Source organism: Vigna unguiculata, chromosome 3 (genome assembly GCF_037176805.1).
Source record: "Vigna unguiculata cultivar grain cowpea cultivar isolate G323 ecotype 2 chromosome 3, ASM3717680v1, whole genome shotgun sequence".
Classification (NCBI taxonomy): Eukaryota; Viridiplantae; Streptophyta; class Magnoliopsida; order Fabales; family Fabaceae; genus Vigna; species Vigna unguiculata.
Genome location: NC_140794.1, coordinates 68,721,106 through 68,830,158, shown reverse-complemented (window position 1 = coordinate 68,830,158; position 109,053 = coordinate 68,721,106). Strand labels below are relative to the sequence as shown.

General features: G+C 30.1%; 10 protein-coding genes and 1 pseudogene across 15 annotated transcripts; 8 read left to right on the top strand and 3 right to left on the bottom strand.

Annotated features, from left to right (window-relative positions):
* Positions 1-18,037: 18,037 nt before the first annotated feature.
* Positions 18,038-19,883, top strand: LOC114179334 (adenylate isopentenyltransferase 5, chloroplastic pseudogene; annotated as a pseudogene). The gene is made up of 2 exons (XR_014993637.1): positions 18,038-18,311; positions 18,598-19,883. The product of XR_014993637.1 is annotated as an adenylate isopentenyltransferase 5, chloroplastic pseudogene (transcript).
* A 7,458-nt stretch (positions 19,884-27,341) lies between these two features.
* LOC114177070 (RNA-binding (RRM/RBD/RNP motifs) family protein) lies at positions 27,342-30,269 on the top strand. Of its 2 annotated transcripts, none has more exons than XM_028062302.2 (4): positions 27,342-27,628; positions 29,190-29,258; positions 29,340-29,446; positions 29,552-30,269. In XM_028062302.2, the coding sequence occupies exons 1-4, from the start codon at positions 27,406-27,408 to the stop codon at positions 29,630-29,632; spliced, it is 480 nt and encodes a 159-aa protein (XP_027918103.1). In that variant the 5' UTR covers positions 27,342-27,405; the 3' UTR covers positions 29,633-30,269. The 2 variants fall into 2 exon arrangements, with proteins under 2 accessions (XP_027918103.1, XP_027918102.1); XM_028062301.2 differs by having other exon boundaries at positions 27,345-27,628; positions 29,538-30,269.
* A 2,017-nt stretch (positions 30,270-32,286) lies between these two features.
* Positions 32,287-38,122, top strand: LOC114178817 (DUF21 domain-containing protein At4g14240-like). The gene is made up of 13 exons (XM_028064922.2): positions 32,287-32,773; positions 32,862-32,938; positions 33,492-33,575; positions 33,685-33,798; positions 34,046-34,129; positions 34,244-34,315; positions 34,843-34,910; positions 35,248-35,335; positions 35,426-35,499; positions 35,593-35,965; positions 36,057-36,103; positions 36,197-36,272; positions 37,752-38,122. The coding sequence occupies exons 1-13, from the start codon at positions 32,530-32,532 to the stop codon at positions 37,839-37,841; spliced, it is 1,491 nt and encodes a 496-aa protein (XP_027920723.2). The 5' UTR covers positions 32,287-32,529; the 3' UTR covers positions 37,842-38,122.
* An 11,038-nt stretch (positions 38,123-49,160) lies between these two features.
* On the bottom strand, positions 49,161-50,729 carry LOC114176839 (uncharacterized). The gene has a single exon (XM_028062020.2). It carries the CDS (start codon positions 50,375-50,377, stop codon positions 49,442-49,444), a length of 936 nt encoding a protein of 311 aa, XP_027917821.1. The 5' UTR covers positions 50,378-50,729; the 3' UTR covers positions 49,161-49,441.
* Positions 50,730-53,003: 2,274 nt separating this feature from the next.
* On the bottom strand, positions 53,004-56,962 carry RNR2A (ribonucleotide reductase 2A). Of its 2 annotated transcripts, XM_085670580.1 has the most exons (10): positions 56,617-56,758; positions 56,429-56,489; positions 55,338-55,498; positions 54,990-55,038; positions 54,784-54,910; positions 54,318-54,383; positions 54,104-54,220; positions 53,846-54,008; positions 53,698-53,768; positions 53,004-53,431 (listed from the first exon to the last, which is right to left on the bottom strand). In XM_085670580.1, exons 2-10 carry the CDS (start codon positions 56,430-56,432, stop codon positions 53,317-53,319), a joined length of 873 nt encoding a protein of 290 aa, XP_085526706.1. In that variant the 5' UTR covers positions 56,433-56,489; positions 56,617-56,758; the 3' UTR covers positions 53,004-53,316. The 2 variants fall into 2 exon arrangements, with proteins under 2 accessions (XP_085526706.1, XP_027916449.1); XM_028060648.2 differs by lacking the exon at positions 56,429-56,489 and having other exon boundaries at positions 56,617-56,962.
* A 5,867-nt stretch (positions 56,963-62,829) lies between these two features.
* LOC114176815 (endo-1,3;1,4-beta-D-glucanase-like) lies at positions 62,830-65,102 on the top strand. 2 transcript variants are annotated; one of them, XM_028061983.2, is made up of 7 exons: positions 62,830-63,221; positions 63,585-63,606; positions 63,728-63,857; positions 63,965-64,055; positions 64,203-64,292; positions 64,558-64,658; positions 64,709-65,077. In XM_028061983.2, the coding sequence occupies exons 1-7, from the start codon at positions 63,074-63,076 to the stop codon at positions 64,742-64,744; spliced, it is 618 nt and encodes a 205-aa protein (XP_027917784.1). In that variant the 5' UTR covers positions 62,830-63,073; the 3' UTR covers positions 64,745-65,077. The 2 variants fall into 2 exon arrangements, with proteins under 2 accessions (XP_027917784.1, XP_027917783.1); XM_028061982.2 differs by having other exon boundaries at positions 62,833-63,221; positions 64,728-65,102.
* Positions 65,103-67,247: 2,145 nt separating this feature from the next.
* LOC114175557 (endo-1,3;1,4-beta-D-glucanase-like) lies at positions 67,248-71,113 on the top strand. The gene is made up of 7 exons (XM_028060309.2): positions 67,248-67,538; positions 67,673-67,694; positions 68,333-68,459; positions 68,808-68,898; positions 69,097-69,186; positions 70,222-70,322; positions 70,746-71,113. The coding sequence occupies exons 1-7, from the start codon at positions 67,391-67,393 to the stop codon at positions 70,884-70,886; spliced, it is 720 nt and encodes a 239-aa protein (XP_027916110.1). The 5' UTR covers positions 67,248-67,390; the 3' UTR covers positions 70,887-71,113.
* An 11,843-nt stretch (positions 71,114-82,956) lies between these two features.
* LOC114179700 (endo-1,3;1,4-beta-D-glucanase-like) lies at positions 82,957-84,829 on the top strand. The gene is made up of 7 exons (XM_028066115.2): positions 82,957-83,159; positions 83,278-83,299; positions 83,371-83,497; positions 83,656-83,746; positions 83,986-84,075; positions 84,176-84,279; positions 84,429-84,829. Exons 1-7 carry the CDS (start codon positions 83,012-83,014, stop codon positions 84,570-84,572), a joined length of 726 nt encoding a protein of 241 aa, XP_027921916.1. The 5' UTR covers positions 82,957-83,011; the 3' UTR covers positions 84,573-84,829.
* A 1,639-nt stretch (positions 84,830-86,468) lies between these two features.
* Positions 86,469-88,784, top strand: LOC114177064 (endo-1,3;1,4-beta-D-glucanase-like). Its single transcript, XM_028062294.2, has 7 exons — positions 86,469-86,685; positions 87,031-87,052; positions 87,429-87,555; positions 87,724-87,814; positions 87,908-87,997; positions 88,198-88,298; positions 88,442-88,784. Exons 1-7 carry the CDS (start codon positions 86,538-86,540, stop codon positions 88,583-88,585), a joined length of 723 nt encoding a protein of 240 aa, XP_027918095.1. The 5' UTR covers positions 86,469-86,537; the 3' UTR covers positions 88,586-88,784.
* A 75-nt stretch (positions 88,785-88,859) lies between these two features.
* Positions 88,860-101,095, bottom strand: LOC114177063 (F-box/kelch-repeat protein At3g23880-like). Its single transcript, XM_085671146.1, has 3 exons — positions 100,592-101,095; positions 95,021-95,145; positions 88,860-89,572 (listed from the first exon to the last, which is right to left on the bottom strand). The coding sequence occupies exons 1-3, from the start codon at positions 101,088-101,090 to the stop codon at positions 88,916-88,918; spliced, it is 1,281 nt and encodes a 426-aa protein (XP_085527272.1). The 5' UTR covers positions 101,091-101,095; the 3' UTR covers positions 88,860-88,915.
* Positions 101,096-106,080: 4,985 nt separating this feature from the next.
* Positions 106,081-107,450, top strand: LOC114175101 (small ribosomal subunit protein uS8). Of its 2 annotated transcripts, none has more exons than XM_028059860.2 (4): positions 106,081-106,222; positions 106,334-106,475; positions 106,579-106,739; positions 107,088-107,450. In XM_028059860.2, exons 2-4 carry the CDS (start codon positions 106,343-106,345, stop codon positions 107,184-107,186), a joined length of 393 nt encoding a protein of 130 aa, XP_027915661.1. In that variant the 5' UTR covers positions 106,081-106,222; positions 106,334-106,342; the 3' UTR covers positions 107,187-107,450. The 2 variants fall into 2 exon arrangements, with proteins under 2 accessions (XP_027915661.1, XP_027915662.1); XM_028059861.2 differs by having other exon boundaries at positions 106,105-106,222; positions 106,338-106,475.
* Positions 107,451-109,053: the final 1,603 nt, after the last annotated feature.

Below are 109,053 nucleotides of genomic sequence, written 5' to 3'. Positions count from 1 at the left end.
TTCTTTACTTAAATTTGTTTAGCTGATATAAAAAGAGTATATGTATTGAAGCAGCTAAACTTGGAAGTTGAAAAAGAAGTTTTTCTGAGACAGACACAGATGATGGAAGGTTAAATTAAGATAATCCTATTAGTTTCAGAATTAAGAACACAGAAGCTTCCATAAACTTACAAAACACTTAGGAAAATATGTGTATACGTACAATTATGGTGATGAGTTATATAAAAGTATAAAGTTCAAACACACTTTGGTGGTGGTGGTGGTGGAAGTTTCTTCCGCCGCTCCCTTAAAAATGATATCACGCATATGAATATGCATTGTTATAATTATTATTATTATAAGTTGGTCAAAGTATGTTATATAATGTGCATTCCACCATTGCTTATGGACCGCAAACCTAACTCATCTTATTTATTCTTCTGTCCAAACAAGATTTAACAAAATACTACAGACACACATACCTACCTCATTTCAGTGTGTGATGCCTATATTAGGTAAACTTTGCTTTGTATTCTTTAGGGAAAATATTCATAGATACTAATATCTAGTTAACAACTACAAGACAAATAAAATTTTGGTTTAATTACTCGGATGATATTCACTCTCGTTCAGTCAGTTTGGTACATGCTTTTAAAAATATGTCAATCTAGTTTTAACTTTTGAAAAAATATCTTAATCAGGTTCCTTTCAAACAAAAATTGCTAAAGTTATTTACTTTTACCTCTAAATTTTAATATAAATATTAATACTTAATTTTATAAGTCATTTTAAATATCAATACCGTTAACGATGTTAATAATTTTTTGCTAGAAATGACCTGATTGAGACATATTTTCAAAAATTAAGACTCAATTGACACATTTTTAAAAGTGAGTACCAAATTGACACATATAAACAAAAGTGTGTACTATCCGACTAATTAAATCTAAAATTTTCTTTATAAAACATACGGATTTCTTCAATTTTTTGTGTAAGCCACAGCAGTATCTATGTTTTCGCTAATATAAATAAGTAGAATAGATTGATAAGAAAAAGAGAGAGAAAAAAAAACATGATAAAGAAGAAGAGATTGGTCTGTATTTAGGAAACCTTCTCATTTTCAGAAAAAAATAAATAAAAAAAAAGACTAAGATGGTCTTCCTACTATTAACGATGAAAATAAAATACAGTAAATAATGTTGACATAATAATCAGCTTCACCACCTAGTTTTCTACACAACACTGCCGCTCCAGGAGTTGCCGTTGACATTATGTATATTTTTTCAATTTGACCCCTTAGGTTTAGGACAAGAGATGCATAAGTATAATATATTATGTACATGGTTATGTTTATTTCAAAGATAATAGAATATCATATATTCTCAAATATGTATTTAATAATGTATAATTATTTCTTTTAAAATATACTAAACTTATAATTGCATTGTGGAGATGCAAATTAAAAGTACCTTTCTTGAATGTTGTTACAATAAAAAATCATAAATCTTTATCCATATTAACATTTCATAAATTGATATAGTATCAAAGACACATATCAACAGTAGGATTATCGATAAACTTAATTTTTAAGATATTATCCGAATGTTTCTATTTTAACAATAATTTTTTATATTAATCGCGGTTGCGAATATATATATATATATATATATATATATATATATATATATATATAATTATTAATTTTTTTTTTCTTTGAACAATCTATTTTTCATCCTGTCGGTCAACTGTTGTTCAAAATTTATAAAATTTACTCATATGATTAAGGTATTTTTCTTTTTATTATAATCTTGATTACATTCTTTTTTTTCCTTTTGTGATTTCTTTCAAATACTGTATTTTATTTAAGGAAACACAACTATCAATTTCATTAAATAAAATAATTTATAGGACAAATATTAAATTGTTTCTATTTATTTTAAATATTTTTATTTATTTTTTATTTTTTACATTTTATTTAATGTTCGTTACGATTTTTATTTCTCTTGTAAAAAAATTATTTAATTAATATTTAAAACAATAAGCGGGTGGCATACTCATTATTTTATGGAAAAAGTGAATAAAACAAAAATTTCATGAAGATAAGATAAGATAAATTTTCATTTCAAGAATGAAAATGAGATAGTTAAGTTGGTACAAGCGACTTATTAGTAGTCTTTTGTTGATGGTCCACTTTTTTACCCACATTTTTTTTTAATATTTTATTAATGTGTAAATTGGTTGTATGTTGAATATGACAAAATATTTTCATTCATTATTTTATTAACATGTATCTATACAAATACATATTTATATCTTATATTAGAGTATATTTCCTATTTACTTGTAGTTAATAATAAATCATTAGTCTTTAAGTTTTTTTTTTCACTAACAATATATCTTTATGTTTTTTAAAAATACTCAAATTTAAAAGTAAAAAATTACATTATTTAAATTGTTTTCTTCTTCTTAAAATTTATACAACTCAGCCCATGGACTTAGAAACTCACAGTTTTGCGAGACAAACCAAACTTACTAATCCACAAATTTTACATAGATCACTCATTTCAACCAATTTTTGTAAGACAAATCAAAAATCAGCCAAAAGAAATTGGATCAACCCATATTATCATAAAATAAATTTTGTTATAGTTTATCATATGAAATTACATATTATTTTTAGTCGTAATCAATAAACTCTCCTTATAAAAATAAAAGTACTTACAATACTATAATATAAGACTCATCGAGAAGCGCAATAACAATGATATTATGACTTCTATTTTCTTTTTATTCACATTCTTGACTTCTTGACGTAACTTAGTGTTAGTCATTGATTAATGTACCACTATCTCTTCCTTTGAAATAATCAATTATTCATACTAAAACACGTCAGAAAATAAAGAATGGGAGTAGAAAAATGTGAGTCATAGAATGTTGCGAGATTTCATTTTTCTCTATAACTCTACTACCAAAAAAGGGTGTTCCAAAAATTAACTATTTTTTAAAATTATCTATAGATTTTTTAAGTTATTTATTTAATAATTATGATTTAAATAATTACAAAATAATAACTTTTTAAAAGAATAAATTCTTAAAACTTTGAAAAAAAAAATTCAAATTCACTAAAATGAAAAATAATCGCACGATAAACTTTGATATAGTTAAATGTAATTGGAAACAAGATTTAATAGAGTTAAATGTATTTGCAAAAAAGTGATTTAATAGAGTGTTGTGAGTGGGATCTCTTCCTTTGATCACAATATATATAGTGTAGGATGGGGTGGCATATATGTCTCATTATGGTGGTGGTACAAAAGGGTGTTCAAACAATTTTTAATACTCAAGTCAATGTTACTTATAATGGTAATATATATGCTCCAAAAATTGATCTCAAGATTTGTATGATGATTTTGATTGTGATTTTAAAGATGGTGGAGATTATGAATTTGAAGATTTTTGTAGATTTGAAGAATGTTCGTGGTTCATACAATGCAAATATTCAAGGATGAAATAATTGGCTTTGACCCAAATTCTTTATTTGCATATTGTTACCCATACACACTTTTCCGTTTTATTAATCATTAGATGCATTTTTGTAATCAAGATTGACAAACATGTCCTACATTGCATAAATATAACACGAATAATGGAAATATAAAATATAAAAAATTAATTGAATTGTTAAAAAAAAAACTATTGATAATATTTAAAATATAAATTAAAGCTATTTTAACAATTTCATTTAAAAAAAACTTAAAAGAATCATTTAATTAATAGATTTTTTTTATAATAGTCTGTAAATTTTCTATGGTTTTAATTGAGAATAAGTGAACAAACTCTAACCCTAAGAAAACTTGTATGGATTTATTTTTAGCAAAAGGTTTGCGTAACTGAGATATGGAAGAGAAATTTACTGTTAATAAGAAACTAAAAGCCCCAATAACTAGTATAAATATTAACAAAGTATAATAATGTCATCAAGGGTCGATTGGTTCACCACCAAGTCATGGAATCAAGTCGTTATTGTCGCAATAAATATAACGTTAAGAGGAAAACATTTGGTCAAGATGAGCAAACACCTAGAGAGGAAAAAACAGAAAAGAATAAAAAAAGTTATATATATATATATATATATATATATATATATATATATATATATAATTGTTAGAAACAAGACAATAAAAAAATAATAAAGGAGAAAAAATTAATAACACAAGACTTTAACATAATTTAGTATATAATTTGTATGCTTACGTCCACGATTATATTAGAAAATATTTTATTTTTATGTGTATTTCAAATTGTACATAGGATTGCTTATATAACAAAATACAATACTAAAAGACTAAATCAATCACCATAATACTAACAATAATGTTAGAAGAAAAGAAAGATACTAAATGTTAATGAAATATATATATATATATATATATATATATATATATATATATATATATGTATATATATATATTTTGTTAGGAATCCAAGTGTGAGTCTAAGTCTCACATTGACTAGAAATGAGAAAGTAGAACATTATATAAGAATAAAGACTCATGAACCCATTATCTTAAGGTTTTGGGTTGAGAGTGGTGTCAATGTTTTATGTGGTTGGGCTCGGGTCTCATTGATATTGTATCTCCTCAGTAAAACTTCCTCCATATAAATCTACCAAGTGATATTAGAGCCGATAGTGATTTTTTTATTGTAACAAATGTGCAAATGTGTGTATCAATCTATTCTTAATTGGTTGAAGAGAAAAAATTGTGGCCGATAGGGCACCACTTTGGCAAGCTTCATCTGCATAAGCCATTGAACCATATACTAACAAATTTATATGACTAATCCTGTTGATTAACATATTATGAAGGCGTTGACAAGAACATGTATATATATATAAATAGACACATCTAACAACATCTGAAGATTCGTTTAAATTATTAATGATATAGCACTGGTATTACTGTAGCAGCAGAATTAATACATTAATTGCAGCAGAAAACTGGAGTAGCAGGAAATGGTTTTGAAGCACAAATATTGTGTTTTAGTGAGTTCTATGATATATTTTATAAGGTTGTGTTGAAGCAGCATATATATGATGTTAGTGTGAATATTTTATGCAGAGAAGATGATGAAGAGATGTTAAATAAAATGGAACACTAGCTAGGACGAATGCACTCAACAAATGTGGGGTCCTTGGGAATCAAAACCTGAAAGAAAGTGGCTTAAATATCAAGAAACAACACTGTAATAATATATTCATTAATGTGTTGATGCCCCTTAAAAGTCTTTCATTATTATTATATCATATTTATAATGGGTTTCTGCACGGGTTCATCACTTTGTGGTTATCATATCAACTCAATTTTAACCAGATTTATGAAATCTCATATAATTGACTTTATCATTGCCCATGATTGCCTTTCGATGCTACTTTTCTTTTGCACCCAGGCCCTACAATTTATATATATTTCTACAACTAACAACATCAAAAGTTCCAAACTCCAAATCACTACACTCCTTTTTGATTTGATAGATCTGTGTATTAGTAAAAATACTAGACATCGCGTAATGCTTTTTAATTACAACATTAATCATTGCAAACACAATTTCATATACCTATATCTGCCTTCACTCACTTTTTTTTTTTCCTAGTTCAAATCAAGTTTTGCCTTTATATATATATATATATATATATATATATATATATATATATATATATATATATACACATTTTGTGATCATTTTTCTAACACCAAAGGAATATTTTTATTAGTTAATTACTTACCACCATTAATAGCTACAATCAATTCACAGAAATTCAGTTCCTTCATTTCACAATTCATAATTTTTTCCATGCAAAGTATAGTCCAAGTCTACCTGGGCACGTGCGCTATAGAAATTATGATGACAGAGTGGTTTAAAATTGTAAATAAACGTATCAGCTTAAAAGAAAGCATCTAGGAATGTAATATTTATATTTCACGCTCCTAATAAAGTTTAATGATTAATGATTAGTTTTTCTGCATTATGGGCATTTGAATATTCAGGGCAATAATAAGGTTTTTCGTGAATTCTTGAGATGTTAAATTCGTAGTGTGCTTTATCACTATATCAGTGCGATTGCCATATTGAATTTGAAATGAAAAAAAAAAAGAAAGTAACTTTTGATTTAACACATAAAACCCCACCATCAATCATAGTCATTACAAAACAAATCATTCTTTTATATAGAGTGGACAAACAGTGTATCAATAAAAGTACTATTTTTTTTTCTTATTATTTATTAAATTTTATTTTGATTCATATTTTTATAAATAAGCCACCATACGGTTATCTTAAAAAAATAAAAATAAATACAATGACACAAGTAATGTTTTTGTGTTTTCCTTTATATGTAAGGCAATACTCTCACTGTCTTTGCTACAATCTCTGCAATAAAACTCTACAACAAGTTGGTACCGTAGATAATATAAATTATTCTACTTCTAATCATTATTAGCATGGTATATGACCAATTCACTTGAGTGCTTTAGACTATGATGTTGATTTTTTTTTTTATGAATTGTTTAAGCCAAGTAATGGAGATTAGTATGTGACAAGTGTAATCTTTAGTGTTTGTCACTTTGTTCTTATGATTTTAATTACTGGAGCATAATTAAATAGAATTTTAACTCTGTCCTTAAGCTTAAGTGCTCCATTAAGTCGCGAAAAGGGATTCATGCAATTTGTCAATATCAGCTGCCATATCTACATATTTAAAAGCATGCAACTACATATACAATTACCTTAATTTATTTTTAATTACAATTAATGAAAAGTCATTAATCACACTCACCATCAATTAACGATCAGTCAAACTGATTAAGACCAACTTGATATCATAAACTTAAGCAAGTGACCTAGCTGTAGTGTATAATTAAAAGCAAGATAATAATATATAAGGTATGAAGCATGATTAAAAGGTCAAAGCAGAAATATTAAACAACCAAGTGATTGGTTCTCTGAATCTCAGTTAGAAAATCAAAAACCTAATTACATAAAAAGTCAATGTAAAAGTTGGTAGATGTTCATATTATTAAAATGATTACCTAAGTTGGCATAAGGGGTAATTCGAATGTATAAAAAAAAGAAAATATTTATACCATGGGTTATTAGGGTTTCCAAGAATGTTAATTACGAATATCAAACCCACTTCTACATTAGGTTTGAGCTAATTAAACACCCTCTTGATGGTGTTCATGAGACCCTGAAAACAAGCATGCATTTCGGGTAGGTTAAGAAATAAAATCTCAAGAAAGATTACATCCATGGCTATATATCATCAAAATATTAAAATTAAATCAACTTCTTGTGATTGAGCCGATTAGGTTAATTAATTAAATAAGAAAAGGTTGCAAATGCATCACAAAATATCCTCCACAAATGCATATGTTGTCGATACCGACAGAAACCAAGGAATTGAACGCAGCAAATTAAATTTTTTTGTTTCACGATGTTAATACTTCGTATGAAGGTATCCACCAGCTCTTTCATAAAGATAATGCTTTGAAGTAAACAATTTAACAAGTTGCATTCTACCCTCTATAATAATTTGTTTTAAAAAATAATAAAGAAAATGCAATGAAGTCAGACTACTCCATTTAATTTAATATCACAAAGTTTCGATAAAAAAGAAGAAGAAGAAAGTTCTCTTTTGCCACTTATATTTTAAAACAACTGAGTTCACCACCCAAATTATTGAAGTGAAGCTTCTTCGTCCATTCAATATTTTAGAAGGACCTTGTAATTGTCTAGTTCACATATTCCAAAACAAAACAACGTGAAATACATCAAAAGTTACCAACAACTTTGTATTATGTAAAACTGTTCCAATCAAAGTCTACTATGATCCCTCGTTGTTTCGATCCTTTATATGGCATAAGGTGGATTTGTTGGTTTTCTATTTATGAATAAGTTAGTATACATGTGTTATCCTCTACCTCCTCTCATCATTATTCAAGGTTCGAGATGTTTTTTTTTTCCTCCTTCATGGCATGGTGGAGTGGTAGTTTTTTATACTTTTTATACTTTTTTATTTGATTTCTCTCTTTCGTGCCTCCATCTCTTTCTCTCGTTTTATTTTCATCTTAATTTTCACCATCAATTCCTTATTATTTTCAAAATCAAATTGCACTACGGTAAAATTGAAGAGTTAAGGAACATTTTTTACCGATCGATTTCTTTTTTTGAGTAAGTTCATTTTCCCCCTTTTTTTTAAAGCAATTTGTTTCCCTTTTGTATGTGGCTTTTCTACGCTCTAGGCATATCTCTATCTATTAGATATCATAAAATCATGCTTTAATTGTTGATCAAACTCTTCTTTGTGTAGATAGAGTTATTTTAGGCTTTGAAGTTGTATAAGGAAAGAGCAAGATTATGAATCTACTATAAGGTAAGGGAAGCTAATCCTTTAGAAGTTATTAGTTTTCTTGAAATATTGAATCTTGCTTTTAAGATTTAATTTGGGGTATTCATAATTTTATCTTTTTGTAAATAGGTGAGAGACTACCATTCAGTGGCGGATCATCATGGATGCAGGGAGGGGCCTTGGCCCCCCCAAAAATTTTGAAATTCTTTTTATAATAGATATTTTGATTTTTTTATTATAAATATTAGGTATTTTGATTTTATTTTGTTATAAATATTAAATTAAATATTTTATTTCTTTTATAAACATAATAATTAATACTAATAAATAATAAAATATAAAATCAAATATAATAAAGAATAAAGATTAAAAAGATTTATCAAGATATTTTCTATGATTTGTTTTCATTATAGATTGTGTTTTTCATAAATTGTTTTCATATTTCATTCTCATCTGTTTTCTTTTGTTTCTGAAAAGAAAAAGATCTATTATTTTTTCTTTTATTTCTCCTTTATTCTCTTCCATCTTCGAGAAAGAAAAGAAAAAGGTAATTCTTTCGTCTCACTTGATAGTGAAATATTAATTAAATAATTTATTTAATGAGTTTCTTTTATATGTCTATGTCTTGAATTTCCTACAAATTGTTCTCATCTTCCATTCTTACCTATTTTCTTTTCTTTCGGAAGAGAAAAAGATAAATTATTTTTGCTTTCATCTCTCAACTGTTCTCTTCCATTCGAATAAATAAAGAAGAATGTAATTCTCTTTTGCCTCACTTGATAGTGAAATATTAGTTTAATAATTTATTTAATGAGCCTCTTTTATATTAATTTTTTATTTTATTAACATAGAAGAAAAAAATGATTGTATTGTGTGTTTTTTATAATTGAATTTTAAGTGTGATTCGATTATCATCGAATTTTCTTTTGGTATTTATGTCTCTCAATTTTTTATTAGATTATGATAAATCATTTTTTAGTATTATTTTTTTAAAATAGGTATATTGATGAAGAATAAAGGAATAAATTATTTAAATAGGTATATTGATAAATCATTTTTGGTATTTATGTCTCTCAATTTTCTTCGTATACTTCATTTTTTATTGTGTTAGTGACAATAATGAAATGTATAAATTTTGGATGTATTATTTGGGCACCCCCAACAATGTTGGTCAAGATCCGCCACTGCTACCATTGATAAGCAATTACAAGAGTTAAAGTGTATATTTAATGAGCAAGCAATGAAGTTATTAATTGTAAACTCTGTTTTGGATCCTAAGGATGCTTATAAAGCTTTTAATATTGATAAAATTTGCACTCTTGTCGACAAATATTATCCTATGGATTTCAATGAGCAAGAGAAGATTAATTTGAATTTTCAAGTTCAACAATTCATTATTGATGCTCGTCAAGATTCAAATTTGAAGAATTTATCAACAATGCAAGAGTTATATTTGGCAACTGAAAGATATTTTTCTGCAATGAAAATAATCAAGAATAAGTTGAGAAATAAGACGGAGGCTGAATTTTTAGCAAGCACTATGATAATCTATATTGAAAAAGGGATATTGCAACTAGCTTCGATTCTCATTCAATTATTGAAGATTTTGAGTCATTGAAAGAGTGTAGAGGAGCAGTTTGACTAAAGGTAACTTTTGTTTTGTTTTTTATATATTATTGTTAGGGATGTCAACGGGGCGGGTAGGGTACGGGTAGTAGCTCCCCCGTACCCTACCCGCTAAATAAATATCAGCCCCGTACTCGTACTCATATTCGTCGGGTATCCGTTATGCGGGTATCCGCCTATTTTTTTCATATCCGCGGGTATTTGCAAAATTATTTAAAAAATAAATATTTAATCATAAATTCAAATAAAATAAAATAAAATAAAATACATCACTGTCATAAATTTTAAATAAAGTTCAAATAAACTCAAGTTGATACAAGTCCAAATAATTGTAAAAGTAAATATGAAATGACGTTCAATACAATGAAAATTATTTAGTTAGTGTTTTGATCAACAAATCAACTTTCTCCGATTAATTCTAAAAAATAAACAAAATAAAAAAATAATAAATCTCAATTGCCACGTGCTAAGTATTCTTATTTTGATTCCATCATTTGGCAACAAGCATACCATAAACGTCATTGTCTATATAAGGTTACTTTGATGTATATTCTCAATTTCAAATAAAGGGAAGAGAAGAATGTCAAGGGATGTAAGTTTAGCGGGTACGGGTATCCACGGGTACGGATACTATGATACCCGTACCCGCCCCGTTAACATACGGGTATCAAAAATACCCGTACCCGCGGGTAGCGGGTATCCATTTTTAATATCCATTTTCTACCCGTTGCGGGTTTTATCCGCGGATACCCGCGGGTACGGATTTTTTTGACATCCCTAATTATTGTTGATGATAAACTTTATGTTACTCTTTCATATATATTATTGTTATATTGTTTGAATTCTATTGTCATGAAAGCTTATTTTGAATAAAAAAAATGATGTAAAGAAATTATTATTTTTTAATTAAAAAAAAATTATATATAACAAATATAATTTGGTCCCCCTACCATTTTTGGTCAAGTTCCGCCACTGAAGATCCTCTCATTCTTGTACTTATGTTTTTTGGATTTGCATAAGTATTATTCATGCAAATGGAAAGTGACTTGAAAACGTATTTGAATTTGCTTGTTTGCGCTGATTTGCGAGTGTGGATTTACAGATGAGTTGTAAAATTTGACACTCTCTAAAATGAAAAGATATGTAGAGAAAGCCAAATTATCGTATTAAAATTACTTTATTGTCCATTTCTTTTAACAATTTAATTTACTTATATTTATTATATTTATTAGTTTCTTTCTTTCCCGTGAAATTATGCAGGAAAGATTCCTGGCTGCACACCCTACATAAGTTCCTACATGTTACATGCATATAATAATTAGTATTATATAATAAAATATATATATATATATATAATAATTATATATTAATTATATGAATATTGATAAAACTGTATATTATATATATATATATATATAATTTTAATTTTAATTATTTTAATAATTAGTATTATATAATAATAAAAATTAATATTATTATTGAAATAAATATCTTTTGTAAAGGAATTAATTATAAAAAATAAAATAAATTTAAATAAATGTGGAGATATAAATTAAATAGTCTATATTATAAATTATTTTTAAGTTATCATTGAGAATAATAATAATTTATTTTAAGTTATTAATGATATCAATAAATTATATTTTTCTAATTTTAAATAACATTTTTAATTTTATTTTAATATCATTTCTTCTATTTACATTGAAGGATAAAATGACAATCTTACAATTTACTCTACTAAAAATTATAATTTATTAAATTTTATCTATCACATCATACACAAATTTTCATAAATTTTTTCACTCATATCCACTCAAATCATACCATCTTTCCTTTAATTCAAAGAGCTTCATCTTTACCTACAAATCAATTCAAATCATCGCAAACTCACTCCCTCAAATTGACACCCCAATCCAAGCACAACATTAAGGTAGTTTGAGAATAAATGAGGTAGTAAATGCACAAGCAATAATGAAACATTCATATATTATTAATGTGATTGTTATTTGTATTCTCAACATTACTTGCCCTTCACTTTTTCTGGCCAGGGGTGGTTTAAGGCTTTGGAAGGCGTAGAGCAAACTTTAAAAATGAGATTTTTTATTTAAAATTTATTTTCTGAGTTTTTTAATGCAAATTTTTTTATTAAATTATCATAATTAATTTCATTTAATTCTTTTTAATAGTCTTTTTTTATAATTTTGACATATTATATCCCTTATTAATAAATAAATAAATATATATATATATATATATATATATATATATATATTAATAAGAAAATGGTATAATAAATTATGTAATTGAATAAATATAAAAAAAATGTGAGAGAAATAAATGTAGAAGAATTAAAATGGATAAAGATTATATAAAGAACAATATAATTGAAAAAGGAATTGTGGGGCAATTGACTCCACAATCATACAATTATGTCCAACATTGTTTATAGGGATGACAAAGTGGGTCAGAACTGTCGGGCCGGCCCGCCAGCCCGTCCATAAAAGGCGGGCCGGGTTGAAATTTCCAACCCATATTATATAAATAAATTTATATATATAAAATAAATTTATAAACAAAATTTTAATAAAAAGTTAAAAAAATTTAAAAAAAATTTAAAAAAAGTAAAAAAAAAGATGGACCAGCACGTGGGTCAGTCCATCGGCCCACCATCCCGCCCGAAGATGGGACGAGTTACAGCTTTCGGCCCGTTTATTGATAACGGACCAACCCGACCCAGCTCGTTTTTTGCGGGTCGGGCCAAAACGGGCCGGACTAGCCCGTTTTGCCACCCCTAATTGTGTATATGACAAACAAACACTTAAATTTTCTAATCATTAGAATCTCATTTTTAATTATTTTAAACTTCAATTTTAAAGTTAATATATAATATTTACGTGTTTTCTAAATATATCTTTTTATAAAATTTATTATTATTATTATTATTATTATTATTATTATTATTTATTAACTTTTAAATTTAAAAATAGCATAATCAGTTATCTATATTTTAAATTCAATAATATACAATATTAGTCATAACAATAAGAAATAGAATATGATAACATACAAAATTAAACCTTTATTTCTTTTGGAAAATATTTATTTTGACTGAGATAATAATTAAAAATAAATCGTAATAAAACAATATTTTTAATAATAAAATACATATAAATTTATCATTAACTTTAAAACTCTTTAAAAATGTTTTCTATTTCATTTTTTTTAACTAAATAATTTATAGTTTCATTTATTTTCCTACCTATTTCCCATCCTTTCTTTTATTTTATTTTTCATCTCTTCACACCTTTTAACTATACAATCTCTAATTTCACCGTCTTTTTCTCTACCAAACAAAACATTATAATTATTGGTATAACTGATGCTGACAAGAAATTTAAAAACAAGTATTTGTTTTTAAACATCACTTTTACCAGATAAATTGAGTTATTTTAAAGTAAATTGACAAAAAGAACAAGTAAAGAGAATTATATCACTAATTTATTAATACGAAACATGTTCACAATCCACCACGTGTAGCTAAGCGTGTTAACTATACAATCTCTAGTTTCACTGTCTTTTTCTCTACTAAACAAAACATTATAATAATTGGTATAACTGATACTGACAATAAATTTAAAAATAAGTAAATAACTTTTTTAAAATATCATTTTGACTAGATAAATTGAGTTACTTATCGATAGGAAAACGTTCAGAATCCACCACGTGTAGCTGCCTAAGCGTGTGCATTTGGTGAAGACTACGAAGGGTTCTGTGCTACGTATCAAGTTTTGGCGTGTGCATAAGGAAAGGGGCAATTTTATTTTAACTTGATTTTAGGGCTACGTTACTCTTGCCACATGCTCAAATTACAGCAATTTCTGCTCTTGGGTTTAACCCACTTAATGTAATTTAGAGGTACATTATCCAAATTAAAACTACAACAAAAACCGTCATCTTTATATTTAATCTTTCTATTTCAGTATATCTAATAAATCTCACATCACTTACAAAAGAGAACTATTACATTCATTTTTTTAGATGACTTTTATGTTGTGTTTGGATTTGGACATGAATGTGTAAGAGTGAATTTGCGTTAATTTATAGATAAAGATAAGTTCTTTTGGATTAAAGGAAATATGATATGATTTGAGTGGATATAGTAAAAAATTTATGAAAAATTATGTGGTCGATAAAATTTAATAAATTATAATTTTTAATAGAGTAAATTATATTATTATAATTTTACCTTTCAATATAAACAGAATAAATGATATTAAAAATAAAGTAAAGAATGTTATTTAAAATTATAAAAATATAATTTATTGATATCATTAATAACTTAAAATAAATTATTATTATAATTTAAAATAATTTATAATATAGACTATTTAATTTATATCTTCATATTTATTTAAACTTACTTTATTTTATATAATTAATTTATTTACAAAAAATATTTATTTGAATAATAATATTAATATTAATAATAATAATAATAATATTATATAATACTAATTATTATAATTATAATAATAATTATTATTAATATTTAAAAAATATTAATTAAATATATTTATATAATAATAATAATAATTATTATTATATATAATATACAGTATTATCATAATATACAAATAATTAATATATAACTATTATATATATTTTATTATATAATAGTAATTATTATTATAATTATAATTATAGTTATTATTAATATACGTATAATTATTATAATATATATACATATAATAATTATTATATATGCTATTTTATATTTATAATATGTTTTATTATTATAATATACATATAATTAATATATTGACCGGCGATGTGAATACTTTTATATGTTAATATGAATATTTTTATAATATGTTATGGATGAGACAATTCAAAAAATATGATTCATTTATTTAAAGAATTTAAAAAATTTTTTTGATATAATTTTAAATTATATCACATTAAAAAGCAATATTCATTAAACCTACGGTAAAAAAGTTATTTCTTGATATAATTTAAAATTATATCACATTAAAAAACAATATTCATTAAACATACGGTGAAAAAGTTATTTGAAATAGCAATTTTTTTAGGCTCAACTTTTATTTTCAATGATTCTTATCCACAACTTTATAGTTTTTAATAAATGTATTTGACGTTGCTTTCAAAATTGCATCTCTAATGAATGAGGGTAAATTTGAATCATGCTGGTACATGGATTCAATAATGAGTAGGTCACGTCTTGATGTAAATTCCACAGAACAAAGAATAAAAAGAAAACACTTACCTTTGTACGGTCATACGATGTTTCCAAGTTTTCAATATAAACTCCATGCCATGTCCCTCCTTTACTTCTGTAGGGTTCATTTCATACTTTAGTAAAAATATTATTCTCACTCTTTAGATAGAGAAAACAAAATCATATATACCGAAGAATCCGAAATAAATTTGACTATATAATCGGTTTGTATTAGATAAGAGGGCGGTTAAATAAAATAAAATAGATAATTGTTTTGAATGGTGAATTAAAATTTTATGATATTCCAACGAATTTAAATTTAAATTTTAATATTTATAAATTTGTAAATATATTTTAAATTTTATTTTTAATATGATATTATTTTATTAAAATTAGGAATAATTTATATTAAATCATAGTCCATTATAATAATAATTATCAAAATTATATATGTCAAATTTTAGTTAAATATTCATTATATTTATATTATTTATTTAAAAAAATTCAAATTTTTTAATTTAGTATAAATTTGCAATTCAAAAAATTCAACCAAATTAAATTTTAATATGAACTTTGTTAATACGATAAATTAAATGATGGAATATAAATTTAGAAATATTAAATTTAGATCATACCCACTTGGATTTGAACGTGACATGACTCTACTTGTGTTAATCCCTATTCATCCTTAATCATATCTTATATATAAAAAAACCTCATTATAAATATTAGCGTACGTGATATTATATTAGTAGATGATGATAATGTAATGTTTTTAAGTTAATATATAAAATAAAATTATATTTATTAAAAATAAAGTAAAATATATCAGAAAAAATGAAAGAATAACTGTTGATAAACAAAGAAAAAAAGAAGAAAAGATGATTTTTTTAAAATTGATATTTTGAGATGTAAATATATATATATAAAAAAGAAGAATCCTTTTTATATATATATATATATATATATATATATATATATATATATATATATATATATAAATTTTTTTTTTTCTCAATTTCACGATACAAGCTTTTAAATTCATATGTTCAATTTTTCTCTGCTTATTTTTCTTCTCTTAATATTTTCACATTTATTAATCTTTTTGCTCTCTCTTTTTTTCTTCTTATTTTCAAACCATGCGTTTAATGTCGTTGTATTGGTATATAGAAAGAAAATTGAGGAAAAAAAACCCGAAACGAAATAAAAACGAGAAAAATAGATTAAAAATGAGTTGTTTGAAAGAATATATAAAAACAAAAAAACACCGTTTCATTCTCTTACATTTTTTTTAGGATTATGATATGTATGCTCATTTTCAGTCTATTTGAAATGATCTCATTTTATACATAGGGGAGTCATTTATATTTCATTTTCTTTAATTACTCGGATGGTACCTATTTTAATAGAGGTGTTGTAATCTGGTATCCGTTTTTTAAAAAATGTCAATTACATCACAATTTTTGAATTGAAAAAATGTTTCGATTAGGTCCCTTTCAGACATAAATTATTAACGCGTTAACGGCGTACCACATGTCAGTATTGTGTTATTTATTTATTTATTTAATTTTGGAAAAATTACGCCATGTGTTAGGTCCCTTAGTGACATGTGGCATTATCAATGACACGTGGCAATACGTGTTTGTATTATTATCAAATGTTGATTTCAATTTAATCCTCATATATGTCTTCTTTATTCAATCTAGTCTCTTACTTATGTGTATTTGATTCAATTTTGTCCCAATTTTTTTTAATAATTATAATATTTTTATAATCCATTTTTTATAAGATTAAAACTAATTAAGTATAAATATTTTTACAAAATTAAGTACTAATATTTATATTCTTTCTCTCACATTTCAAACCAAAATTATTATTTGTATAAATGTTATACTAATGTTTTTTTATTAAAAACGATTTTTTAACATATTACTTTGTTATATATTATTAACTCATGTTTTGTTATTTATCACTTTTTTTTTCTTCAGAATAAAACAATATTGTCTCTCAATAATTTTAAACCAAAATTTTTATTTGTATGAATGTTATACTAATACTATTTTTACTAAAAATAACTTAATAAAATGACTTTTACTACTAAATTTTAATATAAATAACAATACTTAATTTTTTGTAAAAATATTTATAGTTAATTAGTTTTAATGTTATAAAAAATGAATTTTAATTATTTTAAAAAATTGAGTCAAAATTGAATCAGAGACACGTTAGGAACTAGATTGAATTATTGAGACATACATTGGAAATAAATTTGAAATTAAGACAATGACATTTGATAATGAAACTGACACGTGACATTGCAATTGTCATGTGACACTGACAATATCACGTGTCACACCAGGGACCTGACATGTAACATTTTTTTTTACAAAAAAAAGTAAAATATTTTTAGAAAAGTAAAATAAAAAAACACATACTGACATATGATACATTATTAACAGTATTAGTCATCTCTATTTAGAAGAAACCTAATTGAAACATTTTCTCAAAATTTAAGACGATGAAAGTGACACTTTTGGAAAAGTAGTTATCAAATTGACATAAACTCTATAACTCTATGGACGTGAGTATCTTTCCAGTAATTAAAAATTTATTTTTTCTCTCCATTCTCACAAGGGACAAATTTTAATTTTTTTAACTTTCTTTCTCTTCCTTCTAAATTTTCAATTATTTTTTCACTCTATCTAATGGACTGTTCTTTGAACATAAAAAATATTTTTTTTTTTGGTATAAATAGCAGAGTAACCTGCATTTTCCATACCATAAAAGTCATACACTTCGCTCACAAATCCTCCATTTTCGTTTTCCTCTCCTCTCCCTTTTCAATTCAACAACCTCCTCTCTCCCCCATGTCTTGATTAATCGTGAAAAGAACAGAAAAAAGAAAAAAAAGAATCATCGTACCCATGCAGTCTTTCCCACAACATCTTCTGTTTTCTAAACTTAATTAATCTAATATCCTCTTCCGTTCTGTCAGTGTGCCGTGTGCCAAGAAAGCATACCCACCAAGGAAGCCACACCCAGAGTTTACAATTAATATTCAAGGTACGTCCGCGCCATATCTATCAAATTCTAAGATTTTAATCCTTCTCACTCTGCTTAATTTACATCCATTTCATATGAATGACATTGCTTGCAGACCAAGCTCTTTTTGTTTTTGTTTTTTTTTTTACTTGGGCATTTGATCCATTGCCCTGGTCGCTAGATTCTTTGTTGGGAGTTTAAAAAACGATGATTGGGTTGAGATGAATTAAAGTAATCCGTTATGAGCTGGTTGTGGTGGTGCAAAGGATAACAAGAGTGAATAAAAAATGTTTGGTCAACTTGGCAGGTTTAGAGAAGAGAGACAAAGCATGAACATGGTATCTGTGTCAGCGGTGTGCAAGGCGGTGGCGAGTTTCAACCCGGGACTCACGATGTCTCCGCTGACGTTGTTCAGGCAGCGGAACAAGGAAAAGGTTGTGGTCATAATGGGAGCGACGGGGACAGGAAAGTCAAAGCTTGGCATAGACCTTGCCACGCACTTCCCACCAGCGGAGATAGTCAACTCCGACAAAATGCAGGTGTACGAAGGTCTCGACATCACCACCAACAAAGTCACGGAAGACGAGTGCCGAGGGGTCCCACACCATCTCCTAGGCACTGTCCAACCCAACATTGATTTCACTGCCGACGACTTCTGCCGCCACGCCACCCTCGCCGTCGCCTCCATTTTGAAACGCGACGGCTTGCCCATCATTGCCGGTGGTTCCAACTCTTTCCTCGACGCCCTGGTCAACCACTACCCTGACTTTCGGTTGCGCTACCACTGTCTGTTCCTCTGGGTCGACGTCTCCCTCCCGGTCCTCCACTCCTCTCTCGCCGCACGTGTGGATCGCATGATCCGAGCCGGCCAGGTCGACGAGGTTCGACCGTTTTTCCAATACCACAACCGCGACTACACCGTGGGCATTCGCAAGGCCATTGGCGTCCCCGAGTTTCATTCCTTTTTCCAGGCGGAAGCCGACGGCGCCGACGAGAGGACCAGGGAGAAGCTCCTCCAGGCTGCCATTGCCTCCATCAAAATCAACAACTGCAACCTCGCCACCCGACAGCTCCACAAGATCCACCGCCTCCACGCCATTTTCAAACGGAACATGCACCGCCTCGACGCCACCGAGGTTTTCCTCAGGAGCACTCCCCAAGAAGCTGAGCAAGCGTGGGAGGATCACGTGCTGTCCAAAAGCCGAAGGATTCTTCACAACTTCCTCTACGACGACGCGCATGTTGATGTTGCTCTTGCTTCTGTTATCGCTTCTTCTTCGCCGCCCATGGCCGCCGCCGCCGCCGCAACTCGCTAGCGATAGGCCGCCACAGAATCTAGCACTATAGAGAAAATTAAATTAAACGTCACCACTGACATGCCTCCGATGACACTACATGCCATTTCACATATCTTTTTTTTTTTAGTTTTGTTTGGTTTCACAAAAAAAAAAGAAGAGGTTTACTTACTATATGTATAATCTTTTGTTACTCCCTACAATATGAGTAACGTGTTACTATCATCGCCCAAATACTACTTAACAGTGATCCACGAGTTAGTTATTATATCAATGAAACCTCACCTTATACCCACTACATTGTTCGCTAATTAACTGTTATGTGACCATTGAAGCAAACTTGAACCAGTAATGCTTTGTTACATTTTCTTTTCAATGTTATGATTTCTAATCATCAAAAAACAAACTGAAAGAATCAATTTTTCTTTTTTTAGAAACAAGATACCGCATAATTCATGAAATTTATTTAGAAATTAGGAAAATTTGGTGTTATCTTTTTAGTACATAATATAATGCGTTAAAAATAGTAATAAAAGTAGAGAATGAGGCATATTTGAGTATGTTGTATTGTTTTTGACTTATGTGAAATCTTCCGTACCGATAGGGATAGGGTGCGGTGCACCTGCGTTAAACTTGGTAATGTTGTCTCTTCGTGGGGTCCAATCCATAGTTATAGATCCTCTCTTGTTTCTGAAGATGCCTCTTTCTCTGAAGTAGCTAGCACTGGAGTTTTTGATCTCTAATAATTCATTATGAACTCCGTAGTTACGTAAGCTATGTATTGTGATTGGAATATGAATATCTGAAGGGGCGTTTTCATGAAATATGAATTAATTGTGTTGTTTTGATGATGAAAGTGTTGAACACTTTGTATGTATGCTAAAACTGTCACGTAAAATTTCTGTTGAAGAATATTACACATGTAGGCTTAATTTCTATAAAATTTGACAAGTGATTCTACACGTTAAATCAATAGAATTAATAATTTTTGCAGGTACATTGATTGTGAGTAACTAAACTAATTACTCGATATATTCTTATGCCAGTGTTTATGGCGAATCTTGAAAAAGAGACAAAAAAAAAGCGAGAAAGGGTTAAATATGGTGGTGGCAGTGGACTTTGTCTCTATCCTGATTCCAACCAATATATAACTAACACAGTTTGGTTTTTATATATATATACTCCCACTTATAACAAATTATTATTGATTGAGTGTTCATAAATTAAAATTTTGATATATCCTAAAAAAATGAATTGTGAAGAGTATGAAGACGTAATGATTTAAAAGTGGTAAATAATTTTTGTGATTAGGCTGTATACAGAAATGAATGGTCAAAATGAGCTTTATAGGAAAGGAGCGTAGTGTCTTGACTCCGCATAAGCGCATCCCATTAGAAAAAGGAAAAGATAAAAAAAGGAGTAATAATTTTACAATATTGGTGCCAGTAGGCATCTTTCTCCACCTCAAATAACATGCATAGAATATATATCTGCCAAGTAAAAAAAAGCATAGTATATATCTGTTCTTATATAATAATAATAATAATAATAATAATAATAATAATTCAGTAAGTGATGAAAGCGATTCATTGGCAATTCATGCTCTCAACCCCCTCTGCTACTTATCTCTAATAATTTATAGATATATCATTATCATTTAAGTTCAAGATTATTACACCTTATGCATCACATATGGGAAGTCCAGATCGACACATATATTAAAATTACATATTAATTCGAGATAAAAACGAGTTTATAATATATAAATTAATATAAACTTTATATTTTAAGTTGATTTTATAAAATTGGGTTAAGTTGAAGTTTAAACTAATATCAAAGTCATATGTTAAAATATATTTTAGTAAAATTTATTGTTTGATGGGTCTATTATATTATCTGTTGTAAAAAAATTTATTATTTATTAAATCTATTGTATCACTTATTATAAAAAATTACAAAATTTATTTTACAAACAGATTTGATAATATTGAAGTTAAACATAAAATTCATTTCTTAATATACATTATTAGGTCACGTCATAATTATTATTTTTTATTACATGTTATAAATAAATTAGAAATCAAGTTAAACCAGACTTGTTATTCGTTATTATTGTAATTCTCTGATCCAACTTAAGGAGTATAAATATTTGTGGACACTTTTAACTCTAGACATTTTAATTACTTTGGCCTTCTTTTATTGTGCTTTAAAGAGTACATTAGGTTAGGTTTTGAGATCTCTCTCATATTTATTTTCTAGATATTGATTCTTTGCATTTAAAATTGTGTCCGTGCGGAAATACTTCCACCAGTCAAAAAAGAGTTTTTACGTTATCCGTATGTAGGGTTGTCTTATAACTCAAAAAATATCTCGGTGATAAACATGTAAATGAAACAAATTTTCTCCTTGTTTGTAAATAATTTATTATACAATTTTAAACCTAAAGTAATGCTTGATATTATTTGTTTTGAAACGTAAAACTCTATTATGATTTTATTTTAATAACACGTTTTAAAGAATGAAAAAAATATATATTCAAATAGCGTTTCACTTCCACTTTTAAATGATATAATATATGAATATATATATATATATATATATATATATATAATTATTATCTGATTTTGAATAAAATATTACAAGCTTTTTTTTCTTTGTTTCTTTATTGTTTTTGTTAGTAACATCAAATATTTCTCACTGCTCTTATTATTAACTTATAATATAATATAGATATTTAAAATATAGGGTCATGCGCGCATCTATTTACACTAACCTATAACGATATATAAAAGATATTTATTTCTTGGTATCCATGTCTTGTGTTCCAGTTTTATTCTTTTAATAATTTTCCTAAAACTAAAATCATTATTTTAATAATTTTATCTTTTATATAATTACTTTTAAAAATTTAATCAACTTTTTTGATTTGATAATTTTTTATAAAAAAATAACACGTATACGTTGAAAAAAATGTTTTCGATATATATATATATATATATATATATATATAATGAGACAATATAAGAAATTATTTAATTAGTGAAAAAGTTTATAAAGATTTAATTACTAAAAGAATAACTTATCTAATAAAAATCTAAAAATTCTAACGATAAGCCGAAATTCCTTCCGTTATTACTTACAAATGCTTTTTGACAAACATTTGTTGTAAAATAGGTCAAATTCTTTGAATTTATGTCATGTATTCTTTGACGTATGAGTTGGAGTAATCATTCCATTGACATAACCTTTCTAAACTTTTTGGTAATTTTAATATTATTTAGTTTAAAATGCAATAAATCAGTGGATAAATATTTTTTTTTATAAAATTATTGAAGTTATTAAAAAAGAAATGTTTATAATGTGACATGTTGCCTAATTATAATTTACGACAGTCAATAAGATATTGTGTTCAATACAACATATCCTAATTATTCCATGTTATGCAAAAGTAGTTTACATAATTGAATGTGTATCGTAAGTGTTTACATAATTAAATGTGATCTTGAGTGTTGATTGACATAGCTAAAAAGACATCTTATTATGTAACACATATGTATTTATTTTTTATAATTATTTAACATTTATATAATTATTATACTTCATACTTTATTTTAATAATTATATAATTATAATTGCTTTCGTAAGATTTAACCATTAAAAATAAAATATATATTTTTAATATTAAAATTTTAACAATATTATATTATATTTTTGTATTTTGAATTCTTTTTTTAAATTATATAATTAATGCTTAAGACAATGCAAAAGTATGTATACTACCCCCATAAAAATAAGAATAATATATAAATTTCATATCCAATAAAAATAAACACAAAAAAGATATATAAATCTTTACTTTGAAATGAGATAGGTATAATCAACTCTCCATCACCCTGAACCGTTGCCATACATTCTTGTTCCTCAACTGAGAAAACACTTTTCTCAATTATAACCACACAATTCCATTATTTGAGGAGGATCTTGGTGTTCGTGCATCTTGCGTTTTTTCATCTCATTCATGCTTTTAGTTGTTTTGTATAGTTTTGAAAACAAAAAATATGCAATTTCATTATTTGGTGAATTATTCTCTTTTTGATTAGGACATAACTCTTTCTACTTAAATATGTAACATAAATTCAAACGTCACAATTCAATTGTGATTCGATTCACTTAGTCTCTACCATAAGATTATTAATGTCATCTATAATAATTTTTTTCTCAATAATTATCCTATTAAGAATTTAATTTGAATTATGACTTGATTCGATCACCTAACATTCGTCACGAGATAATATAAATATATGCAACCTACAACAATAATTGATGTTTGTTTGTGTAGGATCCATGGGTTAACTAAATAAATACTTATAATTAACATAAATAAAAATAACTTTCTACAATTAAAATTTTAATTTTTCTCTTTCTTCTATTTTTTTACACTTTCTTATCCAGAAAGTGTCGGTCTATACTAATGAATACATAACGGTACAAAACGCTGGTCAGAGTGGAGAAAACACAATTACTATCTTTTTGATGGTGTTTTAAAACCATTTATCAAGTAGGGTATATCACCCAATCATTTTATCTATTTATTTAGAAATGTTTCTAAAATATTTTTATTTTCAAGGTTTATAGTAACCTTTTTTACAGTACTTGAATATACATAAAAAAAACGTTTTCTTAGAAGATATAATATTTTCGGTGTAATTTTTCCTATTCAGAATTTTATATATAAAAATAAAATACATTTAATTAAAATAATCAAAAAGTTCTTCATTGCGTATTTATATTTAAATTAATAAAAATTACAAAAAATAGAATTTAAAGAATAAATACTTTTTATAAGATTTAAAAAGAAATATGTATTAATTATGACAAAAAAATAAGTGGACACCCTTGCCCTGCATTTCCATTTGTTCTATCCTTTCTGTTTGTCTACATAGTAGGATAGTTATTTGGTTGATTGAGATGCATCTCTAAAAAACCCTCTTTGTCTCTAAAATGATCATTGAATTGATGAACACTTGCATGATGTTATGATAGAGGACAAAAAAGGAATCAAAGGGTGTTTTGGCAATGATAATATAGAGATGAAAGTATCCCATCAATCCCATCTTTGAGGTCAACACATTGTGTGAGGTGTGCCTGAGTCACAGTATAGTCCTCTTTTTAGTCATTTACGGAAACGTACTCATCATATTCAGAAGGAAAATCTTATTTGTGCATTTCGTTTTTAAGTGTAGAAGACAGAAGAAGGTTCAAAGGGTGTTACTAAGTGACAACACAATATACTGTTCCTCGTCAATTACGTAAATAGTGCCATCTTATTCCAACGAAAATGTGTCCACTCTGTAATCCATTTTTAAGTGGAGGAGCTATCGCATCTCAGAATTCAAACTAAATTGTTGAATCAAGATAACCTAATAATAATAACAATAACTCAATATCACCTTCAAGAGTAATCACGCTATCGTATACTTAATATTTAAATTATTATCTAAATTACAATAACTCAATATTCTTTTTGAAGTTGCAAACTTCAAATTGCTTGCTGATGTAACAACAGCGATATACAAATACAATACTGGTTTGAGAGTGGACGAAAAATGATTAAAACGTAACAAAAGATAAACGTATTTGTCGGTGGAAAATCATTAAGAATGTGCCAATGCAGTTGTAGCTAGAGATGCGATAGACAGCGACCAGAGTGCTCAGAAGAAGCGATCGCGACAGCGACGAGGAAGAAAAAAAAAGTACTTAGTTTCGATTTCTTCTTGTGAATAAAAGTAAATAATACAGTGAATGCGATGAAACTTAAACTCGACGGTGCCGGCATTTTGTAGTTTGAAGATCATAATCACAATGCATGCTCCACTTTACTACATATATGTTTCTTTTTCTTAAATATGACTCTCTACCCACTCTCCCATTTCATCAAATAATAACTACGACCAATAATAGTGTGCACGTGTGCATGTTTGGGTGGCTCAGACAAACCTGTTAATCGAGTCGTAGGGTAGGAGCTGCCAATTTTGGGGTCTTGGTCACCCCTTTTTTTTGTACCTTCCTGCAAATTATTTATTCTGTTATGGTCCCTCACCTTGTCTCGTTTCACCTCCTTCGTTTTCTGGTCAAGTTTTACGGTTTTTCATTTCAATCAGTTTCTTTCTATGTAACATATCATTGTTGTTTTTTTAATTTATCAACAAAAACTCGATTACATCACATGTAAGTATCGATTTTAAGATCACGAAACAATATTTGTCGTAATTCTTGAATCTTCTAGCATTGGTCCATACCCGGAGTGGGTGATTGTCCTACAACCACGTTTTACAACTAAGAAACGCGTAGCAAGCTAGCTATCACACGGTTTTGGGGGTTGGTCATTGGAGAGAATCTTCAACCAATATCAGACCTCACTATTTTATATATACAATACAAGCTTCGACTTAGTTTTATAGTGTATTTGTTAGGTCAAGTTTTCTCCATAAAAATCTTTGTTACATAATCTAATTAATGCTATTCCTATGTATATCTTGGATTGGGGTTTGGATTTCCTGCAAAATCTAATCGGGTCTGTCACATCATCATCGTATCCCCAAATACACTTATCTTAATTAGATTTGCAAATTGCATGCGTTTGTGCATATATAATTAATTTATATATTAATGAAACGTGATAACAATGTAGGTTTTTGAAGTCTTTGTTTCTTCACTTTAGCCTGCTGTTTGGTTTTCATACTCCAAATAATCGATAATCTGTGTATACTGAAGACAAGATGAAGAATCTTTGAAGCCTGCAAAAGTGACTCATTCGCATTACGATATTCCTTTTAGAACTTCGATCCGATATTGACTTGTGGGGTAACAGTGAATCTTTGTCACGCTCGCTACTATATAACTTTAGTATCGGAGAAAGATTTGGTGCAATCATGTTATGCCGCCTAAGTTGCATGCGCATGTAAAGGGATTAACTAAACATATAAACCATATTAAACAATAACTCTACCCATTATAATAATAAATTTGAGTTCTGTTCTTCAACCAGATATCACCTCTCTATCTTTAGCTTTTAAAATGTATTTTAAAAACAAGAAGATAATTTATCGATCCAAAATAAACTTTCTTAATAAGATACGTAACTATAGTAAAATCTTAAATTAAAAATGGGTTTGTTTGTATTTCGAAGTAGATTTATATATATCACAAGAAAATCTACTCTTGCATAAGAAAATCGAATTCTCATACAATTTAAAGTGGTTAATTTTTTTTATATGTTTTTCTTGGGGGTTAAGTTATGTATGTCTTTTTTTACTATGAGTAATCTGCATTTTTATATGAAATTAAGTTTGTATATATTCCATATTTACTTAGTTTATTTTTTTTAGGAGATTAGTTTGTTTTTCTTATTTTAGTTATTCTATATTAAAGTTCCTTCACAAATGAGTAAAAGTGTATAAACAAAACTTCAAGGTTAATTAAAAAAAATACAAATTATAAATAGCCCAAACAACAATTAGAAATACTGTATAGTGAAAGAATTGTGAGAAATTATTTGGTGATTCCTAAAGTCTGTGAATGTAGAAAATAATAGGTTTGCTTCAGCATTTCCATGTTCAAGAATCGTGCTTGGTTACTCCCTCGGGGCCGGCCCATCACATATATTCATGTTTTGGGCTATTTCAGTTTTGATCGGCCCAGAGAATAGCCTGATTACCTATATGGGCTATTACATTAGCATGGGTTCAGAATTTGGTAGTAGTTATCTTTTCTGTTACACCACAGTCATACCGAAAGGGTTGTGTGAGTTTGGAAATCTAATGGCTCAACAGGTATTACTGAATTCATGTCCACCTCAACATGTATCGCTTCAGCGGTTCAGAATTTTGAAGCCATCGATATGGGTCACGAAACCGAATATCGTTTCTTCACCATCAGTTTCTACCTCAGCTCCTCTTCGCTGCGTGTCGTTTTGCTGCAACTCTAGCGCTACCTCTTCCGTCGAATCCAATTTACCCTCTTCAGCCAAAATCTTCGTCAAAGGTAAGGTTTCTCGCTCTATCTCTATTTTATTTCACTGAAATCCTCCCTCCAATAGCTTGCGCTTCAATTTAGCTTGCGCGCAATACAAGGTTTACATTCTTTTTCGTTCTGGGCATCTAATGCAAGAGGCTAGTTCTTTAATTTGCTTTGGCAGATTTCATGCCGCTAAAAGGAACATACGTAGTAGTTGTATAACTATCTGATTGGAAATTCCCTGTCATTATTGTGCAGACTATTATTTGGAAACTTTTGTTTCTGATATAGGGAAATGTCTCATCTAATGTGTCATTGTCGCCAAAGTGAGCAAATAGGGTCATATCTAGTCTTGAATTTCAGTGGGTTAAGATCATTATATATGTTTAATCACATCAAGGACGAATGAACAGTTAATTGTGTACTTTTGAGAGAAGCTCCCTTTGAAGCTTGAACTGTTAAAAGAATTGTAAGTGAAATAGAGTTTCTTTGTTTATTTGGGAATTATAGATGATAAATCTTGGCACGAGCTACTTAAGGCCCGCCCAATTATGGCCTACTTTCAGTTAGCATTTTGTCATTGTAGTGTAATATGTAAAAAAATGCAAATTAATGAGAATGAGTTGAATGATTTTAAATCAATGATAACTTACAGACACTAGACACGACGTCAATATTGCTCTATGCTTGCAAAAACTTACGAATTTGAATGCCTCCCTTCTAGCCTAGTATCCTCCAATTTATAGAAATGATGGGTCTGACCTATGATATCCCTCTAATTAGTAACCATGAGAAGTATTCAAATGCCACCTCACTCTTTTGGTTAGTGTCAAACTAGCTAGAAGAGACGTTTCCTTAGGAAAAGCTGTGGAGGGGCACGTTTCAAGAATCCATACTTGTACACTAATACACAACTCCAATGAAATATGAGCTCAATTTACGTAAGAGATTGATATTCTCTAATCCAAAATCTTAAGATAATAGATTTGTAAGTCTTTTTTCTTGTACGTTATTCAACTTTCTTTTCTTTCCTCAACAAAGGACTCAAACTCACATATAGATTTTGAACCCTAACAAATTAGGGAACTAGCTTATTGGCAGTTGGCCTTCAGTTCTTAACATAAAAAAATGTTGATATGCTTGCATGGTGATATGGTCCAAAGGCTGGCAACCCCAACTTTGAGCCGAATCAGAAAAAGTTAACCAAATTTCAGGCTTGGATTTGGTTAGCCCAGCCCGCACACTTTATTAGGTTATTCGAACATGACCCATTTTTGCAGCTTTATTAAGAATGCAAAACTACATACTAGAATTTCACAAGTTTTTTGAGAGTATAGACTATCCTGGGCAGTGTGCCTTTTCTTCAATACTAAGTATTATTACCGTTTTGCTAATATCTTGTGTGGATGTCATGTCACCAATCATCTACTAAATAATCTTTACGACTGTTGTTTTGAATGCGGACAATGGTAAACTGTTGAGTCGATATTTGATTGGTCCGCTATCTGCAATGTTAGTCTTAATAAGTTATCGGCATTTTCTGTGATGAAAATCATTATACTGAAGTTTTCATGGTGGGCCATTGCAGGGCTACCTCACTCAACCTCTGAAGGAAGATTGATGAAGGTGTTTTCAGAGTTTGGAGTAGTTAATCTCGGTAATAATAAATCCTTTCACTTTTTGACAGTCTTGAATCTATAAAGGACCGTTAATTTTAATTAATTTTATCTTATGGCAGTCCAGCTTCCAATAGATGAAGAATCAGGAAAGTCTTTAGGATTTGCATTTATTTGGTTTGTAAAGGAAGAGTCTGCGCAATTGGCTGTCCAAGAGATGAATGGAAAGGTGCAACTTCTTAGAGTTTCCAACTATAAGAGATATCCTATCTCATCCATATTAAAATGATTTTGACCTGCTGGCTGAATTTTTGTTGCAGTTTTTTGATGGCAGATTTATTTATGTTACAATTGCAAAGCCTGGACCATCAAACAATTCGAAGAGGACAACAGCCTACAAATTTTAATCATATGAGCAGTTGTTGAATTTCGACACTATAATTTCCTTGATGGAACGGCTAAACAATATTGGATCACTTGAGGGGTCTAAAGTTCAATGCTACACATTCTACTCCATAGCCCCAGAATGAGAGACCCTTTGATTTGAAAAGTTACTAAAATTTATCGCAAAAAGAATCACTAATGTGTGGGTATACATAGTAGCCTTTCTATAAACCAAAAATATACTTGGAAGTTGGTGATCAAGAACAAGAAGCAGGGGTCAATATGGAAGAAGATCCACAAGCCAGGGTCTTCTCCAAAGATCCCAAAGACAATCTCCTCTTCCTCAAGGGTGAGTTTATTCATTTGAGAGACTATCTTTGACCATATAAAAAACAATTTTCTATTAAGAGCAAAGTTGCTCAAACATATCACTAATGTCATGTCTTTTTGGTATTGAATCTTCCAATTTAGTGATGTTAAGTATGTCCTGTATATCTCTTACTTACAACCAGTCGCAGAAAGAAATTGAGGTTCTCCATTTATCTTTTAAGTAAGCAGTTCCTCAAGCTATGATGAAACAAATTGGCTCGGCACTGCTATCCACTGGTTGGTTTTATTTATGACCTATCAATTGTTGCCTTTGATTTAATTGAAAGCATCTTTTCAAAGATACTTCTACCTTTAATTTTAGTTTCAACTAGTTTAGTTTTGTGCTTTGAGAAGAATTGTTCAGTCTGTAGAGACACGTGCAATGAAAGGACGCAAAGTACAATGATGTTGGAGTAAAGCATCTTGATGCTTTTCCTAGTTGGTACATCATCCAATATGCTTTACAAAAGGTAGTCATATTGTTGGGACATACTTGGACTTTGTGGATTGACAAATCAACGGGCACAACTGCAAGAACATGGAGTCTTCAATTTTTTTTTTGACAATTCACTTTTTCTTTTACAATCTCTAACAATCTTAACAATAATACAAATATCAAGTTATTAATAACAATATAAATTAAATAAGCTTTCTATTTCAAAATTAAAATATCTATTAAAGTAAATTTTTATATATTAAACAACTTTTTTTTATCACGCTGTCATGTAAAAGAAAAATACGATTATGAATATTTTTATCCAAAATTTAATGAAATCTAATTTAAAACTTCTATATCTTTAACTTAAATATATATTTATCAGAAACATATATTCAAGTATTCGGACATTTCATTGATAAAATGACAATGATTAGTTACTCAAATAATTGTATTGAGTTTTAACACTATTTTAAATTGCAATAGTTGTGAATTAATGATGATAGTAATAAATACACATTATTATGGATTCAATGTCCTTTGTAATCATGATCTTGTGTATTAGACAGGAATTACTCACCATAGTAATAAATTTGTATTATCCATACTAATTTACAATGGTTATAGCAATGATTGTTGTTGTATGTTTACTTTCAACGACCATTGACCATTGTTATAAACATTATCTTGTATTCAGATATACATGAAAACCAATTTTATAAAAAAATTTATGGTACACAATGACAATTCAATACTCCATCATTGTCAGACAAATTCAACAACAATTTTATTATAACTATTGTTGTAAAAGCACACATGGCATCAATTTAAATATAACATTAAAAATCACAGCAAACATCAATTGAATCAACAACTTTCTTTTTAAATAAATTTTTAACTTTAATTAAAACTTTTTTTTATTCAATGATATTATTATTACTACCAAAAATTCTCATTATTCATGATCATTGTTGTTGTCACAGTTGGATAGTTATAACTGATAATTTTGATGGAAATGATAATTTTGATGATGATGATTATATTACTATAACATTGAAAAAAATTTCATAACAATATAAACATTACGTAAAAGTGGTTTTGGAAGTTTTAACTTTATAAATTAATTTATACAATATTTGATTAAAACTAATATAGTGATCAATGATCATCCATCATGTAATAATTTGTTCCAAATTAGACTTAGAAATAATTACAATTTTGAATGTGAAAACAGTTGCACTTTCTTGAAATTAACATTTCACTGTTTTTTTTTAGTTTTAAAAAAGAGAGCCAGAAGAAACAAAAAAATTTGTTGCAGAAGATGGTCCCGATCTTCTAATTAATCATCTTTTGGACTAAATAGAAATCATTAGATCAAATCCCTTGTCCTCTTAAAAAAAATACATTTTGTGTTGCATGTACACTATGGTACCATATTGAGTTTTATACCGATGGATCTACTCCGTACAGTAGTAAAGACGTTGGATGAAGTCGCTCAACGTGATAATAAAGTGTGAAAAAAAATGTTGTGGATAACTCATGCTTCAAAAGACTAATGTACAAGGTGCCAAAAAACTTGAAACACACAAATGAGAGGTGCCAAATAAATTAATAACATGAATGACAAATTTTTTTTTCCTAATATTTGGGTGTGGTTGACCAGTTGTCAACACATGCAGAGCATCATACTATTAATATAATTAATTATTATTTTTTGTTCATTGCTCATGAATTTTATTTACCATTTCTGAGTAAAGTACTTAGGTGTCTTGCTTGTTCAAAAAATTATTATTTTATTAAGAAATCATAAGAGATATTTTTTTTATATCTTCATAAAAAAGAACTTTTCACTCCCCCTCTCAACCGTACAAAAATTTGACATAAATTAATATTCCATAGTGAAAGAAGATAATTTTTTTGCATAGAAAGGAAGAATGGTCCAATAAAGTAGTCAGGTGGATCTGTTGTGTGATTCGGTAGCGTTGCGGTGTGTTGTGGATCACGTTGTAGATCACCATCCAATCCGATCGCCCGACGACTCATCCTAACAAATTTTTCAGAATTGGAATTGGAATCGGAATCAGAATCAGAACCAGAATCGGAATTGGAATCGGAGTGAAACGATGAGGGTGGTGAGTGCATTAATGGTGGCTCGGGTGTTGACGCGGGACCACTCGCTCCCGGTGCTTGGCAACGAAAGCATACCCTTCGGATCGGTGTGGTGGTTCACCTATGCCGGAATCTCGTGTTTGCTCGTCCTATTCGCCGGCATTATGTCCGGTCTTACCCTCGGTCTCATGTCTCTTGGTCTCGTCGACCTCGAGATTCTCGAGCGGAGTGGTTCTCCTGCTGAGAAAGCTCAAGCTGGTACTTTCTCCTTCCTATATCCTTTCCCTCTCGATCTTCGCATTCCACTATACGTTAATCATTTTGCGTCGTATGTATGTATATGCAGCTATTATACTTCCCGTGGTGAAAAAGCAACACCAGCTTCTTGTCACTCTGCTTCTCTGTAATGCTGTTGCCATGGAGGTAATTAGACTGCATTGATTCCTTTTCATGTAATTAATTATCATTTTCACTTATTATGGTAGAAGTTTAAGCTGTTTGATATGACTGGCTTTACGTAGACTGGTTTCATTTCAGTACCATGCTAATTATTTTTTTATTTTGTTTTTTATGTTTCTGAGCATTTCAACTTCTATACGAGTTGTTTCGTCGAGTAAGTTTGTGGGAAGAAATTTGGTACTTTTTTTTGTTTCCATTTTTTACGTATACTTATAGAAAAGTTTATCGCATCGGGGTCCTTTCGAATAAGGATGCCATTGAAAAAACCTTCTTGCAAGTGGGCAACATCATGTTTTAACGAAATATTGGACTGGGAAGATGAGAATAGCTTCTTTCAAATTGCCGTGTTTTTTTTTCCTGGACGTGCCTCTCTAATTTCTTTGTCACGTGAAATGGCTAGTGACTGGTTGTATGCTTATTTATGCTTGATTTGGGTTATGCATACACTTTATTATACTGATTCTTAAATCCTGTCTAACTTTTTACAGCCACTGGCTTTGAAACTTCCAATCTGCAGGCTCTGCCGTTATACCTAGATAAACTATTCAATCAGTTTGTTGCTATCATTCTCTCTGTAACTTTCGTTCTGTTTTTCGGGGAGGTATGTCATTTTACCATCTTTCTGTGGTTCAGTGGTTTAGCCTCTATTTGTATCCAATGAATGACGTAAAGCCCTTTTAATAAAAATAACAATGCCTCTTTGATTTCAGGTTATTCCGCAAGCAATTTGTAGTAGATACGGTCTTGCTGTAGGTGCCAACTTTGCATGGCTAGTGCGGATTTTGATGATTATCTGTTACCCAGTTTCTTATCCTGTTGGAAAGGTATATCTTCCTACGGAGATTGCTCCTTAGTTGTGATAACCTATACAATATAGTTGAGAACAGAATGAAGAAATGGAAATGAGTAATATTATTGGCCTGTGTTTAGGGCTGAAACTCTGAGCGATCGCCCTACAATTATAGCTCTTCACACCAGAAAAACATAGAGCATCAGTTTTTTTCTCATATATCAATGATGGGTTTTATTAAGCCCTCACACGTTTCTTTTCTTCATTAATTGTTGTTCCAGGTTCTGGATTACCTTTTGGGACATAATGAGGCTTTATTTAGGCGAGCTCAGTTGAAAGCCCTTGTTTCCATTCACAGCCAGGAGGTATAAATTAGTAATTGTTTTTCTATAAATTAGAACAAGCCATGTCAAGATTGGGGAAGCTACTCATCGGCCTGTTGGGTGCTTGATTCATATATTTTGAATTTGCTTGTTTAGGCTGGGAAAGGTGGTGAGCTTACACATGACGAAACAACAATTATCAGTGGAGCACTTGATTTGACTGAAAAGGTAGGTGCTGCAATTCACCTGCCACATTCAATGCCAACCTATTCTTAGTGTTTCATTTCGTAGTCCAATACAAATTTGAGTTTATGATGTTCAATGCAAATGAAAATGAAGTTTCTTACCTATTTGAGTTTCAATATATATTGATGATGGTAGAAAGCTTAGATGTGAAGGTTATTTATGTATCTGGTTATTTCTAGTTATCATCTTCTGCTTGGGTTGCTAGGAAGTGTCAATACACAATGTTGCAGGACACCGAATGAAACGTCCTTTTATTAAGTATATCAAAATACCACTCCATGTTGATGCAAATTTGGCCAACAACTTTTAGTGATCTTGTTCCATAACCAAATGCATTCTCATACATACTTTATTTTCTTTATGTTTTAATTTATTATCATTAACTTAACTATCATGCTTCATGATGTTCACTTATATAAGTCACATTTAATATATTCTTTCCCATCTTGCGTTACAAATTATCATCAACTTAACTATCAGCTTGTATTTTAATTTGTGTCTTTGGACAGACTGCTGAGGAGGCTATGACTCCTATTGAATCAACATTTTCTTTGGATGTTAATTCAAAATTGGATTGGTAACTTTTCTTAATTTCTTGGTCATTATTCTTTAGCAGGTGACAAATAGGTGATTGAATTTATTTTGCTAGCGACTTTCTCTTTTTGATGATGAATTCAACTGTTTTTACTTTTTAACCTTTGTGGCGAATATTTCTTTTTCAACTTCTCCAAGTGCAGAAAGATTTCTCTAGTTATTTCCCACTAAACTATTGGGACGTAACATTGCTTGCATGTTTGAAGTAAAATTCTTGGTTAAAAGATACAAAAGCATGTGTAAAGAGCAGAATCATCATTGTTTTCTCCCCTCTTTTATTTTTTCCTTAATTTGTTTTAATGGTGCCAATCATAAATCAGGGAAGCAATGGGAAAAATTCTTGCTCGCGGGCACAGTAGAGTTCCTGTCTATTCTGGAAATCCAAAGAATATTATTGGACTTCTACTGGTGTGTGTTTTTCCAAGCTTTTTTACTTTAACATTTTCCCATTTATTTATTTCTTGGGCTCTTTCTTCACATCATTTCTACTTAAATTAGGTCAAAAGTCTTCTTACTGTAAGACCAGAAACAGAGACACCTGTCAGTGCCGTATCCATCCGGAGAATTCCACGGTGTGCTTGCCTTTATTAATTTACTTTTTGTGTTGTTTTCTTTCAAATTAGTTGTGTAATATCCAAAGTTCGTGTATGGGTTTATGTGTACAGGGTTCCATCATATATGCCTCTCTATGATATACTTAACGAGTTCCAAAAGGGCAGTAGTCATATGGCTGCTGTTGTTAAGGCTAGGGTAAAAGGCAAAGAAACTCCACAAATAATTGATGAGGAGAAAAATGAAGAAAACAAAAGCACTGATGGGGATTCACAGTTGACCGCTCCATTGCTACAGAAGCAGGATGCAAAATCAGGAGGTGTTATTGTTGACATTGTCATGCCTTCAAAGCCTTCCAACAATAATAAACTGACTGGTTTTCAACGTAATGATGGCACAACAAATGGTCTCGCTGCAGAAAGTATTGAAGATGGTGAAGTGATTGGCATTATCACTTTGGAAGATGTATTTGAAGAACTTCTGCAAGTAAATATCTGTTTTCTGAGAAATAGCTCCCTATCTGTCCAGTGTACTTTTTCCAACCCTTAAAACTGATTATTGTACTTCTTCGTTATAGGAGGAAATTGTTGATGAGACAGATGAATATGTTGATGTCCATAAGAGGTAATAGAATACATAATTTCAAAGATTAGGTAGCAAAGAGACATGAAGCTACTGTAAATCTGAATTTTGATGTACATAAATTTTATTTTGCAGAATACGTGTTGCTGCAGCTGCAGCTGCTTCTTCAGTGGCCCGAGCTCCATCATCACGAAGGTTGACTAAGGGAACAGTAAGTGATTTATTATAACTCATTTTATCTTCTTATAATGTGTTTCTTGTCCACCACAGTTGCTAAATAAAATCGATATTTTCCTTTCCTCGAGCTGAGGAAATGGTTCCTTTTTGGGGTAAGGTCCTGAATTTTCAGGTTACTCTGCATGGTTTAGTATTCTGTATTTTAGATAATATGTATGATATTTTATGAATTTAGGGACGTGGATTTAAAGAACTTGTATCTTAGTCTAAGTAGCATCTCTCCTGCTAAAAGTATCAAGTTTAAATTGGGAGAGAACAATCTTTGAGAATTTGATACTATATGAGGGAGTCAAGGATGAAATTATAGGATTTCAGAACTGTTTTTATGACTCTAACAATAGGTTTCAGAGACAAATTACTAGTCTCATCATATTCATATTCCATTTAATTAATTTTTCAAGATTTACCTTTTAGTCATAGCTTTTTCCCATAGTTTGAGTGCTTAAATATTATTGGTTACCCATGCCTCAATGTCTTGCGACTGACTGTTTTCTTATTCTAGTGTGAAAAAGATGTATTAATTATTGGTGTTCATTATATTATAAAAGTGCTGGGTCTACTAAATTGTTTTGGTTTTGTTTCTTCGTTATAGTGAAATGCACAATAGCTTAAATCCTGAACTAGTTATTTTTCTTTAAGATTTTTTTTTTTCACTTTTCCAAAGAGCAATGTTAATTGGATATTTGTGTCACAGTTCCATGTCGTGTTTGGTGGATAAGTGCCTCCTGGCCAACTAAAATGAACATTTTATATTGTTTATATTGACAATTTAAACAAGCTCTATGGATCAGTGGAAATGGTCCTTGTCATGAAACTAGATTCCATCCAGTCTGTGTGCATCATGCCCATTTTCAGTTTTACAATTCATCTTCTTTTCTTCTGGTAACTTTGTTGGAAATAACACAGACACAAAAACTGACTCAAGAAGAAAAATTCATGACCTTAAATATGTACTTAGTTCTCATAAATTTTCTTATATTTTTATTTAGAACTGTTTTGAGGTGACATGCAATGTGACATTGTTTGAATACATGTCATGCCTTTTTAAATTATGATAGGAACTATTTTACCAAATTTAAAATCTATGAAAAACGAAAACTCACATTTTTGTGGAAGACTAATGTAGCTTTATCCAAATCGACATTTAGGCCTTTGAATGACCTGAACAAGTAACTGATTTTACTCTTCGGGTAATCGAATGGCTCCTGTAGCGGGGTCCTATGTTATTTCACTTGGTAATGACTATTTGAGTTGCCTTAAGTTGCAGATCTACCTCCCAACCCCTTTGTAATTTTACGAATCTAAAATTAGTTTCTTTTTCATCAAAGCATAGGATGGGTCGCAAGGCAAGCTTGAAAATTTTTTAGCCAAGGATTTTCTGGGTTCTTTTCTACATCCAGCATGGGTGCTCATTAATTTTTTTCTTTCTGATCTCTGTTTTTTGACCTTCCAGGGAATCCAGGGTAAGCCTGGGCAAACTCCGAGGAAATCTGGGGAGGAAAATGGATTGAATTGGACAAAGCAATGGGGAAATTCGAGTTAGCATCTCAGGATACTGAACCTCTAAAACTGAGGGTCCTTTGTGTGAGCAACATCATGAGAAAGAGGCCCACGAGTTCTTCAGTCATCTGTCATGTGACATATAAATAACTTTCCTTTTGGAAGGGTTTAAACGGATATATTGCTATTATATAGTTCAAGGTCATTAAATCTTGTGCTTCGTGCATATCTACTACTCCAAAAATGCTTCTTTTACCAAAAAGAAAAGTGTTTGTAGGACAAAATATTTGGTTCTTTAAATTGGTCTTGGGATGGCGAACAAAATTATTCAGGGTGTTTTTGATTGGTGAAAATAAAATAAGATAAAAAAGTGAAATTTGAATTGAAGAGAAAATAAGTAAAGGATAAACTTAAATTTGTAATTCTCGAAGTCAATATTTTTCTTGCTTTTCCTTTCACTTTTTTTGTCAATTATGTATACGTATTACTTATGTTCTCTCCCTCTCCCTACTTTGTTTATCCATTTTATCTATGCCACTTTTATTCTCTGTTTATTTCTTGAGTCATTTCTTTTTAATCTAATTAACAAAATGAAATTTTTGGAGTGATTATTTATTTTTAAATTTTAATTTCAATATTAGCTTTAAAATGACTTTATAGTAATTATTTGAATAAATAAGTTTTGGTTCCTATAAAACACTAACATTCAATTTTTATAATAGGTTTTTTCTATGTTTATTCTGTTCTGATATACCTTTATTACTTACAATTAGTCCCATGTGAGGCTAAACTTTTGTCTGATTGTTAAATTATTTTTCAGTCCATCTGAAGACTAATTATGGACAACAAAAATAAGAACGTTTATCGGGATGGGAATTCAAAATCTGAAATTTCGGAAGATGAAAAGTTATTTAATTTTTTGGGTAGATAGTTCATGAATAGTAATATATTTCATTTTCAATAATTACGGTTGTTGTATAAATTTTTTAATTTTGTTTAAACTCCCTTACAATTAAAGTGAGTGAATAAATATGTATAAGATTTAGTAATTATCACGTGCATTTATGAAAAGAATAATTATAATTAATATGTAATTAGTTTTGAAAAGAATCTTTAACTTTATATATATCTTTTCAATAAATTTGAAATTCGTTGTAAATACACCTAACAATTATTATCAATCATTATCAATCAAATCCGAACTTAATTATATAAGTCATGAACAAATTCAAATAAAATAATATAATTAGAGTTTTATACTAAAAATAAAATGTGTAAACAATTATCATACCCTGATTTTTGTTCAATGTAAAAGGAAGACGAGCGAGTGTTTTTTCTTTTATCAATGTAGCATGAAATTGGGAAGAGTGGTGACGAAGGGTGCTTATCCGTGGTAGATAAATGATAAAAGACACAGTTTATATCTCAATAGAACATCTTAAATTTTGTCTTTCCGTCGTGTGTCGATGTCGATAAATCTACCATGTCTACGGCTAATTCCTTTCAACTATCTTCCTCCTTTCCCTCCAAAATATTTCATGAAAATTTTAGCATTTATATCTAGAATGATTACTTATACATGTAAATTATTTGATACTATTTTTAATCCAAAATCTTAAAACAATAATTTTATGAATCTTTTATTTTTATATAATATTTAATTTTGTCTATTTTATCTGATATAATATTTTGACTTACAATTACACTATTTCTAACACTGATTTCTTGTCAGATACCATGTGTTTTTCGCTTGGATTTTGAAACTAACTTAATCTTGAATTAATGTAATCCAAGTTAATTGAACGTTCAGAACTAAATTTTTGTTCTAAATGATGAATTAGTTCACCAATATGCTTATATATTACAGTTCTTCACCATGGCTGAAAATGAAGCTATCACCTGGTCAACAACTGATTGGTCTTAATGTGTGGGTGAAGAAGTGTTTGGTTGGAATAAGACCAACATAATCGGACATATATGATAGTAATTATATAGCTCAAAAAGGAAAATAAGAAAACATCAGACAAGGATAGAGATCATACGTACCCAAAAAAAAAAAAGAGATTTTGTCAAACACGTGAGAATTATCTATTGATCTTAATTGCATAAGTTTTTTCTCGCCAATGAAAAGAAAACTTAGAATTGTAGGCCAAAAGAGTGAAACAAGACTAGAACAAAATCCAGTAACTCTACATATATTTATAAACAACTGAATTTCTGGGTTCCTCCACAGTTGGCAAAGAAGTAACAAAGCAGAACAACTTGGTGGAGCAAATCTCGTGGCAGAGACTGTGTAATTGAAGCCTTGCAGCCACTCTGCGTCTACATAGAACATAATAAAAAAAAAAAAAAAAACTCGTTGTATTCTGAAATCTATGTTCTTCACCTATTTCTAAGGCAGCAGAGTCAAAACCTGTCTTCACACCTCATAAGAAACACCGTGCATCTCCAGATGATATAAAATCTAGTTTTCTGCTCCCTGAAGTGCCTTGAACAGCGTTGCATTAACCCCCCAGACTTCGGAACTGATAAGGATTGTCTTGCCATGGTACGAAACAAAGGTCTAAAGGACACACACGAGAAAGAGTTTTAGTACTTTAGATGTTTGGAACTGAATATAGTACTTCGATTTTGTAGCCCTTATGGAACCAGAACTAGTTGTTATTATATATATAGAAGGTTGAAAATAATGTGGTAGATGGCATAGCAGGTGACATGGGTGGTCCCTGAAAAGAATGGAAGATGACAAAGCACTCTCTATCACACTGTCTCCCTGCCAAATCACTAAACAACTCATCATCTCATCCTAACAGTAGTGTCCAACCCTGTCTGTTCAAACCCTATATATTATCTACCTTTCTAACTCCACGCATAGTATATTCCCAAAGAAAACGCATTTGTGCCTCAATTTCAGGTTCTCTTGTATGGATTCTCCTCGATAATATCGATAATAATGAACCAAAATATTTTACTTTATCATAAAGTTAGCCAATCACACCTTGTGATACAGAACAGATCTTTAGCTTGTTTCGATTAGCACCTCATATGTTGCACATTACTGGTGGAAAATAACATGATGCCTTTCACGCAACAGAATGTTGTGATTGATTATCAGCTTTTTAACTCATCACGTAACAGTGTCTAGGAGTGAAAATTTTATATCATTTTTTTGTATTTACGTACAACGTAACCAAAATAAGCAACTTAGGAGGTTCCAAGCGTACATGTAATAGACATTGACTTCTATTCATTTACTGTTAACCACTGGAATGGGATTATTTTCAGACACAAAAAAAGAATTACACTCCATAGATGATAACTATTAACTACACAATTTCATTGAATGCTAATGTGTAAGGGTCAAAAGCATTGAGCTAAGAGTACTTATGCCAATTTAGAAGCATAGAGACACAGACCCTCATAATGTAAAACTTCCCTCTTTGTTGCCTTGCCATTCTCCTAAACTTGGAAAATCTTCTTCTAACCATGTTTCCCATTTTGAAGCTGAAACTGCAGTTGTACATGTAGCTCCTCCAACGCAGGCACAATTTATTGAAGATAAAATCCTACGTGGCAGGAGGGTGAAATGGATTTGGAGTTGCACGCGCTCATGTTAAGGCTCCACTTGTACTTGAGTTTCACATCAAAGTCACGTGCCTTCTCTTTCCAAATTCAACTGAGACGCTAAGTTTTTAGTTAAATCATGCCGGCCATCAGTGATTGTCGCTTCCCTGAAAGTGATTAGCAAGTACAAAAACACCAGCCTTATCTCAAATAGTGTGGCTAAAGCGAACATCTTATCCCCTCAAACAGAGAACCCTCTTTAGCTTTCTTCATCACCAACCAGTTCAAACGAGAGACACAAGTGAAAGGCCATGATTTTCACTTGACCCTTGTGGGGTGAACCCAACAAAAACTCACCACAACTTCAACATCACTCCTTCTTCCAAGACCTTTATTTGTTCTACTTAAGATGGGGTTCAGCATGTGACTTACAAGCTTGTCAAATAATGTCTTAACGTTTCTAAAAAAGGATTGGCGCTGAAAGGCTCCCACAGTCACACATCTTATCTTTAAGCATAAAAAGTGTGAAAGATAAGATCTTTGCATGCATAACTAATCTTTGTGGACCTTTGGGATTAGTCTAAAGATATCCAACTAAAAAATGGGACCTAGTAAAATTGTGAAGAAGAAATTTGAGTCACTCAGAGACCAATGAGGGTGACACAGATGGAAGGCACTTGCGGAAGAGTGAAGATTAAACTGGGGACATGTTACTTCAAGTGTTGTGGTTTTGTTCTGTTTTTGGTCAGAAATGTGAGAAAAGAAAGTTCCAGGCTGGTGGGGAGTCCTACTGTGACTACTATCTGTTGTCTTTTAAAGAACAGTGATGGACAAAGTTAGGTGATCTGTGTAGTTCAGGATGTGACTAACTCACACTACACAGGACCGTTGTGGCAACATTCCCTTTAGGGAAACACAGAGTATGTGTTCAAATTATGCGTGCAGAAAAGCCGGTGGAACAAGAGATATCAGAGAGATAAATGCTTATCTGATCGTGGTTACCAAATATGAGGTCTCCATTTCAAATTGGAACCTGAAGAACATGACAAATCACAGCTGAATTATTCGGCATGAGTGAATAGCAGAACACTAAGTTGAGTTGTAAAGGCCAAAGTAGCTTTTCAACTTCACCATAAACCTCAACAATTCCTATATTTCTCAGGGAATATTGGTAAAGGAAATGGATAGTAACCTTCTATTGTTTTAGCTCATCTGATTAGAAGATCATGTCAATTATAAATAACATTGATTCGTAATATTTAACTGTATATAAACTTTATTTTATGGAAAATAATTTTTTAACTATTAAATTTTGAGAATTTTTTTTGCGATCTTAGTTTGTATTTTCTAATTGATTTTTCATTTTTTTATTTTCTCATTCTCAATATTTCAAAACTACTTAAAATATGATACCTTATGTTATAAGATAAAGTTATCAAAATTTAGTAATCAAAATATCATTGTCCTTATTTTATATATTAATTTTGTAGAGTTGAGTTAAATTTAAAGTCTATCTCTCTTAATGTATGTAAGTGATAACTAAGGGTGACAAAATGGGTTGAGTCCAACAGGCCAGCTCATCAGCCCATGTTAAAAGGGACGAGTTGGGTTGAAGATTTCAACCTGTCAACCCGTTTTGGCTCGTCTTGTCCAACCTGTCAACTTGACGGGCCAAAATACGGACTAGCCCATCCTGACCCGTTGATCCGTTTTAAAAAAAATAAAAAAAATAAAAGTAATTAAAAAGATTAACTTTTTATATGATATTTTTTAAATATGTAAATATATAATGGTATTATAATTTAAATCATTAACACCTACAAATTAAGTTTCAATTATTAGTTATAATTAAATAATTTAATATGTAAATTTAATGTTATTTTAATTTATCTAATTAAAAACATTAACTAATCAATTAAAAATTTTTAAAATATTTTATTTGATTAAATATGTTTTTAACAATAATTTACATGTAAATATAAACAAATTTTAAAAATAAAAAAATAAAAAATAAATTAAAAAAGTTTTAAAAAAAATTAAAAAAAAGAAAAGAAAAAAAAGTGGACGGGCTAGTTCGGCCAAACCCATTAGCCCGTTCAATACAGGATGGGTTGTGATTGTTGGTTCGTTTTTGTTTGACGGGCCAGCCCAACCCAATTCATTTTTTACAGGCACAGATAAATCCGATTAAAATAGAGTGGATTGCCTCGTTTTGTCACCCTACTGGTTACCTATTAACCAAGTGAATTATATTTTGGAAATTTGAGAAATTGATGGTTGCACAGACTGTAAGAAGAGACTCAGTGGGCCAAATTTGACAGCTCTGAAGTTGAGCATGTGTGATGGAAGGAGGGGCAATGCATGAATTAGAGAGTGAGGCCAGCACATGAAAATCATGCACAGTGTATTTGTGAGAGACAATGTTTATTGGCATTTTTAATTTTCAACGCAACTTTTTGAAGGTTTGAAATTTTGGGGGACACAAGTGTGAAAGTTTAGTAGTTGATTACTTTGGATCCATGTAGCCACATGCAGAGATTAATTTTTGATGAATAATAATTGAAGTGAAGCAGCTGCAGTGTAGGATGTGCTAAATCATGACTTGTTCCTTTCTCTTTTTATCATATCTCTTGCTTTGTGGAAAAATCTTGTACAGGATTCCAAGGCCTTTTTTTTCTTTTTAGACTTAAACAAAAATGTTTCTATATATTTAAGATAATGAAGATGCAAATCAAAGTATCTTATTTGTCTTGTTGATACTAAACATTTCAAGATAAAGTTGTATTATTTGAGAAAACAGTAAAAGGTTAGGAAAATTAAACTCCTTTATTCAGGGACAGAATCATGATCTAGAAGATTGGGGCAAAATTCAATCTAACGTGCAAATTTCATTATTCATGCAAAATATTTGAATTTTTCAAAATAACCAAAGACTATAGACTAGAGGATATATTCTTGTAAAGTGTATAATTTTTTTTTTCTAGATTCAATATTACAAATAAAAATCACCAATTTTAATTGTCTTTTATAAAGATATTATAAAAATAGCGTTTTGTAAACCATATTTTTTCTCAAAAATTTCTTGTTAGTTATACTCTAAAATTTAACTAGATTATAATGAATTATATTACTCATAAAATAATTTTTTGGACAATAACCAACAACTATTAATGAATATTTTTTTGTTGGCAAAAATAGAAATGAAAGAAGAAAAATCCGTGTTTTAACCACGACTCTAACTCTAAAAATAAATTAGCGTAAACATTTTATATCTGATTTATTTTTTTAATATGTTAGTTTGTGGTATTTTTACCTTTATTTAATTTTGTTAACTTGATAGTAATAATGTTACATGTTAGTATTTTTATCATATGTTAACGTCTGTCAAGGTAAGGTATTCACACAAAAGTGTCTTGTATTCAATTTAATTTTATAATTAATATTTTTGATTCAATTTAACTCTTTTATTTTAATATTTTAATTGAATTAGGTTTTACTTTTATTTTTCATTTTAAATGAAAAAATATTTATTTTAAAAATATAAATATAAAGTGATACTTATAATTTTTTAACGTAACCAATGTAAAGTGACACTTGTCACATTTACATTTTTAATATTTTTAAAAAGATGTAAGTTTAAAATAGACATGTTTTTATTGAAACTAAAAATTTTAAAAATAAAATTAATTTTAATATTTAAATGTAAGTAATTTAATGTATAAATTTTAAAAAAAATATTTTAAAAAATATATATAAATTGTAATTAAAATTATATATTTTAAGTTATAAGTAAAAATATATGTTACATAGCATATATTAAAAAAATTAATAAAATAAAATAAAAAATACTATGAATTAACATATATAATACATTTGTACATATATGATATTAATGTTAATATAATGAAAAAAATCAAATTAAAACATTTGTAAGAAAAAGAGGACTTGATTGAAAAATAAATAAAGAAGCATAAAATCATCATACTTATTTTTTTTTATATATTTTGTTATTATTTGTTTTCGGGATTAAATTTCATCGCATAGAAAATTACCACCTATGTATTCCGTTATCAAAATTTAATTGAAAATCAACCATTAAATATTCACATAACACACCCATAAAATTGATAACTCCAGCCTTCAAAGGATATTAGACTAAATTATTATCTTGATAGGGTTTATGTTTTTCTTTTTAAATTTAAAATCAGAAAAATATGATAACATAATTGATCAATCTCAATCCAACATGATTAAAGGTAGATTAAATTAAATTTAATCTAATAAAAAGAATAATAAATTCATTTCAATTCAAGAAATTTTAATTGAATTGAATGATATAATTCCACCTCCATCTAACCTAACCCAATTCATGAAACCAATAATTTGTTGTACTAAATAATATATATATATATATATATATATATATATATATATATATATATATATTTATTTATTTATTTATTGGGTTCACTTCTAAGGAACATGGACTCCGAACACAGAAAAGGGTTTAGCATAAATTGGATGCATAACCCAAATCCCAATAGTTTCTGAGTGGGCTTGCAAGTGTAAAAAATAGATTATCTTGAAAGAGTGAAAATTTAAATGTTTAAATGCAAGAATGATAATTAAGTAATGTACAAATTGTATTTTTTTTATATCTTGAATTAGTTTAGATAAATTACTTGATTTATTAACTTAATTAAAGTTTTGAAATAATTTTTTTTAAAATGTTATATATATTTTTAATTAAATTGACACTTAAAAAATTACAATTCAATAAAAAAATCTTTATCTAGCTTAATGAACTCAATTCAACCCTGTATGCACTCAAGATATAGACTGAATGCAAAAGCTCAAGCCCTGCATTTTTTAAATAAAATGAATAAGAAAATTAACTAATTTGTACTAACCTAACTCTACAAGATACCTAAAATCATATTATATATATACAACATACAAACATACTCATAATTACCATTTATCTTCTCTTCTCCACCGTTCATGAATTTTACATTATTTGGTCAAAATATCGTAATTATATATTATCCTGCACATGTCATAAATACTTATTCTGTAATTATATTGTATAGCAACAACTTTTTAAAAGGGAAGATTATATTTGTCTAGCATATAATTTCACATATTTTATGTGTATCATATGGGAAAGAATCCTTGTCGGCATGTTTTCAGGAACCTTCTTGAAATAATTGATATAGTTTGTGCGAACACGAAAACTTATACATTATGTTTTCGAGATTTTGTGTATTTGCTGAAAAAATATCTCAAAATATCTATATCAAAGTTTTTGTCTTCGTTATTTCCAGTTAAGTAAATAAAACTAAATATTAAAAAAACCCAAAGCAAATTTATATGAACGTGGTAGTTAAGAATGATGGACTTTATATTTAACACAAAAACTCTATCACAGTGATTAAAATAAAAATAGATAAGTTAAAAAAAAATTATTACCTCATACTTTCTATTAAAATTTTTAATAATACATTTTTAGAGGTAAGAGAATATTGTTATACTTTTTAAGGATATGATAATCAATGCTAAATATAAAAAGGAGAGTTAATTTGAAAATTTAAGTGTAAAGTAAAGAAACAAGAACAACAGCAAATTAAAATACTCAACTAATTCTGTATATTTTCTTGCAAATTGACGAAAAAGTCGCATTACTATTCCTAATAAATTATATATTGAAAAAGTAAAATTTGAATTTAATATATGTAAATAATTAATTATAAATTATAAAAACATTCCATATATGAAATATATTTTTCTTTCTTAAATTATTCATATTATTAAACCTGACAATATGGTGACTAAATTTATTGCTGGATAAATTATGTAAATAAGTTAGATAAAATTTTATTTGATATTTCTTTAATTTTATATAGTTTTTAAATTATACAATCACATAATATCATATACACTATTTTTTGTCATTTTTTTGTGTGTAATTAGATTGATTGAGGAAATTTAGATGAAGGTTTGTGTCAATAACATAACATTTAATATTGGTTTCTTTTATAAGGGACAAAATCTGATTTTTTTTTTCATTTTTCTTCATAATTCATTACCAATAATAAACAGTGTAAAATCCACACCTTTCGCTAGACAATAAACACAAAAGAAAAATCAGATTTTCAACCCTAACGAAAACAAATGAAGAATTTTGGTTGTATTGGGTTCTTGAATAAGCTTTTAATTTTACTCTTCAGGGTTCAGAGATGAGGTGGCGCTGCCTTTCTGGAACAACATAGTACACATCATCACCGATCCCTTTTTAATCTGTTACTGTGCTTACTTGTTGAACAAGCAAAAAACATAACAGATAAACAAGTGATTAAATAATAAGAGCTTTTTCCAAATTGTTTTTTTCCCTTTCAAAATTAGCTTTGTCTTTCTTTCTTTATTTTAATTTTCATACATACAAGTCATTGCTTGCGTTGCTTATACCACGTTTCTATTAAAATTAAAAGAAATAATGTCTATCCTGTTAAAAAAATGAAGGATCATTACGTATTAAGAGATATTGTTATATATTGTTTAAATTAAAGCTTCTTATTCTTTCTTCCTAAGCATTCATGTTCATTTAATATTTTAAACAAGTATTTAAATAATAAATTAATTAAAGTTTTTCTTTTTTATTTAAATGAATCACTCCATTGGAAAAGTTATAGCTTGGAACTTAAAGTGGTTAACTAAAAAAATTTATAATGAAGTTTAAACAAAATTATATTTTTTTACCGTCCTAAAAACTATTGGTATTTTCTATCGGTCATAGATTGTAGAGATCAACCATGAATGAGATATGAGTTGTTCATAAGAAAATGATAATTTAACAAAATCTTTTTCTATAAACTTTGACAAATTATCTATTTAAGTAAAAAAGTATCACTTTATCTTTTCATTTTAGCTAAAAAATTAATATATTTTAATTCTATTTATGGAAACTTTGTTTAATTTGTCAAAATAAAAGTTTGTTAATTTTTTTTTTTCATATGAAATCATATCACTTCACTTTGTCATTCCTACTCAATCTAAAATTTTTAACTCATTGCTAGCAAAAACGAAATATGTCAATATTTATTTAACTGGACAAATTATTGTCTAATACAAAATAATATTTTGTAATCACTTTCTTTTTATCTTATTTTGCACATTGGTAGAATACTCTCCAAATGCCTTCTACAATTTAATTTAGGTTGAATTATTATTTTGTTCTCACTGTAATTCTTATTTTTTTTTTCAATTTAGTTTCTATTTTATTCAAGCAATTTTAATGGTTTTATTTATTAAATTAATATTGATACTATTTAGAAGGTGACACTCTTTGGTGAGGAGGGAGAGAAATGAAATTAGGGACGGAGACTTGGATAGATGTGGTTGGCAAGGTAGAGAACTTTGTGAAAAGGAATTTCATGGTTGAAAGATTGTGCATGATTAAGGTTTTGTCAGGGAGTGAGAACTTAGTTTCCACCAACAGTACACGACGGTTACCAGGAGGAAGAGGGAGATGTTTCCGATAGCCACACTTGCGCGAGAGCGTAAAGAGAGAAGGGATGGCTGCATTCGCCACTGTGACGATTACAGAGGTTCCAGATTTGATGAAGGTGACCATCAAGTTGCCTATTTTTGAATGTATCTAAGATTTTGAATTTTGGTGCTATGAAGCTTTGGTTTATCTAAAGAAACTGTAACATTATTTGTTACCAATAATATTTTATATTTTTTTATAAAGTGTAAAAATAAAATTAGTATATAATTTTAAATCAAAACAAAATACAAATAATTTTGGAATGAAAAATATATTTAATCCAAAAGTATATTATACACAAAGTGAGTAACATATATATGCTTTCATCAAGAAAAGTAAGAAATGGTTTCAACAAGAAACTATTCCCCGAAAACACAAACAAATGAAATAATTCCCACATTCACAAACAAAAACAACATTGCTGGTGACTTAACCAATCTCAATCCTAATCAAAAGAGAAGCTATACTGTACACCCACACACCCAACCACTAATCACAAATTAACCAACTTTCATTTCATCACTCGCTATTATCTACCTTTCCATATGATTTTGAGGAAAGACTTTGCCGAGGTGAATAAAGCTTTTGCTGTTGTTGTCAAAGGCGACGCTCTTTTGGGACTCAACGTCGTATTTTGACTCTTCATCCTCGATCCCGAGGGAAAAATACTGCACCTTCTCCCCATAAACTTTGACCAAAACCAAGTACAAAGAAACCGAAAAAACGGTGACACCAATGATGAACCAACTGAACTCAATATTTACGAGTGAGTTGGCGCGGTGAAGTGCCTCGTGGGAAGAGCATCTAACCACCATGTGACCCTCCTCGTCGTTCATGTAACAACCTTTGGGTATGAGTGAAGGTGTCCAAAGCATGAAGCCCATCACAATTAACCACAGCCCCTGGAACAAAATGCTGACGGAGCGGACGAAGTTCACGATGAAACTTTCGGGGAATCCGATTCCAATGATTGTGGTGGAGAGTGAAACAAAGACCAAAAGCTGTAACAAGAGATGGTATTGGCCTTCCGGGCCCATGTGGTCGGCGGAGTGGAGGTGGAAGAGAAGCAGTTGTTGAGCAAATGCTACGGCCCCAAGAAACTGGGTGAGAACGAATTGGGCCTGGGCTTGGGAACGGTCGAGGATGATGGAAGAAGCTGCGTAGAGGAAGAAGGTGATGGAGATGGAAGAGTGTTCGAAGTTGTGGAGATGGTTGGAGGGAATGGTTCCATCTGGGTCAAGAGGTTGGTGCCGATCTGGGCCAATGAAGAGTTCCATTGAAACGGAGGCTGTGCAGCCTACCATGATGAGCACCAACTCTAGGTATCTAAACCTGGAAGATGGGAACCATGATGGGCCCTTGTAGGACTTTGGGTTAAGGGCATGGAGCTTGATGTGGTTGAAGAGGTGCCACAAACCTATCAACATGAAACCAAAACCTGGAGCTACATGTCCCACCAGAGTGCCCATGATTAATTACGAACTAGAAGAATAATGTTTTATGTATGAGAACACAGAAACAGTTTGGTAAGGGAGACAAACTATGTTGTTGATGTTGTGACGAGGTAGAAGGAGAAAGGGAGAGAGGTGAGTGGTGTTGTGTTTGGAGTTGGGTTTTGTTGTATTTAAATGTCCTACTCTGCGTTAACTTCCTGGAATAATCTTTAGTTTTACTTCAATTTTTTCAAGTCCGACCACACGAGCTGACATGAATCTTCAGAGTTGCCTTTCTGGAACAACATAGTACACATATCACCAACTCCTTCTAATCTCTGTTCTTGTGTTTACTTTGTTGAACAAACGAATAGCATATGTGATAAATAAGTGATTAAATAATCACAGCTTTCATGATTTCTCATTCTCTCTCCACTTCTTTAATAAGCCAAACTCTTGCTTTATTTCCCTTTCAAAATTAGCTTTTGCTTTCTTTATTTACTTTACTTTTCATACACAAGTCACTGCTTGCGACGCTTACACCACAATTCAGTTAATAAAAAAAAATTCAAAATTGATAGAAATAAAGTCTAGCGAGTTAAAAAATGGAGGATCATTACGTATTAAGAAATATTGTTTAAAGCTTGTTATTCTTTCTTACTGATTCATTTAATATTCTAAACGAGCATTTAAACAATAGTTGTGTTTTACGCTACTATGACCAACATGTGTGGCAAAGTATTAAAATCGTATATATTTCTGTGTTAAAGTGACAGTTAAAATTGTCGTTACTTGCGGTGTTTCGCCTATTTAACTGTTACTTATAAGAACAAATTATGTGATGGTGGTGATGGTGTTTTTTTATATCGTACAATTATGTAATTAGTTGTAATCTTAACGTATGACATGTAAGTAAGCCATGATGGAAGGTGTTTAATATTCAAACATAATATCATCTTGAAAATGATTCCGTGTGCATGTGATTAAAATAAAAGATTGAATCGTATACGCTGGCTGCTCATGGAAACTTGAAAGGAAGACGACACTGAATATTTTTCATATTTTGGTGTCTTTGTTTGGATTTATTTCACGAAACTACGTGATTCCTGAAGGAGAGTGTTCACATTTAACGATTTGAAACTGCGAAGAAAATTCGAGGTGTTGGTACTATTATAGGTCTCCTTTATCTTTCTTCTTTCTTGAAATTTAGTCTTTACATTCGAAGGTTAATTATATATACGTTCTGACTTTTTTTATGTTTACTATTTGCTTAATTTTCCTTTGGTAAACACAAATAATAGACTGCCATATTTGGCTGACCAATTTGTGTTTGAGAAACGTATAGCGACGTAACATAACATCACCAACACATTCATGAACATGATTCACTGCATTGTTATCAAAACCTAGTTGTCTCCAAAAGGTCAAATGTCAATCCTTTGTTGATTATCTTACTCATTGACCAGTATGTACATTTCGTAAGAGTTTACGTTAACAAAGAAATTGAAAGCGTGAGGAAGAGAAAAATTAAAATTTATTAGTATTTGACTAGTTTACCGGTTTCTTTCATTGAAAATATTTATTTATTACATTTAATACATATTTTATTTATGTATTTTTAATCAAATTTGATTTTGGTTCTTATGATAACGATATAAAAAATGAAGATGTCTCTTTAATTCAAAATCTTATAATAATATAATTGTGTCTTTATATATTTGTATTTATATATAGTTCCTTATCTAAAATTTAAATTGAACTTAAATTTTTAATATTATCAAAATTAAAAAAATAAAAATTTCACGGTTTGACATCCTATCCTAAAAAAAGTGTAATCAGGTGGTGAAATCTTACTTTGCAAAAAGGGAGTTCTTTTCCGCATCCATCCCATAAATCTCTGTCAAGCTTTTACTCATTCTCAATTCAGGAGAAGGTTTCCGGTTATCATAAATAAAACACAATCATACAGTCAATTCAAACAAAGAGCTTCTCGCCTACAAATGAAAGGAGCTGGTCCAAGTCTTCCTCTTTACTGTTTAGGAGTAACATTGAAGATTCGATACATTTCGTGTCGTCAGGTTGCTACACCTAACCTAGTCTAGTGGGAGTTCACTTAAGGCTCTGAGTATCATGATTGTAAGACAACACGATGTTAACTCCAACTTAACGGAGATGACCAAATTAAACCTTTTTAAATAAATGAGGGACTAAATTGAACCAACAAAAAATAAATAGATCAAATTGAAACCAAAAAATTTAGGAAACTAATTCGGTAATTATACCAAATATGAATACTCATGTGATAAGAGTATTAATAATTAACAATTTTGGCATAAAATGTTTTTTGAATAATAAAAATATTAATAATTTATATTTTCACTTGCTAAAATAGATATAATCATTCAAGTGTTAATGGCAAAAACCGCAGAAAATTGAAGATTCCGTATTAACTTATGATAAAAAATTAATATTGATTAATAAAAAAAAAGACATTTTCTATCTCTGTATATTTAAAAATAATAATAATAATAATAATAATAATAAAAAATAAATAAATAAATTATTTATAGTGTCTAGTGTTCATGTTTTAAGCTATAAATAATTTATATTCGTTTTCTTTATTTTTATAATTTTAAATTATAATTAAAAGTAAACAGAAATATGAAATGAAATATTCATTATACATTCATAGATATAATAATGAAGTGTCAGTTTAGTCTAACATATAATAAAACAATAACTTACAGCAGCACTTTGGTCTAGCACTGCAAATATTACATGTCACTCAATAATAACTAGAAACAAACATATTATTACAACAAATAACCCGAGTAAAGATACCTCCCAGGAATCAATTTTGTGTTCGTGTATAATCATGTTACTGAAAAAAGAAAAAAATACTGGTACATAAAAATCTCGATGCCCAATTCAACATCCCCAGAATAATTGAAGAAGCTGAAACAAACCAATCATGACTAGAAGTCCTCATCAAGCTTGAAAACAAAGTTTTTCCCCGCATCTTGGAGGTTTGACATCACAGAAGCTTTTTGATAATCACCCACCCTTCTCTCGAAAAAGTTAGCCTTCCCTCTGCTCAATCATCACTTATGTCATATACTATGATCAACACCTCAAACCAAGTATAATGCATGCATTTAACACAAACCACCAAGAAAAGTTCCAAACATGTGTTCGCTCAGCAAAAACATCACATGCAGCAAACTAAGAAACAACTATTGAATGTGTATGTTCAGGAGTTAAAATAAAAGAGCATATCCTAAAAGGTTATAAACATGGAATGCAGATACAGGTCACAGCTCATTAAACTTTATGAATAATAGAATAAAAGTACTCACTGCAAAGAGATAAACTCCATCCAATCAAAGGGATTTTCCACATTATACTTTCTTTGGTACCCCAAAGCAACCTGAAAGGTTAAAAGATAAGAAGTTAACCAAAATCAGGAGAAAGAGAAAAAAGAGTGTCAATTCGTATCATACATACCAATAGCCTGTCAGCTACAAATTTTATGTACTGGCTCATCAGTGTTGAGTTCATGCCAATCAATGCACAAGGCAGGGCCTCACAGACAAAACCAGTTTCAATTTCAACAGCTTCGTTTACAAGCTTATGAACTCGATCAGAACTTAGAGGCTTCCGTAACAAACTGCACCAAACAACAATCAACTGACTAGTCATATTTCCTTCCCAAAATGTTGTCAACTCCAAACCAAAATACGAGAATGACAAAGACAACACTACCTGTACAAAAGACAAGCAAAGTCACAGTGAAGGCCCTCATCTCTAGAGATTAGCTCATTTGAGAATGTCAAACCTGGCATCAGTCCTCTCTTTTTAAGCCAGAATATGGAGCAGAAGCTGAAATCAAACCCCAATTTAAGTTACACACAAAGTACATCAACATTGTAACTCACATTAAGAAACAAGGATGTTCTTTCTTGAGAGAACGAACTACCTTCCTGAGAAAAATATCCCTTCAACACATGCAAAAGCAACAAGTCTCTCTGCAAATGAAGTGGAACTGTAGCCCATGCATTGCAATAAGTTATTATAAAGCCATTTCTATCATCTTCCCACTGGAAGATATGAAGCAAAGCCAAGTTAAAGTAACACAATAAGAAAGACCATATATAACTGCAAAACATACAATCTACACGGTTTATGATCACGATTCTGAGGATAAATACATTCCCATTAAATATTAAAGTAAATGGATCAACTTAAAAATTTCATCGCAGGAAACAGACCCTGCATATCAAAGGTAATCCTTTCTTACCCTTTTCATTTTGGTTTCCTTTTTGCAGTAAAAAACAAATAGCAGAATAATTGAGAGAATTAAAGAATAACATTGTTGCTTAAACTGCCCTGTCCTATCTTTTTCTTGAGAGATTGTTCAGAGTGTGAATAGAATTAATAGTCACCTGTGAATCCAACTCAATGCCCATTCAGCCTTCCTTGCAACACAAGGCAAATTTTCAATTGCATTGAATAATCTATATTTCTCTCTTGAATCTTTAATATATGTCTCTAGCAGCAAGCTGTACATTTCTGACAAAAGTAAACCTCGACTCAGGCAACAATCAGACATTACGGAAAGGAAGAGAAGGAATCAACTGCAAAGCTATACCAGAATGAATATTCTCCATTGCTATCTGAAACCCATAAAATGCCCGAGCCTGCCAATAAGCTAAACTATAAGTAAAAGGATCAAGTTCCAACTATATATAGATAGATAGATAGATATATACATAGAGAGAGAGACAGAGAAAACCAAGTCTGTTATAAAAATATGCTATAAAAGAAGATATAGCTTAACGTGTACAGAAGCAGATTACACACTGATTATTCAATCTACAGGTATCTTAAGCAAGTCAGAAGTATATAAACAGAATAAAACTATCACAAACAAAAAACTGCTTTGATAACTTGAACAGAGTTAAAACAGCATTAGCAAAACAAAAACTTAAAACTTTACCTCCGGGATTTGAACATCGCTCAAAAACCTTGCAGCCAAATTCTCCAAGACAATTCCATCAGAAGCAGCAAAAAAAGCCAGGACATGTGTTATGAAGTGCTTCTCAGAGACAGACAAAGTCTCCCAATGTTGTACATCATGGGAGAGATCAACCTCTTCAGCTGTAACCGACTTCCAAGTTAATAAAAGTGAACGATCAAAAGGTTCAATCCAATCAATCTCATGGAAACAACAAAAAAGGTGGTCATATACTTCAATTGAGTCATCACTAGAATCTTAGATCATTGTAAGCAAAAGAACCATCTTCCCGAGCTATTTATGTAATACAAAACACAAATTCGAAAGATCGGTTTTACTTTAAGATGTGCAGTGGACGAAACCCAATACTGTTTCAGTGTTAGTGTTACATGTATCTTTATCGAATCTATTCTCATTCTAAGCATTGATAAGTTCAAAGTACATAACTTCATATTCTACTTTTTTTTTGCTTTTATTAGAAACATAGTCACTAGTATGCAACAAAAGCCAATATTATTATGTTCCTTCATAGAAACAGGTTCAATGTGATTTAATTGCAAATGGAGCTCAAAATATTTAAATAAATGGTAGAAAATTCTGCATAGTTTAAAAATCCTCATTCAAATCAGGAAATTAAAATCCTCCCACTGCAGGTTGGTATAGTCAAACTTGTTCATGAAACTTCTGGTGTTGCGTCTGTCAAACGAACCCGCACATACTTGGCCGACAATAATTACTCGCACGAAAATAAAGAAAACCTCTCCACCTCCCCCATTGATGAAGAAAAAGAAAGATAGAAAGAAAAGGAACATGCCACAAAAATCTGAAAATAAACAAACATCAGAGCCTGCAGAGAAGAAAAGTATTTCATAAGTTCATTGTGAATCCCTCGTCTCTTTCAAATTCCAAACACCAAGTGTGACAAAAAGTACTCATGCAACAGACAAAAAAAGTATATTTTTCAAATGGAACAGTAATTTATAATATCCACTCGCACTTCCCCAGGATCCAGCAAGAGAAAGCCAAGAACACTAAAACGATGGAAATTGAAGAAAGCCATACGAAGGGATTACCCATAATAATACCGATAACATCAATACTGTGTTGAATTCCGGCGCGTGGAAGTCAACGTTACTAAAGCAAAGTAGAGGAATTAGTGGAAATTAAAAGCAGAGCCTTTAGGAACAAGATTACGTTGAAACTTGAAATGAATGAAGTTTACTAAATAATTTGGAAAAGAAGGAGGAAAAGATGCAAGTACCAGTCCAAAAGCTTGCTTCAGCCTTCTTGTACATCTCCCAAATTTGCTTGTAGCGAATGGGGAACATGCAAAACCTCTGGCTTTTCTCCACTAGTATTGGTTCTTGTTCTTTTTCCTGTTCCTGTTCTTGTTCCTCTCTTGGTTTGTATGTTCCATTCTCCAAAGAACCCATTTTTTTTTGGATGAAATAATAGAATTGAAGGAAGAATAAACCCTGCAAAAACCCTTATCAGAAAGCAGAGGACGCTGATCCAAGATGTTTGTTGCTGACACCGAGAAAAAAAGCCCTATAATGATTCGGATTTGCAGTTTTGTTTGTTTCTGCCCATGTTTCACTTTGTTTTAACTGTCAAAGGATACTTCTACACAACGTCTTTCTTTTAGCGGCTACCTTTTTTTCTTCTTTAAATAAAAATAAAAATTTTAATTATTCTTTTACGTCTTGTGATTCCAGTCTTGTTCCTTCAAATTAAAAATGTTATTTTAATATTATAGAGGTTTAAAAAAAAAAAATCTAATCCCTAGACATTAAATATGAACTGCTAAAAGATTGAAAAAAATACAGTCTTTTAAATATAATGTTTAAATACTAAATAATTTTTTAAATCAAATTAACTTCTTTAAATTTAGAAGACCAAAATCAAATTTATTCTAAATTTCTAACTATAAATATAAATACATACAAAATTTATTATGTGTTTTTTATTCACGTTTGCAATAAAAAAACACCTGTACGGTTAAACAGAAACAGGGAAAAATCGGGGTTACGATTTTCTAAATATTAATATAAAAATTAATAAATTTATCATCCATAATAAAATTTGATTCCATATTTTTTTTTTCTTAATTTTATGGATGCAAAAGTATATCTTAAATATGAAAGTGATCCTTACAATATATTTATTTTATTATTTGATCCTTTTTGTTTTATTTATGGTTTGTTAAAAGATGATTTAACAACATAGAGTTAAATCACTAAAACAAAACTTAAAAGTAAAATATCAAAATTAGATAAACTAAAAGGATAAAATTGTAAAAAACAAAATAATTAAATAAATATATTGTAGTGATAATTTAAATATTTAAATTAAAAAATATTAAGTAATTTTGTTATGTAAAATTTACCCATTTTGATAGATAAAATTCACGTATTCTATAGTGTCATATTTTTTCTTATTAAATTCCTAATATCACTATCATATTTATCTATTTTAACATATTTAAATTGTCTCTCTCTCTCTCATTTTGTTTTATTAGAGTACTTAATACATCTTTCTTTCTATCTTTCTTTCTATCTTTCTACTTTTTCAGAAATATTAACATTTTAAAAATGTAAAAAAAAGTCAATTTCTAAACTTTGTTTAAGACTTAATTTTAATGTTACTCAAAAAAGATAATTTATATATATATATATATATATATATATATATTTACCTTCTGTGCGTTCGATTTTCTCTATTTTCATAAAAATTTGAGTTAAGATTAATAATATTTATTTTTAAAATATATATAATAAATTTTAAAATAGTTATTAAATAGAATAATCGCTAAAAAACGTTTTTCAAATAATGGTCAAAATATAAGAGATTACGGTTAAAGATAAACTAATTATAAAATAATTAATTTTTAAAATAATAATTAAAAATAAAATTAGAATCTATTGAATAGGACACAAAAGTGGATACAAAATTCGGTCAAAATTAATTATATTTCTCTATGTATACACAATATTCCCTTAAAATAATGTAACATTTAGATTTTTTTTTCAATGTATATAAATTATTTTCTTGACAGACTTAAATATATATGGCACAAATCATACTTTAATTTACAAAAAATAGAATTTAATAGAAAAAAAATTGATGCATGTGTTTGAATATATTTTTTTCATACTTTTAAATCAACATCAATTTGAACCGTGGAATATGTGAAATAAAAATATATAAGTTATAAAAAAAATTAAATATTAAAGTAAACAAAACTAAACTATTTATAATAAAAATTAAATATTAAAGTAAAAAATAATAATAATAATTAAACAGTATTGTTTTATCGTTTATTTAAAAAAAACTTAATTTCTATCGATGAACTGCTCACTAATTGAATAATGTATTTTATTTTCACATTTTTATTCAATGGCCTCTTATCCTAAACACCGCGCACACTCCATTTTTTAATTAAATCACTACCATTGAGACAATGATCGTGAGCTTCTCATCCCCGTCACTACTATATAAGGTCATGCTACCTTGCTCTCGTCATCTCACTTTACCACCTTCATTGCAATTCTAACAGAACTGGTATGTTTTTGTTTGAACCTTAACTCTAACTAACACTTTATCATTCTCTTATATGTTTTTTGTATTTTTCTCATTTTTTTTATACTCGTTGCTTTACTACTCCCATTTCAATTTTTTTTTCATCGTCTTATAATATTTTTCTTCAATATTTAGGCTTTTACCAATTTCGGAACTCTATGTTCTCCACTTTGACAAAATAGTTATTTGTGTGAAAGGTGAATACAAACCAATTTAAGCTTGTCCTTTGAATGTTTTTTTTATTGAAAGTATACAATTTGTTTATTTTGTTGTTTATACACTTGCTATATCTAATTTGAGAAAAAACATTATGTTTCAATTGTTTAAGAGGGACCTAACAATTGTGGTGTTGGTGTTGAAAAAACTTTTGGGTGTGACATTTTTTACGCACATTACAAAAGCGACTCTCTTTTTGCTCTATATTAATTAATTATGAAAGTGTAAAAATTTTCCCTTAAATTTCCTCCTCCTTTTTAGAAGGTGTTTTAAAATTCAGCAAAACTAAAGAGTATTTCAGTTCGGTTCAGTTAAGTTAAGTTTAGTTTGGTTCAATTCGATTATGTCTAGTTCGGTTCGCTTCGATCCGATTCAGTTAGGTTCAGTGCGGTTAAGTTCAGTTTAGTTCGGTTCAATGCGGTTCGGTTCGGTTCGGTTCGATTTGGTTTGGTTTGGTTCGGTTCGGTCCGGTTCAGTTCAGTGTTGTTCGGTTCAGTTCGATTCGATTCGGTTTGGTTTAGTTCAATTCAATAAAGAATATATAATAAATTTTTAAAATAGTTGTTAAATGTAAAATTAGAAAAATAAAATTTGTACATAAAAGAAGTTTTTCAAACAAATGTTGAAGACAAAAGATGTTTTTAGGCTAATGGTTAAAAATAAACTATTTATAAAATAATTAGTTTTTAAAATAACAATTAAGAGTAAGATTGGAATAACGAAATATGGACACAAAAGAGGGTATCTTTTTTATATATTGTTATAGATGAAAAAAATTAGTCTAACTAAACTTAACTATGATTATTTGTATTATAGTAAAGTAACACAAAAAAACTAAGCTATTTATAATAAAAATTATATATGAAAGGAAAAAAAATTCATTGTCTTATAATATTTTTCTTAAATATTTAGGCTTTTACCAATTTCGGAACTTTATGTTCTCCACTTTGATAAAATAGTTATTTCCGTGAAAGGTGAATAAAAATATTTTTAAGCTTGTCTTTTGAATGTTGTTTTTATTGAAAATATGCAATTTGTTTTTGTTACTGTTTATACATTTGCTATATTTAATTTGGGGAAAAAATAATATGTTTCAATTGTTTAAGAGGAATCTCACGATTGTGGTGTAGGTGCTGAAAAAACTTTTGGGTGTGACATTTTTTATGCACATCACAAAGCGACTCTCCTTTTGCTCTATATTAATTAATTATGAAAGTGTAAAATTTTTCCTTAAAATTTCTCCTATTTTTTTTAAGGTTTAAATTTAGCAAAAGTAAAGAGTATTTATGTTCAATTCAGTTCAGTTCAATTCGGTTTGGTTAGTTTCAGTCTGGTTCGGTTCATTGCGATTCAGTTCGGTTTAGTGCGGTTAGGTTTGGTTCAATGTGGTTCAGTTCGGTACAGTGCGATTCAGTTCGGTCCAGTACGATTTGGTTCGGTCTGGTTCAGTTCAGTTCAGTGCGGTTCGGTTCAATTCGGTTCGGTTTAGTTCGGTTTAGTGCAGTTCAGTTCGGTTCAGTGTGGTTCGGTTCGGTTCGATTTGGTTTGGTCCGGTTCAGTATGCTTTGATTCGACTTGGTTCAATGCGGTTCAGTTTGGTTCGGTTCGGTTCGATCTGATTCGATTCGGTTTGGTTCAGTTCAATTTGATTTTGTTCGATTCAATACCATTCAATAAAGAATATATAATAAATTTTTAAAATAGTTGTTAAATGTAAAATTAAACAAATAAAGTATGTACATAAAAGAAGTTTTTAAAATAAATGTTGAAGACAAAAGAGGTTTTTAGACTAATGGTTAAAAGTAAACTATTTATAAAGTAATTAGTTTTTAAAATAACAATTAAGGGTAAAATTGGAATAACGAAATATGTGCACAAAAGAGGGTATCCTTTTTATATATTGTTATAGATGAAAAAAATTAGTCTAACTAAACTTAACTATGATTATCTGTATTATATTAAAGTAACACAAAAAACTAAACTATTTATAATAAAAAATAAATTTGAAAGGAAAAAAATTAATTTTTTTTCATCGTCTTATAATATTTTTCTTAAATATTTAGGTTTTTACCATTTTCGAAACTTCATGTTCCCCACTTTGACAAAAGAGGGTTCATTGCGGTTCGGTTCGGTTCAATGCGGTTAGGTTCGGTTCAATGTGGTTCGGTTCAGTTTAGTGCGGTTCAGTTCGGTCCAATCCGGTTCGGTTCGATTCAATACGATTTGGTTCGGTCTGGTCCGGTTTGGTTTAGTGCGATTTTCGGTGCGGTCTGGTCCGATTCAGTTCAGTTTAATTCGTTGCGATTCAGTTCAATTCAGTTCAGTGCGGTTCGGTTTGGTTATATTTGATTTGGTTCGGTTCGGTCCAGTCCGGTCCAGTTCGGTTTGGTGCGGTTCAATTCAGTTCAGTGTGGTTCGGTTCGGTTCGGTCCGCTCCGATTCGGTATGGTTCGGTTCAATTTGGTTCAGTGCGGTTCGATTCGCTCTGATTCGATTCGGTTCGATTTAGTTCAATTTGATTTGGTTCGATTCAATTCTGTTCAATAAAATATATAATGAATTTTTAAAATAGTTGTTAAATGTAAAATTAGAAAAATAAAATATGTACATAAAAGAAATTTTTAAAACAAATGTTGAAGACAAAAGAAGTTTCTAGGCTAGTGGTTAAAAGTAAACTATTTATAAAATAATTAATTTTTAAAATAACAATTAAGGGTAAAATTGAAATAACGAAATATAGACATAAAAGACAACATATATATATATATATTAGGTTATCTAATAAATAATAAATACTTTAAAAATTTAAAGAGAACAGAATGAGTATTAAGAAGAGATGAAAACGAAAACTAAACGAGTATTTGTATATTTACCTATTATCCTTACACGTGCTTTAAAAAAATCATATATTATCCATACACATGTTGATAGCCAATCAATGCGATTCTCGTACCAATTGAAAAAATCATATTATATATATATATATATATATATATATATATATATATATATATATATATATATATATATAATCCGGTCGTTTATTTAATATGTTAGAATTTATATCTATACTTTGCATAAGAAATTATATATAAAATATATAATATTATATCATAACAAAATCAAATTTAATTAATTAAACCACTTTTATAGAAATATTCTTTTGGTGAATGTTAACATTTAAAACGGTAATAAGTAAAAAGAGTAATCCGTGAAGATACAAACTTATTAATGTAGTATTTTTTTTTAGTAATAACAGTTGTTATCAATTCATATTTATCCGTGAAAACTTCTTGGGCAACTATATTTCTTTAAACTGAAGCTTTCTTAAACAAATTAAAATCTATATATTTATGTAATGTATTGTTTATGTTTGTGGAGACTATTTGACTAAGTATGGAACTCTTCATTCATATCTGGTTATCTCTGATGGAATGATCGTCTCATCACATAAAAAATGAGAGAATTATAAATTCACATATAGAAGTTTTTTTTTTTTTTTTTCTGTATCCGACAAAACATTAACAGTATTTTGAATTGTAAGAGGACATGATTGGCACTTGTGTGGTCATCCATTGCTTGCAATAAATATAGACAGCGGTGATTCATTGACATTACTTATCTTATTTAGGGCAGACCAAATCTTTGGTTTTATTTTCTCTGAATCGTTCCAAAAGTCGTCATTTTGGTCTCGTTCTGTTCTTATCTCAAGGAACATTTATCTCTTATTGTTCTTCTGTAGAAAGCAATAATTTCTACTCTTTGGAAACTAACATGAAGAACTAAATACCCTGATAAAGTTTTCACGTCACTAAAAAGATAAATATATATTTTCTGCAAAACAAATTGATAGAGTATAAAAACATATGGTACAGTGGGGAAAGATAAGATAGATAGGTGTGTGTGAGGGAAAGAAAAGAAAGATGTCAGGGCCTGAATGCTGTTCAAACCCACCAATCCTTAGCCCAACTGCAGGAAATGGAACTGTGGAGAAACTGGGTGCTCTTGACTGCTATCTCACTGCCTCTCCTCACTCTAACTTCGCCGTTCTTATGCTCTCCGATATTTTCGGTATTTCATCTATCACCATTCTTTTCTGCAATTCACTTTCTCAACCATTATAATTCCTTATTCCAGACACATATTCTTTGCTCACAGATCATAGTTATTTCAGAAGTTAATAAATTTATCGTTATCAAACAGTCATGTTCGTTTTGAATGACTTTCTACAAGATTTGTGTGTCTATGAATTTGTTGGATGAGTTGTGTCTGTTATATATTTATATGCGTACCATTTCATGCCCAACTGAAAGCTACAATGGTGGTTTATATATACTGAATTCATCATGTTGAATGTATACAGAATCTTTTCTCAGACATTGCCTTTATCCAAAATCTATATTAACTTGGCATGCCCCCGGTTTTCTTTTGCAGGATATCAAGCGCCACTTTTAAGGTATGGTTAATTTTCATGTCTGTTTTTTTTTGTCTGATTTGCTATATTTTATAGTAAATAATATGTTCCGCATGTCTATCTCTCTCATTCTCAGTAATAATTACTTCTCCTTGTTGTGAAGGAAACTTGCTGACAAAGTTGCAGCTGCTGGGTATTATGTGGTTGTTCCTGACCTCTTGGAGGGTGACCCCTTTAAGCCTCATGATTCTCTCAATGACTTACCTGTTTGGTTAAAAGATCATGGACCCGTGGTTAGTTCTTATTATTTTGAGAATGTTTTAATTTGTTGATTCAGCGTTTCTGATTGTCTAATGGTGACATTCTCTGATACTTACCTGTTATGTATATTAATTAATAGGAGAAAGGTGCTGAAGGTTCAAAACCCGTAATTGAAGCCTTAAAAAGTAAAGGCTTTTCTGCAATCGCTGGTGTTGGTTTTTGTTGGGGTGGTGAGTTCTAACTGTTTCCTATGCATCTACACCTTCCTTTTATGTTGAAAGCTAAGGTGTAGTAATTGGTCGGATTTAAAGTTTTAAGAGAAACTAAGTTGGTGATTGAGCTCACAGAATCCACTGAATATATTATCTCTCTATCAGCTAAGGTCGCGGTTGAACTTGCCAAATCCAGACTGATCCAAACAGCAGTGCTGTTGCATCCAGCATTTCTCTCTGTGGATGACTTCAAAGGTATGGATTTTCAATATTTACATTCTTTTCTTTTAGTTTTTTAAAATACTAAAATTATATTGACCTCTACTGTTATATTATCATCAAATAGTCATATACATTTACTGCATGAAAAAAAACATTTTGTAAACCTGCAGAAAGCTATTTCTTTTGACAATGGATTGTTTTAAAAGCCTGCTTTATGTTTATTCTTCACAAACTCGTGATTGATCATTTTTTTGTATTGATGTACAGAAGAATAATTATATATTGGTCTAACATGCAGATGTTGATACTCCAATTGCTATACTTGGAGCCGAGAGTGACAAATATTGTCCTCCAGAGCTTGTGAAACAATTTGAAGAACTCCTAGCTGCTAAACCTGGGGTCAGTTAAAGAAATTGTGTATTAGGAGACAGAGAAAATGTGTGATGAAGATTGTTTTTGTGTTGACAGGTATCGAGTTTTGTTAAAATATATGGAGAAGTAGAACACGGTTGGGCTGTGAGATACGACACAGAAGATGCAGAAGCTGTGAAAGCCGCAGAGGAGGCCCACAAGGACTTGCTGGATTGGCTTGCTAAACATCTTAAGTGAGAATGTTGTTCAGATACTATAATGCCATGCACTTCTTCTACCCATATCCCTAAAATATGTCAACACAGTCTTTTTCGTTTTTTACTTTTTCTGTGTTTTTTTTTTATTATTGTTGACAGTTCAATAACTGGTGTAGAACAACGAGAAAAAACTCAACAAGATTTGAAAAATAGTTATCAAACTTATGTTATGCTATTTGAAAAGAACAAGTTTAAGTCACAGAATTCGTGTTTATTTCGGTCCCTGATTTCCGAGTGATATAAAATTTTACAATGAAAATACGACACAGAAAATGATTTCAAAAATGTTAAATAAATATAAAAGTAATTTAGGAATTTAAAATGACAAAGAAGAAAAAAAATGAAATATATATATATATATATAAAATCATTTTCATTTCGTTTTCCATTTATAAAATATCAAATATTATTTATAAATGCATTCATGATTCATAATGAGTGTAATCCAAATATTTTTTATTAACTCATCAGGACATGTTAGACAACATCCTTCTTATGAATTTGAATGTGAATTAAAAATTGTAGACTAAATAAAAATAAATTAAATAAATAATAAAAGTTATACACTTATAATTTAAGATAAATTAAATACCACCTTATTTCTTATATAATTTTAATCTTAATTTATTAATGTCAAATTTGAACGTTGTCTCCCAAAATATATATTCGTAATTTACTTATACGAGATTTAGTTCAGGTTTAATTAATTAGAAGAGACTGATTTTGGTCTGTTTTTAAAAATATTTCAATTACGATCTAATTTTTTGAAAGTGTTTGTATTAGATTATTTTCAAAAGTAAAAATACTAACGGCTTACCATATATCAATTTATGGTCTTTTTTAATTTTTTTAAGATATAATTACTAATTTAGTTCGGTTCAACTTGATTCCTTATTATTAGTTAGTTTAAGTTAGTCCCTCAATTATATGAAAAAGTTCAATTTGATCATCTACATTAAGTTAGAGTTAACATTGTGTTCGTACAGAATACGTGTCAAAGCGTGAACTTTTTTATTTTTTATTTTATTTTTGAATTTTTTAATATTTTTCTAAAAATTTATAAATTGTTACATGTCAGGTTATCGTCATGCCACATGGCTGTTTACCGTCGTGTGACATGTGACAGTGATGATAATTGTTTTCAATTTAGTTATCTATTTAAATTTTTGGTTCAATTTAGTACCTTATTCTTTAAAAAGATACAATTTTATCATTTCCAAATTGAGACCAAATTAATAAATAAGTTTAATTACAACTTATATAACTTATATATACATGTTACAATAATTTTTTTGAATTTATACATCAAATTACTACACCTCAATATTTAAATTATTTTATTTTTTACAATTTTACCTTTGTAATTAGGTATTTAAGTGGAATGATTTGATGTAATTCAAAAACATTATTTTAACATGTATATATAAGTTATAATTAAGTTTATTTACTAATTTGATCTCAAATTAAAAGGATAAAATTGGATCGATTTAAAGAATATGTATTAAATTGAATAAAAAGTTTAAATAAAGGACTAAATTGAAAATAATTATTATCACGTGTCCCAACTATAAACTGGCATGTGGCATGAGAGTAACCTAACACATGACAGTTTATAAATTTTTAGAAAAAAATATTAAAATAAATAAAAAATTAAAATTTTCACTTCTTGTCATCAATAAGGACACATTAACTTCAATTTGATGAAAATGACTAAACTGAACCACTCTAAATAATTTGAGAACTAAATTGAATCAACCAATAATAAATATCAAATTAAACCAAATCAAAAAATTAAGAGACTAATTCAGTAATTATACTTTAATATTTTAAAACAATGCAATGAAAATACCAACATTTTAAAATAATTTACAATCACATATTGTTGTGCATAATTCTTTTCTTTTATTTCTACAACCCTAAACCCTACAAATCCTATTTAAGATGGTTTCTGATTAATGATTTCATAGCAGTTTTGGGTATTATTCGTAGTATATTTTAAATATATTTTATAACTTAACTACATATTTTTCAGAGAAAAAGAATAACGAATGATTTAATTTAAGAGGAGAGAAAAAATATGTAAAATAATAATATAAAAATTAAAACAAAATGAAAGCAAAGAATGGAGTGCGTGGAGCATGTCAGTGTACATAAGCCAGATATATCTGTTGAGTGACGTGGATCCTCTGCCGTCCAAAAATAACTAGAGGTGTGCACTCAAATCGTGCACGTTAAACTTTTCATATTTTATTTTTTCTATTAATATTTTGTCCAAATAAAAATTTATTTCTGATGCAGTTAAAAAATAGCGTAGATATCCTTATCCTTTGGTCACAAATATAACTGTTGAATGGAACCTTCTTTTCGTTTCTTTTTTTCTGTTGACCGTAGCATTCATTGATTCACAAAGAACAGTAGTGTCCAAAGACAAATACGAGAGTAACGTAGTAGGGTTGTTAGCGTTGAGGTTGAGTTTATAGCGGTGATAGCTTAATATTATCAATGTCAGGACCTCAATGCTGCTCAAACCCACCACTTCTGAACCCTAATGCAGGAGCTGGTCACGTTGAAAAACTCGCTGGTCTCGATTCATATGTTGCTGGCTCCCCCAATTCCAATCTCACCGTTCTTCTTATCTCCGACATTTATGGTAATCTATGATCAAAGTTCCATCTTTTCTCTTTTGTGTTTATTCTTTTCCTTTCTGCATCGTTATTTTTCTGCTTCTGCATCACAAATCCTTTGTTTTTTTGTTAACTTAACATGCTCAATGTGTTTTTGCAGGGTATGAAGCACCGAAGTTAAGGTATGGGCTAAATCATTAAATCTCCTGTCTATTTTTTATTTATATTCCAGTAGTAGTTTTTCAAGTCACAAGTTATGGCAAGTTTTCTTTGTCTCTGGCCAATTTCCAAGTAATGATACAGTAGTTTGCTTCTCCTGATATTTTATTTGATTTTATTCTTATTCGTATTTATTTTTCCGATGATTCATTCATTGTGCTTTCTCGTGTGTATTTTTTGTGGAACAAATTTGTGTTTCCTTAGACCCACCCAATTACTCATGTACGTTGTTCTGATTGAACTTACTTGTGCCTTTTAAATTGCTATCTCACGACCTTTGGGTGGTATTGATAGAATATTGATTTTCATGGGGAAATAATTAAATGAATGTCCATTTCAATGTATATGTGTAAATCAAATGAATCAACCACTCACTAATACTGTATATAAGTTAGATTGTTACTTGATTTTTAATCTTTAAGTGATTTATCTGATCATTTGTTTCATTGTGATGCCTACCTTTTTGTAAATTTATTTAATAAATTATGCCTCCAGTAGAATTTGGATGTTTCATTCAGCTCTCGTTGTCGAATCTCTCTTTCTATGATGCCAAATTTAGTATACCCCTAGGAAGTAATCCTGTTTGTCTTATGATGTAAAGGAACATTGCAGACAAGGTTGCAGCTGCTGGGTATTATGTGGTTGTTCCTGATTTCTTCTTTGGTGATCCCTTTAATCCTGAGAATGCTGACCGGCCGGTTCCTGTCTGGATAAAAGATCATGGCACGGTTGGTTCTTATTTACAAAGTGGTGGTTTATATAATTGTTCCCTTTTCTGTATCTTGAAGCAAATACCTTTTTCTTTCGTTTTATTGAAACTGAATTTTTGGCTGTGTTGAAACTTTGATAACACTATAGTTCTGATTGTAGAAGATTACCGCCGGATTCAGATGTCATTTTATTTGATTTTTTAATACCGTAGCAGTTGGACAGTTCTATGTTTTAATGTTAATCTGCAACCTGCATCTGTTGTTTGAGTTTGTATGTAGATAAGATGTTATAAACTATCGTGGATCAAATGCATGAAATTCTGTAACTATACATTATCCTCTGATGCTTTCATATTATATTAACAGGACAAAGGATTTGAAGCTGCAAAATCCATAGTTGAAGCTTTGAAAAGTAAAGGTGTTTCGGCTATTGGGGCTGCTGGCTTTTGTTGGGGGGGTTAGTAATTCTGTTTCACTTATTTGGAGTGCTTGTTTATCCCCTTCCTTTTGTTTGTATACTAATATACTATGTACTATATATACAGCACTTTCAGCTCCTCTTAAGCATATTTATTGTTGGTTTGATTTTAAGTTTTAAACATGATATAAAGTTAGTAATGAAACTCAGAATGTACCCTTTTATTTAATCCCACAGCTAAAGTCGTGGTTGAACTTGCAAAATCCACACTAATTCAAGCGGCTGTGCTTTTACATCCATCATTTGTCTCTGTGGATGACTTCAAGGGTATGGATTTCAATATTTAGATTATTTCTTAATTTTCATAATTATTCATGGAAGATTACTCTGCATCTTGCAATTTACAAGGAAGAATGACAATCAAAATGATGTTGCAGGATCTTATCATACCATCAATCTAAGCATGTTTGTGTGAATGGGGTCTTGCATCACTTCCAGAATCACATTTGTCTTCACATTGACTTGCAGTGCATTTTATATTTTGATGATGTGATCAAAGTTATGAATAATATGTTCTTGATTAGTGAAACTGTTCAAGGAGTAGTTAGCTTTCTTGTTCTTTTTCTTTTTCGTTAAATTATATTGGCATATAGTGTTATGAACTTATCATAATCATTACATTTAACATTTAATTTTGGCATAGAAATGGATTGATGAATATTTTATTGGTTAATTAATTTGTTTGTCCCTGGATTATTTAGATTTTTTAAATAGGTCATTATCCTTTGTTTAGATGAGGAGAAACAAAACTCGGGAGGAAAGAAACCCTTTGAAATTTGAAATTTTTTCTTGTTTAGAAGAGAAAATGGAGTCAAATATGTGAGAAATATCATTGACTAAAAGAAGCAAGTAAAGTTAAATATGTCTCCCAAATTCAGATTTAAATTTCTTATTTCCTTCCTCCTCATTTTCTTTCAACTCATCTAAACATAGTAAAAAAGTTTGTACGTAGATTCTTGAGGAGACAAAGGAGGACCCTCGGGGTCCCCCTCACTTGAAATTTATTAATATTTATATGGCATATAATATTATTTGCGATTTCGTATATTATTGACTGGAAAAATGAAAAAAATAAGTAAATATGGCCACACCTTGCTTATGGATGATTATTTTTGTCTGAAAGATAATGAAAACCTAAAACAGTCATGGTATATATGTATATGTTTTATCATGACTACTAATACAGTTGTCATTTCTGGATCATTCAAAATAGTGAGCGAGGAAGGAGCAATAATTAGCAGATTTCTTGAAGCTGTGACTAAGACTTTCATATTTTAACTGCAATTATTGGTCTTACTTCAGGTGTTGATATTCCAACTGCTATACTTGGAGCTGAGATTGACAAAATGTCTCCTCCAGAGCTTGTGAAACAGTTTGAACAAGTCCTAACTGCTAAACCCGGGGTTGTCTCTTCATTCTTTTTGTGGTCATCTACCATCATTTTATATTACCTTAATGTTTTGCTAGTAATATTATTTTAATGTCACTATGTTTATTGTTTTTTCCTCTACAATTACAAGATGAAATCTTCATTCTTCCTCCTTTTTTTGGCTTTTGATGGGTGCATACAAGTTGGAATTGATTCATCTATCCGAAGCTTAGCGTTATTCAAAATTCATTTTAGCATCCTATTTGTAACTTGTTTGTGTTTTCTTTCTTGGAGACGTACACTTGACCCATAACCGTTCATTCATGTTTAGGTTAATGGATATAGTTTTGAAGTTGAGGAGAAAGTTCTGTACTTTATATTGAGCTTGTTTAACGTTCTTTAATCCAAAATAGAAAGTGGGATGTGTTAGTAATGAGTGAATGTTTATCTGTTGCAGGTTGATTCTTTTGTTAAAATATTTCCTAAAGTCTCTCATGGTTGGACTGTGAGGTACAAAAACGAAGATGAAATAGCTGTGAAGGCTGCAGAAGAAGCCCATCAGGACTTGCTGAACTGGTTTGCTAAACATCTTAAGTGAGAAATTTTGGTATGCTAAGGACATGCTGTGTTTTGACAACAAAATAAAACACTGCGAATTATCATCTTTTTTCTGCAGTGTGTAAGTTACAAGAAAATAAGTAATGTATCTTTGGTTGTTGGAATATGCTTCACATAGTGATTTCAATGTAGCTATCATGCTCAAAGGAAAGTATTATCGTCCTGTTTTACCTCTAATATATTATGCTAATGAATGTTGGTCTTCAATCAGGCAAGGAACAAAACGATGAAAGAAAATATTTAGGGTATGTGTGTGTGATTATACAAGATATGAATGGAATATGATGAGATATTAGTGTTACATTAACATAAGAAAAGGTTATAGAAATTCAGGTCATTTACACATCTGCAAAGAAAACAATTGAAAGTATTAATAGGATAAAATATTGTATTTATTAGTTTTATGAAGAGGATTGGGAAACATTGTTAAGAGGATCTTTGAAAATGTTATTTTTAACCAAGTTTAATGGAGTCATGTGTTTATGTACTACATTGCGCCTTGTAAAGTTTGACATGCATCACACATCCTTGCAAAATTAAAAGAGGAGACTTTTTATATGTAAATGTGACACCCACATCATTAACATATAAATTAAAATAATTTTAAAAATTTTACCTTCAACTTCTAATACATATGGGGTTGTGGGGGCTATTTCCTCATATGGTATTTCCTTTTTAACTAGATGTATTAATAAAAAATTACTCCCGTGAAAAAAAGTTAGATGTTGTCTTCATAAAACAGCTTTGCTTTAAATGAATACAGTAATTTATGAGAAATGAGAGATAGATTATAGAAAACATGCAATTTCTAAAAAATATAAATAAACATCTAAATTAATATTTAAGGAATAAATTTTCAATCATCAATTTTATTATCCTATAGTTTGTATATTTTCTATGTATAAGTTTGAATAGGATCAAGTTTGGCACGAGATTTTTTTGTAAGATTAGAAAATGACGACGTTTTAAAAGTGATAGTGGTTTAAAAATAGTGAGACTCGATTATTTTAATATTAAAAGGTTTTAGTATAAATAGAATTGTTATAAACGAGTTTCATTATTTTAAAACACATCATCTCTCTAGAAACCACTTTTCTAGAGTTCTCTGACTTCTCTCTAGAGATTTTGTCTCTCTGATCGTCTGATTGAAGAACCGAGATCATAGGATTGATCTTCTCGGCGAGCTCTTCAAATTGGACTGATCAGTTTCTTCATTCGTGTAAGTTGAGTTTTCGCTCTCTTTTTTAGTCTTTTTCTGTTTTCTGTTGCATGCGAGTCCTTTTTCGCTTGCATGCGACGTTTTAATCATCAATATAAGTCTCTGATGATCAGTGATTATAACGGTATGTCCTGATCGTTCTTATGATGTTTCTATACGTAGATAAAGCATCTTGTGGAGTTAAAGGTATTGACATTTTTAAGGCGTTGACGTTTATAAAGCTGTCTAAACAAGATAACAGGTATAGGAAGCTAACTGTTTTGCTTGAATTTCGTATAGAAATCATTTTGATGACTTTGAGTTGCATGATTGAGTGTTGTATGAGTGCTTTAACTGTGTAATTGAGTGTATGATTGGATTGTGATAGATTTCTGGATAGTTGCATGTGAGAACAAATTGAGAATCTGATATTTTCGCCTAAGCGAGCAGCTCTCGCCTAAGCGAAAACACCAGAAACTCATCTCCTGTCTCTGCGCGAGATCTCGCCTAGCCGAGCCAGTCTCGCTTGAGCGAGAGTCACTCTCGTCTAAGCGAGAATTCGCCCAAAATTTAGGTTTTTCTCTGTTTCGAGCCTCGTTCAGGCGAGAATGACTGGCCTAAGTGAGAGAGCCCCTTTCGCCTGGGCGAGACCTTCCAGCTTGGGCGAGAACCTCTGCAGTTGAATGTTATTTCTCTGTTTCTAATGGATAAAGTTATGTTTAAATGTTAAAATGTGAACTTAGTTATGATATGCATGAATTGTTATGACTGGTAATATGTGTGGTGAAATTGCATGAAGTTGGAATATGAGAATATGTGGTTGAATTAGGATTTCAAGGGAAATTCTAAGAGGAATGTTTTAGTGTATGTAAGGACATAAGGACTCAGTTTTGGTTGGTATCCTGACGCTCCAATAACCATTAAGGCTCATGTAGAGCATAATGGATTATGTCGGGAGGAGTAGCAGGAGGTCCTAGTCCGTGGATCCGATTCAGTCATATACGTGAAGGGGACTTACCTTGGGAGTGGTTGGGTGATAACCTCTTGTGTCCAAACTCTGCAGAGTTTGGGAACCGTCACAGGTGCACGCCACCAACAGTGGCGGAACTAGGATGTGACAAGGGGGAGCCACGGCTCCCCCATTTTTTTTTTGAATTTTTTTTTATATATTTATATATTTTTTAAAATTATATTATATATTATTTATATTAAAATTATATTATGGAAAATTATAATAAAAGATAAAATAAAAAATTTTAATAGAGACATTAATTTATAAAAGAGATTAGGGTTTTTCTGACTATAAGATCTTTTCATCATGTAAATTATCATGAAAGTCCGTGAAGAAAGATAAATACAAAGGTTGGGAAATAGAGGTTGGAAACACATAGATTGAGATTCTTGTATACATTCTTGCATGATCTATCACAAATCAAGGTTAGTATCTTATTATGATTTATGTATGTTAGTTTATGATTCTTTTTAGGATGTTTCTTCCAAATTAAGTTTATCCCAAATTAATATAATCCCTAATTATGATTTTAGGGATTCTTTTATGAAATTGGTATGAACCCTAATTATAATTTTTCCTAAATTATTATAATCCTTTAATTATGAAATTTAGGGATTTTGTGTTTTTCGCTACCTATGGTAATTTTTTTTTAAGTTTTGAATTTATACAGTATTGCTTATTTAATTAAAGTAGTATGAGTTTTGTTATGTTTTGCATTGTGATAATTGTGATTTGTGAATATAAATTTTATTTTTTCTAAATAGGTAAGAGGTGATAAATTTATATTAGAAAGATTATGGTAAAAAGTAAAAAAATTGATTCCTTTTTTCAAAGAGGAAGGTTTGTGATGAAGATGAAAAAGAAATGCATTTACGTGAACTAAGCTTGAGAAATTTAATAAGAACCAAGAATTTAAGACAATATAAAACAAATCTCTAAAGTTATCAGAGTTACATATAATGAATTTAACAATTCAATAGAACGTGATATGGAAAAAAACGACATCAAATTTGACAATACCACCAAATCAAATTGATGAGATACGAATGACTTATCTAAAATGGTATTCATGAATTGGTATCATGATATAATAGCGATTTTTTTGAATTCTACTATTATATGTGTTTGTTATAAGAAGAGGAAATGAAGAGAAAAAAATGAATAGTTTTTCTTCTAAGAAAATTATATATAACAAATCTAATTTGGCCCCCCTACAATTTTAGTCCAAGTTCCGCCACTGGCCACCAAGAGATCTGATGTCGCTTACATAATTCAGATATTGAGTCTAGAGTAATATATTTGTACTATGTTTGTGGTAGTCTATGTGATTCTAGTAAAAAAATGAGAAAGACTGCATGATTTGTTTATAATTGAATTGCATGATTTTTCTTATCAGATTAGCTTACCCTTGCTTTCTGTGTGTTTGTCTCGTGTTGTATGTTTTTCTTTTGCGATGATCACCTATTTGGTAGGAGCAGATGTGGTTGCAGTGTCAAAGGCACTTCTAGAGGATGAAGAGCCATCGTTTTAGTATTGAGGAGGAGGTTTCCAGTGGAAGTTTCAGCAGTGGTCAATTTAAGTATAGAGTTTGTTAGTTTAGTTTAAGTGTATAAGTGATATATTTTTATAGTCATATTTTTTTGTAAGACTGTATTAATATATTGTGTACACTGGATTATCTATTTTTTTGAACTATGATGAAATTTCCTATTTTTATTAGTTATAAGCTGCTGTTGGGATGTTACATTTTTCGATTAGCTTCTACTTTTTGTTTTTATTAGTTGAAATAGTTGAAAAGTTTGTGTGATTTTTTTACTAATGTTTGATAACCAATTTAGTTTCAATAATTTGTAACATTTTTCTGGAAAGTAGCGATTCTTAAAACGTCTGCTTTAAGCTTTTTATATTTATATTTATTTTAATTTTCAATATTTTTTAAATTTCACCTTTTTCATATAAGATATCGTTTTTCTTATTATTTTTAATTATTAATAATTAATTTCATTTTTATTATTTTTAATTTATTTTATATCAGATCCTTTTCATTTCATTTTGATAAATAAACTATTTACAACAACAATTTATCATTATAAATATTATCAATACTATTATTTTTATTTTCAATTATAATATTTCAGAATTATTAATAATTAAAAATAACATTATATTATAATATATAACTTACTTATCATAAGTATTAAATTATATATGTAATTTATATATTTAAAATATTTATTCATTACAAATTTAATTGTAACATATTTGATATATTTAGAAGTATTTATTTATATGATTTTAATTAAATAAAATAAACATTTATGAAATGTTATATCATGTTAAAGTACTAGTTAAAAAGGTGATTACCTCGTATAAGCTTTTGAATTAGATCTTGAGGATGAAAATAGAAAGAATTATATAACAATGTCCTTTTATTATTTTTCATAATGGTTTATTAAAACATTCAATAAAAATAAATAAATTTAATATCTAAAAGTATTATCATTTTATTTATTTAATAAGATAATTAATAAAAAAATATAATAAGAGGATTAAAAAAGATAACAAAAGGGCATTAAAAACCCTCTGGCTTAAAGTTAACAAAATTCAGATTTGATAAATTAACTCAAAACCATTAAATTTATTTATAATGAATCTTTAAATTAACTTCAATCACAATTTAAGTTAAAGCTAATTTTGTTTTCTGTATGCCGGAAAAAAAATTGTTTTGTCTTATATCTTCCAGAAAACATCTTGTTTGAGTTTAATACGATAATTAAAAAAAAAACTTGTAGTATAATTTTAACACTAGATATATTTTTAATATGCACTGTTACTATATTCAAATATATTTTAGACTTAGTTTATTATATTTTTCACATATTTATAAGCATAAACATAATAATTTGTAAAATATGATACTTGATTATTTATTATTTAAAATCAAACTATAAATAAAATTTTCGTCTTCTACAAAAATCACTACCTCTCTAATTATATTTTGAAAAACGTGTGTGTGATCTTATATGATGATTAAATTAGTCGCATAACATTTATTAACTAGGATTGGTACGGCATGTTTAATAAATGTTTGATTTTCATATCTGAAAATGTAAAAAAATTAGAGGATCAAACATTTAAAAATTTATAGACATTTCGTAAAATTATAAGAACTAAAAACGAATTAAAATATATATTTTATTAAATTTAAAAGTAAACTGCAACCTAGAGTGTAGGTGTATAGGGGAATTAGTAATATAGAAACGTAGGCCATGCTATTAACAGTTTCTTGTTCTAATAACCCACCTTTTTTGTTTTTGTTTTAACAAAATATTAATGAAGAAAAGTGGAAAATGATAACATTTAATATAAATTTATTTTTATTGAAAACTAATTTCTTTCCAAATACACAAATTTAAAAAAATTAATAAAATTTAAACTAAACATAAAAATACATTATATTTATAAACCAATTTTATTTACATAATAAAACTTATATAGTGATATTTTTTAAAATTATTTGTAGTTATCAACTCGTTATATCAACTAATTATATTAAATAATTTTAATCTAATAAATTAATTTATTAATTTAAAAATTATAAATTAAAGTTTTATCAACTATCTTATTAACATTAATTAACTTATTATCCACCCATTAATTTATAAAATATTTTTTAAAAAGACAGTTTATACTAAAATAATAGCGATTCTTGTAAATATAATTGTCTCATTTCTATAAAAAGCTAGATGTGTTTGCATGTGAATCCCTAAACACTAATTTTGACAATTCTTATAGGGTTACAAAAATCCACAAATACCCACACATATCTATAAATATTTAAAAAAATATTTTGTTTTATTTTCATCGATTAAAAAAAACAGAAGTAATCAACATAAATTTAAATATGATATTTATTTATTTATTTTTAATAAACATAAATGAATAAAATATTATATGTAAAAAAAATACATTAAGTCAAACAAAACTATAAAACTTTGAATTGATATTATCTTCTTTACCTTTCTGACATTAAACACCTTTAATTATTAATAATCCAGTAGAAGAACAAATTTATTAAAAATATCTTATTAATTATTAATACGAAATTTTAATTGAAAAATAACTTTAACCACCTTAGTATAAAATATTTGTGCAATTATATAAGTAGGAGCACCCCAAATATGAGTATTAAGAAATTGCCACTCCCCATTAGCACGTGACTAAAATAAATCATCTTAAATATAAAACGATCCCAATTTAGATTCAGTTTTATCTAATTTCAACTTTATTCAATTAAATTTAATTCAACTATGTTAAGTTGACTTTTTATTTAGTAATTAATTCAACTCAACCTAATTATAAGGATATTGAATTAAGTTAAATGAATAAATTAAAAATATAATCACTTATAAAAAGAAATCAGAATAGTTTTTTAAAATGTTTTTAATTTTATAAAACAGCAATACTTAAGAACATGCATAAGTAATATTGCCGTGAGAAAGTATAAAATAAATTTTATAGTAAAGTTAGAAGATAATTGATATTTTTATTATAAACTGTTTATGTAATTTTTTTATCGCATTTATGAAATTGGAAACTGTTACGATTAAATATAGTGATCCACAACATGTACAGAAACCTAAATCACTTTGATGACATAAAATTGAATATATTTTATGATTCCTTTTACCAAGGTTAGCATTACATTAAACTTTAATTTTTGTTAAAATATTTTCCAATAACAGTTTAATACAGTTTTAAATAATTAAATAATAATTTGATTTGAAGTTCAAATTAATTAAATTAATTCAAAAATAGTCTAGAAATTCCGTTCACTTTAATCCTTAAAGACAGCTCATGAACTAAGTTTTCGTCTTTTTTTTCCAATCTATTGGCAAAGGCATGTCGAATTGACTATTTCATCTCATCACAGTTAGGTCCATTGGTAATAACAATAACTTCAATTAAAAACATAATTAATTATTCCTATTGAAAATATGTTTAGTATGAAAAAGAAAATAGACCACTTTTTAAAGTTGATAGATAAGAAAAAAATAAACCAAAAGAAAGTTCAAATATTTTATTTTCTTTTGTATTGAAAGGGAATATTGAAAGTGATGAAAAAATACTAAAAAAGTACGTAACTTGATAGGTGTTAAATGAGTTAAGTTGACTCACACAAATTATCTTTATTTGTTTCAAGTTTATTTTGGAGATGAATTAGTTCAATTTAATTTATTTTTAGTGATTTAAAAAAAAATTTAATTATTATCTTTATAATGATATTTAATAAATTAAATAAATATTTTAATAATATTAGTAGAAAAAAATGGTGACTAGGTCTCCTTATTTACCATATTTTGCTTTTATAATTTATTATATATATATATATATATATATATATATATATTTATACTGTCCATGTTCTTGTACGAATTAGAACTTTTTAGTTCATAAATTTTTGGCAGAAGCTAATTTACCTTGATGTCAGAAAATAGAAGATCTTTAATGATTCTTTTTTATCAGCAATAGGTTAGCATTTCATTGAACTTCAAATTTTCTTAAAATTATTTTGAATAACAATTTAATATAATTTTAAATAAGTAAATAATTAGTTGATTTTATACTGTTCAAATTAATCCAAAAGAAGTCTACAAATTTGGTTCACTTTAACCCTTAAAAACAACTCAGTTTATTTGAACCAAATATTAGTTTTTTTTTCTTCCAACCTATTGGCAATGGCATGTTCAATTGACAATTCCATCTCATCATAGTTAGATCCATTGGTAGGTAGGAGCAATAACTTCAATTAAAAACATAATTAATTATTCCTATATACGAAAGAACAAGACCATCTTTTTAAGTTGATCGATAAAAAATATTTTTATTTTCTAATTTTTTTTCTCATAAGTTTAATTTTGTCTAAATTGAATCTTAAAATAAAATATTTATATATAAATTTGAATTATTATTAAATTATTTTTTTATGCAATTTTGTATAATGTAATATTTATCGGTATATAGTAAAAAACATTTAAAATATTTTTAAACTTGAATATAATTTTTCTATAATTTAAAATAAAAATACTTTTTAACTTTATCAACTTTGTTTTATTGATGTTTACAAAATTATAAATGTTTTGACTGTGAAATTTTATTTATATTAATTGTGAAATATTTTTTATAATTTTTTTACTTTTATCCAATATTATTTAATATTATTTGGTATTATGATTTGAAATTTATAACGTTATAATATTTTTAGATATTTTACAAGAATATATCTTTTTAATAATTAATATTTTATAATATTATGCTTTTTTTATATGATTTTGTTGTTTTATAACATACAATTAATTGATATTAAAACAGTGAAAAAAAATATATATAACATATGGAGAATATCTGCCATCAAATGGAGATGATGATGAGACTAAAATCATATACCCCTTATGTATAAGAATAGGATAAATTTTTACTTTAAGAATTAATATGAGATAGTAAATCTCGTTCATAAGTTGTTACCATCCCTACCAAACATGATGGAAAGTTTGAAATAGAAACAATTTAAAAAATTACATTATAATTTAATAACTAAAAACATACTTTTTTTTATAATAAATAAAAATTTTATTTAATTCTCTAATTGTGTTCACCCTCTCTTTTTTTTCAATTTTATTTGGACGAGTTCTTCATTCAAAACTTAAAAGAAAAATAAGTTGGAATTTTGTTATTTCTAAGTTAAAAAAAAATCAAATAAATTTTACAAATTATAATTTTGTTTTGGAAATATATTTGTCATAAATTTATTAAAATATTGTATTTTAATAATAGTTAAAAAGATTAATTTTAATTTTTTATTATAATAAAACAAAAGTAAACATGGATACTCCTAAGAACATGTTTCCACCGATACTAGTGTCAATTTATTACTTACATGATAAAAGGTTATACATTTTACCATGTATATTTTAATGTATTGAAGAATCATATTGTTGTATTCTTAACAGTTAAAAAAATTAATTGAACAAAAAAAGTCACATTATTTTTTTCCTAAGACTTAATTATTAATTTAATCTTCTAATTTGTTGTTTTTGTTTATTTTGGTCTCCTTAGATTTAATTTAATCCTCCAAATTTAATCTTTCAATTGCTTAAAAATATCAATTTGGTCTTCTTATTACTTTTGATTCAATTTAATCTTTTTTTTTTAACAATCAAATTTTGTCCTCTAATTTGAGACCAAATTAGTAATTAAACTTAATTACAACTTATATATACACGTTAAAATAATATTTTAATAATTTGATGTGTAAATTTTAAAATTTTATTTTAATATATATATATATATATATATATATATATATATATATATATATATATATATATATATATATATATATTTGGTTTCAAATCGAAGAGAGGACAAAATTGAATACAAAATAATAAAGGAATCAAATCGAACCTTTCTAAGAGAGATTGGAGGATTAAATTGAATCAAAAAATAATAAGGAAACCAAAATGAACCAAACTAATAAATTAGAAGACTAAATCACTAAGACATTTTTAATCTAGGAACTTAATTGATTTTTTTTATTAAAAGATCAAATAAAACAAATAAAGAGAAAGGGTAATCTAGTCTTTTGACTATAAGACTAAGACCCTGTTCTTTTGAGGGGATGTACTGTTCAAAAGGATTGGAGAGGAAGGTATGGAGGGTGATCACTTTGTTCTTTGTGGGATGATGCAAGTAAAAGACAGGGATGGATCAAAGGGATGGCTAAAAACTTTCATCCCTCTACTCGAGAAGAGATTAGAAAGTGATAGATATAAAATTACCATTTTATTCTCATCATATTTATTTTTACCTCTTTTATCCTCGTGTTGTCTTCTTTCTTTTTTTCTTCACATAAATTTATATTTTAATTTTAGTTTTAATTTATTAATAAAAATAAATAAAATTTTATTATTAATAAACATCTAAAAATCTAAAGTTAAAAATATATAAACAATATATAATTCTATAAAATTTGAAAAAAAAAATTATTAAAAAGTGTTACCTATATTATTAACAAACATAATCAAATTAAAAAAAATATGTTCATATCAAAAAACAAACAAAAATTATATTTCAAAGACTTAAAAACAAAAAATATATATAACATAAATAAATTATATATTTTTATTATTTCACACAATTAATAGAAATTAAATAAATTATTTTAAATTATTTATATAGCATTTTATATCACTTTTAACATTAAGGATATTTTAGTAATCTCATTTTTTTATCTATTAAATTTGTTTAATATGTCACATCACTCAATTCAATCATAAATTTTCACGAATTTCACTCTCTAATATACTCTAAAATCACCTCCTAATTCCTTAAAAAGAACAACATCAATTTTACCCTCTAATCCTTCTTATCTCTTCCTTTCCCTCTCCTTCTAATCCTTCCTTCCAAAAGAACAAAGCCTAAAGCTAAGTTTTGTTGCTATGGAATAAATGTGACAATTAGAAGAATGAGTGTTGATATTCAAATTTATAAATGGTTAGGCATAGAATGAATCATCATCGGAGTTAGGTCCCAAACTATAAATTCAATAGGATTTCTTTTTGTTTATAAAAGATATTAAAATTTATAAATGGTTCGGCATAGGGTGAATCATCATCGGAGTTAGGTCCCAGACTATAAATTTGATAGGATTTTCTTTCTTTTATAAAACACGCCAATATTAATAAATAATAAAATATAAAATTGAATATAGTAAATAAAAGTATTAAGATATTTTTTTCTCTTCTTGACTTATTTAGTGTGTGTTTGTCTCCAAGTATATCATATCATTTGTTTATGAAAAAAATAAAAAATTAAACACAAACTCGTCATTCTACCTTAAGTTCTCATCTGTTTTATTTTATTTTTGAAGAAAAATACAATTCCTATTATCCTATTTGGTAATAATATATTAATTTTATACGGCACATTTTTATTGTCATAAATTCAACTTTTTCACCTATTCTAAAGCATCATAATAATAATTTAATTAGTCAATGAGAGAAATCTCTTACTAAGATTCAAAGAATAACATGTTTTATATTATTTTTTAGAACATGATGCAAGAAAACATTCTCAAATATATAGAAATATCCAAAAAAGTTAAAATTATGCAATTTTATTATATTAATAATAATGATTAAATATATAAATTTTAAATATATTATTTTGATTGTATAAAATTATAGAAAAAAGATAAAGAAATAAGAAAATAAAAATATGTGACTATTTGTTTCATTTCATTTCAAATATCTGAAGAACACACATAAGAATCAGAAGAAATGAAGAGTCTGTCATTCATTTCAAATAAAATAAGTGAAAAAAAAAATGCAAAGATGCATGTAACATAGAGGATTTTTCTTTTATGAAGTCTCAAAATTTTAATTATAGCTCTACTAAACTTTGGAAATAGGAATCAAGATTCAAAATACATATATTTAATTAAAGCTTAATAAAATTTTAAATTAAAAATTAGAGTATTTTAATCAAGTTTTTATTATAAAAATTGTTAAGTGCTTAAATTAATCTTCTTTACCAAGATAGGTATGTAGGTTACTTTTATCTTTTGATCTCTAACTTATTAATTAAGTCGTCCTGTACTTTTTTTTTTTGTTTTTTAAGTATGAATTTCATTCAATACCCAAAGTTGAAATATATGAATTAAAATTTAATTTAATATCTTTATTACACCCAATAATTTTTGTTACTTCTGAAAAAAACAAAAAGGGAAAAGTTAAGATAGTTGAAAGGCGTAGGTTTAATTATAAATATAAGACCGAAATGTAAACTAACATAGAAAAACACAACATAAAACAGAGAGAGAGAGTGGAAGAAGAAAATGTTAGGAAGTGAAGCGCATTCATACTCTCCAGTTCTGAATGCATCAAGTGGTGCTGGCTATGTCACCCCTATTGGTGGACTCAACTGCTATGTCACTGGTTCCAATTTCACCTTGTGCACCATTCTTCTTGTTGCCGATATTTTTGGTACTCAATTAATTGTCTTCTAAAAATCAACAACATTTTTATTTTATTTTGCTTATGTAATTTTATTGAAGTTCCGAAAATTGAACTGTGAACTTTGTATGCTCAATTTGTGTCATAGGAATCAATGCAACAAATTTCAGGTATGTTGTTTACTTTCTATGCTTATTCTATTATGATGTGTTCCCCTCACAACTCATAAATATTTGTGCAGGAATCTTGCAGACAAGGTTGCTGCAAGAGGATATTACGTTGTAGCTCCTGATTTATTTAATGGCAACCCTTTTGATCCTGATGATGTCAACAGACCCTTATCTGTTTGGTTACAAGATCATCCACCGGTTAATTCTTACTTAACGATACTTGTTTGTTTATGCTTCATTTAGCAAGATAAAAAAAATGGTGTTTCCAATTTTCAAAATCCAATTTTGGCACAACATAGCCACCAAATTCGAAATCGTGCCTTGTTTGTAAATAGTACTACCTGTTAAATTTGTAGGAGAATGCTTCTGCAGATGTAAAACCTGTTCTTCAAGAGTTAAGAAGTAAAGGTTATTCTCGGCCAGGAGTGGCTGGTTTTTGCTGGGGCGGTGAGTGGTTTCCACTTATCTGTGTTATTTCTGTAACTACTCATGGATCAAATGTTAGGGGTAGTAACTTGGAAGAATAAGACAATTTTTCAGGAATTTCTAGAGTTTTTAGTTTAAAAATAATAAAAGTATGTTTGGTTGAGAACTATTTAATTTTTGTAGAAAAATTGAAAGGTTTTATGATAAAATATATGGTTTAAATGTAGAATTTTAAAATTCTTTTTTTTCCTTTCTCTCAGGTAAGGCCATGTCCGACCTTGGGAAAACCAACTATGTGAAAGCTGCTTCGCAATCACATCCATCATTTCTCGAAGCGGATGACGTCAGAGGTATGGGTTTTCATCAATGTTCAGATTATTTCGTAATTTACATATTTTATTTAGGGTTCCTTTTCTGCTTCTAAGGATAGATTATTGATCTTATTTTCAGGTATAAAGGTTCCTTTTCAAATTCTTGGTGGTCAAAATGATACAATGACTCCTCCATCCAGAATAAGAGAAGCTGAGCAAGTCCTACGAAATGCTAAACCTAAGGTATCATTAATCCTATTATGTTTATCAAAGTGTAATTTCTGAATAGATTTAATTAATAAAAACCTTAAATATAAAAATCCAAGTTACTATTAAGTTTTTTTTTTTTTTTTTTAAATTGATTGAGGGCTAAATTTATTTGTTTTGTGCAGGTTCCTTATCAGGTAAAAATATTTCCTAATGTGGAACATGGTTGGACTCTGTTATATGATCCTAATGATCCAGTGGCTGTGAAGGCTGCAGACAAGGCTCATCGAACGATGATAGCTTGGTTTGATAAATATGTTCGGAACTGAGAAATCTTGTTATGTGATATCCGTGTGTCTGTGTAGTTTTATTTATGAAAAAATAAAGTGTTATGACCAATCATAATAAGTACGTGATAAGTGTACTAGCTTTTAAGAATCTTAGTTTGACAAGTTCAACGAGATTCTGTGAAAGATATAATTTCAGTTTATCTATCTTATATGTTTAAATAAATGATTCACAGTAAACTCTGACCTGTTTCTATTAATGTATTGCTGTAATAATAGACAATGAAAATGTAAGTGTTTATTATGTTGTGTTTATATCAATTGATATGTGAAGATTTTATAAGGATAAATTTGGGAGAGTGGAAGGGAGATCTTTTACAAGGATACTTGTGTTTATATCTTTTTAATTTTTACTTCTCACTTTTATAACAAATTTTAATTAACTAGATTTTAGTTTAATTTTTTTTACACCATTATATGAAAATAACATTGATTATAATTAGTTAATACTTTACTTGAATTGCATATTAGTAGAGTTGTCAAAATGGGTTGGAACTCGCGAGCCAATCCTGCTCACTACGGGTTAGGTTGGGTTGAAATTTTTTTACAAATTTCAATACTGGTTGATTTTTGACCCGGCTCATTTAGAACACAACTTATGCAGGTTGAACCCGTGATGAGCCGGGTTGACTCATCAATCCGCAGATAAAAGAGTCACACAAGTGTTTTTTATTTATTTTTATTAAGTTGGGTTTTACATTTGGATCATGTTAGGTTGTTTTTTTTTATCCAACACATAAATAATTTGTATATATATATAATTTTTTATTTTGGTTTGTATTTGGATTGTATCAAAGTTTATTTATATTTTAATTAGGATTAGAATTTAGTTTTGATTGAAAAAAAAATTAAAAAAATAATATTTTTTTTAACTAAGTGAATCCGTGAGTCAACCTGTTTAACTCGCCAACCCGTGGTGGGTTGAGCCGAGTTCGAATTTTTTGGCTCGCTAAAAAGTGAGCTGGGTTGGATTGACTCACTAAATCATCAATTCGTGATGGATCGAGCTGGGTCGGACCGGGTTACCCATTTCACAACTCTATATATTAGTCAATTAAAAATTACATATATGTTTAGGTTAAATTAGTTAATATAGACAATTTCATTTAAATTATTTTTATCAATACATAAATATTTATAACAAAATTTGATTAAAATGATTAAATTCACGTATTTTAAAATATAAAAGATTAAATTAGTTCAAAATTTTAAAATAAAGTAATTCTAAAATTGACCGGAGGATAAAAACATATTTAACCATTTTGTCAATAAAGATACTTTTTATGAGTTTTAAGAATTATACATGTCCTAACCCACGATGTGCTGCCAAAGATAGTCGTTTTGAATCTTAACTGTGCTTCTTATAATATAAACACGGTCCAAACCTTTTCATCGTATTCAAAATAATCCATTTTTGTGATCTTGGTAGAAAAAAGCTCTCACATGAGTAACTACTTTTTTCTCTCAATTGTAGTTTAATATAATTGAATATGCTTTCAAGTTCTTCTTACATTTGCCTTTATTTAAGTAATGTTTGTTATCAATTGAGGGGTTATCATGTAAAATTTACCATCTTTCAATCCATAATTGTTTCAAATTTATACTTGATCGGAATGAACAAGTGTTATGTCCAATTTCATGTAGTTGAAAGCACTGTCAACAAACTCTTTCCATGACGTGAATTTCATTCCACTGAGCATTACAAAATGCTAGAAAAAAAAATGATTAATAATTTCTGCTCTAACAGATTACTCATCAGCAATTTGAACCATACAATAAATCTAATTTTAACCTTCTTCACAACACTATAACTGATAAATTTATCGGTCATTTAACCTTTTTCACTACAGACCACACGATATAGTTGTTGATGATAGAATCTGTGATAAATATATAAGAACATAATGGGAGTGGAATGTTAGCATAACACAAAGGAAAGAGAGAAAAATGGTAAGAGGTGATTGTTTTTCAAACCATCCAATCCTTAACGGAACCAGCGGTGTTGGCAATGTTACCAATATCGGAGGTGTTAATTGCTATGTCACTGGTTGCAGTCTCTCCGCCATCGCCATACTTCTTATTTCTGATGTTTATGGTATTCTTTCTTTCTGCTGCTTAATCACCTTATTACAAACATTTTTATTATTTGCTTATATCATTTTGTAAAGTTCCAAACATTCAACTTTTGCTTACTTATCAAGAAACCTATGACTTGGGTCATCGTTATTGGTTATTTTTGTGATAGATTTCCTTGAATGGTAGTGTTTTATTTATAAACAGAAAATCAGAAAAGAACATGATATTTTGCTGTCACTTGTTATCACTTGCACTGCTATTGCTGTTAATTCCCTGTTTGGTGCATCTATTGTTTTGCTTCTACCACTGTTTTTACCTTTAGCCCATATCTTCATTTAATTAACATGCTCAATTTGACTTGCAGGATATAAAGCACCACTTTTAAGGTATGGGTTATCTTCAATGTCTACTTTCTATGACTAATTTTTTGTATTGTTAAAGAGTTCAAGTCTATTGATTAAAAATAAGTAAGATGACTAATATATAAGTAAAAAGACTCAAAAACATATTATTTTAAGGTTTTGGATCAGAAATAATAGTGTTATGATCTCTTATATAAACTTGTTTAAGACTGATGCATGCCGAATTCTTAGAAAAACTTTACAATGGTAAGTTTAAGGATAACTAATATACAAGTAGAAACAGAATAAACCAGTGTCTCTCCTCATCACACGGATCTCTTTGCTTATTCTCTTTCACTCTCTATGATGCTAAATGTAATATGCTCCCCTGATAAGTAACAAACGTGTTATGTATTGCTAGGAAAATTGGTGACAAGGTTGGAGATTCTGGGTATTATGTTGTGGTTCCTGACTTGTTAAATGACGACCCTCTTGATCCTAAGAATTTGAAAAGGCCAAATAATGTTTGGTTAAAAGACCATGAACCGGTTAGTTCTTACTCAACGATACATACTTGTTTCTAATTGACTTGCCAAGAAAAAATGTTGTTGCTTCTTTTCTTCAAATTTCAATCTTGGTGTCCTTCTTTCAATTTTCTGAACTGATTTTTGAAGAGGAGTAAATGTTGATGCTTGCATTGCATATTAAATTTGCAGGGAAAGGGTGTTGAAATTGCAAAACCTATTATTAAAGCCTTAAAAAGTAAAAATGTTTCTGCTATCGGAGCTGCTGCTTTCTGTTGGGGTGGTGAGTATTGAATTGGGTTTCTTTATCGTATCTTGCAATTTCAGGTTCTCTTTGGTATAAACTCAGAATGTAATGTGGTTTTTCATTTCTCAGCTAAGACAGTTACTGGTCTTGCAACAGCCAACCTTACCCAAGCTTCTGTGCTATTACATCCATCATATATCACTGTGGATGACGTCCGTGGTATGTATGATTTTTCAATGTTTAGAGAACTTTTGATATATATTGGTGAAAGTTTTAGATATGACTGAAACTTCTTATCGCAACTTTCACATCCCACTTTGTGAATGATTAAAAAGTTTGAAAGATGAGCAAAGGCTGTGATGATTTAGTCTTGTTACCATTTTTGAATGATTCAGAGGTTTGTAATGAATTACTTTCAGGCATTAAAACTCCCATTGCTATACTTGGAGCTGAACATGATTCACTCTCTCCTCCAAAGCTTGTAAAAGAGTTTAAACAAGTCCTAGATGCTAAACCAGAGGTATGATGAATCTTGTTTTCTTTTTGTGGTTATGTACTGTCATTTCATAGAAATTAAGTACTGTAATTAATTTTGTCTAACGAAAAATTTATCAAATCTCTCATGTAGTTTATCACCTGTGTACCGATTTTTGTCTTGTGCAGGTTATTAGTTATGTAAAAATATTTATGAACGCCTCACATGGTTGGGCTCTGAGGTATGACCCTAAAGATCCAACAGCTGTGAAAGGGGCAGAGGCGGCACACAAAATCATGATAGATTGGTTTGATAAGCATCTAAAGAAGTGAGAAATCCAGTGTGTGATTTTCATCGTACCGTCGTGTCCCTGTTGGAGGATGGAGAATGCTACCTATTTCATGCTCTTTTATTTTGAAAAACTATATTGTTAGGACCTATGTTAAGGGAGTGACAATGTGATAACAGAAAAATAAGACAAGTGAGTTTTTCATCTATAAATGCAGAGAGGTATTGAGTTTGAAGATGTTATTTTGGTATCTTTTCTATTCTATTACCAATTCCTTATATTGTTCTACTTCTTCAATTACACAATAACACAACAAGTTCTATTTCTTTTTCACGCTTTATTATACTATCATACAAGAACAAGTACACCATTGTTAGTCTTCTTCAGCTTGATCACTATCATAAGGGAGTGAAAGTAGAGACTCAGTATACACAATCATTTGGGATCCTCTTCGACCATCGTAATAGGATCGATGCTCTAGAAACTCTCCTTCGTTGTTACATTTTACCAATCCACTATCGCCATCTGTTCTTCCTACAATATCACCATTTTTTGTAGCGCAAATCAGTGAGAAACATTTAGTAGGAATCTCATCAACAGGCACATCAACACTCCTAGTCCAAGATGAGTGTATTTTGTACTCTTTCATCACCCATATTTGTAGTGGACATTCATGATACCCCATAACGTGTACACAAAGAAAATCTCCAAGTACTCTCAACTCGCAAAAATCAAACTGGCACGCCAGATCCTCAGGCAGAAGTATCTCTGAGAAACTCCTTTCTGTTAAATCAAAAACAACAATAACATTCCTTGATGCATCGTTACTATAAGCCAACCAATGAATAGCACCGTTCAAGAGCGACCCCGTTCTGGGATCATCACAGCAATTCATGTAAGACAGATGAATGCCCTCAATTTCTTTCCACGCATTAGCTCTGACAGAGAAAAACTCCACTCGCGTTGTTACAGCTTCTGAGTTCACATCGTAGGAGGCTTGAACCACCAAGTAATCATCCGTTGAAGGGTCTGTTGGGTATTGGGCTCCCTTCCTATGTGGAGAAAAGGCCCAAAATTTGAGAAGCCCATGTCTCACTTAAACCTAGTGGAGAGGAGGCTATAAAATAAAGAGAGAGGCAGAACAATAGAGTCAGAATACACTGAAAGCCCTAACACATAGAGGGAGAGGTAGAGGGAAAATTCTGTTCACGTTTTTCATAGAGCTGTCGCAGTAAATTCGGCGCTGCGGATTCGTTCACCGTTGGATCGGGCTGAAATTTTTACAGCAGGTTCGGAACTCATTGCTCTTCATTCTGACCGGTCGGATCTTTGATACGAGGTCTGAGTTGGGAGATATTAATTTCGCACTGCAGCAGTGATTTGTAGAGGTTTTCCTCTCTTGTTCTTCTCTATTTGAAAGCTTTGTTGCTTTGTTATTTGGTTGGGTGTTGGCACTAATTTGTGCTATTGATTAAGACTCTTTTGTACTCTTGTTGATCATAGTGAAGCTATTTCTTTGGTCTGGACGACTCGTGGTTTTTACCCTTGATTTGAGGGGTTTTCCACGTTAAAAATCTTGGTGCCTTTATTTGTGCTTTTGGTGGTTTATTATTGCTGCTCTTTGATTATTGCTCCTCATAGATTCTTGCAAGTTAGGGGAAATTATATCCGCTGCATTCTCTGGTATATTGTTTGTTATTGTTTTCCCCATCAGAGTGGCATCAGAGCTCTTGGTTGGGCTATATTTACTTGCTTGAATGATGGAGGCAAATGCAAAGATGGTTGCTTTGAATGGTACAAATTATCATTTGTGGAAGGGCAAGATGAAAGATTTATTATTTGTCAAGAAATTGCATCTTCCGGTCTTTGCTACACAGAAGCCAGATTCTATGTCTGAAGAAGAATGGGACTTTGAGCACCAACAGGTATGTGGTTTTATTCGGCAATATGTTGAAGATAATGTTTATAATCATATTGCTAATGAGACACATGCCAGAGCTTTGTGGGAGAAGATTGAGTCTTTGTATGCTTCTAAGTCGGGCAATAATAAATTGTATTTGTTAAATTGCTTGATGAATTTGAGGTACAGGGAGAATTCTTCTATTTCTGATCACTTAAATGAGTTTCAAGGGCTCCTAGATCAATTGTCAGGAATGGGCATAAAGTTTGATGACGAAGTTATGGGATTATGGTTGCTTAATACTCTACCAGAGTCTTGGGAGGTATTTCGGGTTTCAATTACGAACTCTGCCTCGAATGGTGTTGTTTCTTTTCAGATGGCAAAGAGCGGTGCTCTTAATGAAGAGATGAGAAGGAAGGCACATGGTTCTTCATCTCAGTCTGAGATGCTTGTTACAGAAGCTAGGGGGAGAAGTCAGAAAAAGGAACATAAAGGTGGTAGAGAGAAGAGTAGGAGCAAGTCCAAGTCAAGATACAAGAATTTAGAGTGCCATTTTTGTCATAAAACTGGACACATTCAGAAATACTGTTTTAAGTGGAAAAAGGAGAACAAAGACAAGAAGGGCAAACAGAGAGAGAATGATCATGATGATGATGATCGTGTCACTACTGCTACAGATGGTGATCTTGTTCTTCTTCGTGACTTTGAGTCCGTTAATCTTGTATCTGATGAGAGCATGTGGATTATTGATAGTGGTGCTACACTGCATGTTACACCTAGGAAGGAGTTCTTCACATCTTACACTTCTGGTGATTTTGGAGTGTTGAAGATGGGTAATGATGGTGAGTCTAAAGTGATTGGTGTTGGTGATGTTTGCCTGCAAACCAACATGGGAGTGCAGTTGTTGCTTAAAGGAGTCAAACATGCTCCGGATGTCCGTTTTAATTTAATCTCTGTGCAGTTGCTTGATGATTGTGGTTATGACAATCACTTTGGTTCTAGTAAATGGAAGCTCACTAAAGGTAACTTGGTTATGGCCAGAGGGGAGAAACAATCTAAATTGTATTGGACTAAAGCTTTGGTTGCTAAAGACAGTGTGAATGCTATGTATATGGAGGCATCTTTGTGGCACCGGAGGCTTGGTCATATAAGTGAGAAAGGGCTTAACTGCTTAGCTAAAAAGGATGTGCTTATGGGATTGAGAAATGCAGAATTGGAGAAATGTTCTCATTGCATGGCTGGTAAACAAACCAGAGTATCTTTTAAGAAGCATCCACCCTCAAGGAAGTCAGAATTACTTGAATTGGTGCATTCTGACGTTTGTGGCCCATTAAAGGTAAAGTCATTTAGTGGTGCAGTTTACTTTGTTACTTTTATTGATGATTGTTCCAGGAAGCTATGGGTCTATGCTCTTCAGCGGAAAGGTCAAGTACTTGAAAAGTTCAAGGAATTTCATGCTATGGTTGAGAGGCAATCAGGCAAGAAGCTGAAATGCATCCGTAGTGATAATGGTGGTGAGTACCGTGGACCTTTTGATGTTTATTGCAGGCAGCATGGTATTAGACACGAGAAGACTCCTCCTAAAACTCCTCAGTTGAATGGTCTAGCGGAGAGGATGAACAGGACCTTGGTTGAAAGGGTTACATGTATGCTTTCAGAAGCAAAGTTGCCTAAGCACTTTTGGGGAGAGGCATTGCTTGCAGCTGTGCATGTTATTAATCTCAGTCCCGCAGTTGCTTTGAATATTGAGGTGCCAGACAAAATTTGGTTTGGTAAGAATGTTAGATATGATCATTTGCGTGTCTTTGGTTGCAGGGCATTTGTTCATGTTCCTAAGGATGAAAGATCCAAGTTAGATAAAAAGACAAGGCAATGTATCTTTATTGGCTATGGTGAGGATGAATTTGGCTACAGGTTTTATGATCCTGTTGAGAAGAAGCTTGTTAGAAGCCGTGATGTACAATTCATGGAAGATCAGACCATTGAAGACATTGATAAGGTGAAGAAGACCACACCCGAGAAAGACAGTAATCTCACTGATGGTAATCCGATGAGGTTGCCCACTCACAATTTGGAGAATGTTGAAACGGAAGCTCAAGACAATGAGCAACATGGTGATGTTGATGATCAACAGTTTGGAAGTGGAGTAGAGGTTCCAATTGATGATGCTCAAGAGGAACATGATGATGATGACGATCTTGGTGATATACCTGAATCACCTCAAGTCCAACTCAGGAGGTCTAATAGACAAAAACAACCTTCTACAAGGTATTCCTGTGATGAGTACATAACCTTGACTGACGGTGGAGAACCTGAGTGTTTTGAAGAGGCTTTGGATAGTGAAGAGAAGAAACAGTGGCTGGATGCAATGCAAGATGAGATGAAATCTTTGCATGATAATCACACTTACGACTTGGTGAAATTGCCTAAGGGCAAAAGGGCATTGGAAACTAGGTGGATTTTCAGGGTGAAACAAGATTCAAATTCTACACTTCCAAGGTACAAGGCCAGATTAGTGGTGAAAGGTTTCAGACAGAAAAAGGGTGTTGATTTCAATGAGATTTTCTCACCTGTGGTGAAAATGTCATCCATCAGAACTGTGCTAAGTTTAGCTGCTACTCTTGATTTGGAGGTTGAGCAGATGGATGTGAAGACAGCTTTCCTTCATGGTAATTTGGAGGAAGAGATATACATGAAGCAACCTGATGGTTTTCTTGTTAAAGGCAAGGAAGAATATGTGTGTAGACTAAGGAAGAGTCTATACGGTTTGAAGCAGGCTCCAAGGCAGTGGTATAAGAAGTTTGAGTCTTTTATGTGTGAGCAGGGTTACATGAAGACTACTTCTGATCATTGTGTCTTTGTTAAAAGTTTTTCTAATGATGACTTTATTATCCTGTTATTATATGTTGATGACATGCTTATTGTTGGAAAAGATATTTCCAAAATTGACAGGTTAAAGAAGACACTTGGCGAGTCTTTTGCCATGAAAGACTTGGGAGCTGCTAAAAGGATTCTTGGCATACATATCTCACGTGATAGGAGAGAAAAGAAGATTTATCTATCACAAGAGCAATACATTAGGAAGGTGTTGCAGAGATTCCAGATGGAAAATGCTAAAGCTGTGAGTACTCCTCTTGCTACTCATTTTAAACTGAGTGTTAAACAGAGTCCTTCAAATGAAGTTGAGAAGACCAATATGAGTAGAGTTCCTTATGCATCTGCGGTGGGCAGTTTGATGTATGCGATGGTGTGTACAAGACCAGATATTGCACATGCTGTTGGTACAGTTAGTCGATTTTTGTCAAACCCAGGTAGAGAGCATTGGAATGCTGTGAAATGGATTTTGAGGTATCTTCATGGTACAGTTGATATGAAGCTTTGTTTTGGAGGTGATAAACCTACTTTGATGGGTTACTCAGACTCAGATATGGCTGGGGATATTGATTCCAGAAAGTCCACTTCGGGCTATTTGATAAAGTTTGCAGGAGGAGCTGTGGCTTGGCAATCAAGACTACAAAGGTGTGTAGCGTTGTCTACTACAGAAGCAGAGTTCATTGCTATTACTGAAGCATGCAAGGAGGTGTTATGGTTGAAGAAATTCTTGCAGGAGCTTGGTTTTAGGCAAGATAACTATTCATTGTTTGTTGATAGCCAAAGTGCTATCCATCTTGGTAAGAATCCAACTTTTCATTCTAGATCCAAACATATTGATGTGAGGTATCATTGGATACGTGATGCTTTGGATGCTAAGTTGTTGGAGTTGAAAAAGGTTCATACAGATGATAATGGTGCTGATATGATGACTAAAGCATTGCCAAGAGGAAAGTTTGAAGTTTGTTGTGAGATCGCCGGTTTGGCGGTTATCTCCACATAGTTGTGAGGGGGAGATTTGTTGGGTATTGGGCTCCCTTCCTATGTGGAGAAAAGGCCCAAAATTTGAGAAGCCCATGTCTCACTTAAACCTAGTGGAGAGGAGGCTATAAAATAAAGAGAGAGGCAGAACAATAGAGTCAGAATACACTGAAAGCCCTAACACATAGAGGGAGAGGTAGAGGGAAAATTCTGTTCACGTTTTTCATAGAGCTGTCGCAGTAAATTCGGCGCTGCGGATTCGTTCACCGTTGGATCGGGCTGAAATTTTTACAGCAGGTTCGGAACTCATTGCTCTTCATTCTGACCGGTCGGATCTTTGATACGAGGTCTGAGTTGGGAGATATTAATTTCGCACTGCAGCAGTGATTTGTAGAGGTTTTCCTCTCTTGTTCTTCTCTATTTGAAAGCTTTGTTGCTTTGTTATTTGGTTGGGTGTTGGCACTAATTTGTGCTATTGATTAAGACTCTTTTGTACTCTTGTTGATCATAGTGAAGCTATTTCTTTGGTCTGGACGACTCGTGGTTTTTACCCTTGATTTGAGGGGTTTTCCACGTTAAAAATCTTGGTGCCTTTATTTGTGCTTTTGGTGGTTTATTATTGCTGCTCTTTGATTATTGCTCCTCATAGATTCTTGCAAGTTAGGGGAAATTATATCCGCTGCATTCTCTGGTATATTGTTTGTTATTGTTTTCCCCATCAGGGTCGTACCCAAAACCATAAAGAAACGTGCAAAACATGACATCCATATTCCATGCAATAGGTGAATGACACACTTGTTTGTGGATACCTGTTGAAGGATTCCACAAACAGAGACTTTGGCCACAGTCCATGATGGGGAAAACAATAACAAACAATATACCAGAGAATGCAGCGGATATAATTTCCCCTAACTTGCAAGAATCTATGAGGAGCAATAATCAAAGAGCAGCAATAATAAACCACCAAAAGCACAAATAAAGGCACCAAGATTTTTAACGTGGAAAACCCCTCAAATCAAGGGTAAAAACCACGAGTCGTCCAGACCAAAGAAATAGCTTCACTATGATCAACAAGAGTACAAAAGAGTCTTAATCAATAGCACAAATTAGTGCCAACACCCAACCAAATAACAAAGCAACAAAGCTTTCAAATAGAGAAGAACAAGAGAGGAAAACCTCTACAAATCACTGCTGCAGTGCGAAATTAATATCTCCCAACTCAGACCTCGTATCAAAGATCCGACCGGTCAGAATGAAGAGCAATGAGTTCCGAACCTGCTGTAAAAATTTCAGCCCGATCCAACGGTGAACGAATCCGCAGCGCCGAATTTACTGCGACAGCTCTATGAAAAACGTGAACAGAATTTTCCCTCTACCTCTCCCTCTATGTGTTAGGGCTTTCAGTGTATTCTTACTCTATTGTTCTGCCTCTCTCTTTATTTTATAGCCTCCTCTCCACTAGGTTTAAGTGAGACATGGGCTTCTCAAATTTTGGGCCTTTTCTCCACATAGGAAGGGAGCCCAATACCCAACAAATCTCCCCCTCACAACTATGTGGAGATAACCGCCAAACCGGCGATCTCACAACAAACTTCAAACTTTCCTCTTGGCAATGCTTTAGTCATCATATCAGCACCATTATCATCTGTATGAACCTTTTTCAACTCCAACAACTTAGCATCCAAAGCATCACGTATCCATGATACCTCACATCAATATGTTTGGATCTAGAATGAAAAGTTGGATTCTTACCAAGATGGATAGCACTTTGGCTATCAACAAACAATGAATAGTTATCTTGCCTAAAACCAAGCTCCTGCAAGAATTTCTTCAACCATAACACCTCCTTGCATGCTTCAGTAATAGCAATGAACTCTGCTTCTGTAGTAGACAACGCTACACACCTTTGTAGTCTTGATTGCCAAGCCACAGCTCCTCCTGCAAACTTTATCAAATAGCCCGAAGTGGACTTTCTGGAATCAATATCCCCAGCCATATCTGAGTCTGAGTAACCCATCAAAGTAGGTTTATCACCTCCAAAACAAAGCTTCATATCAACTGTACCATGAAGATACCTCAAAATCCATTTCACAGCATTCCAATGCTCTCTACCTGGGTTTGACAAAAATCGACTAACTGTACCAACAGCATGTGCAATATCTGGTCTTGTACACACCATCGCATACATCAAACTGCCCACCGCAGATGCATAAGGAACTCTACTCATATTGGTCTTCTCAACTTCATTTGAAGGACTCTGTTTAACACTCAGTTTAAAATGAGTAGCAAGAGGAGTACTCACAGCTTTAGCATTTTCCATCTGGAATCTCTGCAACACCTTCCTAATGTATTGCTCTTGTGATAGATAAATCTTCTTTTCTCTCCTATCACGTGAGATATGTATGCCAAGAATCCTTTTAGCAGCTCCCAAGTCTTTCATGGCAAAAGACTCGCCAAGTGTCTTCTTTAACCTGTCAATTTTGGAAATATCTTTTCCAACAATAAGCATGTCATCAACATATAATAACAGGATAATAAAGTCATCATTAGAAAAACTTTTAACAAAGACACAATGATCAGAAGTAGTCTTCATGTAACCCTGCTCACACATAAAAGACTCAAACTTCTTATACCACTGCCTTGGAGCCTGCTTCAAACCGTATAGACTCTTCCTTAGTCTACACACATATTCTTCCTTGCCTTTAACAAGAAAACCATCAGGTTGCTTCATGTATATCTCTTCCTCCAAATTACCATGAAGGAAAGCTGTCTTCACATCCATCTGCTCAACCTCCAAATCAAGAGTAGCAGCTAAACTTAGCACAGTTCTGATGGATGACATTTTCACCACAGGTGAGAAAATCTCATTGAAATCAACACCCTTTTTCTGTCTGAAACCTTTCACCACTAATCTGGCCTTGTACCTTGGAAGTGTAGAATTTGAATCTTGTTTCACCCTGAAAATCCACCTAGTTTCCAATGCCCTTTTGCCCTTAGGCAATTTCACCAAGTCGTAAGTGTGATTATCATGCAAAGATTTCATCTCATCTTGCATTGCATCCAGCCACTGTTTCTTCTCTTCACTATCCAAAGCCTCTTCAAAACACTCAGGTTCTCCACCGTCAGTCAAGGTTATGTACTCATCACAGGAATACCTTGTAGAAGGTTGTTTTTGTCTATTAGACCTCCTGAGTTGGACTTGAGGTGATTCAGGTATATCACCAAGATCGTCATCATCATCATGTTCCTCTTGAGCATCATCAATTGGAACCTCTACTCCACTTCCAAACTGTTGATCATCAACATCACCATGTTGCTCATTGTCTTGAGCTTCCGTTTCAACATTCTCCAAATTGTGAGCGGGCAACCTCATCGGATTACCATCAGTGAGATTACTATCTTTCTCGGGTGTGGTCTTCTCCACCTTATCAATGTCTTCAATGGTCTGGTCTTCCATGAATTGTACATCACGACTTCTAACAAGCTTCTTCTCAACAGGATCATAAAACCTGTAGCCAAATTCATCCTCACCATAGCCAATAAAGATACATTGCCTTGTCTTTTTATCTAACTTGGATCTTTCATCCTTAGGAACATGAACAAATGCCCTGCAACCAAAGACACGCAAATGATCATAGCTAACATTCTTACCAAACCAAATTTTGTCTGGCACCTCAGTATTCAAAGCAACTGCGGGACTGAGATTAATAACATGCACAGCTGCAAGCAATGCCTCTCCCCAAAAGTGCTTAGGCAACTTTGCTTCTGAAAGCATACATGTAACCCTTTCAGCCAAGGTCCTGTTCATCCTCTCCGCTAGACCATTCAACTGAGGAGTTTTAGGAGGAGTCTTCTCGTGTCTAATACCATGCTGCCTGCAATAAACATCAAAAGGTCCACGGTACTCACCACCATTATCACTACGGATGCATTTCAGCTTCTTACCTGATTGCCTCTCAACCATAGCATGAAATTCCTTGAACTTTTCAAGTACTTGACCTTTCCGCTGAAGAGCATAGACCCATAGCTTCCTGGAACAATCATCAATAAAAGTAACAAAGTAAAGTGCACCACTAAATGACTTTACCTTTAATGGGCCACAAACGTCAGAATGCACCAATTCAAGCAATTCTGACTTCCTTGAGGGTGGATGCTTCTTAAAAGATACTCTGGTTTGTTTACCAGCCATGCAATGAGAACATTTCTCCAATTCTGCATTTCTCAATCCCATAAGCACATCCTTTTTAGCTAAGCAGTTAAGCCCTTTCTCACTTATATGACCAAGCCTCCGGTGCCACAAAGATGCCTCCATATACATAGCATTCACACTGTCTTTAGCAACCAAAGCTTTAGTCCAATACAATTTAGATTGTTTCTCCCCTCTGGCCATAACCAAGTTACCTTTAGTGAGCTTCCATTTACTAGAACCAAAGTGATTGTCATAACCACAATCATCAAGCAACTGCACAGAGATTAAATTAAAACGGACATCCGGAGCATGTTTGACTCCTTTAAGCAACAACTGCACTCCCATGTTGGTTTGCAGGCAAACATCACCAACACCAATCACTTTAGACTCACCATCATTACCCATCTTCAACACTCCAAAATCACCAGAAGTGTAAGATGTGAAGAACTCCTTCCTAGGTGTAACATGCAGTGTAGCACCACTATCAATAATCCACATGCTCTCATCAGATACAAGATTAACGGACTCAAAGTCACGAAGAAGAACAAGATCACCATCTGTAGCAGTAGTGACACGATCATCATCATCATGATCATTCTCTCTCTGTTTGCCCTTCTTGTCTTTGTTCTCCTTTTTCCACTTAAAACAGTATTTCTGAATGTGTCCAGTTTTATGACAAAAATGGCACTCTAAATTCTTGTATCTTGACTTGGACTTGCTCCTACTCTTCTCTCTACCACCTTTATGTTCCTTTTTCTGACTTCTCCCCCTAGCTTCTGTAACAAGCATCTCAGACTGAGATGAAGAACCATGTGCCTTCCTTCTCATCTCTTCATTAAGAGCACCGCTCTTTGCCATCTGAAAAGAAACAACACCATTCGAGGCAGAGTTCGTAATTGAAACCCGAAATACCTCCCAAGACTCTGGTAGAGTATTAAGCAACCATAATCCCATAACTTCGTCATCAAACTTTATGCCCATTTCTGACAATTGATCTAGGAGCCCTTGAAACTCATTTAAGTGATCAGAAATAGAAGAATTCTCCCTGTACCTCAAATTCATCAAGCAATTTAACAAATACAATTTATTATTGCCCGACTTAGAAGCATACAAAGACTCAATCTTCTCCCACAAAGCTCTGGCATGTGTCTCATTAGCAATATGATTATAAACATTATCTTCAACATATTGCCGAATAAAACCACATACCTGTTGGTGCTCAAAGTCCCATTCTTCTTCAGACATAGAATCTGGCTTCTGTGTAGCAAAGACCGGAAGATGCAATTTCTTGACAAATAATAAATCTTTCATCTTGCCCTTCCACAAATGATAATTTGTACCATTCAAAGCAACCATCTTTGCATTTGCCTCCATCATTCAAGCAAGTAAATATAGCCCAACCAAGAGCTCTGATGCCACTCTGATGGGGAAAACAATAACAAACAATATACCAGAGAATGCAGCGGATATAATTTCCCCTAACTTGCAAGAATCTATGAGGAGCAATAATCAAAGAGCAGCAATAATAAACCACCAAAAGCACAAATAAAGGCACCAAGATTTTTAACGTGGAAAACCCCTCAAATCAAGGGTAAAAACCACGAGTCGTCCAGACCAAAGAAATAGCTTCACTATGATCAACAAGAGTACAAAAGAGTCTTAATCAATAGCACAAATTAGTGCCAACACCCAACCAAATAACAAAGCAACAAAGCTTTCAAATAGAGAAGAACAAGAGAGGAAAACCTCTACAAATCACTGCTGCAGTGCGAAATTAATATCTCCCAACTCAGACCTCGTATCAAAGATCCGACCGGTCAGAATGAAGAGCAATGAGTTCCGAACCTGCTGTAAAAATTTCAGCCCGATCCAACGGTGAACGAATCCGCAGCGCCGAATTTACTGCGACAGCTCTATGAAAAACGTGAACAGAATTTTCCCTCTACCTCTCCCTCTATGTGTTAGGGCTTTCAGTGTATTCTTACTCTATTGTTCTGCCTCTCTCTTTATTTTATAGCCTCCTCTCCACTAGGTTTAAGTGAGACATGGGCTTCTCAAATTTTGGCCTTTTCTCCACATAGGAAGGGAGCCCAATACCCAACAGTCCAAAAGCACAAACCCCCTACAAGAACCTAGGATTTGATCCCAGTAGAATTCTGGCTGCAGAGAGTTGAGGTTTAATGTAGCGGAAGCAGAATCATCGTGGAGGGGTGCATTGAAGTCTATGGATCGGGCTTCAGGGACAATAGATTCCAATAACAAAAGTCTCTCCGTGCTTGCTGCAGCAAGTTCAAAATGTGAAATTGCAAAGTTGGGATCAGAGATTAAAGAAAACCATGATCTACAGACACTTTTGAAACGAACCAGAGACTTGACCGGCAACCTCAACAATATCTGAATAATCAAAGCCCACGGCAGAACAGTGGTCCTCCTTCTCCTTACTCCTCTTCTATTGGTTCTCTTCATTTTACTTTCCTTCATTGTTCTGCATGCAGCATATGACTCGATATATAGAGAAGATAGAAGAACAGGACATAGCTGTTCCTTCTCTAGTACACTTCCCAAGCCTTTTCCTTCTTCAGTACTTTTCCTCAATGACCAGGTCATCCTTATCCCTTCAGTACATACCCCAAAATAAATGCGTCAATGGTCAACTAAATCATGCATATTTGCTTGCATTCACTAATATGATAAGGGTATTATATTCGATATATCAATATGTTTATTTTAAAATTAATAAAATATAATATGATATATATACATGATATATAAATATCAAAAAATATATATTAATTTTTTAAAATATAATAAATGTATGATTATTATTGTATGAATCCAACTTAAAATTATATGTATTAAAGTTGTCAACATAAAAAAATATGAATTATTATCATTGTAAAAATACAACTATTAAAAAACTCTCAAATAATGATTAATTTTAGTAACAAAAAATATGTTAAAGACTAATCTCTTAATTAAAAACCAATTATTTTGGTAACAAAAAATTTAGTGACCAACTTAAAAACTAATTCTTTTGATAGTCAAAACCTGGTAGCTAATGTTAATAACCAATTTAGAAATCAATTCCTAATGAAAACTATTTTAATTATTAATTTAGAGACCAATTATAATTTTTTAGAACTATTTTAGTTGTTAATTTTTAGTTTTAAAATTGGTACTTAAATTGATTACTGTATAATGACTAATTATTTGTTGTTACTAAAATTGGTTATTATTCAAAAAAATTCTTGTACTGTAATTTTATAAATTAGATACTTTACTAAGAAGTATCGATAAAATATCTTAAAGTATCAGATAAGGATACGTGTCAAACACATATACGTAATCCAAATTGAAGGATCGATGCATCTTAGCTAAGGTGGTGGAAAGAATGGTCAACTATTACTTTAGTCTAAATTTTTATAATATATGAAATTTTTTATTATCGTGTATTTATATTTCAATTTAAAATGTTTCTTTCTTTTAAATTTTATTTTAATTACTAGGAAGACTACTACTACTACACACATAAGATATTTGAGATACAGTATGAATAAACCAATTATTCTATTGATAATTCTAAATAATTAAAAACACAAAACATTTAAATAATTTTTGAAGTATTTAACATAAGAATGAGAACAATTTTACTACTATTTTTTCTTTCACTTTAGCATAGGAGTTGGCACGGTGACCAATCCAAAACAACTACTCTCACAATTTATATATATATATATATATATATATATATATATATATATATATATAAACTTTCATTTGCTGGTTTCATTTCAATTTTAGGTTTTTGCTGGAAATTTCACCGGTTTTATATAATTATTATTTAAATTAGTGTAAACACAAACGCTATCGTGTCAGTACACATTTTTTAAATTATATTAATAATTGATGATATTGTAATATTATTAAATTAATAAATAAAATAAAAATATATTTATAAAAAATAAAGTAAAATATATAGAGAAAATTTGAGAAAAATAACTGTTAATGAATAGTAAGAAAAAAAGAAGAAGAAGGAGGTAAGTTAATAGTTTTATAAAAACTTGTAAAAGTAACTATTAATTTTTAAAAATTTAATAAATAATTAAATTATAAATGATAAAATTAAAATTATGAAATGTGGACACAAAAAAGAAAATCTAATTTATATATAATTATAGATTTTATATATAGTTATAGATGAATGGACTCTATCAAGTCAAATCCTAGAATTGTCTCAAAACGTCCAAGACAAACAACCACAACACAACACGGATGCGCACCGATTTGATTTAAAGTTAGTATGAAAAAATTCCTCATAAATATTTATAAGAAACAATACAATGATTTCTTTTATAAGCTGATATTAATTTGTATATACGTTAAAAATTAGCTCTGAAAGAAGCAGATAGGGAAATTTTCATAAATTAATTTAATAAAATAATCTTAATTTTAAAATTTCAAGTTAATATTTGTAATTATTTTAAAAGCTCGATCTAATACAATATTAAAATTACAATACGAAAAGGATTATTTCGTTTAGTCCTGTTTCGATAGCAAAAAATTATTTTAGAAATTGATCATAGGTTTAAAAAATGAATCCAAACATGCACTAAAAAAACAAAATCCATAAACTCTTTTATTCTCATTCCTTGTTGGCATCGTTCTAAATTAGGGATGGCAACGGAGCGGGGACGGGTTTCGCTATCCCATATTCATCCCTGCATAAAAAATTCATCCCCATCCCCATACCCAAACCGAACGGGTATTAAACTTTTTTCCCATCCCCATCCCCACCGGGTAACGGGTATAATCTCATACCCATACCCGTACCCGTGTTCTAACTACTTCAATATTAATTCTTATAAAAGAATAAAAATTACGGTAAAGAAAACATAATATTATGAAATATTCAATATTAAGAGGATTTTCTTCGATGCCAAATATCTTAAAATAAATTATAATTGTTTACATTTTATATTAGAATACCAGATAAAATTTAATGTGAATCAAAACATTTATTAAATTTGCAAACTACAGCATTGATGAACTTAGTTGATAAAATTAAAAAATATTTCAAAAAAATATAAAAGGAAAACAAATATTCAAATTAAAATATATTTTAAATGTTTGTTTACTTCAATTTTTTAAATTCTAATGAATCTCTTTTTTATACACTAATAAAAGTTATAATATATCACTTGATCAAAATGACACAAAGAACAAATAATAAAAGGAAAACAAATATTCAAATTAAAATATATTTTAAATGTTTGTTTACTTCAATTTTTTAAATTATAATGAATCTCTTTTTTATACACTAATAAAAGTTATAATACATCACTTGATCAAAATGACACAAAGAACAAATAATAAACATAATAATAAAATTTTGACATAGATTTTGTATCTTTTGAACTTTAATATATGTTGGATAGTGACAAAAAAATAATCATAGAAATTACATTAAATTTTTATATTGTAGTAAATAAAAGTTATTTATACAATTAAAATGAAAAAAATTACAGTATGATTAATGTATGATTAATAGTGAGTTATAAAATAACAAATAATTAGATAGAATATATCGAAATATTATTCTACATGATGAAAATAAATAATAAATAAAAATATTAAAAAACTAACAAATGTGTGTTTTAGAAATAATTTGAGAAAGAAATCGCACAAAGGAAATCAAATGTATAATTAAGGTATGATAAAATGAAAAAAACCTTAGAGAATTAATTATTAAATTATGTTTGAAGTGGTTAAAAATAAATAGAAATATCATTAGTGACAAAAAAATTTGTCATTAAATTACAAATAAATTAGTAATTAAATTGGTCACTAAATCAAGTACCGATTCGATCATTGAATCAGTCACTAATTTAATCATTGATTCAGACAATAAATGAACTACTACCACCAATGACGAAAAATAGTGACTGATATGGGTTACTGACTAAATCAGTCACCATTTCATATTTTTCTTGTAGTGAATTATCATATATTATTCCTAAATATCATTATATATATATATATATATATATATATAATTTTAACCACTTCAAACAAAATTTAAAGTGAAAAAATTACATTATGATTAATAATGAGTTATAAAATAAAAAATAATTAGATAGAATATATCAAAATATTATTCTACATGATGAAAATAAAAACAATAAATAAAAATATTAAAAAACTAACAAATGTGTGTTTTAGAAATAATTTGAGATACTATTGAAAAAATCACACAAAGGAAATCAAATGTATAACTAAGGTATGATAAGACGAAAAATATCTTAGAGAACTAAGAAAACTTTTCAAATATCAACATATATACTTAATGGTTGAAAAATAACGAAAATTATTTTAATGAAACAAAAAAGTTATTCAAATTAAACAAAAATTAATAATAATAATAATAATAATAAGTACAGAATTTTTTTTATATTACCTTAAATTGAGAGTATAAACATTCTCATGTGAAAGGAAAATTTGTAATAAATAAAAATATTAAAAAATAATATAAATATTCAAATGTGAGGCATAATTTTTTTTTTATTAACATACATCATTTTAACATAATTACATAAAGGTTATGATAAAATAAAAAATATATTGGATATGAAAATGAGTTTCATGACAAATGAAATAATTAAAAGAAATAAAAAATAGAAAATATATATATATATATATATATATATATATATATATATATATATATATATATATATATATATATATATATATATATATATATATATATATATATATATATATATATAAGGGTTACTTGATTAATTGTGAATATTTTAATAATTTAAACGAGAATGGAGATATGGCGGGGACGGGTATTATGGCGGGTATATGTACATCCTCATACCCATCCCCATACCCAACTGAAAAAGTCGGGAATTTCCCATACCCATACCCATACCCAGTCAATGCGGGGATTCCCCGTCAAAATGGGGACGGGTTCGGACAATACCCACGGAGACGGGTTTATTTGCCATCTCTATTCTAAATCCATTAATGTCTTGTGGATTTATTAAAAAATATTTAGATTCTATCTTAGCTACGTGTTTTCAATTAGCTAAAAGTTTCTTTTCGGTTACACAGCCTAGAGGTTATTTTAATAAAAAAATTACTTTATAATCATAGTGTATTTTGTGATTTCACAATGTAAAAGTTATTTTTTGTTTACGAAATATGATTTTTGTAATTGTATAATCTATAAGTCATTTTCAATGAAGTCTATTTATATTGTATAATTCATATGTTATTCTTTTTTATAAAAAAGTTTTTATATTATGCAATCTAAAATATAATATTAACTTTAATTGATATTGAAATTACTCTATTAGATTGTGTAATCCAATATACTTTTTCTAAGTTCATATTGTGCATTGATAAGATTTCTAGTCCATAAAGAACTTTAAACTAAACAGAAAGGTAAAATGGAAATTTCAATATTTTTTGGGGCACGGAACAAAAGTCTGGAGGTGGAAAAGAAATTCCCTCTAAGAAGGTCTAGATCTGGCCCAACATCGAATAGCAAGCAGTACATGGTAAGGGCTTAAAACTATACGCTGAGGCCCAAAAGGGCCCAATAAAAGCCTGTGCAGCTCCTAAACCCTAAATATCGAGTCGCAAGTCTTCTTATTTGCTTTTCGTGATTGTCGCTTAGTCCTGAACGGGAGAGCACCGGCGCAGCTTGGTTGAGGCTTCTCTTCTCTTTGGTAAGATTAGTATTATACTCGCGTTACTAATAGCTGGTTCGATCTGAGTGTGTGATCTAGGTTTTAGCCGTTATGATAATTATTTGACTCTGATTGCAATTTGTGTGTCAGTTAGGCACTATGGTGAGGGTTAGTGTGTTGAACGATGCTCTCAAGAGCATGTACAATGCTGAGAAAAGGGGGAAGCGCCAAGTCATGATTAGGCCATCCTCCAAAGTCATTATCAAATTTCTTCTGGTCATGCAAAAGCACGGTATCTCTCTGATATTATTTTTTTTGTTTTTTTCTTTCTGGTTAATAAATTAGTTTGTGTGTTGAATTATTGTTGCATTCCGGTGCTTTGCTTTGTGGTGTAGGATACATTGGAGAGTTTGAGTACGTTGATGATCATAGGGCTGGTAAAATCGTGGTTGAGTTGAACGGTAGACTGAACAAGTGCGGGGTTATTAGTCCCCGTTTTGACGTGGGTGTCAAAGATATAGAACCTTGGACTGCTAGGCTTCTTCCGTCAAGACAGGTCTGTTAAATTTAATTATTTATATATATATTTATTGTTGTGTTCAAATGTGTGTTTCTATGAATTCTTACATGATGGTTGTATAGTGCCATGGCATTAAAACATATTTCAGTATTTTCTTGTCGTGATTGGATTTCTTCCATGTTGTGAAAATTTTCTTCGTGGATCGAGTTAGATTAGTCAAGGCTGTGTGCTAAGGTTGTTTTTTTTTTTTCTAGCGGGGTTGTGACGTTATCTCCCTAATATCATATCTAGGATTGAATTATATGTGATGGGTTACTGTGTGGTGTTGAATATTGATTGCTCCTGTACTTATCCCTAACTGTTTGATTTACACTAATTATGCAGTTTGGATATATTGTATTGACAACGTCTGCTGGTATTATGGATCATGAAGAGGCCAGGAGGAAAAATGTTGGTGGTAAGGTACTGGGTTTCTTCTACTAGGTTATTTTCAATTGAGGATGGAAGTGATTTCAATTTTGAGATTCACCGGTTGCAATGGAGGATATGCTAGTCCCTAGTTATTATATCATCATAGCAGGAGGTGGTTTGTGATGCTCTTTATTTTGTTTGCAAAGTTGGTAACTGAAACTTTTCTGCTTTCTTTATCATTATTTTTCTTATATCAAAATGTACTGGCCAAGTTATTTTAAATTGTGAGACCTTTGATTAGAAACATGAAGCCGAGCGAAGTTTGAGATTCTGTTATGAGTTATAGTTCCATATTGCGTTGAACAGATTGAATTTTGAAATTAGTGTATTCATGCTTGTAGAAAAAAAATCATGTTCTAAGCCCACTTTTAGATTATGCTGATTCTATATTTGATATTAAAATGAGTTTCTCAAGCCATGTTCAGTCTTTCCAGCTAGTGAATACACTTAATTAAAAGCTTTCGAACTACGATTTTTTTTACCCTTGCGGGGCGTATTCACAGTAGTAAACTATCTATTAGTTCGTGAAAAGTGTTGTCCCTTTTATGTTTGTTATAGTTATGTCCTCATCAAGGCGTGTCCTTGGATAAAGCTTTTGGTAACAATTGTGGTCATAATTTCCGTAGCACTATAATCTACTAATTGTCTAATTTGCGTTGAACGTATTTGCATTCGTTGATTGTTTAAAGTTCTTCGTATGTTGTGGCAGCCTGTGGTATGATGAAATTCTCCTAGGAATCGAGTTCTACTTTTAACTTGTTTTAAGTAGTTGTGGCGATTGTGGTGGTCTAGATGGTTCTGTTATGTGGCGAAATTGGAAGGTCTATGGGACCGAAATTTAATGAACAGAGAAAAGCGGAGTGAAAAGTAAATATTATGGTGTTGAGAAAAAATATATTATAGTGCTATATTGAAAAGTAAATATTAGTCATATGACTTTATGAACTAGCAAGTAATTGATAATTTGACATCGATGTAAAATTATATATTCTCCGCTAACTATTCTTTATTCTCAAATGAATGACCTCAAACTCTCGTCTGACGCTCTTGTCCATTTGACTCACACGTATCGAGTGATCAAGGTAAAAGGCGTCCCCAATATCTCGAATTTTGTTACTTTTTGGTATTAGAAAAGTTAATTTTATGCAATATCTTTCGTATGAAAGATGAAATTTTCTGGCAGGGTAATGCTTGTAGTAATGGTGCTAGATATTGGATTTGAACCTTAGGCTAATTTCTTTGTTCATTTTGGACTAATTGTCCTTGGGTTGAGCCAATTCTAAAATATTATATTATGGTCACAGCACAAGAGGTGCCACGTACTTATAGATGCTTATATAGAGTGTAATTGTACTACATCTGACAAAAGTCAGGTCTAGAAATTTTGTTATCCAAATTGGTAGCTTATGGTGATGATAGATTCTAATTAGTAAATGTTTTATCCGATATTTGCTTGTTATTGTTAGATTTAGAAAATATTTTAATGTAAATTATATTTAAAATTAATTTAAACATTATTTTTTATTAAACAATGTCCGTCCTGGTGTTAAAACTTATGGATTCCACCAAAAAGTTAATCTGTGTGAGATAAAAGAAACAAAGTGAAATAAGACTGTGTAGCATGTTGTAGTTGGATGTGTTGAATTTTGTCTTTGTAGCTGCGATCAAATTATTGGGCGGAATGAATGGATCTAATATTGGAGGATAGGTGGAAATCCAAATTATGTTGGTGATGTTGTGTACAAGTGCATAAGATGTAAGGATATTAAAGTGCTGTCTTCTTATCTTAAAATGAAAAAATTGGAAAATGTCACATGAAAACTTCTCAGCCTGTCTGTTTGAAAATCCCGAGGATTTCAACCCACAGCTCATATCTGCA

Excerpts from the sequence above, each read along its gene's own strand:
- LOC114177063 (XM_085671146.1), bottom strand. The coding sequence starts at position 101,090 with ATGACCTGGTCATTGAGGAAAAGTACTGAAGAAGGAAAAGGCTTGGGA. Across the intron at positions 95,146-100,591 it reads TTGTAGGGGGTTTGTGCTTT|TGGACTGTGGCCAAAGTCTC; the intron begins TGGACTGTTGGG and ends TTTTCCCCATCA. Across the intron at positions 89,573-95,020 it reads TTCTTTATGGTTTTGGGTAC|GACCCTTCAACGGATGATTA; the intron begins GACCCTGATGGG and ends CAATACCCAACA.
- LOC114176839 (XM_028062020.2), bottom strand. The coding sequence starts at position 50,377 with ATGGGCACTCTGGTGGGACATGTAGCTCCAGGTTTTGGTTTCATGTTG.
- RNR2A (XM_028060648.2), bottom strand. The coding sequence starts at position 56,788 with ATGGGTTCTTTGGAGAATGGAACATACAAACCAAGAGAGGAACAAGAA. Across the intron at positions 54,009-54,103 it reads TTTGCTTGTCTTTTGTACAG|TTTGTTACGGAAGCCTCTAA; the intron begins GTAGTGTTGTCT and ends TGTTTGGTGCAG. Across the intron at positions 53,769-53,845 it reads TTGTAGCTGACAGGCTATTG|GTTGCTTTGGGGTACCAAAG; the intron begins GTATGTATGATA and ends TTAACCTTTCAG.
- LOC114175557 (XM_028060309.2), top strand. The coding sequence starts at position 67,391 with ATGTCAGGACCTCAATGCTGCTCAAACCCACCACTTCTGAACCCTAAT. Across the intron at positions 68,460-68,807 it reads GGATAAAAGATCATGGCACG|GACAAAGGATTTGAAGCTGC; the intron begins GTTGGTTCTTAT and ends TTATATTAACAG. Across the intron at positions 70,323-70,745 it reads TCCTAACTGCTAAACCCGGG|GTTGATTCTTTTGTTAAAAT; the intron begins GTTGTCTCTTCA and ends TATCTGTTGCAG.
- LOC114177064 (XM_028062294.2), top strand. The coding sequence starts at position 86,538 with ATGGTAAGAGGTGATTGTTTTTCAAACCATCCAATCCTTAACGGAACC. Across the intron at positions 87,556-87,723 it reads GGTTAAAAGACCATGAACCG|GGAAAGGGTGTTGAAATTGC; the intron begins GTTAGTTCTTAC and ends TTAAATTTGCAG. Across the intron at positions 87,998-88,197 it reads CACTGTGGATGACGTCCGTG|GCATTAAAACTCCCATTGCT; the intron begins GTATGTATGATT and ends AATTACTTTCAG.
- LOC114175101 (XM_028059860.2), top strand. The coding sequence starts at position 106,343 with ATGGTGAGGGTTAGTGTGTTGAACGATGCTCTCAAGAGCATGTACAAT. Across the intron at positions 106,476-106,578 it reads TCTGGTCATGCAAAAGCACG|GATACATTGGAGAGTTTGAG; the intron begins GTATCTCTCTGA and ends TTTGTGGTGTAG. Across the intron at positions 106,740-107,087 it reads GGCTTCTTCCGTCAAGACAG|TTTGGATATATTGTATTGAC; the intron begins GTCTGTTAAATT and ends CTAATTATGCAG.
- LOC114179700 (XM_028066115.2), top strand. The coding sequence starts at position 83,012 with ATGTTAGGAAGTGAAGCGCATTCATACTCTCCAGTTCTGAATGCATCA. Across the intron at positions 83,160-83,277 it reads TCTTGTTGCCGATATTTTTG|GAATCAATGCAACAAATTTC; the intron begins GTACTCAATTAA and ends TTTGTGTCATAG. Across the intron at positions 83,300-83,370 it reads ATCAATGCAACAAATTTCAG|GAATCTTGCAGACAAGGTTG; the intron begins GTATGTTGTTTA and ends ATATTTGTGCAG.
- LOC114178817 (XM_028064922.2), top strand. The coding sequence starts at position 32,530 with ATGAGGGTGGTGAGTGCATTAATGGTGGCTCGGGTGTTGACGCGGGAC. Across the intron at positions 35,966-36,056 it reads TATTTGAAGAACTTCTGCAA|GAGGAAATTGTTGATGAGAC; the intron begins GTAAATATCTGT and ends TCTTCGTTATAG. Across the intron at positions 36,104-36,196 it reads TATGTTGATGTCCATAAGAG|AATACGTGTTGCTGCAGCTG; the intron begins GTAATAGAATAC and ends TTTATTTTGCAG.
- LOC114177070 (XM_028062301.2), top strand. The coding sequence starts at position 27,406 with ATGGCTCAACAGGTATTACTGAATTCATGTCCACCTCAACATGTATCG. Across the intron at positions 27,629-29,189 it reads AGCCAAAATCTTCGTCAAAG|GGCTACCTCACTCAACCTCT; the intron begins GTAAGGTTTCTC and ends GGGCCATTGCAG. Across the intron at positions 29,447-29,537 it reads TCCAAGAGATGAATGGAAAG|TTTTTTGATGGCAGATTTAT; the intron begins GTGCAACTTCTT and ends TTTTTGTTGCAG.
- LOC114176815 (XM_028061982.2), top strand. The coding sequence starts at position 63,074 with ATGTCAGGGCCTGAATGCTGTTCAAACCCACCAATCCTTAGCCCAACT. Across the intron at positions 63,222-63,584 it reads TATGCTCTCCGATATTTTCG|GATATCAAGCGCCACTTTTA; the intron begins GTATTTCATCTA and ends TTTCTTTTGCAG. Across the intron at positions 64,659-64,727 it reads TCCTAGCTGCTAAACCTGGG|GTATCGAGTTTTGTTAAAAT; the intron begins GTCAGTTAAAGA and ends TTGTGTTGACAG.